Raw genomic sequence first — 144,179 nt, 5'->3', positions numbered from 1 at the left:
GGATAGATTCAGTAAGATATTGTTTCTTTCTCTTTATAATACTAATTATTTCTTCATGGAACTCTTGCTTTACTATGCCAAGGACCTCACCCAAGATAAATTCCACCATACTATTCAAAATCCTCTCTTCCAAAACCTTTTTGAGATCCGTTGTTGCCTCTATATTGGATTGGAGTTTGTAGGCCGGACCCTTTTCTTTGGATTTTGTTGCTTCCTTCTTCTTCTTCTCTTTAGAGGCTTCTTGAGTAGGCACCTCAGGGGTAGGCATTTGTTGTGAAGAACTTGATCTAGGAGGGACTATGTTGTTTCTACCTCCACTCCTTGTGGTGCTTTTTGAAGGCCCTTCATCCCCATTCTCACGCCTATGTTTCTCCTCAACAACAACCTCATTGGCTTGAAATTTGGAAATGTACGCATGCACTAACAAAGAATCTACAGGGTCATTCCAACTGTTTCTAGCCGAATGCAATCTCTAGTTACATGCAAAACTCCTATAGTCATCTTATCCTTCATAGTAGATTCTATTGTACATGGCCATAGCTATCCAATCACATTAGTTTCCCCTTCTCCAACCTTGACTGATCCTTTTTTCTTAAAAGGCACCACCTTCAACCCACAGGTAGTTGCCTCAACAATCGAGATGGCATGGCTAGCAGCCATGTCCTCAACTAGCTTCATCATCTTGCCTTTTCTAAAGTTTGTCCCCAAGTGCTTACATGTTTCAACTAAGTGAATCTTACCATCTTTAAGGAAAACAAGCTCCTTCATCAAGGCATCTTTGAAACTTTCACAATCCCTCCTTGCATGGTCAGTATTATAACACCATATGCCTCTATTTACAAGGCCTTCTTTGTTTTGAGGTCTTTTCCCTGTAGATTGACCTGATGGTTGTCCCTTTTCTTCTAGCCTTGTAAGATTTAACTTTAGCTCTTGCATTCCCTTGACAATATCATCTAGAATGGACTTGTCACTCTTTGGAACCACAATAACACGGTTAATGGGACTCTCAAGAATGCTTGGGGATTGAGTAGGGTTAACTATCATCTTGTCTCTCCATCATTGTCGCTTGACTAGCAGTGAAATTGTATCTTTGACCTCATTCCAATCAATCTTTAAGCCCTATTATGCATCCTTATCCTCAAAAAGCAACTCTAACTTCTCTTGAATCTCTTTACCTGCAGCCTGTAAAAAGAGATTTGTCTTCTCTGAGTTTAGGGTAGCCTTTTTAGTCGTTGACAATAAATCATATCGGCGTTCAAATTCCCTTAGCAGTTTGGTAGGTGAAAGACCTTCTTTTATTCTAACTACCCGCTCTAAACAAGTCCTCTTTGTCGCCCTTTCGGAATCTTCCATGAATTAATCTTCTTTTAAGGCTAATTTGAATGCTTCCCAGGTTGCCCCATGCTCATTTCTAATTTCCATTACATGTCCTCTTATCTCGGGAACCACAGCTAGCTCAAAACTTTGTACCATCTTTGCTTCGACCACTCGATGCATCTCCTTTACATGCCCACAAAGATACTTTGTTACATCTTTACCATTGAATTGGTCCATTTTCTTTACAAACTGATTGGATCACTTTGGTTGAGGAAAGCTCCCTCCTTTCAACAGCTTGTTGATGCTACTGCATAAACACCACAAAGGCTTGAAACATTTGCATTATTGTAACAGGATCAAACCGCACCCCCTGTTGCTCTTGTTGCTCCATAGCTTTAAATATTTGTTTTGAGACCTTCAATGAACCTTTTAAACCCTCACCCTAGCCTACTTCGCATTAGGCTCATCAAAAATGTGTCAAGAAGTGCGCAATGCGGCTAGGAAAGCGTCGGGCCTCTACCTGTGAGGATTCGTAGCAAATTCAAGCAAGTCATAGATGTTTTGAAGCTAAAAACACACTCAAAAAAAAAAAATTCCATCCATGAAAGCTTCGATTTGTAAAAAAACAAGGATCATCTCAAAACTCATGCGTGTGACGATTAGGTGTAGCCTCGTTCCTAGTTGCATAGATGCGGTGCTCTTTCGCCCTGTTAAAAACCCTAAATTGACACTTAAATTCTTCATCGTGACCATTTCATGGAAGCTTCAGAACTTCATTGGAGAAGCCCAAGTAGTTATTTGAGGAGGGGAAACCCTAACTAGAGGCCTCACAGGCACGAACACATAGTGGAAGTAGCATGGGACTGCACTAGCACCCTGGATTGGAATGGTTGTATCTCCTTAATTACATGCCCAAATGAGCTCATTCTTGGATCTATAACTTTCCTCTCAGCTTGAACAACAATGGAACCATCGTTGCTGTGGTCTATTTTGACCATTTTATGGCCATTTTTAGACATTTTTAAAGCCCAAAAATGCTCTCCTTTTTGTCTAAAAAAATGCCCAAACAAGCTAGGAAAATTCCCTAAATTTGTGAAAAATCCCATTGGGTTCAAATTTCATGTTGAACCTCATTTTTCCACTTGGAAATCATTTTCGAAACATCATTTATGGTTGTGTATGCCATCATATGATTTTGTTCCCATAAAAACCTTTTTTCCTTCCTTAGCAGTTGATGAAGAACCTTTGCAACATGAGAAAGTGTGGCAACCAAATAAGGTAGAATACACATGAACACAAAAATTGACAAACTTTAGTAATTGATTTGCATGTCTCTTTCATCTTTTGTATAGCTTCAACTTTAGTTGGACTAGGCTGTCTTCCATCTAGAACACACATATGTCCCACAATTAAAACCTCTTTAGCACCAAAAATTGGGTGTTTCGTTAAAAGTGTCAAGTAAACTTCTTCAAAAAAAGACTTCAAAAACATGAACAAAAGTACCACAGCTTGCATGTAAATGATCCTAGAGGTGTAGAACTTTAAGCCCACATCATCATAGTACAACAGCATCGACAAAGGCTGCATCCCTCTTCATCTCCATACCTAGCCCTTGAAAACATATCTGCAATAGGATTATCCCTGCCTACAATACGACAAAACTTGAGGTTAAAGGACTTCATAAAGACTATCCCCATCACAACAGTGCAATGTCCGCTGAAGAGCAATTTGCAATCATCCCGATCAATGGCAACCATTTTGTCTCTACTACAATTGAAGCTCCTACACAATATTCTTTGTTGGACCTCGGGGCAGTAGCAACACCCTAAAGTTCTCTCTTAACCTATGGATAACCTCTTTGATGAGCATTAAGCACTTTTGCCTTAGATCAGACTACATACATGTGACTATTTTCATCATCTTGACCTATATCCCACCCAATACCTATCACGCTAGTGTCAATGGTTAAGATCATGGCCTTCCACACTTATAGTCAACCCTTCTCAAGGTAGGAGCCTGAAGAAGCCTCTTCTTCAATGTTTTCATTCCATCATATGATCTTGTTCCCATAAAAACCTTTTTCCCTTCCTTAGCAATTGATGAAGAACCTTTGCAACATGAGCAAAGTGTGGCAAATAAATAAGGTAGAATATACACAAACACAAAAATGACAAACTTTAGTAATTGATGTGCATGTCTCTTTCATCTTTTGTATTGCTTCAACTTCAGTTGGATTAGGCTGTCTTCCATCTAAACCAGACATGTGTCCCACAATTAAAACGTCTTTAGCACCAAAAATTAGTTTTTGCCTTGAAAGTGTCAAGTTAAATTCTTCAGAAAAGACTTCAAAAACACGAACAAAAGTACCACAACTTGCATGTAAATGAGCCTAGAGGTGTAGAACTTTAAGCCCACATCATCACTAGTGGTAAGCATCTCCTCTTCATCTCCATACCTAGCCCTTGAAAACATATCTGCAAAACAGGCACGGATTTCATTGATGTGATCACGATCATGTGATTACATTAATAACTCTAGTAATTACACACAAAAAATACTTGATCACGTTGGATAGGGGGAAGGGGGAACACACCTAGCACACACATAACACGCTTCTCTATAGCCCAGGATAATCACTGCATCCCAATCCACTAGAGTTCACCAAAACTTGCACAACTGACATCAGACCACACCATATTTTTCCTATTTATGACCGTGCCACAGCACACACCATTCTCTCTTCCTCTCTCACACACATGCAGAGGCCTGGGGAGGCACACGCATGTCAAACACCGGCACTAGATTGTTTGAACAGAGCAAAGAGAAGAAAGGGGTAAAGGGGAAGAAACAGCAAGAAAATTTATATGGTTTTCTTCAATTGCAGCCAAGAACATCATCTACAACACCATCAAGCACTGGCTACAAAGGCTCTGTCGGCATGAACACGACGAGCAACAAAAGCTTGGGCAACCCTTCGCATGGCCCTCTCTCGAGAGCGGCAAGAAAACAAACACACCGTCGTCAAAACCCTCACTGGCTCCGAGCACTTTTCTCCTTGAGAAACCCTTCCTCAACCTTCTTCCTCCTCTCCAACGGGAGCTGCCTCGAAGCTGCCCAAAATTGCTCTCCAAAAAACCGTCCCATATAAATTGCCCCCTTGAGCCTGTGAGCTCTCTCCTTTCTATTTTTGGCCCTTCCTTCTATTTTAGGCTCTCCCCTTTTGCCATGTGACCCGCCCCTTTGTGGCGGCCCTGCCTTGAGCCCCAAGCCTCATATGAACCTCAAGCCTCACAGTCACGGCGACGTGATTGTGGGAAATCCTCCTTACCAAAAGGACTGGCCCCTTTATAGCACGCGGGCATGGCCCCTTATGAAATGCCACCTCATCACCTGTTATGCGAGGGCGGTACTGCCCACGGTCGCCACTGATGGACGCCCAACTGTGCCACCACCAGAGCTCACGGCACAGTGCCATCACCAAATCTCCAAAGGAGCACTTCACCATGGTCCTAATTGGAGAGAGAGAGAGAGAGAGAGAGAGAGAGAGAGAGAGAGAGAGAGAGCACAGAAATAGAACCCCAAAGTGTGTAGAATACACACATGAGATGATGTATATATAGAGGGGACCTGGGTGCTATATATAGAGAATCCATATATTGAGTAGCTTCACATATAAGCTCAACACCCACGCTCAAATAAGGGTCCCTAACTATGGATGAAAAAACCCTTGGGGGATCAAGGGAAAAACCCATAGCTCTATATACACCCACCGTTATATTATAAAAATCATTGAATGTACAAATGTTGATGAGGAGCTACATCACTCCTTTTACAATGGATATTTTATGAGGAGCTACATCACTCCTTTTACAATGAATGTTTTATGAGGAGTTACATTACTCCTATCCTATCAAATACAATAATGAATACAAAGGTTCAATAAAAAGGTGTAAAGGCTATCGATTAGCTCGTGATCAGAAGTGTCTCCGTGAATTTGATGTGTAGCTTGTCATCAATATGGCATCACCAAACATGTCTTCATGTTGTCATCAATATGGCATCACCAAACATGCCTTCATAAATCTTTTATTGTCACCAACTTTGTCTTCATGAAATCAATTCTTTGATCAATCCTACATAGATCATAGACTCAAAAAAACATAGTCATGAAAATTTTTAGCATCGTTAGTGAAATAATTACGTTCACAATGCCATAAGAGATGGTTCGCGACACCACTCTTTTGACAACATATATACGCACGACAATATATGTGTACATAAAGTATGAACGTAAAAGTACAAGATGCATGATTACGTGATGCAAATGACATATGTGTATACTACATAAAACGACATTTAGCAACGTAGTGATATCAATGAATATCATCAAAGTATTAACAAAAAATAATCATTGTATCAATATAAATAAATAAATAATCATGGTATCAACGAAAAGCATCATGATATCACCGAGAATAATCATGGTATCAATGAAACAACATCATGGTATCACCGAGAATAACCATGGTATCAACGAAACAACTTCATGATATCACCGAGAATAATCATTGTATCAACGAAACAACATCATGGTATCACCTAGAATAACCATGGTATCAACAAAACAACGAAACAACATCATGGTATCACCGAGAATAACCATCGTTTCAACGAAACAACATCATGGTATCACCGAGAATAACCATGGTATGAACGAAATATCATCATGGTATCAACGAAAATCACCATTACCAAAGTACCAGCAAAACATCATCATGGTACTATCAAAATCACTATGGTATCAACAACAAGAGATTATCAATAAAACGACGTAAACTATATCTTTAGAAGAATAATTATACCAGAATCAATGAATGAATATATCATATAACAAAAGATCATATACCATCAGTAGCTTGATGGAATTTGGACAATCATCAACGGCTAGACTGAATCGGAACAATATTCATGACAGATATCCATGAATAGATCTATAGATATTTGATATCTAGAAATACAGGTATCCAAGAAAAAATCATCAGTAAATGTCTCAAAGCGTATTAGACAGCTTGAAATAGTATAGACTTTTGAGAACATATATCTATAACATTGATTTGATTTGTAACTGTCTTCTGCAGCAAAGTTATGTCAGTAAAAAAAATATGATTGATGAAGAGAAAAATATAATTGATAAATTTTCAATTAGGAGGAAAATCAAAAGCAAAAAGTAAAATTTGCTTTTCAAACGTGTTCACGGCCTGAGAACGATAATCCAAAATTGCTACAGAATTTAGAGAAAGTTTCTTCTTCAAAGTTGTAGACCACATCCATTCCGGTGGCTCACACGAACCGTTTTTTCAAAATCATTTTCAATTAAGAGAAAAATCAAAAGCAAAAAGCGAAAGTTGCTTTTCAGACATTTACGTAGTCCGCGAACGAAAACTCAAAATTTGTGGAGAATTTGAAAAAAATTCTTCTGCAAAGTTGTAGACCACATCAATTCCGGTGGCTTCCATGAGCCGTTTTTGCAAATTCGTTTTCAATTAGGAGGAAAATCAAAATCAAAAAGTGAAAGTTGTTTTCAGACATGTTCGCAATCCGAAAATGATAACTCGAAATCTGTGCAGAAATTGAAAAACGTTTCTTCTGCAAAGTTGTAGACCACATCGATTCCGATGGCTCCCACGCGTAGTCTTTGCAAAACGTTTTGAATTAGAAGAGAAATCAAAAAGAAAAAACAAAAGTTGCTTTTCAGACATGTACGCAGTCTACAAACAATAACTCAAAATTGGTACAGAATTCGAAAATACTTTGTTCTGCAAAGTTGTAGACCACATCAATTCTGTAGTCTTTTGCAGCGTGTTTTTGCAAAATCATTTTCAATTAGGAGAAAAATCAAAAACTAAAAGTAAAAATTGCTTTTATAACATGTACGCAGTCCGCAAACGATAACTCAAAAATGGTGCAGAATTTGAGAAAAGTTTGTTCTGCAAAGTTGTAGACCACATCGTTTTTGGTGCCTCACGTTGTCTGTTTCTACAAAATCATTTTCAATTAAGAGAAAAATCAAAAACAAAAAGTGGAAGTTGCTTTTCAGACATGTACGCAGTCCGCGAACGATAACTCAAAATCGATGCAGAATTTGAAAAACGTTTGTTCTACAAAGTTGTAGACCACATCGATTCCGATGCCTTGATTGTTCAATTTTTGCAAAATTATTTTCAAATAAGAAAAAAAACAAAAACAAAAAGCGGAAGTTGCTATTCTGACATGTACGCAATCCGCAAACGATAACTCAAAATCAGTGCAGAATTTGAAAAAAAGTTTGTTCTGCAAAGTTATAGACCACATTCATTATGTTGCCTCTAGCGGGCTATTTTGGCAAAATCGTTTTTAATCAGGAGAAAAATCAAAAACAAAAAACGTCTTGCTCTGATACCATGTTGAGAGAGAAAGAGAGAGCACAGAAATAGAACCCAAAGTCTGTAGAATACACACATGAGATGATGTATATATAGAGGGGACCTGTGTGCTATATATAGAGAAGCCATATATTAAGTAGCTTCACATATAAGCTCAACACTAATGGGGACTTCCTCCTGCATATATACCCTGCTTGCCACACTTCATCGGTGCACATGTGGGATCACCCCATGGACCACGTGGAGGTCCCTCCTTATTCCCAACTCCCCTTAGCTCATGAGGTCAATAAAACTCCTTCCAAAACTTCAAAAAAAAAACCCCATTTTCCTCCCAAATTCTTATATCCGCGGTTGGGTCGACCTCACTGATCCAATGATTGGGTCGTCAAATCCCACTGGAAGCCTTGGTCCCCGGCTCCAGCATGCCCAGACCTTGCCGCCTTTTGACTTTCCTAGATGCTCCAATCCATGCAGTAAAAACTGAGAAAAAACATATGGCCCTGTACTGTCTACAAATACCACCAACTTCCTTTCTTGGTATCTTGCGGATCCAATGCCCGATTGACGTGCCGTCACTTCCCATGGACTTTTCTAGCCGCACAGACCACATACACAACCTGATGACGCTTCAAAAAACTCAGATGGCACATTCATTTAGGCAACCAACCGGGCACCGACCTGACCCCAGAAAAACTTTGACTGTTAATATCTTGGTATCCGGGACTTAGATTGTGGATCTAGAAAGACCAGCAGGCTCCATAAATTGAGATCTACACGCCCATAGCCTCAAGTAGGCTCAGATCACCTCGCATCACTTGGCCTATCCGTCTCAGATCTGCAACCACCTCCAAATTCAAAGCCAAATATCTTCCAGCCTATAGCTCCGTTTGACGAGCCGTCTGGACTCATTCCTTCAGCACTTCAAGCTCTACATACTTGGGCCAAAAAACATCACTTTGATCTATCTGGAGCCTTTTTGGTCTAAAGAACCACATAAAGCATACATCCATGGTGCCACTTGCCTGCATAGGCTCTTCCCATCTGCTCTAGCCCTCTACCATGCACCTATAAGCATACACATCACTACATGTGCCCTCTTCTAGGGTCGACACACTTTGGCTACACCATCATTGCCCTACCCCCTTGTTAAACGTTCATGTTCAACCAAAAAGCATCTTTATTCTTCTATTTGCTGCAAAAACTGGCAAACACTATCCAAAACTGTGAGAAAACTGCAAAAAACCTACCATATGTACAAGCCCTACTCCTGCCAACCTCAATTGGGTTGCCCCACCCTCTACATCACATGGCTTCCACCTGGATCGAAAACCTTGCACTAACTCCTTCCATCCATCTGTAGCACCCTCCAATAATTCTTCATCCATGTCCACAACTAGCCATGCACACAGTATGCCCAAAGTACCTTAGCACTTTTCCGCACCGTTACCTGCCTCATCAACACATCTGGCCATGTAAGCATGCTATCTGAACCAACCAATGCATCTGGCACTTCAATTACACCATTTGCATCGACCAACAATTTTGACCCTCCCTCCGAACCATGTAAAGCAAAGTTCATCTCCATGGAGATCCATATTTGGCAGATAACATACCTCACTGCTGCACTCACAACCATACATTTCAACCATGTAGTGTTTCATACCTATTTAGATGGCTTGGACTCACCCTCGACATCTCCTTTCTTCTCCATAGAGCATGCCCATGGCACTGGACTCCCCAGTTGTAGAGGGATTAACCCTCATATAATCTATACCCTGGTCAAACCCTTATCCACAAGCACTTGCATCTCTTCATCCATGGCATCCTCGGCATCATCAAAGCCCCAATCAGCTTCACTTCCACAAAATACCTGATCCAAAAGACCTCCACTTATAGCATCGTCATGGCAACCCATAGGCACCTCCAGCTACTCCTCTCTTTGGTCAGCATCCATCACCTCATCAGCTTCACGAATATGCTCAACCCCCTCATTTTTCGCTTCATCATCGCCCTCCTATAGACTTGATAGGCCAGCTGACTATCCATAGACTCAAACCTCTCCTCCTTTGTAGAGCTTTGAACCAATTGTAGTTCCATATCCATCTCCACTCCTGCTTTCATCAACATGGCCACCAATAGAGCACTGCATGCCACCTTCTATAGTATATCCTCCCTCACTTGCTTGGTCACTTCAACCTGTTCTTCTTCCACATTGGCTACGACCACATCATTAGATAGATAATTAGGCAGCTTTACCTTTATCAACATCGGCCTATTAGACTCGGTCTCCTCGTATGTGGGCTCATCCGCTCCATCTTTCTCGCTTATATCCCAGAAATCGGAACTGGCATCTCCATCTTCATCAGCATCATACACTAGCTCGGTATCAACATCTTCAACCGCCTGCTGCTCCACAAAAGCTTGATCATCATCTAGGCTTTGCACACTTTCTTCATCTCCTTCTAAACCTTCAATTTTTGCAACTTGATTTCTATCTGCTACCCTCTCATGCAAGCTTTCCACAAGAACAGGCTCTACCTCTTTAATCTACTCCGGAATTCAACACCTTCTTCCTCTTTGGCACACTGGCTCTTATCCTCTTTGACAAGCTCTTCCATCATTGGCACATGCACATCATAAACTGGAAACCTCCAAGGAACATAGTTGAGCTTACCTCAACAGGATTTGCATCTCGCACAAATTGCACTGCCTTTGACTGAACTATAGAATGCTCTACTAGCTTTGCAACAGGTACATAATCTACAAGCTTCAGCAAACCCAACTTTAGCTTTCGCTTCACCTTTCTACTCTTCATCCTGGCCAGATACACCATGTCTTCATAAGTATCAGCACCGCCTTCCACCTTATCTCTGATCCTCGGATGCAAGCACTCAAGAAACTTTTACAGCTTCAAAAATTGATTTCCTCTCACCCCAGTGGCAACCTCTAATTTTTTCCAACAGGCTTCAAACTGCTCAAGAAAAATAGAAAAATCCTTACTTACGTCTTAGCGTACCACTTTCAGCTTAGCACGAGCCTCTGTCAACGTGATCACTTCTTGAAACCGCTCCAAATTGCAATTCCTGCCATGAACTTTGACCATCAAACTTCAAATCATCATACCAAATCTTTGCCCACCCGCGCATCAGCAAAGGCACCATCTGCAATTTTTCTGCAACAACTCAAAATCTGCTAACCAATCTTCAGGGGCTTCAGCACCTATAAATACGGGGCCAAAGCTTGGCTCCATTGTCTCTGCTATCTTCAAACACAACTGCCAAATATTTTGACCATTCAGCGATTGCTTTTCAACTTTCAAACACCGCTTCAACCTTCAAATCGTAGCATCAGCGCTCCTCCGTGGGGCCCTAGAAGATGGATGGGGGGAAGGGGGAACACACCCGACACACACATAACACGTCTCTCTATAGCCCAGGATAATCACTGCACCCCAATCCACTAGAGTTCACCTTCAAAACTCACATAACTAACAGCAAACCACACCATATTTTGTCTGTTTACTGTTAGGAAATAAGACGTAGCTAAATAGATTTTTGAGTAGATTACTTAATGGAGAGTGATAGATTTCACACACAAGAGATTATAGAGTAGAGAGAGAGAGAGAGAGAGAGAGTACACACGATATACGTGGTTCACCCAATGTGGGCTACGTCCACGAGAAAGCAGCCACTCAATGGTTTTAGCACTTCAAAAGAAGAAGTAGTTTACAAAGGGATTAAACCCTTGATAGAGCTCCCGCCTTGCTTCACTCTCACCACCTCACACTCACCTTGTTGCATCAACTTCACACTATGAAATGTGTGTAGAAATGGCCTCCTTTTATAGGCCAAAAGGGCTGCCCTCTCTTATGAGAGACAGCCATGTGTAGCTGCCCTTGTGCGAATAAGTCCAAATCGGACCCTCCAATCCGCCCATGTGTGGCCGCCCTTGAGAAGACAAGTCCGCTTTTGAATTCGGCCACCGGCCATTGAATTCGGCCACCGGCCACCGGCCATTGACTTCCGACCACCGGCCACCGGCCATTGACTACCGGCCACCGGCCAATCGACCAGTTGTTTTCCAACCACTTTCCGGCCGCCGTCCGGCCATAATATTCCTACGAAAAAAAAAGTCTCGGGGGCCCTGCCCCCAAGGCCTTTAAAGTTGCCCCTGATTCTTGTCCGTGAAAATTTTGGTTTCCGGTGAGTGATTTTCCTTCACACATGATGGCTTCTCCTCATAATGGGGGCCTTACAAATGTGCGCTTTTACCACAGAAAATTACAAGGGTAAATCAGGCTCCATACTTAACAATCTCCCACTTGGAGACTGATCTCCAAACCAAACTTGTGACTGCTTTTCATTCTGGCTTCTTATCCTTGAATGCCGATTGAAGATGAGCAAAAGCTCAACTTCTCCTTGTTGACCACCTTTGTAAACATGTCTGTAGGATTTTCACTTGTATGCACCTTTCCTAGCTTTAGCTATCCCTCTTCCAAAAGAGTGCGTATGAAGTGATATCTCACCTCAATGTGCTTTGTCCTTAAATGAAAGGCTGAGTTCTTTGCAAGATGGATAGCGCTTTGGCTATCACTGTACAACACACAATTGTCTTGTTTGAATCCAAGCTCTTCTAAGAATCTGTGAAGCCACATAATTTCTTTGCTTGCCTCCGTCATTGCTACATACTCTGTTTCCGTGGTAGAAAGTGAAACCACTTTTTGCAGCTTTGAAGCCCAGCTTACTGTTGTGCCTCCAACCGTGAACACATAGCCAGTAGTGCTCCTTCGAGTATCTTTGTCACCTGCCATATCTGCATCAGCATACCCTTCTAGAAAAATATTAGTTCCTCCAAAATACAAAGCATTTGTTGTTGTCCCTTTTAGATACCTAAGTATCCACTTCACAGCTTGCCAATGCTCTTTACCTGGGTTGTCCATGAACCTACTCACAACTCCCACTGCATGTGCAATGTCTGGCCTTGTCCAGACCATAGCATACATTAGAGAACCTACTGCTGCAGCATATGGAACTTTAGACATATAGGCTATCTCCTCTTGTGTCTTTGGACACATATCCTTCGTTAGTTTAAAATGACCAGCCAAAGGTGTAGAAACTGGTTTTGCATTTTGCATTGCAAACCTTTCTAGTACCTTCTTGATGTAATCTTCTTGAGATAGCTTTATTGTCTTCTTCGTCCTGTCCCTTGATATTTTCATACCAAGTATCCTCTTTGCAGCACCTAAATCTTTCATTGAAAAAAATTTGGACAGCTCCTCTTTTAGGTCTTTGATGTCCTGCATGTTAGCACTTGCAATCAACATGTCATCAACATACAACATTAGGATGATGAATTTCCCATCTCCCAAATTCTTCGTGTAGACGCAGTGATCCGAGTTGCATCTTGTGAATCCATGATCCAACATTCATCGATCAAACTTCAAGTACCATTTTCTTGATGCTTGCTTTAAACCATACAAGCTCTTCTTTAATCTGCAAACCATTTTCTCCTTACCTTTTACTTCATACCCCTTTGGTTGAAGCATGTAGATTTCCTCCTCTAAGTCACCGTGAGGGAATGCCGTATTTACATCCATTTGCTCGAGATTTAGATCATGAGCAGCCACAAGGCTTAAGACAAGCCTAATTGAGTTCATTTTTACAACAGGAGAAAATATTTCATTGAAGTCAATACCTTTCTTTTGAGAAAAACCTTTTACCACAAACCTAGACTTGTACCTTTTCTTCCCACCTTCTTCTTCCTTTAGCTTGTACACCCATTTGTTTTGAAGTGCCCGCTTACCTTTAGGCAAATCAACCAACTCCCATGTTTGGTTGCGATGTAGTGAGTCCATCTCCACTTGCATGCTCTTCGTCCATTCTTCTTTGGATTCATGTTGCATAGCTTCTTCGTAAGATTCCGGCTCTCCAGAATCTGAGATCAAGAGATGGTTGAAGGAACGAACAAACCTTTCTGGAGGTCTACTTGCTCTTGTAGATCTTCGGGGAATAGGTTGAGGCTCCTCATTTGGTTGACGTTGTTGCACATTGTCACCGTTTGCAGTCCTTGAGTCTTCACCGTCCTCAAGCTCCATGTACTCATCACCTATTTCTTTTGTTTGTTTTCTTTCCAAGTAATCTTTGTACATATTTTGTTCGTTAAAAATTACATCCCTACTCCTTAAGATTTTACCATCTTCAGGATTCCATAGGCGATACCCAAAGTCTCCTTCTCCATAGCCAATGAAGAAACACTTTTTGGACTTTGCATCTAACTTTGATTTTAGGCTTCTATCTATGTGCATGAAAGCCTCACACCCAAACACTTTGAGAAATGCATAATTCACCGGTTTACCTGTCCATACCTCTTCTGGAACTCCCCCATCCAATGCCGTTGAGGGTGACCGATTGATTAAGTACACAGACGTACTTACAGCTTCCGTCCAAAGCTCAAGCGGTAGGCTTGCATGTAGCCGCATGCTTCGTGCTCGTTCCATGATTGTCCTGTTCATCCTTTCTGAAATCCCATTTTGTTGAGGTGTCCTTGGGATTGTCCTTTGCCTCCGAATGCCATCTAGCACAAAAGCTTTCAAAAGCTTGGCTGCAATATTCGCCTCCATTGTCGGATCTGAGGCATTTAACCTTGGTACCTGTTTCATTCTCCACAAAGGCTTTCCACCTTTGAAATATGGAAAATACATCAGATTTATTCTTCATGACATAAACCCATGTTTTTCTAGTCGCATCGTCTATGAATGTTACATAGTACAATGAGCCACCAAGTGATGGTGTACTTGCAAGACCCCAAACATCAGAATGAACCAACTCAAGTTTTTTATTTTTTCTTTCATTTCCTGATTTTTGAAATTTTACCCTCTTTTGTTTACCATAAACACAATCTTCACAGAACTCTAAGTCCACTTCTTTCAAACATGGTAGAAGCTTCTTTGTTTGAAGGATTTGCATTCCTTTGGCACTCATATGCCCAAGTCGGTAGTGCCACACCGCACTGTCAACTTCTGTAGTTGCTACACAAGCTGAAGGTTGCGTGCGAACAGTACACAAGTAAAGTGTACCGACTTTTTCACCCTTGGCAACCACCAAAGATCCCTTTGAGATCTTCCACCGTTTGTTTCCGAATGCAATGTTGTGACCTTCATCGTCCAATTGTCCTGTAGAGATCAATTTTTTGCGAAAAGAAGGAACATGCCTAACATCTTTAAGCTTCCATTCATTTCCGTTAGCAGTTTTGACAGAAACTGTACCTTTGCCGACAATCTCACAAGCTTCATCATCTCCCAAGTATACATACCCAAAATTACATTTGGTGTAATCTTGGAAATGTTGCTTGTGTGGTGTCGCATGGAATGAAGCCCCGGAATCTACTATCCAGGAATTAGACACATTGTCTAATGAGAGAATTAGAGCATCTTGCTCTATTTTACCTGCCACATTGGCCTCCGATGTTGGCTTGTTGTCTTGAGACTCTGTCTCCTTCTTCTTCTTGGACCAACAATCCTTCTTGACGTGGCCCTTCTTGCCGCAGTTCCAACATTCAAGAACTGACTTTGTGCGTGACTTGCTCCGCCTTGAGCGATCACGACCCTTTTGGTTTTTTAACCTCTCCTTAAGCCTTCCTCTTGTTTCCACTGATAGTGCAGCACTTGATGATTCTCCTGTGCTTCTCCTTCGCATTTCCTCGCTTAGGAGAACACCCACAACATCATCAAACTTAAGAGTACTTGTGCCAGAGATAGAATTACTTACAGCCATCACAAGGCTGTCCCAACTATCTGGTAGAGATGATAGTATAAGGAGAGCTCGCACTTCGTCATCGAAATTGATTTTCACTGATCGAAGTTGACTTATATTTGTGTTAAAGTCATTTAGGTGTTCTGCAACTGAACCATTCTCTGCCATCTTTAGATTGAACAAGCGCTTCATAAGAAATACCTTATTGGATGCCGATGGTTTCTCGTAGAAGTCGTCAAGTGACTTCATCAAGTCCTCCGTGGTCTTCATCTCCGAAACATTGAAGGCCACCGTTGACGCCAAGCTTAACCGGATTGTTCCCAGTGCCTTTCGATCAAGGACAATCCATGCTTCATCTGCCATTGTTGCGGGCTTCTTCGCAAGACCGCCTAGTGGCAAATAGAGATCCTTCTGGTAGAGATAGTCTTCAATCTGCATCTTCCAATGTTGGTAGTTTTTTTCGTTGAACTTCTCAATCTTGAGCTTCCCTTCCTCCGCCATAACTCTCACTCAATTCAAGGAATCCTTTCCTTGAGATAATTTAGCTACGAGCAAACCTTGCTCTGATACCAGTTGTTAGGAAATAAGACGTAGCTAAATAGATTTTTGAGTAGATTACTTAATGGAGAGTGATAGATTTCACACACAAGAGATTATAGAGTAGAGAGAGAGAGAGAGAGAGAGAGTACACACGATATACGTGGTTCACCCAATGTGGGCTACGTCCATGGGAAAGTAGCCACTCAACGGCTTTAGCACTTCAAAAGAAGCAGTAGTTTACAAAGGGATTAAACCCTTGATAGAGCTCCCGCCTTGCTTCACTCTCACCACCTCACACTCACCTTGTTGCATCAACTTCACACTATGAAATGTGTGTAGAAATGGCCTCCTTTTATAGGCCAAAAGGGCTGCCCTCTCTTATGAGAGACAGCCATGTGTAGCTGCCCTTGTGCGAATAAGTCCAAATCGGACCCTCCAATCCGCCCATGTGTGGCCGCCCTTGAGAAGACAAGTCCGCTTTTGAATTCGGCCACCGGCCACCGGCCATTGACTTCCGACCACCGGCCACCGGCCATTGACTACCGGCCACCGGCCAATCGACCGGTTGTTTTCCGACCACTTTCCGACCGCCGTCCGGCCATAATATTCCGGCGAAAAAGTATATTCCAAAAGGGCTGCCCTCTCTTATGAGAGACAGCCATGTGTAGCCGCCCTTGTGCGTATAAGTCCAAATCGGACCCTCCAATCCGCCCATGTGTGGCCGCCCTTGAGAAGACAAGTCCGCTTTTGAATTCGGCCACCAGCCACCGGCCATTGACTTCCGACCACCGGCCATCGGCCATTGACTACCGGCCACCAGCCAACCGACCAGTTGTTTTCCGACCACTTTCCGGCCACCGTCCGGCCATAATATTCCGGCGAAAAAAAAGTCTTGGGGGCCTCCGCCCCCAAGGCCTTTAAAGTTGCCCCTGATTCTTGTCCGTGAAAATTTTGGTTTCCGGTGAGTGATTTTCCTTCACGCACGATGGCTTCTCCTCATAATGGGGGCCTTACAAATGTGCGCTTTTACCACAGAAAATTACAAGGGTAAATCAGGCTCCATACTTAACATTTACAACCATGCTATAGCACACACAATTCTCTCTTCCTCTCTCTCACACACACAGAGGCCCGGGGAGGCACACGCATCTCAAACACCGGCACTAGATTGTTTGAACAGAGAAAAGCGAAGAAATGGGTAAAGGGGAAGAAACTGCAAGAAAAATTGATATGGTTTTCTTCAATTGCAGCCAAGAACATCATCTACAACACCATCAAGCATCGGCTACAAAGTCTCCATCGGCATGAACACAACGAGCAGCAAAAGCTTGGGCAACCCTTAGATTCACCTTTGCATGGCCCTCTCTCGAGAGCAGCAAGAAAAAAGACACACCATCGTCAAAACCCTCACTGGCTCCGAGCACTTTTCTCCTTGAGAAACCCTTCCTCGACCTTCTTCCTCCTCTCCAACGGGAGCTGCCTCGAAGCTGCCCAAAATTGCTCTGCAAAAATCGTCCAAAAAAATTTGCCCCCCTCGGGCGCGTGAGCTCTCTCCTTTCTATTTTTGGTCCTTTCTTCTATTTTAGGCTCTCCCCTTTTTGCATGTGACCCACCCCTTTGTGGTGGCCCTACCTTGATCCCCAAGCCTCATATGAACCTCAAGCCTCACAGTCACGGCGTCGTGACTGTGGGCACTCCTCCTTACCAAAAGGATTGGCGCCTTTACGGCATGCGGGCATGGCCCCTTATGAAATGCCACCTCATCACCTGCTACATGAGGGCGGCACCGCCCACGGCCGCCAGCAGACACCCAACAGTGCCACCACTAGAGCTAACGGCACAGTGCCATCACCAGAGATCCAAAGGAGCGCTTCACCATGGTCCTAATGGGGGGCTGCCTACTACATATATATCCTACTTGCCACAGTTCACCGCTGCGCATGTGGGATCACCCCATGGACCACGTGGTGGTCCCTGCCTATTCCCAGCTCCCCTTAGCTCATGAAGTCAACAAAACTCCTTCCAAAACTTCAACAGAAACCCCCCATTTCTCCCCCGACTTCTTATGTTCGTGGTTGGATCCTCACTGATCCATTGATCGGGTCGTAAAATCCCACTGGAAGTCTTGGTCCTTGGCTCGAGCATGCCCAAACCCTACCGCCTTTTGACTTTCCGAGACGCTCCAATCCATGCAACAAAAACTCAAAAAAAACATCTGGCCCTGTACTATTTACAAATACCACCTACTTCCTTTCTTGGTATCTTGCCGATCCAATGCCCGATTGATGATCCGTCACTTCCCACGGACTTTTCTTGCCACATAGACCACATACACAACCTGACGATGCTTCAAAAAACTCAGATGGCACATTCATCGAGGCAACCAACCCGGCACTAACCTGACCCCGACAAAACTCCGAACGTTAATATCTTGGCATTCGGGACTCAAATTGTCGATCTGAAAAGACCAGAAGGCTCCATAAATTGAGATCTACACACTCATAGCCCCAAACATGCTCGGATCACCTGGCATCACTTGGCTTATCCATCTCAGATCTGCAACGATTTCCAACTTCAAAGTCAGATATCTTACATCCTATAGCTCCGTTTGACGAGCCGTCTGGATCTATTCCTTTAGCACTTCAAGCTCTACATAGCTGGGCCAAAAAAATTAACTTTGATCACCCTTCATCTTCCACCCTGTCAAGCCCTATCTGGAGCCTTTTTGGCCTTAAGAACCACATAAATCATCCATCCGTGCTGCCACTTGCCTGTACAGGCTCTTCCCATCTGCTCTAGCCCTGTACCTATAAGCATACACATCACTGCCTGTGCCCTCTTCTGGGGTCGACACACTTTGGCTGCACCAACGTTGACAAGCGCAAGCGCAAAACGGACCCCAACGGCCTCTACTCCAAGCCCGTGCACGTAGAACTCGTCACGGGAGGTGAACAGGGGGCACCACCTAGCTTTGAGCGGCTAGGACGCGGACAATAGCGATTCAAATAACACTAACACAGCACACTGCAGGGAGGGGGGGGGGGGAGAGAGAGAGAGAGAGAGAGAGAGAGAGAGAGAGAGAGAGAGAGAGAGAGAGAGAGAGAGAGAGAGAGAGAGAGAGAGAGAGAGAGAGACGTAGGGAGAGGAGATGAAAACCCTTCAGAATGTGCGGGTAAAATTGATTCAAGCTGGTATTTACAAAACCCTTCGTTTCGGCGAGATAAAAACTACGGGGGGAGAGAGACACACACAGAGAGAGAGAGAGAGAGAGAGAGAGAGAGAGAGAGAGAGAGAGAGAGAGAGAGAGAGAGAGAGAGAGAGTGCGTTCTCTAGGGAAATTTCATGTGTGCGAAGATCCTACTCCTGTGCGTAGTGGACCCTTGGAGTCAGTGTGTGTGTGTATGACTTCTGTTTCAAGTGCGGGCTGTCCTGATAATGACCTCTCAGTGCTCTTTTATAGGTGTAGGCTGCTTAGTTTAGTATAAACTAATTAGGTTTAGGGTCCTAAGCTAGAGAGACAAAGCAAGCAGGCGAGTCCCGGACAGTTGATTGGTGCTTTGTTTTGGGTAAATCAAAAAATGATACTCTCCTAGGTGGGCCTTTGTGACCATCACCTAGAGAGAGGTGGAATATACAAATGGTTTTTTTTTACAAAATTTGGCTTGTAAAACGGAAAATAAATTACCCTACAAATGTTACTGAGGAAGTGCATCGTGGATGGGATGCCAAAGAATCCTAGACTTCGTTGGTGCGTTGGGGTAGTGCGCTCGTCAATTTCGATGCCGGCTAGGGCATGCCTTCGCATCATTCTTTGATTTGTTGTCACCATTGTGTGTTTTTGACGTCGTCCTTCTTTTTTTGTCGATGTATCAATGTCAATCTTCTTTGACTCCTTCCTTCTTGTGCGTGCCGTGTGTGTGCGTTGTTGGTGCGTATGTGATTATGTACGTGTGCTTATGCGTGTAGTATATGTAGGTGTGTGTAGAGGTATAAGTTTCACACACAAGAGAGATAATAGAGAGAGGGAGAGAGCACACACCATATGTGTGGTTCACCCAATGTGGGCTACTACTGGAAAGCAACCACTCAATGGCTTTGCACTTCAAACTAGAAGTAGGTTACAAAAGGAGTATACCCTTAATGGAACTCTCTCTTGCTTAATTCTCACCACCTCACACACACCTTGCTTCACCAACTCCACAATCTACAATCACAATGTATTTTATGTGTAGAAGAGGCCTCCTTTTATAGGCCAAAAGGGTTGTCCTCTCTCATGAGAGACAACCGTGTGTAGTCGCCCTTGTGTAGACAAGTCCAAGATGAACTCTCCCATGCGTCCATGTGTCGCCGCCCTTGAGAAGACAAGTCCATCTAGAAATCATCCATTCGCCCATGTGTAGCTATAGATAAGTCTTTTTGAAACTCATTCACCAGCCATTGAATCAGGCCACCAGCCAAGGACTTCCAATCATCGACCATTGACTACTAGCCATCGGCCAACCAGCCAAGCGATTGGTTGTTTTTCAATCACTTTTCAGCCACAATTTGGCCATAATATTCCAGCAAAAGGGAATATTTTGACGAGAATTTTTTGTCTTTCGATGAGTGATTTTTCTCACGCACGACGGCTTCTCCTCATAACGGGGGCCTTACAAATGTGAATTTTCAAAGCTAAAAATTACAAGAGGTGAATCAAGCTCCATATTTAACAATTTTATTCTTGTTTTCTTGAGATCTTATCTTCCCCATATCTCTTTAGTGGCAATGGCCATTCCAACACCGCTATCAAGTATAGCAATTGTTTTGATCCCTTGTGTTCCATAGGTAAGGTGGTAATCCCTTCACAGTAGTCACCCACCTTGTTCACATGTATTGGTTTTTCCTTTGGTTTGTTTTGTGTTGTTTTATCCATTTGGTCATCTAAGGAAATGTCTTGAAGAGGAATTTTCAATCCCATCTTCTCTAAGTATTTTCTCACGTCACCCCATAGATGTGGTCCAATTTGTAACAGCTTTGAGAGAGTTATTGTGCATTGTATAGGAGTTGACATTAGTTCATGTAGGGGCTTTTGGTGTCCATCATCCTTGGAATTGGCCTCCATTGAGAAGGCACTACTACTTCCATTGAGAAGACACTACCTTGACCTCTAATTTTGTTTTGTTTTCACTTATGAAAGACATCAAAGTCTTCAATGTCTCAGGTTTACTCTTCGCAGATGCTTCTATTCTTGCATCACCGCATAGAGATTGTATATCTCTAGAGTAGAACTCGTAATCCATATTGATCTCAGTGATAGGTGAAGAATTAAAAGCCGCACTACCATCCTTCTTGTTCCTTATCATCTCCCATAAGGCTTGTGTCCATGGATCATACACTTCAAAAATCAGAATCATCACTTATGACTTGAATTCATCATTGGTATTAGCCACTATCCTATTGTCCAACGGTGTTTCTACCTCAGGTCTCATGTGATCATGTGATCATTTGTTTCATTTCTTTTGTGCTCAATTTCCCCGTCCCTTTTTTGGATTAAAACTTCTTGTCTAGGGAGGTTGTGTTTTTTTTAATCCATTAGAGCTTGAGTTGTCGCTATGAGCATTTTGCACATTTCTAGTCTTTGTTTCTCAACCTGAGGATACGGATACATCAACCATCTCTGTTCTAGTGTCTTCTGGTTCAAAGTTTTGGATTTTCTAGAGCATGGCTCCTACACTAGTTTTCTGTACTCAATGCATTCAGAAACGATAATGATCAACCCATTGTCGGCAAGCTGGACCCGACGGGTTTTCAAGGGCAATTGGCAATGGATGTTTTCTTTTTGTGACTATGCTGAAGCGTGAAGCCATAGTCAAGGAAATTGCAGCACTTCCTGGTGCGCATACTTTGGGAAGGTACCACCAAGGAAGTGTGTGAGGAGGGAGCGGCAAGCCATGAGGGAGTAGTGCACAAGAAGGCAAAGGGGGAGAAGGGTGTGCTGTGGATTTTCAATCTAGCCTCGTAAGCTCGTAATAGAGTCTCTAAGGGTTCTATAATTTTTTCCACTATGATTGAACCTCCCGACAATATCTTGGATGACACCACTCCTTTTGTTTGCTCGTTGTTTTTCTTTTCAAGTTTAATGTGCTCTCTAGCTTGTTGCAGCTCCATTTCTAAGGCAGTCTTCTCTTTTACCTTCTTTGCTTTCATCTTTTCTTGTTTTTCCTTCCACGATTTTCTTGCAGTCCTCACTTGCAAGCTCTCAAATTCAGTTTGAACAGGCAGATTATTTTTTTCCTCAATAGATGTGTTTTGGGCAGGTTCTTGAGCTTGAGCTCTAGTAACCGCATTTATCTTGAGCATTAGAAAAATCCCAATGATATTTGTCGTTACTTTCACTTTGTTGTCAAGATTTTTGAATTAGTTTGGAAGAATATGATCAATTGCACATCCATCACAAAATACAAAAATCTTTTTACGTTCACCCTTGTGTGGACAAACTCTTGCCCAATGATCACCTCCACATTTATAGCACTGACATGCCTGTTGGGATGCTTGTGGAGCCCCCATTGGCTATCTTGACGTAGGAGGATAACTTCTAGGTTTATAGTTCTGGTTTGCTATAAACATGAATGTGTTTTTTTCCATCATATAATGATTTTTCATTGCTTGCACAACATGTGATGGCTCTGTAGCATCATCTACACTAGTTCAATAAGGAGAACTTCGTCAGGACTAAAGACTAGCAGCAGCAGATTTGGTAAGAGATGGACATTGAATTTTGTCTTACTTTACAACTAATTTTGTCACAAATGCAAAAAGTTTCTTTTGTACTTCAATATTTACCAAGTATAGTGTCCGCTTCAATTGTGGACAACCTTCTATTCAACAATATGATTTTTGTCATGTGTAATTCCATGGTTTTGAAACATGTCACAAAGACGTGTATAAGCAAGAACCATTGAATCCTGACTCTCCTTGAAATCCGTCCTAGTGTCATTGCTTTTTGGATTTTATCTTTGATTTTGGCTTTGAAGTTGGCAATGGTACATGGGTATGGTGCTTCCCGCTCCAATGAAATTATGGTTGGGATTGACGCTCTTGTAAGTCTTCACATGCCACCCTCCCTAGTTGGGACAATGTATTCTACAAAATACACAATCAACCTCATGGTTTTGAAATTTGAAAAAGGATGGTGGCTTGTCAGCATACATAACATCAAAAATCCTTTCTGGATTTCTTTGAAAGTCTCACTAAAGCTCTCAACAGGTTGTCATTCTATAGGTGCACTTTGTTGATTTGTCGGTGTATCACGTGTGCTCGACAGGTATATTTTAGTTCTAAAAGTTACAGATTTACACTTACAGGAGGGGCTTTTTAATTCAATTTTGAAAACAAATTGTTTCTTAAGAAAGAGGGGTCATTTTATTCAAAGGTAGAAAATGTGTAGAGGGGATTTTTTATTACCCTCTAATCGCACGTGATACGTAGGATATTTGTAGGTACGTCCCCCGAGCTATAGTCATGATAGAAATACATCTGAAAGAAAAAACAAAAATAAATCAAGGTTTTCAATAGTGTATCCATACAAGCAAGGATGGATCAACTTACAAAATAAATGTAACAATAGATGTTGATCAAATTTCAGCACCATGTCTGTTAACGGGTTGTCGTGACAGTGGTCTATAGCATAGCTATTTGGCACTAACATAATAATGTCAATACTGAAGGAAGTGACTTGGATGGGGCATGGAGAATATTTGAAGGTGTGAGTCCTTAAGAATTGAACTTAACAAGAAAATGCATCAACTCAACAAGAAATTGCCACTCTCAGATCAAAAAGTTTGTGTGTCTAGTTCCACCTCTTTAGGTCATCATGCCATTTTGACGACTGAACGGACCCAGATAATTACAAAACTTTAAGGGAAGCTATACTACAAAGTCTGGTTGCAATTTGACAAGGTACCAAGATTGCAATCCATCATGTACCAAGTCACAAAAACTGCAAACAGAACAACCCAAATAGGTCGTCCTTAGGTCTAATAAAACTCTTCTAAGGTCAAAATGTCAAAAAAAAGTGATTTAAGCACTCAAAACTAAAGATAAAGACGGCTAGTGGCCAGGCTCATATGGGCCTTAACAAATATCATGAAAGAATTACAACTCAGAGAATAGTTTCTCTTAAAATCGGTACAAGAATTAACAATAATTATGTGAGCATTGTACTCCAGTAGGAGTTTTAAGGCTTTGTAAGCAAGTAATAGACAATGTTTTTGCAAACATTGTACTCCAATAGGAGTTTTAAGGCTTTGTGAGTGAGTATTAGATAGAGTTTTTATGATACACTTTGTAGGTATGTAAGTGTGTCACGTGTGATCGCGATAGAAGAATATATTACAGTTCATATTTAGTAAAGATTTACACTTAATCTTCAAAAAAAATACACATGAAGAAAGAGAGATAGTTTTACTCCAATCCACAATATATGTAAAGGGGAATTTTTATTAAGCTTTGATTGCACGTGATATAGAGGATTTTGTAGGTGCACCCCTCTTGGTCAAAAGACTACAAATATTGTGAATAAGAACCCCGTTTAAGGTCTTTGTTCAAGCCGACTAGTGCATGTCAACTTAAGCAAGAATTATAGATAGTTTCATAAACACAATGTACTCTAGAGTTAGTGTTCTCACACACCCAATTGGTTCGAACAACCTTGTGTTTAGATTTTGTGTGTTGCTGATGGAATTAGGGTTGCCAGAAAACACGCACACCTTGGAGAAGACGAAGGAATCTCAAGGCACACAACAAAGAGTGTATTACTTAGTGTTCTATAGAAATATAGATAACCCTAGAATGATGACGTACATACAATGCACGGGCGGGGGGGGGGGGGGGGGGGGGGGGGGGTGGGGGGGGGGACCTCCTAGTGAGGGAAATAATGCCCCGGCCGTCCTAAGTGTGGTCACACACATCACTACTACATGTATATTGTAACAAATCCCCCCTGGAATGATGCGATGAATGAGAGCTATCACATAGAGTAAAGGGAAGTTCCATGCCCTGAGGACATGATCATTCCACAAAGGGGAGTAAGCCCAAAGCTTTTTGGAAAGCTTTGAACTTCTTATGAGACAATGCCTTTGTGAAAAGATCAGCTAGGTTGTCCTGTGTTGGCAAATAATCCAAGATGATCTCTCCTGCTGAGAGCCTCTCCCTGACATGGTGGTAATGCACCTGAATATGCTTTGTGCGAGCATGAAAACTGGGTTCCTCACAACTGTCAATGCGCTCTGATTGTCAATGTAGATAGTGTTGGCAGTGTCCTGTCCAACACCCAAATCAGCTATAAGGTGTCTGAGTCATACACACTCAACCGTAGTTGTGAATACTGCCCTGTACTTAGCCTCACAACTAGAAGTGGCCACAGAAGGTTGCTTCTTGCTCAACCATGATATACATGAACTTTCAAGCATGAAACAAAAACCACTTGTGGACACTCGCGTATCAAAACAACCAGCCCAATTTGAGGCCGAAAAAGCATGTAAGTGGCGACAATGATCCCCCCTTGGGATAGAACAAGCCAAGATGTAAAGGGAGTGGAAATAGGTTTGCAATCCTCAAGCCCAAACTTACATAGCAATGTCTCTATGTGGCTTTTTTGGCAGAAGGCAATACCACCATCACACTTCTTAAATTGTATAACCAAGTAATGATGCAATAGTCCCAAATCTTTCATCTTGAAAGTAGCATTCAAATCATCCTTACATTCAAAAATATGTCTCTCATTTGGTCCAAGTGATCAACAAATCATCCACATAAAGAACCACAATGAGAAGTACATCACCCTCACGCTTTACATACAATGTGCTTTCTTTTGGACTGTTACGAAAGCCTCGTTTGACCAAATGAGTGTCAGCTTTCTCATACCAAGCACAAGGAGATTGCTTCAACCCATACAAAGATTTCTCGCATATGAACACTTTATCCTCTTGTCCTTTCTTGACAAAATCGTGAGGCTACATTACATAAACTTCCTCAAATATGTTAACATTCAAGAAAGCAATAACAATGTCTGACTGATGTACACCCCAACCAAAATGTGTTGCCAATGCACATAGAAAACACACACTAGTCAAACGACAAGTGCGAGCAAAAGCCTCTTCATAATCTATGCCTTTTTGTTGTGCATAACCTTTTGCAACAAGTCAAGCCTTATGGCAATCAATCTCATCATCCGGCTTGCGTTTCAACAATGGCCTTTGTGCCAGGAGGCAAATCACAAAAAGTCCATTTGTCATTTTCTATAAGTGCATCATATTTTGATTGCATGGCAGCCATTTAATTTTTTGAATTTTGTGCTTCATCAAAAGATAGAGGTTCCTCAACATCATGCAAGACACATCCAATCTAATGCATAAGATGTATGGCAAGAACCTGAACGAGTACTACTAGACAAAGGTGCATCCAATTTACTGTCACGCAAAGTATGCACCAGCCATTTAGGCATACCTCTAGTCTATTCATTCTCAGCCCTTTCATCATCAAGTACATCATGTATATCTATATCAATAATAGGCTGCTTTGTAACATTTTTAGAAACCCCCATAGGCTATATATTTGCCTCAATGGAATTTACATTTGAACTTCCACCATCGAAAAGAGGCAACAAAGTGTCATAAATGCCCTGTGAGCTGACATTACTATCTCTAGTACATGACAGCAAGGGCTGAAGAGAATCTTCCACAAACACAACATATCGTGAGACCAAGATACGCTTTGTTTGCGGATGATACACCCTGTAACCTTTTCTTTCAACACTATAACCAACAAAAATACATTTGACAACCTTATCATCCAATTTTCTTTGTTGTGTTTGTGGTACGAAAGCATATGCCAAACAGCCAAAAACATGCATGTTCTCAATAGAAGGCTTTCTATCATGCCATGCTTCATATGGAGTCACATACTGCAAAGCTTTCATAGGACACCTACTTAATACATAAGTGGCACACATGATGGCCTCAAGCCAAAATGAATGCGGAAAAGCTTGACTTTTGACCATACATCGTGCCATTTTTTTAAGTGACCTATTCTCCTCTCAGCAACACCATTTTTATTGAGACATATAAGACACTGTACATTGGTGTTTTATCCCATGACTAGCCATGAATGCATTAAATTCGTGAGACATATACTCCCCCCTTGATCGGAATGGAGGGTGCCCATAGTACATTTCGTGACATTTTCAGCCATAGCCAGAAATTGTTTGAAGCACATAAATACTTCGAACTTTGCTTTAAACAAAAATATATGTACATGCCCAAATCATCAATGAAAGTCACGAAGTAAAGGTAATTGCCCAAGGACGGAGCTTGCATGGGCCCACAAACATCACTATGCACAAGCTACAACCTGCATGTGGCCCAAACTGAACCATATTTTAGAAACTTTGAACGCTGCATCTTACCCAAAATAGAGCCTTCACAAACATGTTTGACAGGTGCTTCAAGAGACGTCAAAGAAGAAACCATATCAGTTTCTACAAACGCAGCAAACTAGAAAAATTCAAATGCCCAGAACATGCATGCCAAAGGTTTGCATCTGAAATAGCCTTAGGATCCACAACTACATTTGTGAAATTTTACCCACACTTGTCATACAAAGTGAGATTATACAGCCCACGGCATAAAATGCCAGATGCAACAATTTCATAACCGAAGCTGAGATCATGTATTGTACATTTTTCATCCATAAATTTGACTATAAGACCAAGTCTAGCAAGTGCAGATACAGACAAAAGATTCTTCTTGATCCAGGTACATAAAGTGCATCAATAAGTGTGCAAGAATTGTCATTTGCAGCAGTAAGCACAAGTAATTGAATTCCCATGAGGGACAGACTCAAGAGAGGTGAACAAATCACAATGTGAGGTAATGTGATTTGTAGCACCACTGTCAAAATACCACACATGTGAATCTGCAACAATTGACATGCATGCATCATGGACAACAGGATTATAAGTGCACTCTGCACTAAAATCCCATTCTGCATCAACATTAGCATCACAGTCTTCTTTCACAGAAGACTCAACAATAGCTACATTTGTAGTGGAACCAGCCTCTTTCTTCTTAGCCTCTTTGACCTTTCAACTTAGGACACTGCTTGATCAAGTGATCATTAGCTTTATAATAAAGGCAATGCATCTTCTTTTTGCCCTTATCACCAGAATTTTCAAACGAATTGTTGCCAATGGAAGCATTAGGAACAGGTGATTTTCCACTCGCAAAAGAACCATGAGAAGTGGCCTTTTCTTAAAGCAGCAATAAAAGCCTGTTCAACTAAACGCTGTCTAGTCTTGTTTTTTTTTGGAAAGTGACTCTTGCAACAACAATGTGCACAATGCATCAAACTTGACAACTTCAGGATTTCCTTGGGTCGTAAGTCTCCAAGTACTAGCAAAAGTCTAATAAGAATCTGGCAAGGCATCAAGAATAGTCTGCATCACAAGAGAACTCTTTGAATGCCTTTACCTGCAGAAATAAGTTTCTCATTGATATCATTGACACCAACAAGGAAAGTGTCCATATCATCTTTCTCATGCATAATCTTTGACTCCAGCTCTTTACGCAGCAATGCAATTTTTGCCTCATTGCGACTTGCATAAAGACCAGCCAAAATATCCCAAGCCTATTTGGTAGACTTTGTTGAGCGAATGTGGGGAGTAATACTGCGCTTCACAAACAACACAATCAATACATGAGCCTTCACATCTTTTACATCCCAACGAGCTTGCTCAGCCGTAGGCAAACAACTCTAATAGCAGCAATCCTTACAACAAGACCTGCAACATCCTCAACATCGCCTACATCCTCAAAACCAGGACGTACATCATTGCCCTCCACAATGTTCCAAACTCCCTTTCACACAAGAACATGTTGCATTATATAAGCCCACATAAGGTAATTGTCCCCATCCAATCTATCCTCGCAGATGAATAGTAATTGGCATATGATGTTTTAAGGCGAGAAAAAAAGAAAGCAAAATCAAATAAGCGGGTAAGCAATCATCAAACCCATAAACAAAAAAATCAACATAATAAGATTGCATAGCCATGCGTTTCTTGTCATATTATAGGTGAAAAAGTTCTTCCATTTCTCAATGTAGAATAGTAAGGTATATCATAGCTAAGCCTTTGATCCAAAACCATGATAGCCTTGCATGGTGTATTTACAATTACCAAACACTTTTTATCCATGATTTCCACAAATAAAGCGTGAAGATAACTTTCAGAATCAAAGCTTCAAGGCGGAGGCAATTATCCTAGATTTTATGCTTGCAATTACACCTTGTGAGTTGAAAAGAATTGTAAAAAAACTATTTTTCAAAAGTGAGTTTAATCCTTAAACCATACACTTGAGGAATATGTTCCAAAAAAAAGCTCATTCCATAGGCTTGTGAGCTTTTCATAGAGATAAGGTAACCAAATGAGCTCCCAAACTTGCTATACCATGTCCTTTGTCCTTTTCTCAATTGAGCAAGACCAAAACATAACCAGTATCAGGATACCAACCAACAAACCCTAGTTGAATTTTGAATATGAACACAAAACATAGTTTTATGAAAGAAAACATCAACTAGGGATGTTTTAATGAGACCGGTTGATCCCTCGCAATGTTAATTCTCTTACATATTTCAAGGTTAAACCAAAGAAGAAAATCATAAGTGCAATCAAGGTTAAAAGAGATAACATAGATGAAGTAACATGTGAAGAGGAACCACCCTCAACAAGTTCCATTGTAGTAAGGGAACGTAGCCTACACCCAAATCTGGTCACCGAATAGAGTTTGCAATGCACACTTCCTCCCCATTCTCTCTCTCTCTCTCTCTCTCTCTCTCTCTCTCTCTCTCTCTCTCTCTATCTCTCTCTCTCTCTCTCTCTCTCTCTCTCTCTCTCTCTCTCTCTCTCTCTCTCTCTGAAAAAAGACACCTCTGGCTTACTTTGTCAGCCAAGAAAATACGCATGCCAAGGCTAAGTTAGGGAGATACCTCACCTTATTTAGAGGCAAGCCAAGAGGATGAGCTCGCAACCAATTTGGAAGTCTTCAAGAAGCCATTCACGTTCAAATCCCAATCACCCAATTTGAACAAAGCATTAAATCTGTAGTGGAGCACAACTTCAAATAGGAATCCAAGTGCTACAAAGGTCCAATAGATTGTATAGTCTAGCTATGACAATACAATTTAGTACAATGGACACCCCATGCACTAATACATGTATTAGAGGTAGGAAACACATTGATGAGGATGAGGAGTTGCAGTTCTTTCATGTATATAGCGCCGAAGGGGGAGTAGTGGAGACCTGCGTCTATAGCGAGAGAAGGAACCTCAATTTGAGTGTGGGAAGGATCGATCAATAGAGGGTAGGATGGCAGGGAGACCAAGCTTGGTTATCAATGGAGGTGGTAATAACTTCCACGCCAACTTCAGGAGTCGAAAAGAGTGGGGTTTTAATGTAGGTTTCCCATCATGCAAGAGAGGGCATCAAGGGGGACTTTCCATACTAAGAAAGTTAGGGTACACTAGTTGTGGCGTGTGTGTGGGGAGGGGGGTTTTGTTTGGGGTTGGGGTTGGGGGGGGGGGGGGGGGGGGGGGGGGGGGGAGCAATAGGGCTTTAGAAGTGCATTGCTAGTGTGTAATGTGCATTGCTAGCCTACTCCGAGACTATGTGCACACATGCCCTCTCTTTGGCATAAGGTGCCACCACTTTGCATGGTTGATCCCTTATTAAAAGGGAGCATATTGTACTCTATTTGCATCTTGCTCCATTCCTAGAGTCTCGTGATACTTCTAAATCTCACCTCATATTCCTACAGTGAGACTTTTAGCACACCTTGTATACTCTCATTTTCATGCTTGATGAAGCTCATCTTGTGGGCCTCTTGGATCCTCAACTATGTCTTGAGTGTTTGTTAATTTGGTGGAGCTATCTCTTGATAAGTTAGTCACTCGCTAGCTATTCAAACTATGTCTCTACACTTACACTAGTTGCCTACACTTAATTCGGATGTATATGTGTGTATGATTGTGTACACTAATAGCGAAGGATTCCAATGTCCCCACTTCTATGTATATAAGATGCACTTACATGAGTACGTGCATGTAGATGTAGCCATGCATGTATATCAAGAGAAGACTGATTGTGAAGAGATGTAATTCTATCATCTCCAATTTCTATAAGTTTGTTAAGCATCAATGGATGTGCTATCTCCTAGGAACTTCTAAGAATGAAGGGTTTGGATCCTCATACATTTGTCAACAGACATGGTCAATCTATCCCTAGTGTAGTCAATAAATGTTATGGTGTGGTGGCATGTGACTATACATTAGGGAGTTTTAAAGGCAAAAAGGCTATATTTTACAAAGGAGGGAACCATATAGAAGAGGAATATGGAAATTTTCCTGCACGCAAGTGACGCCTACTGGTGAATCCCCTGAGAATCTATCTTGGTTTTCTCTGTACAAGGCTCAAAATTAAGCAAATGCCCACAAGCCATGCTTCAACTTGCGAAAAACACAAAACCCAGCTCTTGCTTTTCCTGCCCCCCACAACCGACCCCCCCCCCCCCCCCCCCCCCCCCCACCACCCAAAAAAAAAAAAAAACCAAAAAAAAAGGCCTCCTTCCTTCTCTATTTCTTCACCTTATTAGGTATATCTACGCGAGGGGATTATAAACAAATGTGAGATTTCTTTAAAAAATGTTGAGAGGGAGCCTTTTAAGAGTTTCTACCATGGTTATCATCAAAGTTTAGTATATAAGTGAAGCTCATGATAAACTATGTATGGGGGTGGGGGTGTGGGTGTAGAGAGAGAGAGAGAGAGAGAGAGAGAGAGAGAGAGAGAGTCCGTCCACCATGGTGAGATCATGAGATGCTCTTTCGAGAGGGAAATTTTTCCAGAATAATCTGTCCGGCCTAGGAGCATTACAATTTCCTATCATTTTCGTTTATTGCTTAGTGATCAACGAGGTACCGCGCTATATAAACGAGAGTGCCACGGCGCGACAGAGCGCGTTAAAACGCATTTGCGATTCTGTGATTAGCGCGTGTGAGCAACGTGGGTGCATACACAGACTTATAGAGAGAGAGAGAGAGAGAGAGAGAGAGAGAGAGACAGAGAGAGAGTATGTGCTTGCATTTGTGAGAAATTAAAGAATCCATGGCTTCGCTTCCACCCCAAGCTTTCCTCTGGTAGACAGCTCACTGCTACAGAAACAACCATGGACGCCAGAGAACGATAGCCAAAGAGCAGCCTCGGCTCACAAATGCTGAGCTGAACATTCACGGGGATCCAGAGCATTTAAAGCCGTCCAAGCGTCATTAGTGCGTCTAAATTAAGGTGGAGAAAATATGGCCTTTCGCTCTCCAGATATGGAGTACATGAAAGGCAAGCCTGCCATTCCAAGCCTCCCATTTGGCACCAACTTCAATACGCAGATACCCACTTTTGAAGAGATTCGCAGCATCTGGGATGAGCACCTATTTTCCCCCTCCAAGGTCTCCGGCACCCCCGACTCTGTTCTTGCCCTCCCCCTTGGCGACTCCCCGCCCTTGGGATCTGAAGAATCGTCGCCTTCACCATTCGAGCTTGATGTCGAATTCCTTCTGTGTAACGCTCAATGCGATGAAAATTGCCGTAATAAGGAGCACTTCAATGACATGATTATTACCAATGGGGATCAAATCATGCAAGAACCTTATGACAGCTGTGTGTATCATCATGCAAGTTATCTGTCTTCCCCCGACCACAGCGGGGAAGATCATTATGAGCACATTGAAGAGGATGCCCTTGTGACCGAGTCATTCGAAGAAAAAGCGGATAGTGATTTAGATAATACCAACAATGTCATAATCACTTCTCACAATAATATTCATGGTGAGAACCATGTCAGAAAGCAGATTGTTGCGGCTCAAGGACCAGTTGGTGTGGATGTCATCCTTCGCCAGCACATCAAAGAGTACCTTGGAAGAGAATTGCAAGAAGAATTGGCTCTTTGTGGTTGTGCCCACATCATCAAAAAGGAGAAAGATGAAGAGGAAAGTGGTTGCAGCCCTGCATTGGACCACCATCTTGAATGCAATATGCGATCAGATTATGGCATATGGGTAATGTGGATGCAAGAGAGACGCATGCGAAATGAGGGAATTGACCTCGTGCAGCGCTTGCTGGCATGTGCAGAGGCGGTGGCATGTAGAGATGCCCACCAGGCACAATCCTTGTTGCAGGGTGTGCAAGAGCTTGCCTCACCTTTTGGCGATTCTCTCCAACGCGTCGCATTTTGCTTCATGAAGGGCTTGGCAGCACGCTTGAAACAACACAATAATGCGGGTAAGATTTTCTCTATTGTGCATTGTCTAAGTTGAATTCGAGAATTTTTAGACTCAAGAGTCCAAACAAGGGTCCAGTGGCAGACAATCCTTAGGGGAGCTTGCAATTCAGGGGCTATCTATAGCCAAGGGCCCATATATAGGAGGTTGGGTGGAGATTAGCCAAGGGTCCTGTGGGAGACAAGTTATAACCCTTAGGGAGCATGCGGCTATCTACAGGCAAGGGCCTATATATAGGAGGTTGGGTGGAGATTAGCCAGGCACCGACCTATTTGGTTCCACACAGTCTCAGAGGAAGCTCGGAGGCCCGGCTATGGAGACGTAGCCGGTGTCCTCTCATTGGGCTCTTTGAGAATTGAGAATTGAGAGAGCCTTGAGAATTCTTTTGCAGAAAGGTTGTACCAAAGAATTCAGAGCTCTAAAGTAAGGATTTTTATTGGGGAAATAGGCAAATTTTGATTATATATTCTCTGAGTATCTTGTTTATAGTTCTCATCAGATACTTTTATGATTATTTGCAGGGTCAGCTACTGGTAACCCATTTCCTGCCTCTGCAACTAAAGGCAATGGGTTTAATAGCAAATATAAGATGCAGTCTGTTTTATCTATGCCTCACTCTCTCATGTGGACCACTGCTCCCGAGGAGGCTCTTCGGCGGCAGGAAGCCTTCCGTTCAATGTACAATGTCTGCCCATATGTACGATTTGGCCACTTCATTGCAAACTCGGTCATCTTAGAGGCAGTTGAAGGTGAAGAAGCAATTCATGTGATCGACCTCGGGATGTCTGATGGGCTACAATGGCCGGCACTCATACATGGGCTCGCATCTCGTCCTGGCAGCCCCCCAAAGCTTCTTCGTATTACAAGTGTCGGCACCTTTACTTCCCAGCTAGCTGAGGAGCTTGGGAAGTTTCTACAGCAAGAAGCCATATCTGCATCCCTTAACTTTGAGTTCAATGCAGTACATCAGCCATTAGAAAACATAGCCACAGCCGAACTCAACATTCGAGCTGGAGAAGTGATCATCGTGAATAGCGTCCTGAGGCTGCACTGTGTTGTGAAGGAGAGTAGAGGCTCCCTTAACAATGTACTGCATGCTATTCATGAGCTCTCACCGAAGGTGCTAACATTAGTCGAGCAAGACGCTAACCATAATGGGCCTTTCTTTCTAGGTAGGTTCATGGAGGCACTACACTATTACTCTGCCATCTTCGACTCCTTGCAGTCGACAATGCCACGTTACAATACATGCCGCATCAACATAGAGCAATGGCACTTGGCACATGAGATCCGCAACATTGTGGCGTGTGAGGGACCGACACGTGTCGAGCGCCATGAGCGTGTGGATCAATGGAGGAGGCGAATGAGCCGTGCCGGTTTCCAGCTTGCGCCAATTCGGCTCGAAGGGCAGGCGCGTAATTGGTTAAATGCCCACTACTCTTCTTTTAAGGAAGATTATACTTTGTCTGATGAGAAAGGATGCCTTGTTTTGGGATGGAAAGGGAAGCCCATCATTGCAGCGTCGGCGTGGCGGTGCTAGGCATCTGTGTGTGTGTGTGTGTGTGTGTGTGTGTGTGTGTGTGTGTGTGTGTGTGTGTGTGTGTGTGTGTGTGTGTTTTGACATCCAGCAGCAATACTGGAGTATGCAGCTTGGCACAATGTCCCTCAGTACAAAAACCTTGATGCAAACAGCCAGAAAGCCACTTTTCCCTCTCAATGGTACATACAGATAAATTTGTGCTAACATGGAATAAATGCTAATAAAAGAAGCAAAGATTTTTCTCCCTATTGAGAGCCATATGAAGCTGAGCTTTCAGCTGTTAGCATCATCCAAACTTAAAGAGAGAGAAAAATAGATTAAAATGGAATCTTTGAGAATATGGCAAGGTTCTGTTCAAAGAAAAGTGATATCATTCTTGGAAATCATGAACCCAAGCATGAGTGCCTTTTCATTTGAGCAAGAAAACCCATATGTCACAAAGTATTTAGAAACTAAAATACTATGGTCTATGCACTCATATTAAGTGAGCTTCATCTCCCTCCATAATAACTAGATACTGCCCTCCACCATAATGCATAGAAGTATTAGTACCTGTGCTTTATCATAATGCATAGAAGCCTTAGTATATGTCCTTTCATCATAATGCAGAAGGCATTGATTTTTCTTTCCCCATAAGCCAAAGCTTCCTTAATAAAATGTAATGTCTTCAACCATAGTGCATTAGCATTAATCCCAAAAAAAAAAAAAAAGCTTTTTTATGCTAAGCCCTCTTGTTATCTATCTCATCACTAACACATGCAAATTCTCGTCATCGATCCATTGCGCTCAAACTCCGAGGGAGTCGTCGGGTGCAATGCTTGCTAGTAATCTATTAGTTTCTAACTTGGAGAAGGCAAAAAAAAAAATCAAAACCCTTGGTCTAGTAAGAGAGCCTCTCTCTCTAATTGGACCTAAACCTTGCTTTTCTTGGAATAAACTTCATTGGCAAGTGTCATGGAGCCATGTAATAATGGAAGAAGAAGAGAATAAGGAGCCAATTGTTTCCATGTAAAAATCCTCTCTATATCATGAAAGATATTATTAAATAATATTAAATAAAATGGGTACGTTAGTACCCATGTGTGTGTACAAAAAGGGGGCTTTGTTTCCAATTGGCTTTCATATTTCCAGTCAAGGCTTCGAGAACCAAAGAGAATAATAGTAGTTTAATAAAAGGGATATTCTGTATTTCAGGTATAAAGCAAGCAATAAAGAAATGGCCTTGGGCATTCTTTGATTATTTCAAAGTGCAACAAGGGGCGGTTGACAGGGGGTCCCCCACTAATATGCCCATGATGTAGGAGGGATCTTGGACGGTTGGACCCTGCCCACTGGCATTCTTGTTGGCGTCTGAAACGTCATGTAGTCTCAAAGTGGAGACAAACAACGTGGCTTCCAAGTTCTCTTGAGTTCACTACCTTCCAACAGCATAAAAACAAACTTTCACATCACACTACCTCCTCTTTGTACTACTCCACACTAGTGACTAGCACCATAGCAAAGGCATAGGTTCTCTTTAGCCCTCTTTATCGCGTGCAAAGGGGCTTGTTTTTGTTTTGGTCTTTAGCCTTTAGGTCACAGATTGCGACACGTGTAAAGCGCTCCCCCTTCCGCCATATTATGTTAGTAGATATCCCTGAAGTTTATGGATATTTCCAAACGTCTTCAAAGACAATTTTCTTTGCACCTCTTCATAGGAAGACTGCTTTTCTTCCAATATATGATGAAACTCAAATATTCGATGGTATTGTGGACTTTCAACCTGATATAATTCGTTATTTATGGACACAAATGCCTCTATTTTTTATTTCTTGCCAAAGATTTTTATCTAGGACAGTTAGAGATAGATACTTTGGAAAACCGAGAGCGAATTCGGTATTTTGGTACTTTTTGAAATTTAAGGGGTATTTTGGGAATTTCCACAAATTTCAGGAGCATTTTGGTAATTATCTTTTTCTCTATTTGGAATTGAATCCCTCTCAAATCATCCACCAATACACACTACGTATCACATTTCACTGTTGAGAAGCATTTGCTTATATCAGATGCGGTGGGCTGGAGGGAGCCACCTCAATCGAAGATTTCGTTCAACTGTGTGCGCTCCCCTCCCCCCCACGGGGGGAGGAGGGGCAAAAAGGTTTATCAAACGGCCCTGTGACATGACAGGGGTGAAGGGAAAGCGTCCCCCCCCCCCCCCCCCCTGCAAGCAGATGCAACATTTTCTTTCTCAAATCACAATAAGAAGGATTTGAAACTGGCTCAATAAATTAAATTTTCCGAGCCTTGCCCCCACTACCCTCCCAACTGTCACGCATTCAACTGCATCTTGTTTGAATTCGATATTTCGTCAAAACTTTAAGTCTGGACCTTTGATGTTTTTGCTCCTGCTTAAATTGCTGAGTCCCACATCTACTTATTTTAGTGAGAACTGAGAAATCATGGATTCAAACAAGAAAGGAGATTTTTGCTTGTCCTGATTTCCATTGGTTCACAAAAACAAGTTTTTTTTTGACTCTTATCCATAACTAGTTGCATACATTTGTCACAACATAACTGTTCTCTGGGGTATACCTTCCAATCATGTTAACGTACCACATACTAATTCAGTTGTGATTGGCATGATGTGCACATAAACAAGACTTCAAATACCACATCCATCACAAAAATGTTGAGAATGATGGCTCAAACAATCCAGCAACCCGGTAGACCCAAGTGCATGGGAAAAAAAGCATTACACCATTTGTGGCGAAGTAAGACTCCAACCAAGGGTGTCAGATCAAGGCTTAGGACAACATACTACCCAAAAAAAAACCAGCTAAAAAGAACATAATGACTGTCACAAACTGGTGATGTGGCAAGCCCCGGACATAACACACACACACACCCTGCAGATTCCCGCAAAACGTGCCGACAGGCTGACGTGGCAGATCTCCGCTAAACACGCTGGCAGGGTGATGTGGCAACAGTACGGATTTCCGTAATTTGCGCCACTTGCTTTATTGGCAGTTTTTGGGGCCTGAAGCTTTTGGAACTTTTTCTTTTGAGTTTAATTGATTTTGGGGCTCTGCTTTTGGCATCCCTTGTAAGAATAAAAGAGCCCTAAGGGCCTCACTCTTCAGGCATCTGGACGCAGACTCTGAGAGCGGAGGACCCTGCGGGAGTTGTACTTTGCTCAAAGATTAATATCAAAGAAATACCGAAAGGGGCACCAGTCTTTGGGGACAATCTCTCTGGGCACAAAACTACGCCCCGCTGAGTCGACTAAATTGAGCTGTGATTTTAAAGTTGTGAAGTATTTTAAGTGAATCTCTCTCGTGTCGCGACAGATTCTAGACTTGGGGTGCCCAAGTTTGTTACAATGGTATCAGAGCACGGCCCATTTCTCTTCTACCGGGAAATCCGATCCTTTTTCTCGCAACACTTTTGGATTCCGAAAAGAATCAGTCGACTTCTTCTACATCTGCTGATGCGGGATGAGATTACGAAGAAGATTCAACCGAATTAACACAGAAAGAATACGGGCCACCTCGGCCTACTCAGTATGAACTTCAAGAGATGCAGCGTCGACAACAGGTTGACGAGTGCACAAAGCAGATGATTCAATTTGCGAAAGACCCTCAGTTTGCAAAATTTTTGTCTCAACAATCCATCGCTGAAGTGCACACTTAGTGGCAGAAAGCCACCGAGCCACCTATCAAACCGAAAATCAAGAAGCCTCCTACTCCAAGAATGTTTACTAAAGAAGAACTCCATGATGCTGTCCAGGCCCAAATCAATCAGCTTCTCTACACGAAGAAGCCATCGGAAAAGCAGCTGAAGCAACATAACAAGAAAACTAATTTCCCCGTTTACTTGGGTCAAAAATCCACTTTTGAAAACGCCAAAAAGCAGAAGAAGCGTATACGCTTCGAAGGATTGCCCAGTTCGTCCTCACCTTCTAACAGCTCCGACACTTCATCTTCTTCTGACTCGAGTGATGAGGACAGGAAGGGCAAGAAACGATGGAAAGATCATATGTTTTATGCAAAAAGAAAGCACTTTTACAGAGCCAATCAATATGATTTCCTCGACGACAAGGGCAAAAAGAAGAAGCAAAAGCAGCAGAAGAAGTTTACCGACTTACAAAGTCTTGCCGAGTGGCCTATTTTTTAAAGAAGAGTTCCCACCAACTTATGGGACCCTGTCCGATGGGGACCGAATAACATAAAGGCATTAAAAAAAAGCAAGCCCACACACACACATGCGCGCGCGGAGAGCTAATGACGTGATAGATTCGTACAGATTTCCGGATTCTGCGCTGACATGCTGATGTTGTGGACCAATACGGATAAGCCCACACACACGTGCGCGCGGAGAGCTGATGACGTGGTAGATCCGTACAGATTTTCGAATTCCGCGATGACATGCTGACGTGGTAGACCAGTACGGATTTCCGCAATTTGCGTTGGCTTTGCTGTCGTAGCACCTGTACGGGTTTCTACAAAACGTGATGGCAGTTTTTGGGCCCTAGAGCTTTTGGGGCCAGATGATTTTGAGTTTGAAGCTTTTCATGTAAAGTGCTATTCATAGGCTAAGGGCCTTTAAATATGTGCAGAGGGCTCATTCTCTAGCACTCTTCCAAGTGAAGGTGCAGAGCGCGAGTACCTGCATTGTATTGAGTTAAGTAATATAAAGAAATACCGAAAGGGACGCCAAGGTTTGGGGCCAGTACTCTCTGGAATGGATTTCCGCCTCTCCGTGTGGCGCGTGCTCTCTCTCTCTCTCTTTAAGTTCAGTTGTTGTTGGAGTGCTAAAAAGTCTGTTCGGTCTGTTCTTTTCCGTTGGCACATGGTGCCCGTCTCGTGACAACACTCTCTTTAGTGTGACATCGTCTACAGGTTGTTCCCGTGCCTGTACAGTGGGCGGTTCGCGCTAGGAGCTTGAGTACAAGGAGATTTATCGCAATAGATCCGAGATCCATTGGTTGCGTCGTCCGAAGAGGACGTTTGCTCACGGTTGTAGACAAGTCCATTACCCGATTCGCCCTTTTCCGCTACACCTTTGACAAATGGCTCGTTGGATTCCTCTAACCTAAAACTACATGCACGTCCTACCAGATGCGCATCGTAGTGTAACAACATCTATCAAAACACTTGTACAATCCATTTATGCAAGAGGGTTCCAAAACTCGAAAACCTAATCTAATGGACTCGTCCGGACATGTTGGTTCTGAGAACGGGCTCATAAAACTGCCGGTACTAATCCTCCAAGGATTCTAGACACTCCTATCTAGGGATAGGCGCAAAATTGGCTCTAAAAGTCGATGAAGCATGTCCACTTGGCGCACACAACCATGTGCACGTGGCAAACATTCAAAGAATGAATGCAAATGATTTTGGAGGCATAGCCCAAGGGTGAATGCAAATGATTTTGGAGGCATAGCCCAAGGGTTTTACAATCCCTTGGCTTCTATGAGTTGCTAGAAGATGTTTCTCATAGCAAATAGTTTATATATGTCATGTAGGTAGCACTGGACATGTTGGTTCACTACATCGCAAAAATTAAAACAAAGCTTTCAGCATATTTGTGCAGGTCTCTTACAACGAGAGAGCTTCATCACCACTGTCTAATTAGAGTATCCTCTCTAGTGATGTATCATGTGGTTTGTAGGGGGATTTTCCCCATGATTTCATTGTATATTTTTCAGGGTTTTTCCCATATTTCTTGTATATGGACCTATGGTCAATTTTTGTGTAATGCTGACCTGGGTCAAGAACCCCACATTTTGCTATTAAAAAGAAGGAAAGACAAAGTTCCCTCACTTAGTGTTACAAACCAGTTTCCACGTCCCTTGCAAGTTATAGACATAATTTCATACTTGAGCACGTTGGTGCAAGCAAAGTTGGTCGATGCTAGAAGCTGCACTATGCTGTGCAAGAGATGCCAACAAGTGCAAGCCAAAGGGCTAAAGCCAGTGTGAGAGACATGGGCAGACAGGTAACAGCACGAATGTATGCCTTGTGCAGTTTGTTTTTACCAAAAGGACTCCAAGGTGGGCCAGTTGGGATGGCAAGTCAGTGTTCGAAGCGTTGGGATAGTGCATTGGAAAGTAGTGTTCGACTAGGCCCAATCATATAACCCTTCGGAACTGCCGAGAGTAAGTTGAGTTAAAAGGAGCATACAGTTAAAAGTATCCATGTTGGAAAAATCTCCTAAAAGTATATGTGCTGGCAGATTTCATACAGTTCCTTGTTCGTCTACCAGGTCTGCTCTGCCAGCCTGCCATGTCATCGGCCACGTCACCACCGTCATGTTATCAAACACGTCAGAAACCATTGATAACCACCTTTTTCATAACCATGAGCCACAATAGAAAGGTTCCTTTTATCCACCACTTCATCCACTTCCATGAATGTAGAGTCCAAGACCTTTAGGAGTGGCTTTACAGACAAAGAAGAGAGTTGTAGAGGGTTTAAGTGCATGTAGCACCTCACTCAGACAACCTCACCAAAAATAATATCACTCATGCCAGCCACAGGCTAAGATAGAATCATTATTGGGATGACATATGAAAAGGGAGATTAATAGACCTCCATCATGTGAGACGAGCGAGACATCTGAGAAGATGCACCACCATCTGTAACCCAGACCTCCTTGGCAATGGCCTTTGGCTCTTGTGGAGCTGGAGGCAAGATAAGGACAAGAGAGGGCTCACAAGGGGAGAGAGAAGGGAGAGGAGATGAGCCGATAGGTAACTCTATTCATACCTTTTTCTTTGGTCTTCTCTTTGCCTTTTGAGCTGGTAAGGGTCTCTTTGAATTTGTCATTGCTATCCATTTAATTTTCTTCAAAATGTCACGCTTTTGGGAACATCATTCATCAAGATGACCATTGCATCCACAGCATGTTTCAAAGCGGATGTCTTGAATCCTTAGTTTGTGTCAAAGTTTCATGACCAACAAAAAAGAGAATCTTGCTTTTTTCGCTTATGCAGTATAGACGACGGATGAATAGGCCAAACCCTGGACCGAATGCATGGCAATTGCAGGTCAGGAGCATATGGAAGTCATGTCAGCACATGCACGCAACCACATTCTAAAAGCACTGCCTTGGTAAAAGATTGGCCTCTTAGAATAAATTGTTATTTTGACAGAACATGTGATGCAAGTAAGCAACACTGTACCCAGAAAAACTTACTGCCTTCTTTTCTAAGTCAGAGCTTCTCAAAGGGGTTATCTCTTTCCCAAATCTTGCTGCCTGCTCCCTCCAATTCTGCATCCCATAGACCCAGCAAGAATCCCAGAAAGATTTCAAACACTTTACAGCCCCTATATAATATCCTATTTGTTGGCGTTTTGATAGTACTAAGAGCCATCATGAAAAAGAGAAAAACATGGCAAGATCTATAGCTTTAGATTGGGTTGTAAGGCATTAAGTCTACATTCCAGGAGGGCTATCCAGACTGAATCCAGTGTTGCACACATCCCTTAAGACTTTTAAAGATTTTAGTTATCAAAACTTTGCTTTGAAGTGAGACAAAACTCCACTTAGCCTCAATCAACAGTACATAATTTGTATTCTCTAGTCAGAAGGCAATAAAACTTTACAATCATCTGATAAACAGATGACCACAGTTAAAGAACTCGGCACAAATGTTGTACATTTTCTTTTAGGAGTTAATGGGGAAGCTCAACTGGCTCCTGTGAGGTGACATACAAGGGCATTCTACAAATGAGCACTTTGACAGGTCCCTGTGCAACTTTGCTAAACCCTATTGAATCTTCCTAATCTTTTGCTTTTGCACCAATGAAGAATGCACATCTCTTCGAGCCATTGATTTTCGATGGCAGCAACTAGGACTCTGCTGAGCATGGCCAATTTTACCTTGTCCTTCTGCAGATTAGAAGTAAGCCCTGCCTCCTCCTCTTTGTTTTGCTTAGTGCAGGAAAGATACATCATACAGGCACTCTCCTTCCCCGAAAACGCTCAACAAACTGCATTGTAACTTGTTGGATGAGATGTATGCACGTAGAGCAAGATGCAACAAAGCAACTATCCAAAATTTAGAGCCAGGGTGGAGCCAGAGAAGAAGCTTACTGTCATAAAGAAAGGCTGCTGAAAAAACCAACCAATGACCGGAATTTTTGAAAGGTAAAAGAAAACTGTAGGTATAAATCCCCTGCAAAAAGAATACTTCAAGTCAGCCCCTAGTATTTAAGTCAACCCCTGGACCTCATTACTTACATATCACAATTAGTAAAAAGGGCATGAAGTCCAATGGCTCTACATAAAATCTGTCAGATGCTCTATTCACTAACGAAACTGTCTAGTCCAGCCTTCCCTCAAACCACCAAAGGTATTCTTTAGATAATCTTCCCACTTCAACTCTTAGATAAGCTTTCCCGCTTCTTCAACATGTCAAAAATAATATCCACGATCATGTCAATATAAACCTCTGACATTTCACAAAACCCTTCCTTGGACATGGCCAATACCATCAAAGTGTGAGTGCAGCCACAAGAATCAAGGTGTATATACTCCCTATTGCCAAGCACGCCTACCAACCACCTAAGCTCTATCGCCGATTTCGCCTCCCAACTGCAGTCCCTGTTGATCATTGCCACGGATGGCTAGAGGCTATCTGTCTCCCGGATTTTTGGTGCAAAGTCTTCTTGCAGCCGTGATGTCTCTTCTGCTGGGATGCACCATTGTATAGAGCCTTGGAAATCTCGAGTTGGCTATCGGAGATTCTTTGGTGGAGTTTTCGGCCTCCTCTTACTTGCTTCTATCCTTTATCTTTCTTATGAGCAAGACATGGTAGTAGTGCACGTCATAACTACTTAGGGTTGACAAAAGTGCTTCCGTTATGTGTGTATGCCTGATGTAATGCCTTTGGGCTTGTAATTTTGATTACATAATACAAAAGGGTACGAAGCCCCACTTTTTTGCCAGAGAGAGAGAGAGAGAGAGAGAGAGAGAGAGAGAGAGAGGGGGGGGGGGCTTTTCTCTTACGGCGCCCACCATCTCTCAGAAGCTCAAGCTGCATCTTCACTCTCCTCTATCTTTCTCTCTCTCTTCATCTCACCTCCGGCAGTGCCATTTGTCCCTCGGATGTGTTTCGTTTTCCTACTTTTTTGAGAAATTCCTTTGGTTTTATTTGTTTCACGTGTGTGTGTGTGTGTGTGTGTGTGTGTGTGTGTGTGTGTGTGTGTGTTGTGGCAAGGTCAGACCCTGGTGGGTGAGGTGTATGAATTGAGAATGTGAGTGGAGCTTGCCTTGTGTGTGTGAGTGTGCGCCTATTTGGACTTGAACGCCTCTCAGGTTGGACAATCTCCAACGCAACCCACATCATAAGGCGGTAGTATGACCCAGCCTACAAATACAACAAAAAGGTCACCTATGGTATAGTCACCCATCATAGGGTGATGCCCAAGCCAAACACTTACAGAGGTCCCTAGGCTCACACCCTCAACATAGACAGGCACACACAATCCTGGAGAGTAAGATCCTGACCAAAAGGATAGACAGCAAACTCAAATCCTGAAGCTACTCATTCCACAAAAAAAGTTTAAGGTCTAATACAGCTAACTTATATGAACAGGATGCTTACCTGAACAACATAAAGAAACCATAGCCCTCAAGGATCATTCCTAAAAAGGCCCACCCAACAATCACTAGCAAGAAACCCACCAAAAAGGAGATAGAACCCTGCAAGAAAACGCATTGTACAATGAGTTTGTGTATATTCTAAGAGTTCCTCAAAAACGCAAACATATAGAAGTTTACCTTGTAATTACTTCGTTTCAAGAAGAAAGAGGTCGTAGACTTAATTCCAATGGTGAGAGCTAAACCCGACAAAAACAATATCTGGAAAAAAATTATATGATAGTTGAATCATTTCCTGACGTGGACACATGTATATATATACCTTCATAAGGTCAGAAAAGTCCGAACTTACAAATTATGTCAGAGGCTAAAACACTCACAAAAACACACAAGCAAGGCACACAAGGAACGGATGAAGAACAAAAACAAAAGCATCTTTTTTTTCTAAACAAAAAATAGACAAAACCAAAACCATTAATGCTTTCAGAAAAGGCTGAGGTAAAATAAGTTAGAGAAGCTTATTTGACTGAAACTTTGAAACAAGTACTCAACCTCAAGTAATCACAACAAGGATATGACAACACAATAACTTAATCCTAGAATACAGACTCCACACAACAACACAAACAACAGACAAAACCTAATATAAGTTAAAAGACTTCAATGAGAAACTACTATGTATCGACCTAGAAGGGGGAAAACATAACCAAGCTAGTGCAATGTTAAAAACTTGAAAACATGCAGCTTTAGCGTCACTGCTTGTCCAAACAGGAAGAAGATCTTCACTTTTATCATGCATAGCCTGGACAACAGCTATGGCATTCCTACTCCATTGTCAGTGCCCAACACTAGGTGCAGGTTTGTAAGTTCAGTCATGATTCTATAAAACCAACAAATGAAGTTTCAATCACATTCCGTGTCACATGCACACTAACTCTTAAGTGCACATGGACGTGCTACTATGACCTCAAAGCTAGGTAAAGCCTAGGCAAACCTAGGGAGATAACCTTGTGAAGCTCTGCACAAGACCTGTGTGTCCAAAAAAGTCTATTAGATTCAACATAGTCACATGGAATGGCCATTTTTGGGTCTGCCGTACCCATTTCCTGTTCCGGTCCTCATTCCATGTGACTACATAGTCACGCGGAATGGCATTACGCCATCCCCCGTTCATGTTTGCCGTTCCCATTCCGCATGTCTCTTGGTATCAAAACGTGCATTACTCTCTTTGCATGAGCTATCGCACAAGGTGTCATTGGGAAGTATTCAAACTAAGCATTTGAAAGAACTTAAAAATTTTGAAGTTAAGCAGGAGATGCAAGGCTCTATTGAAGCAAGCAAGCTGAAGAAATAGACCATCAGTCACAAGGGAAGAGATCAGCACCAGCGCAAAGCAATTACAGCATTTTCACTATAGACCTAGCAAATCAAACCCTAATCAGCCTAAGCCTATTGCCTTGCCCCAACATTCAGCCCCAAACCCCTGACAACGATAAATCACCCCTTTGCATAACGCTGATTTGCAGCCATAGATCCACCCAAGAAATAGCTCTCTCAATCTAGATCCAGCCCTGGTAGCCCTCTACATTCAGCCCACCAGGTCTTCCAAGAGCAGATATGAGGAATACAAGAGCAAACAGGTAGATCTCCAAGCACTATATTCATTTTCAATGTCATCATTGATATTACCACATTAACTAAGCGGATTGTACTTACAGGTTTGACCTTGGCAGATGCAGAGTGGCAGACATATGGTTGGGAGTTTGCTCGAATAGCTAGGTCTTGTAGGAGTCCTGCAAGACCCGACAGCTTCTTTGGCAAACATGATCCTCAGGTGATGATCCTTTCAGGTTTTCTGATTCTTAGTAATTCGGAGTTTACCAATGGTGTGATCCTCTTTGGGTCTCGAGCTCTATGAGATTCAGGTTTTGCTATTCAGTTAAAAATGAAGCAGTTTTACTCCAGATTGTCTCAGATTTCTTTCTGAGGATTTTTATGCTCGTTTTTCAAGATACTTCTCTTTCAGCAGGGGCTTCCAAGGTACCCAAGAGCTGGCGCCAAAATTGCTAAAAGCTGCCAGTGCAAATAGCTAAAATCCGTACAACAATGCCACGTCAACATTCAGCACAAAAATCGGGTATGTCGGATGCCACGTCAGCTTGTTCTATGCGAATTTGGGCCCTTGCTTTAACTCTGAAATGTTTGAGGCCCCTCTGCTCAGTACTGAAAGTTAATAGGTTTAGGTTTTTAACCCTAACCCCCTTTTGAGCCACTCGACCAAAATCTGCAAGTTGTCTGGGGTTAGGCTTTTTAACCCTAACCCCCAAGTGTCCTCTCCACCACATCTGCAAGTTTGGGTGTGTCATGTCATCAGTTTGTGGGATACACTGTCACAAGACGGGCACCACGTGCCAATAGAAAAGAAAGACTGAATAGACTTTTATCACTTCATTAACAATTGAACTGAGAGAGAGAGAGAGAGAGAGAGAGAGAGAGAGAGAGAGAGAGAGAGAGAGACGACACGCGACACGGAGTGGCGGAACTCCAACCCAGAGAGTATTGGCCCCAAACCATGGCGCCCCTTTCGGTATTTCTTTATATTGCATCAACACAGTACAAGCCAGTACTCCAAACTCCGCACCTTCTCCAAGAAGCAAGCCAGAGAATGAGCCCTACCTCATATTTAAAGGCCCTAGGCCCCAAAAGCAGTTTTCAATAAAAAGCCTTAAAACTCAAAAGCATCTAGTCCAAAAGCAAAGCCAAAAAGCTGCCAGCATAATTTATGGAAATTTGTACAGCTGCCACGTCATCAGCCATCACAAAACGCAGAAATCCATACAACCTACCACGTCATCATGCCAGCACAATTTTCAGAAATCTGCCACGTTATCAATTTTTGCGTGTGGATCCTGCTTTATTTTAGGTTCTTTATGTCACTGGGGCCCCATCGAACGGGGTTCCCATAAGTTGGTAGGACTTCTTCTTCTGTTACTTGTTCTCTTAGGGTTTAGGCCCCTCGGCCGGCATCTGCAAGTTGGCTCCATTCTTCAACGCTTTGACACGTCAAAGCTTTGTTACATCTCCCCTTCTTGAAAGAGAGTAATCGTCCGCAATTACAACATATCTGCAAAACAACTCAAGTTAGTTCAAAAATTTCCGAGGGACAATCAGTTTGCTCTTTTGATCAAGGAGTTAGCTTCTCCTTTCGCCCAAATTGAAACTTTTGATATTCCGGCGTAGTAAAATTAGCGATCACACCCAGACCGTACTGATCTTCCACGGGTGTCTTGATGCACTAAAATTACATACCCAAGCAATCTCATCCAATTAGGAATATTCAGTAGTTGGCACAACAGAATGCAACACAAATGCTTACATATGCATGTTACAAGACACAGCAAACAATGCCGTTGAACACTCCCCCTACACAAACGGTCTGCGGTATGAAGCTACTCAGCGACTACCTCGTCACTCCTTCCACAAATAACCTAAAAAGGTACGGGCCATGAGCTCACAAGACTGTACAACCAAACGCTCCCCAGACCGCAGTCTGCGTCGCTTGGAGGTTCAAGCATACAACCAAACGCTCCCTAGGCATCGGCCTGCGTCGTTCGGAGGTTTTCTAGCATACAACGGAACGCTCCCCAGGCATAGGCCTACGTCGTTCCGAGGTTCAAAATACCAAAACAGTATTTCTCCCTTCTCCATCCGGGAGTAAAATCACCAATCATTAAAACCAGAGTCAAACAATTCAAATCAGCACCAAGACAGGTTCAAAACAGATACCATCCATTTCAAACAGGAGCAACAAACAAGTTCTCAAACATATTCTCAAACATAATTCAAAAGTATCCAACTAGAAAACAACTAGAGAGGTCATTTAGGGCTTTGTTCGGACAACCGAACTTTGAAGACAACTGGCTTGCCCTTCTGCATCACGGTGATGGTTCGGTTCCGAACCGAACCTGGAGAGTTACATCATTCTTGTCGTGCCAAGGCATGCCCAAAAGAACGTCGCAATTGCCCAACTTCATAATGTAGAAATCGGCTTTTCCATGATAATCTTGTATAGTCACTGGAAGTGCACCAATGAGCGGTGCCACTTTTTGAGTTTGCCCCGTGGCTAGCTCAGCTTCAATTTCTCCACCCTGTGCATCATAATCAAAGTGCACCCGCTTCAAGAATTCTGGGTGGATGAAATTCTCCATAGCTCCGAGGTCAAAGAAAATAAGGGCTTTCAAGCCATTGACTTTTTCATAAGCTCTGCATAACTCATTAAAACTCTCGAGGTGTATACCATAAATATCGAATACTAGTCCAATATAGCAAGTCTAGCCTTCTTGATCGGAGGTGGCCCCAAGGATCTGTCTATCGTGGGAGCAGAAGGTTGCACTGAGGACGTCGAGGCTCGCTCAGGACATGTATTGAACGTATGCCTGTTTGGAAACATTCGAAGCATCGGCCTTCTTGTAACAAGGCGTCTCGTTGACGTTGTGTCAGACGAGGCCATTGAGGTTGGTTTTCACAAGATTCCCGAGAATTTGTTCGTTGTCGCTGGGAGTTCTGGTTAGTGGCCGCAGGTTCTTCTGTGGTAAACTCCAACTTTCCTTTCATGAGCTTGTAGCCGACCGCGGCATGGTCCATAAGCTCCTGCATGGTAGAGACTTGCTTGGAGAGACAATATTCCTGCAATGGTGATGGTAGTCCAATGGTGTAGCGCTCGCACTCGTCCTCCAAGGGAATGAACTTAAAAGAAAGACACCGGAAGATACACGTAGTCATCCATGGTTTCGGTGGCAAGCATTTTCAAGTTGCCCCACTCTGCCAAAATCCGGACTTCAAACATCGAAGTCATGTAACTACGTGCAAAAACTGTCTTGAAAGCTTGCCAGGTCCTTGGAGCATGCAGTTGTGTCGCGATTGAAATCCACCATTGCATAGCATTATCTTTAAGAAATCCCGCTGCTCGAGAAATCTTGGAGTCTTCTGTATAGTTTCCCAAAGCATAGATGTTGTCGAATTGATGTAGGAACTGCAATGCTTTCTTGCGATCTTTCACCCCGGAAAAAGTGAAAAATTTGACTGTTGTGCCACCATTTTTGAAATCTTTGGGTTGGTTAGGCGCATATCCCGGGTAGGGATAATGAGGGTATCCATATGGGCTCCAACCATTCTAGCCTGGTGGGGGTGGTGGTGGAGGTGGCGGCAATGGCAGTGGCAAAGGCGGTTGCACTGGATAAGGGTCAGATGGCTGCACCATATTCCTAAAGATTCCTCCGATCGGAACAGACGGCTGAGAAGGTCGCCGGTTGGAAGCTCTCGTACTTTCTGGTGCCGGAGGAGGAGGTACCACCTGGGGCATCAGAGGGGGTAACATGTAGCTCAAAAATTGTTGAAAACTTTGCAGCATCGGAAGATTCTGCTGAGGATGCCGCGAAAGAATGTCGTGAAGCTCGTTGAGCAGAAACTGCAAATATTCTATTGAATCTGTTGCCAAATTGGCTTTATCTGACAGAAAAATATTTCTAAATGAATTATTGGATTTGTAAGTGAGAGGGTTTTCTCGCTTGGAACACCAAGGAAAAATAATTCTAAATGAATTATTGGAATTTTAAGTGAGAGGGTTTTTCTCACTGGAGACATCCGAGTACAGAATATTCCTAGTGCGTCATTCAGAGTAATAACGGGAGCGGGGAGCACTGTGAAAGAGAATATCTGTAAGGCCACCAGGAACGGGTACTTCTGATGCATCACATCGGATGGGTGAAAGGGAGCATCGGGAAGAAGTATCCGACCATCCGGGAACGGACATCTCTGATGCGTCATAGGATGGGTGACATAGAGCATCGTGAAGGAGATTGTACCGTAAGTTCGGTAGGAAAGGACTAGGTGATGGGTATTCCTAATGCGTCACAAGGTGGGTGACGGGTGCATCTGAAAGGGAATATCCATAGTCGGGAGGAAATTCCGAACTATGTTGGAATTGTGCACAAGGAAAAAGCAAGCACTAGAATGAAGATGGGTTCAGAGGAAACTTTGAGGAGCATTGCAACTGTGCATGTGATTGCATCCAGGGACGCCTGGGAAGTGCTGTGAAGGCATTGTTTTTAACTTATAAGGTTTTATTGAGTTTTTGGACAGATTCATACCATTTTTAAAGGTGACCGACCGCCCACTTAATAAGTGGGCAGCCATCTGATAAATAAGGCAACAGATCAACCAGCGTTTTCTCTCTCTCTTTTTCTGGCAGAGCATCGAAAAAAAAAATGAAAAAAATTTCAAAAAAAATAATAAAATTTAAAATTTAAAAAAACGGCCGCGATCTCTAGGCGAGCAGCTATTCGTGCCCGTGGCTAGGAGCTATAAAAGCATCACATGCCCTTACTCAGAGAGGAGGACCAATCTTTGCAAGGAGGAGATGCTGCTGCAAATTTCAGCCGTAAAGAAGACGTTGCAGGTGATGCCCATGGCTGCCCCAAGTGTACCAGATGTCGCCAAGACCCAGTGCGTGAGTTCCCTCGCGAAGAAGTGCCTACGGAGCGTGTTTCCATCGTGACAAGCTGCTGTTTTTCTCTGTTTTCAGCCCCTAAACGTCGTAGACGGGGCTGATTTATGAGAAGGAACCGGAGAACACACCTCTTTTGTGTATAGGATTGGAAGAGAGGATTTTCTATGGAGAGATCTCTTCCAAGGAATTGCTTTTCGAGAACGGAGTTGCGTTTCGAGCATCGAGACTTTGAAGGTAACGATTTTCATGTTATGAACTCTGTGTATTTGTTTGCAGGTGTACTTCTTCTTAGTGAGGGAGTAGGAGCAGAGGAAGGTATGAGCCTCTGCATGAGAAAAGTGCTCTGAGGAACTAGAGCCAGATCAGCCCAGGGGTTTCGTACCCGAGTTTGGGAAGTAGATCCACGGATCGGAGAGAGGTAGTCTCTCAAGTTGCGATCCGGAAGTTGGGATTCCCAAGTAAGGACTTTGTGTCCGGGAAAGCAGAGTTGTTATGCGGGAAGAGGACTCTGGAAATAGAGTTCTAGAAAAGAGTTGCAGCAGGGATGTCATGCCCTGAGTCTGGAAGGTGAGATCCAGAGGCGAGAACCTTGGTTCTCAAGGATTTGGAATAAGGAACGGAAGTTCCTTGGAATAGGGTTTTGCCCTAGGAATCGGAAGCTAAGGCTTCCAGGAACCATAAAGTCTTATTCTAGAACGAACGTGGTAATAAGTTCGGTTCAAGTGCTTGTATAGACTTCTCCTCGGTAATAAAGATACTATTACGGGGGGGGGACCAGCCCATCTTCTGGTCCCCAGTACTGTGTCGATCTTCTCTCTCTCTATCTATTTCTCTCTATATCCTTTGGCTTCAGTAATAAGTGATAAAATCTATTTATCCGAATGTATTTTATATTGTTATGCGCTCCCATTTGTGACAGTGGTATCAGAGCATGGTCTCCTCTCTTTCTCTGTAAAGGAGGACGACTCTGGGAAGATACGGGAAGAAGCCATGACAAGCCAAGAGAGAAGTAAGCAGGCGGAACCCTAAGTCCTGCAAGGAAAAGCTCGCAGAGTTGGAAATTATTTTTCTCTCTGCAAGAAGTCGACACGAGACTCGGGATTCTCTGAGAAGGCGACAAGAGCATGATGCTCAAGAACCTAGAGAATGCAAGGAGCGGAATGCTCGAGATCCTTCAGAATCCAAAAAATATCCATGAACATCAATCCAGAACTATAGCCATGAAATCCCGTCATTTCGCAAGGATACTGTGAAGGTCTCTAGACCTAGGAACACTTCCAGTCAAGTTTGATCTTTGACGAAAGAAAAGATGCCTCAAAAGCTACCGCTTTCATTTGACAGTTTGAAGTTGCCTTTGCAAACGGCAATTTTTGAAAAAAAAGCGTCGAAGGTGAGGCATGTGACCAAACACCTCAAGGGGGATTGCAAGTACTTGGTGGTATACCAAAGCTCTGCAAGGAACTTACAACAAGACTTGGATTCAATTCAAGGCTGAATTTTCCAACAAATTTTTTTCCTCTACGCTTTGAGGAAGGCATCCAAGAAGATTGGGATTGGTTTGCCCAATAGGAACACGAGCGAGTTAAAGCAAGTAGCGGTTCACTCTTGCCAAGGTAGTTCCATTCTTGATCCTCTCTGAGGAAGGAAAGATGAACAAATTTAACGAAGGACTTTTGCACGAATTTTGTAAACGTATCTGCAAGATACTTTGCAGTAGATGGTGGAGTCAGCAATAAAAGCTGATAGTGTACACCTTAGTGTATATAGCATACAATCCCCGCAGTGGGACAAGAACCATTGAACACAGAAAGAATGAATTTTTGTTACCTCTCCTTGAAGGATACACTGCTATCCGGAGAAAGTTTGGAGTAAGGGAATTCAATCTAACTCCTGAGTTTTTGAATAGAAGACCCTCGAACTTTAAGTGAGAGGGCAGGTTTTCGATCAAAGTTACATCTTTGCGGAAATCATAAAGTGCATTGTGCTTGTTTGCTCTTTTGCACGAGGTATGGTTATGTCTAACCGAGACTACTCACTCTCGAGTGTTTATGAGACAAGATCAAATTGAAACATTGTTTTCTGAGATGAATTGGTTTGCTTAACTAGCCGGAAGGTCAACTATTGATCTGGTATCCGGTAATTCTCGAACAGATTACTTGCTACTGCGGGTAGGAAATTATGAAGGAACCATTCTGGTATCCGGTAATTCTCGAACAGATTACTTGCTACTAGGGGTAGGAAATTATGAAGGAACCATTCTGAGCTTTCCAGCAAAGAAAAGCTTTCATTAATCTTGAGTACCTTATGAACCAACACCCCTACCCGATAAGGGAAGATATGGTAGTGCTTTTCACACAAGTGAATGAACTCTCTTTACGAGGGAAGGAACAAGCGACGACTACGGCCTGTGCTTGAGGAATCCAAGGATTAAAATCCTAGATTATTTATGAGCGGGTTTTGCTCTAAGATCGAGCCAAGGGATCGTCAAGTTGAGCGTCTTCGCTCTAAGGATCTTACGAAGGGAAGGTAATTTCCAAGGTTCACCGAAACTCTAACACAGCTTAAGAATTATGTATACTTTTGAGTACATGGATAACACACGAAGATGCACACCTATGCCAAGGAACTGGACGAGAGTTTGTTATACTCTCTTGAGCGCCTTTTTGCGCGCAAGGATATTCCGACACGACAATCTCTATTTGAGATGTGTTCGGTAGAAGGAATTTGAGTTTCTCTACGGAGAAGAGGTTTTCTGATGGTCGTTGATCATTGAGTACGCTATGTGCTTTTACCATTATAGTAGCAACTTTTGGTTGCGGTATATGTTTCTCCATGAGCAGGTCAAGTAGCATTTACACGCTGCTGGAATAAATTCGAACTATTATGTTCGTAAGAATATAGTTCGCCAACCGTTTCAAAATGGTAAGAATTACATATGGGAGAACATCCCTAAGAATCAAAGAGGGTTCGCTCTATTATGAACCGGGTTTGAACGTACGTTCAGAAAATGCTATGGCTAGAATCCTATCTGCCTGAGATTTTGCAAGGCGTCATTGATGCTCGCAAGGTGAATCATTTTTTATGATATTGTAAGGAAGAGACTCTAATGGGCGTCTGGAAAACACTGCTGGTGGTAATAACTCGCAGGAGGAAAAGATTGGAAGGAAGTGCCGCCGTGCACAAGGAATCTTTGGATTGGAACCGTCCGCCTACGTTGAGCGACAGCCCGAAACAAGAACCTTCTTTAATGTTATCGCAAACTCTGTTTGTGAAAGAAAGACATCCAGCTTAATGCTCTATGACTTGGGCATTCTCTATGTGGGAGGACACAAGAGGTTTAATACCCTCTAGGCTAACAGCGCAGGATTATGCGCAAGGACAGATACCTAGATTGATTTCTAGGAAGATTATTCTTCTCGAATTTCAGAAGACGGAATCAAGTTAACAGAGTCTCGGATAACGAAACTTTGGATCAGAACAATTGGCCTACCCAAAGCAAAGGCTCGGAATAAGAACTTACTTTGGTAAGGTGGCACACTTTGTCTGCCACCTCAGGAAGATTCACATGAGCTTAATGCTCTCGACATGCCCTATGCGGGAGGACACAAGAGGTTTAATATCCTCAGGACTAATAGCGCAAGGTTATGCGCAAGGACATAGACCTAGATTGATTTCTAGGAGGATTATTCTTCTCGAAATTGAGAAGGTGGAATCGAGTTAACAGATTCTCAGATGAGGAAACTTCCAATCTGGCGGAAAGACGCGAATGACGAGTTCTTACATGGCTCGTAACTTTAATGAAAGGTGAAGGACATCCTCGAGGTACTAGAGGAAGCACATGAACCGGTAAGGTAAGTATTGAATTATTGAATTTTTGTTTAATTTAATTTTTAGCTTCTCTTCTAAGAAAGGACCAGCTCAACTCACCATTGAGCAAGATTTGGAATTTTTCCGATTTCTCCTTGGCAGTTCAGTTGAACCTCTACAGTTGAGGACAACTGTTTATAAGTGAGTGACAGAAAAATAATTCTAAATGAATTATTGGATTTATAAGTGAGAGGGTTTTCTCGCTTGGAACACCAAGGAAAAATAATTCTAAATGAATTATTGGAATTTTGAGTGAGAGGGTTTTTCTCACTGGAGACATCCGAGTACAGAATATTCCTAGTGCGTCATTCAGAGTAATGACGGGAGCACTGTGAAAGGGAATATCTGTAAGGCCACCAGGAACGGGTACTTCTGATGCGTCACATCGGATGGGTGACAGGGAGCATCGGGAAGAAGTATCCGACCATCCGGGAACGGACATCTCTGATGCATCATAGGATGGGTGACATAGAGCATCGTGAAGGAGATTGTACCGTAAGTTCGGTAGGAAAGGACTAGGTGATGGGTATTCCTGATGTGTCACAAGGTGGGTGACGGGTGCATCTGAAAGGGAATATCCATAGTCGGGAGGAAATTCCGAACTGTGTTGGAATAGTGCACAAGGAAAAAGCAAGCACTTGAATGAAGATGGGTTCAGAGGAAACTTTGAGGAGCATTGCAATTGTGCATGTGATTGCATCCAAGGACGCCTGGGAAGTGCTGTGAAAGCATTGTTTTTAACTTATAAGGTTTTATTGAGTTTTTGGACAGATTCATACCATTTTTAAAGGTGATAGACCGCCCACTTAATAAGTGGGCAGCCATCTGATAAATAAGGCAACAAATCAGCCAGCGTTTTCTCTCTCTCTTTTTCTGGCAGAGCATTGAAAAAAAAAAAAAAAATTATTAAAAAAAAAAAAAAAACGGTTGCGATCTCTACACCAGCAGCTATTCGTGCCCGTCGCTAGGAGCTATAAAAGCATCACATGCCCTTACTCAAAGAGGAGGACCAATCTTTGCAAGGAGGAGATGCTGCTGCAAATTTCAGCCGTAAAGAAGACGTTGCAGGTGATGCCCATGGCTGCCCCAAGTGTACCAGATGTCGCCAAGACCCAATGCGTGAGTTCCCTTGCGAAGAAGTGCCTACGGAGCGTGTTTCCATCGCGACAAGCTGCTGTTTTTCTCTGTTTTCAGCCCCTAAACGTCGTAGACGGGGCTGATTTATGAGAAGGAACCGGAGAACACACCTCTTTTGTGTGTAGGATTGGAAGAGAGGATTTTCTATGGAGAGATCTCTTCCAAGGAATTGCTTTTCGAGAACGGAGTTGCGTTTCGAGCGTCGAGACTTTGAAGGTAACGATTTTCATGTTATGAACTCTGTGTATTTGTTTGCAGGTGTACTTCTTCTTAGTGAGGGAGTAGGAGCAGAGGAAGGTATGAGCCTCTGCATGAGAAAAGTGCTCTGAGGAACTAGAGCCAGATCAGCCCAAGGGTTTCGTACCCGAGTTTGGGAAGTAGATCCACGGATCGGAGAGAGGTAGTCTCTCAAGTTGCGATCCGGAAGTTGGGATTCCCAAGTAAGGACTTCGTGTCCGGGAAAGCAGAGTTGTTATGCGGGAAGAGGACTCTGGAAATAGAGTTCTAGAAAAGAGTTGCAGGGATGTCATGCCTTGTGTCTGGAAGGTGAGATCCAGAGGCGAGAACCTTGGTTCTCAAGGATTTGGAATAAGGAACGGAAGTTCCTTGGAATAGGGTTTTGCCCTAGGAATCGGAAGCTAAGGCTTCCAGGAACCATCAAGTCTTATTCTAGAACGAACGTGGTAATACGTTCAGTTCAAGTGCTTGTATAGACTTCTCCTCAGTAATAAAGATACTATTACGGGGGGGGACCAGCCCATCTTCTGGTCCCAGTACTGTGTCGATCTTCTCACTCTCTATCTCTCTCTCTATCTATTTCTCTCTATATCCTTTAGCTTCAGTAATAAGTGATAAAATCTATTTATCCGAATGTATTTTATATTGTTATGCGCTCCCGTTTGTGACACAATCCATGAATTCCAAGTCTTGGGTTCTTTATGGCTTATGCCCTGTAAGACACAGCGATGATGTTGCTAATTGGACTATTTTCTTATTTTTAATGATTAATTTCTTTTTCTAGGATATTTTATTGTGTACACTAAGAACTGTTAAAAGATTGTAGTTACAGGAAATGCCATCAAGAACGGACAACTCTGATGTGTCATTTGATGGGTGACGGTAAAACATCGCGAAGGAGTTTCCGTAAGTTCGGTAGAAAGGGCCGGGTTACGAATGCCCCTGATGCGTCACATGATGGGTGACGGGTGCATAAGAAAGGGGGCATTCCGTAGGCTGAGAAGGAAATCTGAAGCAAGCACAAGAATAAAGATGGGTTCAAAGAAGCTTTTTACGAAAAGCAGGAACCTTCGCGGGAGGGCAGATGCTTTCCCGCGAGGAAGCTATGTCTGCATTGCATCTGTGCCGTGTTCTGCACCCGGGGACGCCTGGAATATGCTTGTGTAGCATTAGTTTTTAACTCACGGAGTGGTTTTTAAAAGTTTGAACAGGTTCACACTTTATTTTAAAAGTGGCCGGCCACTTTTAAGTGACCGGTCCCTTTTATTAATAAAATAAAGCAGCCCCAAATCCTTACGTAAAAAACCTATGCAAGCTGTACGGATGGGCTGAAAACGGCTCTCTCTCTCTCTCTCTCTCTCTCTCTCTCTCTCTCTCTCTCTCTCTCTCTAGAAGCGCCAGAGCTTTTGCTTTTGTGCCCTATTTCCGCCGGGTGCAAGAGCCTATAAAAAGGCAGCAAGCGTTACAGTTTTGGGAGATCGCAAGGAGTAGCAAGAAGTGCCAGCGCTGAGGTCTTGGAGCAAAGTTTGGCGATGGGAATCTGCGAGTGTTCGGGTAACGACGGAGTATGGAGGTCGCTTTTCCGAGCGAGGAGCGACAGGTATAATTTGTCGATACGCATTGCGAGTTGTTGCTTTGTGTGGCTTGTTTTGCAGGAATCTCCCTTTTACGGAAAGTCCCTCACGGGAAGTACGGCTTCGCGCCTAAGTCCCTTACGGGAAAGTACGGCCTCGTGCCTAGGTCCTTTGCGGGAAAGAACGACCCTCGGGTCTAAGATTACAAAATGGAGGGGTTTCCTCGGGTTCTTGTACTTGTATACGACTCTCCCTAAATAAAGAATACTCTTGAGGGGGGGGGGGGGGGACCAGCCCATCTTCTGGTCCCCAATACTGTGTCGATCTTCTCCTTTCTCTCACATTTGCAAAGTTATTTAATTTTCAGATTTTCAAGTGCTCGTGTACGCTCCCGTTTTGTGACAGTGGTATCAGAGCTCGGACTCCTCTCTTTCTCTGCAAAGAAGGACGATTCTGGGAAGAACGGGAAGAACCATGTCGAGCCAAGGGAGAAGCGTTGAAGAGGAGCTTCAACAAGTGCGAGCTCAGCTTGCGGATTTGCAACAAGTCTTACTATTGCCAAATGTCCAAAAGCTCTTGGGCGGAATGAAGAGAACGAATGGAACCGATGCAGCCGGGCATCCAAACCACACTGTTGGCGTGAGACCACAGGAAGAAAGAGAAGAAGAATGTGCCGAGGTGCACAAAGGATCTTCGGATCGGAATGAACGGCCTACTCCAAGGAAAGGCCAGGAAAAAGCGCTCTCTTTGCTAGACGAGAGCAAGGACATCTCTATCTCATCTCCATCTTACTCTCCTGATTATACTTCTACTTCTCAATCATCTCGCCAGAAGAAGGAAGCCGCTACTACTACTACCCTGCATCAACCTAAAGATAAGCCTCGATTCAAGAAGCATGGTCGCAAGTCTCAACATCGCATGAGAGTCTTCAAATCGGGCGACAAGGACATCAAGTTCGAAACCTACAACGGACGGAGAGATATCTCCGAAGCACTGTCCTTCATCAGACAGTTTGAAGTCGCCTTTACCAATGGGCACTTCACAGAAAGATCCAAATTGCGCCATGTGGGGATGCACCTCAAGGAAACGGCAAGTAATTGGTGGTTAGCCAAGATTCTGGAAGGTTCTCAGGCCAGAACTTGGGAGAGATTCAAATCTGAATTTTATGAACAGTTTCTTCCGCCTGACTTCGAGCAGGACATACGGAAGGAATGGGACTGGCTCGCCCAGAAGGAACATGAGAGAGTAACAACCTATGTGGACAAGTATTGGTCGGTTCTTCTGAAGGTCACTCCCTTCATGAAGATTGCCGACGAGGAAAAGAAACAAAAGTTCGAAGCGGGTCTCCAACCTCAGCTTCGAAAGAGTATGAAAGTGTATCCGCATGACACTCTTCAGAGGATGATGGAGTCAGCAATCATTGCTGAGGATTTGCAATCAACTGGGACGTCCAGAAAAATGGAGCATAGCACTTACCGTGCGAGACAAAGAGGGGTCTACAATGACCAAGGGGGCCAAGGAAGAAAACGTCCTCCATCTAGGGACTATGATCGTTCTAAGAAGTAAGAGGGCAATGGCAAGCGAACTAAGTATCTTTCTCCTACTCAACTTCAAACCTTCAGAGAGGAAGGAAGATGCTTCTACTGTGGTGAGAAAAGACATATGAAACCGGATTGCCCGCTAAAGCAGCAACGGCAAGAACACGCCCCTACGAGGCAAGATAAAGCAAGGAAGCAACCCGCTCCACCAAGCTCGAACTCAATTCCAGATGTTCAAGGAAACACAGAAACGGAGAAAGGGAAGCGTCAACTTCTGAAGGGCTGGGGGTCTTTGAACAACCAGCGAGTACTGATTCTTTATGATCCAGGATCCACGGATAACTTCATCTCCCTGGATACTGCGGAACGTTTGTGCCTCACACCGGCTCAGCTTGGCACACCGGTTACATCCGGATCGGCATTCGAGGGGTTGACAACCAATGCAACTCCCGTGCAAGGACAGCTCAATCTTCGGATTGGCGAGTACAAGGACCGCGAATCATTTTTGATGGCACCCATCGAGGGATGTGATATCATCTTGGGTATGTCATGGCACTTCCACATGACACCTGTCCCTGATTATGTGGAAAAGACCCTCACTTTTGATCATGGGGGTAAGAAAATAAAGATTCATGCTGATGTAGGAGATTGGTAGTTCCCAATTATAAGTCATATCTCCATTAAGAAAGAAATGAAGAAGTGTGTTTCTGCTTACTTGATTTTTGCACGTGAGAAGGATAAAACTAGTGGGGATTCACTCTCTAGTCTGGAAATTAAGCGTTTTCAATTTATTGAAAAATACAAAGATTGTTTCACGGAAACACTCCCTGATGAACTACCTCCAGTACACCCGGAAGATCACCGCATAGATCTCATACCTGGTAGCTCGCCTCCCAATCAACCCCCTTATCAGGTGAGTCTTGCTCAGCAAGAGGAAATTTTGAAGCAAGTCAACGAGCTTCTAGAGAAAGGGTTAGTACGGCCAAGTGCTTCACCCTACTGCTCTCCAGTTCTACTGGTGCAGAAGAAAGATGGCACGTTTCGAATGTGCATAGACTATAGGTCTTTAAACAAGATCACAGTCAAGAATCGCTTTCCGATCCCTCGGATTGATGATATACTTGATAAGTTGCAGGGTGCAAGTGTCTTTAGTCGCATAGACTTAAAGAGTGGGTATCATCAGATACGGATCACCCCTGAGGATGTCCATAAGACTGCTTTCCGCACAACCTTTGGACTATATGAAGTTTTGGTAATGCCTTTCGGCTTGACCAATGCTCCTGCGACGTTCAATCACATGATGGACCGCATTTTCAGCCCGTATCGAGCTTTTACGGGAGTATTCTTTGACAACATACTCATCTTCTCTAAGTCAGAAGAGGAACATCGGAAGCACTTGGACCTAGTGTTTCAAGAATTGCGAAAGCATGAGTTGCATGTGAATGCAAAGAAGAGCGAGTTCTTTCTCTCAAAGATACACTATCTCGGCCATATAGTCTCTCACAATCAAGTGAGTATGGATCCTGCCAAGATCCAAGTAGTAGAAGATTGGCCTATTCCCACTACAGTACATGATGTACGTAGCTTCCTGGGATCATGTTCGTATTATCGAAGGTTTGTATGAGGATTTGCCCATGTAGCAGGACCACTTCATGATTTGACAAAGAAGAAGATTCCTTTCAGATGGGGATCGAGACAACAAGGAGCTTTTGATCGGCTCAAGTACTTGCTAAGCCATGGACCTATTTTGATAGTGCCTGACTTAAGGAAACCATTTGAGGTTCACTGCGATGCTTCAGGCGATTGCATCGGAACAGTGTTAAACCAAGAAGGCCATGCAGTGGCCTACGAAAGCAGACGGCTTAAGGATGCAGAGTTGCATGCATCAATCTACGAAAAGGAACTTACGGCTGTGATTCACGCCTTATCCAACTGGAAGCACTATCTTCTAGGAGCGGATTTTGTGATCAAGACTGATCACCAGAGTTTGCGGTATTTTCTTACACAAAGGAAACTATCTGAGAAGCAGATGAGATGGGCAAACTTTTTGTCTATGTTTCACTTCCAGATCCTTCACACGGCTGGGAGTAAGAATGTGGTCGCGGACACATTGTCTAGGCGGCCAAGGGTGAACGCTATCACTTCGGTGTATCATCAAGAATTAGAAGCACTACCGGATTTGTATCCGAATGATCCCAGACTTCTCCACCGTTTGGGGAAAGCTACATCATGGAGAGAATGAGTTTCCCTATTCCATTCGGGACGGTTATCTCTAACACCATCAGGCCATATGTGTGGCGGAACCATTAAGAAAGAAGATCATTGATGAAGCACACGCTTCGCCTTATGCGGGTCATCGAGGTATTCTCCCTACGACCTTAGCAATGGAAAGATATTTCTTTTGGCCTAGCCTTAAAGCAAACATTGATAAGTATGTCAGGGAATGCTTGGTTTGCCAAAAAGTGAAGTATGATCGGCATAAGACGCCTGGGTTGCTACAACCATTGCCTGTGCCTAATGAACCTTGGGAAAGTATTGCCATGGACTTCATCATGGACCTCCCTAGAACTCAGACTGGGAATGACGCGATCTGGACCATTATGGACAGGTTTAGCAAGCAAGCACACTTTATACCAGTCAAGAAAACGATCAAAGCAGATCATATGGCTAGGGTCTTTCTGGCACAGATCTTTAAGCATCATGGAATGCCTAAGTCTATTGTGAGTGATCGAGATCCTCGCATGACAGGAAATTTTTGGCATGCCTCGATGGATAATCTTGGTACGAAGTTGAATTTTTCATCTGCCTACCATCCTCAAACGGACGGGCAAAGTGAGATAGCCAATTCCACAGTATTGGATATGTTAAAAGCTTATGTGTCAGACCGGCAATCTGACTCGGAGAAATATTTGCCCCTTGTCGAGTATGCGTATAACAATACCATACATTCATCGATCGGGGAAAGCACCTTTTGAGATTCTCTATGGTAAGCCTTTGCTTCCACCGATCCTTTTAACTAAGGATAAGATCTTTGCAGCAGATGAATTTGTCCGGGATTTGGACACAGCCTACGGGCAAGTTAGGAGAGCTATTCTACGCTCTCAGGAAAAGCATAAGAAAGCTGCAGACAAGCACAGGAGGAATCTAGACTTAACAGTCGGACAGTTAGTCTTACTCAAGTTTGAGAAGGCAAGACTTGAGAAACAAGCGTCTCATAAGGGGAAGGTGATAAAACTTTCTACCCGTTATTATGGGCTGTTTAAGATCACTAAGCAAGTGAATGATGTCACATTCCGATTAGAGCTACCGCCTAATTGGAGGATCCATAATGCTTTCCATGTCAGTTTACTCCGGCCGTATGTGGAACCGCCTTCGAGTCAGCCTAGTGCTAAGGAATCTCCTGAGGTTGAGGAAACAAAAGAAATACTCCAACCGGAGCAGATAGTAAGTCATCAGAAGCGGCCCCTCAAGTCCGGAAAAATAACATGGAAGTATTTGGTTAAGTTTAAGAATTATTCGAATTTAGATGCTCAGTGGATGACGCAGGAGGAATTAGCAACTTATCCCAAGATACTGGAGGTATATATCCAAGCACTACAGTTGAGGTCAACAGTTTAGAAGCCAGAGGGATGTTGCTAATTGGACTATTTTCTTATTTTTAATCATTAATTTCTTTTTCTAGGATATTTTATTGTGTACACTAAGAACTGTTAAAAGATTGTAGCTACAGGAAATGCCACCAAGAATGGACAACTCTGATGTGTCATTTGATGGGTGACGGTAAAACATCGCGAAGGAGTTTCCGTAAGTTCGGTGGAAAGGGCCGGGTTACGAGTGCCCCTGATGCGTCACATGATGGGTGACGAGTGCATTAGAAAGGGGGCATTCCGTAGGCTGAGGAGGAAATCCGAACCGAGTAAGAAAATACACGTAAGAACGCAAGCACAAGAATAAAGATGGGTTCAAAGAAGCTTTTTACGAAAAGCAGGAACCTTTGCGGGAGGGCAGATGCTTTCCCGCGAGGAAGCTATGTCTGCATTCCATATGTGCCGTGTTCTGCACCCGGGGACGCCTGGAATATGCTTGTGTAGCATTAGTTTTTAACTCACGGAGTGGTTTTTAAAAGTTTGAACAGGTTCACACTTTATTTTAAAAGTGGCCGGCCACTTTTAAGTGACCGGTCCCTTTTATTAATAAAATAAAGCAGCCCCAAATCCTTACGTAAAAAACCTACGCAAGCTGTACGGATGGGCTGAAAACAGCGATCTCTCTCTCTCCTCTCTCTAGAAGCGCCAGAGCTTTTGCTTTTGTGCCCTATTTCCGCCGGATGCAAGAGCCTATAAAAAGGCAGCAAGCATTACAGTTTTGGGAGATCGCAAGGAGTAGCAGGAAGTGTCAGCGCTGAGGTCTTGGAGCAAAGTTTGGCGACGGGAATCTGCGAGTGTTCGGGTGACGACGGAGTACGGAGGTCGCTTTTCCGAGCGAGGAGCGACAGGTATAATTTGTCGATACGCATTGCGAGTTGTTGCTTTGTGTGGCTTGTTTTGCAGGAATCTCCCTTTTACGGAAAGTCCCTCACGGGAAGTACGGCTTCGTGCCTAAGTCCCTTACGGGAAAGTACGGCTTCGTGCCTAAGTCCCTTACGGGAAAGTACGGCCTCGTGCCTAAGTCCCTTGCGGGAAAGTACGACCCTCGGGTCTAAGATTACAAAACGGAGGGGTTTCCTCGGGTTCTTGTGCTTGTATACGACTCTCCCTGAATAAAGAATACTCTTGACCGGGGGGGGGACCAACCCATCTTCTGGTCCCCAATACTGTGTCGATCTTCTCCTTTCTCTCACATTTGCAAAGTTATTTAATTTTCAGATTTTCAAGTGCTCGTGTACGCTCCCATTTTGTGACAGATGAAGACGGGAGCGGACAAACAGTATTCCTGTAGAGGTGATGGCAGTCCAATGGTGTATCGCTTGCATTGGTCCTCCAAGGGAATCAACTTGAAGAAAGACACCGGTAGGTAGACGTCGAGAAACCTTTGGTTGTAGTCTTCCATGGTCTCCGTGGCAAGCATTTTCAAGTTTTTCCATTTTGATAAAACCTCGACCTTGAACACGGAGGTCATGTAACTGCGTGTAAAAATAGTCTTGAAAGCTTGCCAAGTCCTTGGAGCATGCGGTTGTGTCGCAATTGAACTCCACCACTGCACAGTATCCTTAAGAAATCCCACAGCTTTAGAATTCTTTGATTCTTCTATATAGTTTCCCAAAGCATAGATGTTGTCGAATTGTTGGAGGAACTGTAAAGCTTTCTTCCGATCTTTCACTCCAAAAAAGGTGAAAAAAATTAAAATTGATCGTCGTGCCATCATCCTTGAAATCCTTCAGTTGATCAGGCACACACCTCGCATGTGGATAATAGGGATATCCATACGGGCTCCAACCATTGTACCTAGGTGGGCAGTGGTGGTGAGGGAGGTGGTGGCAACAGCAGTGACGGAGGTTGTGCATTGGATCAAGGTCAAACCATTGCACCATGTTCCTAAAGACTCCCCCAATAGGAGCAGAAGGTTGAGAGGGTTGCCGATTGGAAGCTCTCGTACTTTCTGGTGTCGGAGGAGATGGTACCACATGGGGCATCAATGGGAGTAACATGTAATTCAGGAACTGTTGGAAGCTTTGCACCATTAGAGATTCTGTTGCGGATGCCGCGAAAGTATCTCGCAAACTCATTGAGAAGAAACTACACATACTCGGTAGAATCCAAAAAAGCCATTGTGATATGTCTGTTCTTGGTAGGATTAGTACACTTTCAGAAAAGCACACGACTGGAGCTCTGATACCACTCAGTCTATTCTTTTTCGTTGGCACGTGATGCCCTCCCGTTACATCGGTAACCCATTGAGCCTCTCCTCCGCCATTCCCTTGCCGCATCTAGTGCTCCCATTGCTTTCCATTATTGGCCCCATCGTCATCTGCGTTTTCAGCCTGCATTACACAATAGATCGACTGCATTTTTGCAGCTAGATCTGTGTTTTGTAGTCAGCCTTTTAGCCTTTATTCCTCTCACATTGAGAGCACAAATCAACCCCAGATCTACCCCTTGGTGGCCATCGGCAACCCCTCATCGAGAAGGACCCAAAGGTGCAGCAACATCAGTCCCAAAGGTGCTTCACTTCGAAGAGTTACCGTGGCGACATTCCCCATTCGAGTCAATAGAGTCTACATTCTTAGTGTGTACATTCCATTTACGCAATCCAAAGCAAATACCACATTGGCAACGGTGTGGGGGGCCCTTGAGAGCGTTGGTTGAGACCCCATCCGGTGTCGTTCTCTCTCCCTCTACACATCTCTCTCTCTCTCTCTCTCTCTCTCTCTCTCTCTCTCTCTCTCTCTCTCTCTCTCTCCAAGGAAATAAAAGGTACTCTCTCGTGCTAAGCAACACACATTCAAGTAAGAAAAGAAGTATAGATTTGCGGAAGTGTGAAGTCTAGATCTTCATCATTTCAACTCCGCTGCACCTGACAATTAAAATTGGGTGGGTCAAGCAATCTCATAAAAAATCCCACGATTTGGTAATAAGAGGTACTTTGTATGCAGTTATTACCTAGGCTTGGTACTAATGGTGTTGTACGAGAACACTCCCTAGTGCCTACACCTAGCAGACAAGGACTGTGCTCATGTACAATCAACAAATATGCAGCTACTCTATAGTGTCTATTTATGCACGTCCTGCATATCCAGACACTATATGCACGTCCTGCATACAGGCTGTATGCACCTCCTGCATACAAGCTCACAAGGATGCCAGAAAAATTGCTAGGCTATCCTAAACCCTCGAGATAGGAGTTAGCTTGTCCACATGCACATAGGGTTAGATGTGCATGTAACAACCTCTCTTTTCAAGGTGAGGTACCGGTACTAAGCTATATCGCTTCCGTGTAGTCCGCCAACAACTCCGAACAATAATTACTCTGCTCCATGGATGTTGTGATACTTTAACTTCAAAAATATTGCAATACTTGCTTCTTTGAGCCGCGCCGAAAGCGATGTTGGATAATATGCTCTAGCTCCATGTCTTCAACTTTGTCTATGATCTCGGGTTCGTCCTCTTCAAAAATCTCCTTTAAGGGATCTCCTTGAAACAACTTAAACCACAATTTTATAGATGCATCGTATACTTTTTTAATGATTGGAAAAGAGCTATGCTTCCTAAAAGACTGTGGATGGAATACATATGAAAAATGTGACAAATGAGTTTGAGACTACAAGGTCAACACGAAATGAAGCATATTATTCAACATACTCATATTCATGCAAAGCATGGAAAACAAATGGAAAATACTATAAGTGGAGTCATCTCATGAAGGAGACCACAGTTTGTTTGAGTGCGCGTGAGTATGTGAGCATGGACCCATAGCAATGCTCTATTGAGAGCGGCCCCCTCCCTAGACATTGCGATGCTGCTTCTATCATATTTATCATGTCATGAGCTTCTTTCGCACACTGAAGGTTTACAAAACCGTAGGTCCTCTACTTGGCGCCTTCACCAGATATTTGTTTGTCACCTTTGTTTGTCACCTGTGTTGCCTGTGACGGTTTCTTTCCTTTCGTTTTGTTTGTCGTTCCTACATAGGCATTTTTCTCATGGTTTCTGTTTATTTAGCTTGCTTGCTTGTATGCGCCTTATTTCTTTTGTGTGTGATACTTATGGTTGTGGATCTGGGTGTGCTTGGGGTAAGTGTGTTCTACATGACCACTTGTGGTTGAGGTGTATGTATGTTTGCATGGTCTGCGTGTTTAATGTTTTTTGTTTTGTTTTTTGTTTTTCTCCTATTTGATGGGTGATTTAGATTAGAATTGATTGGTGGGTGTGGGCTAGTGGGTGTGTTGGGCGGTTCCTGTCTCGCCTTTAGATTTGCACCATATACTGCTTCTACTTGCAGGTTGAAGAATGTCATAGCCCTATTGATCATTGCTAGGGATGGCTAGATACTATCTCTCTCCCGAATTTTTGCTACAGAGTTCTTGCGGCGATGATGCCTCTTCTGCTGAGATGCACTGTTGTATCCGGCATTGGAGATTTGGAGTTGGCTGCTATCAAAGATTCTTTGGTGGAGTTTCGACCTCCTCTCGACGTCATGGTACGTCATGGTGGCCTATTTCTGCTTCAGCTCTCTGCCACTTTCTTCCTTCACTCTCTTTGCATCACTGCAAGTTTTTTCCCTATGGTTTGTAATAATTGAATATTTCACGGGGGTTTTCACTATCAGATCCATTATATGTCACAAGACGGGCACCACATGCCAATAGAAAAGAACAGATTGAACAGACTTTTAGCACTTCAATAACAATTGAACTGAAAGAGAGAGACGACACGCGACACGGAGCGGCGGAATTCCACCCCAGAGAGTATTGGCCCCAAACCTTGGCGCCTCTTTCGGTATTTCTTTATATTGCACCAACACAGTACAAGCCGGTACTCAAGACTCTGCACCTTCTTTAGGGAGCATGCCAGAGAATGAGCCCTTAGCACATATTTAAAGACCCTAGGCCCCAAAAGCAGTTTATAGTGAAAAGCCTTCAAACTCAAAAGCTTCTAGTCCCAAAAGCAATGCCAAAAGCTGCCAGTGTAATTTACGGAAATCCGTACAGCTTGCCACGTCATCAACCACCGGAAAACGCGGAAATCCGTACAACCTGCCACGTCATCAACCATCGTAATTTCCGAAACTGCCGTACAGCTGCCACGTCATCAGCTTTGTGTGAGTGTGTGTGAGTCCTGCTTTATTTTAATTTCTTTGTCACTGGGGCCCCATTGGACGGGGTCCCCATAAGTTGGTAGGACTTCTTCTTCTTTTGCTACTTGTTCTTCTTAGGGTTCACGCCCCTCGACCGGCATCTGTAAGTTGGCTCCATTCTTTAGGCTTTGACACGTCAGCAGTTTGTGACATCTCCCCTTCTTGAAAGAGAGTAATCGTCCACAATTACAGCATATTTGCAAAACAACTCAAGTTAGCTCAAAAAAAAATTCCGAGGGTCATTCCGAGCGACATTTGGAGGGACAACCAGTTTGATCTTTTTGTTAAGGAGTTAGCTTCTCCTTCCAGCTCTTTTTATCAAGGAGTTACCTTCTCCTTTCGGCTCTTTTGATCAAGGAGTTAGCTTCTCCTTTCGTCCAAATCGGAACTCTTGATATTCCGGCGTAGTAAAATTAGCCATCACACCCAGACCCTACTAATCCTCCATGGGTGTCTTGATGCACTAAAATTACATACCCAGGCAATCTCATCCAATTAGGAATATTCAATAATTGGCACATCACAATGCAACACAAATGCTTACATATGCATGTTACAAGACACAACAAACAGCGCCGTTGAGCACTCCCCCGAGACAAACGGTCTGCGGTATGAAGCTACTCAACAACTACCTCGTCACTTCCCCGCAAATAACCTAAAAAGGTCCGGGCCATGAGCTCACAGGACTATACAACCAAACGCTCCCCAGACCGCAATCTGCGTCGCTTAGAGGTACAGCATACAACCAAACGCTCCCCAGGCATCGGCCTGCGTCGTTCAGAGGTTTTCTAGCATACAACGGAACGCTCCCCAGGCATCAGTCTGCGTCGTTCCGAGGTTCAAACAATACCAAAACAGTATTTCTCCACCCGAGAGTAAAATCACCAATCACTGAAACCAGGATTAAAACTCAAATCGGCACCAAGACAGGTTCAAAACAGATACCATCCATTCCAAACAGGAGCAGCAAACAAGTTCTCAAACAGATTCTCAAACATAATTCAAAAGAATCCAACTAGAAAACAACTAGAGAGGTCATTCAGGGCTTTGTTTGGACAACTGACTTGCCCTTCTGCATCACGGTGATGGCTCGGTTCCGAACCTGGAGAGTTGCATCATTCTTGCCATGCCAAGGCATGCCCAAGAGAACGTCGCAATTGCCCAACTTCATAACGTAGAAATCTGCTTTTCCATGATAATCTTGTATAGTCACTGGAAGTGCACCAATGAGCGGTGCCACTTTCTGAGTTTGCCTCGTGGCTAGCTCAGCTTCAATTTCTCCACCCTCTGCATCATAATCAAAGTGCACCTACTTCAAGAATTCTCGGTGGATGAAGTTCTCCATAGCTCCGGGGTCAAAGAAAATAAGGGCTTTCAAGCCATTGAATTTTCCATAGGCTCTGCATAATTCATTAAAACTCTCGAGGTGTATACCATAAATATCGGATACTAGTCCAATATAGCAAGTCTAGCCTTCTTGATCGGACGTGGCCCCGAGGATCTGTCTGTCGTGGGAGCAGAAGGTTGCACTGAGGACGTCGAGGCTCGCTCAGGACATGTATTGAACGTATGCCTGTTTGGAAACATTCGAAGCATCGGCCTTCTTGTAACAAGGCGTCTCGTTGACGTTGTGTCAGACGAGGCGTTGAGGTTGGTTTTCACAGGATTCCCGAGAATTTGTTCGTTGTTGCCGGGAGTTCTGGTTAGTGGCCGGAGGTTCTTCTGTGGTAAACTCCAACTTTCCTTTCATGAGCTTGTAGTCGACCGCGGCATGGTTCATAAGCTCCTGCATGGTAGAGACTTGCTTGGAGAAACAATATTCCTGCAATGGAGATGGTAGTCCAATGGTGTAGCGCTCGCACTTGTCCTCCAAGGGAATGAACTTAAAAGGACACCAGAAGGTACACGTCGAGAAACCTTTGGTTATAGTCGTCCATGGTTTCGGTGGCAAGCATTTTCAAGTTGCCCCACTCTGCCAAAATCCGGACTTCAAACATCGAAGTCATGTAACTACGTGCAAAAACTGTCTTGAAAGCTTGCTTGGTCCTTGGAGCATGCGGTTGTGTCGCGATTGAACTCCACCATTGCATAGCATTATCTTTAAGAAATCCCTCTGCTCGAGAAGTCTTGGATTCTTTTGTATAGTTCCCCAAAGCATAGATGTTGTCAAATTGTTGTAGGAACTGCAATGCTTTCTTGGATCTTTCACCCCGGAAAAAGTGAAAAACTTGACTGTCGTGCCACCATCTTTGAAATCTTTGGGTTGGTTAGGCCCATATCTGTCACGTGACACATCCAACCCTATGTGTCCGTGGACAAACTGCAGCATGACCAGGGTTCAATTCAGTCAAGTCAATCTAGAATAGGAAGCGATCTGGCACTTTTGTGAGTTTGTTCGCAGACCGTGCATGTCCAGACACTTAGATTAGATGCATATCCTCTGGTTGCACACAGCATGACCATCATATTCCCATCAGATCCCATCAAGAGCATTTTTATAGTGCATAGACCTATTTTCCCTATTTTTGACATTTTTCACTTATTATTTTTAAGTGACTTTTACTGGCAAGTAGGTAGGGCAATTTTGCTAAGTTTGTATATAAGCAAACCTAGCGCTAGCACTTTTCTGGCAGAAGAGGCCGCAAGAGCACCTTGCTCTACAGGCAACTTCTCAACAAGACCGACCCCCGCGACAACTCTAGCGTTTTCAGCATTTGCAGAAGGCATAGCGTTTTTGCATCCGATCAGCCAGCGTTTTTGCACTTGCAGATTCACGGCGACAGTAGACAGCACATCAGCCCTAGCGTTAGCAGATTCCCCCACAACAGGAGATCAGCCCTAGCGTTAGCAGATTTCCACCGCAGAACCCCAAATCAGCCTAGCGTTTTTGGATAAGCCAGAGACAGTGTTTTTGTAGATCTTCGCGACTGAAGCAGGCAGTAGCACCTGCAGTTTCAGTTATCAGCAATCAGACTCCGCAGTAGAACCCCCAAACCTCGCAGATCTCACCTTCCCGCAGCAGATCCTTGTCGCACGGTCAGATCTCGCAAAGTTCCCAGTTTCAGCCCGGAAAACGCAGATTTCAGCATCTGCGTTTTCAGCGCGTCGTCGTAGCATCATCTCCATCGACATCGTCACCGACATAGAGTCAGAATTCAGCAAATAAAGATTTGCAGATTTCAGCCCTTAGCATTTTCAGTTTTCAGCCAGTCTCGTCGTCGTCGACATCGTCGGCAAGTCCAAGCATTGTAGAGATTTGTACAATCATAAGTAGACCGCTCTCGCCATAGAGAGTGGGACCTTCGGAGGAGGGTTTGACAACATTCTGGTGTCGTATTCTCTTCTCTCTCTATCTCAGAGTCTCAGCACCTTCATTCACAGTGTCATTCACTTTGTTTGGGATCACTCTCTCATTAAAGAACGGAAGGCTCTCACTTCCATAAGTAAAAAGGAACCTTGAGCACAGTAGGGAGCACTCATCTTGAGCAAAGTTCAACATTCATTCCGCTGCACCTTACATTGGTGTCAGAGCTTTGGCAGTGTTCTGTATCACTCAAGGAAAGAATCACAAGAACCACAGTATTTTTTTTTCTTGTTGCGGTCGCATGTAACCCAAGTCCACTTAAGCGTGTCGGTTCCTAATCGTGTTTTTGAAGAGTGACAAGAAACCCAAGAAAGAAGGAATTGTCCAGCCTCCCCTTGTGCCTCTTTTCACTCATTGAGAGCGGACCGTGCACTTAGCGGCCGGCCAATCGACGTGAGCTGGGAAAAAGCAACCTTGGTGTGAGCGTAAGGCCGCCAAGGGGTGCACCCGCAGAAAAGAGCAGAACTCGGGTGAAGAGAAGATCCTTCTCTAACACAGATTGCAAGCGACAGAAGAACCTCAAGACCCGCAAGAACCTCAAGAACTCAAGAACCAAGACCCCCAAGAACCCAAGTTCGTTGTGAACTTAAGAACCGAAGACCACAAGAACCCACAAGAACCCACGACTTCAGTGGATGGTCATCACTCGAAGCGGAATGGATACTTCGCTTGGAGGTGATGAGCATGAGAGAGGCGACAAAGAATTTTCCCCACCATGAGGTTTTTCCGACCCTCCCCCTTCCACATCTACGACAAGGATTGCCCTAACTCCTATGGAAGCTTTCGACAAGATGATGATGGATTGGGAGTTAGAACGCAAAGCAAGACGAACAGAATTTGATCGCAAGAACAAAGCAAGCAAAGAAAAGAGCGACCAACACATGAAAGAGTTATTGCGACTCTTTTCTATTGTGCAGGCGCAGTTTGAACAGAATCAGGAGAAGGAGACTCTCTCAGTCTCTTCTTCTCCAAATCATGATACACAGGATTTGCATGATGATAAGCATGATAAATTGAATGATAATGATGAGCATGATGATTTGGATGACAATGACAAGCATGATGATTTGCATGATCAAGATGTGATTTCTCACAAGCATGATGACTCGCAAGATAAAGATGATGTGATTGTCAACAAGGATGATGTGTTAGTTGATACTTTTCTAGCGAAGCTAACCTTATTGCAGTTTCAATCAATCACGAAGAGCCGATCTTGGCTCTCAAGTCGAGGTCCACAAAACCCCCACAGGAAGATTCGATCAAACACGAAGAACCGATCTTGGCTCTCGAGCCTAGGTCCAAAGAACCCCCACAGGAAGTACTATGTGTTCACATGATTAATCAGCACTCATTGTTAGAGTGTTTCATTCGTGATCGTTTCCTGTATTTTAGTCAGCGTCTTTATGTGATCCCTTTTCCTAGGCATGACATATTATACGTTGAGCACGTTTCACTCATGAATGAGCACGGATGTATGCGGATATCTCATGGAAAGATGAAATGTTTGCATTCAAGGAAATCACATTCCATGTCTCTTCCTTGGCACGACACCTTCGTAGAAAGAGCACAAGAAAGTATGAGCACCAAGCATGGGAATTTCCATTATGATTTGCCACAGTTAATTGATTTAGATCAGAAAGTCACGATTCGACCTCATTGTTTGCATGTGTTTGATGAAGGGTTTGGCATTCCATCTCTATGTTCATCTGCATAGCATGCACAAGCTCTACAGAAGAGTAGTATTTTTCCAGTCACTTTACATGGAATAGGTATGTTCATGTTTTTGTGTTGGACGTGGTTTCAGGAATTTTCAGCCATGGAGATTCTTGAAGAAGGAAGAAACATGACTCTGGACGAAGTTGAAGCATTGAAGGTGAAACCGGCTTGTACTTTCAAAAAGGGCGGTAGACTTTACTTCAAACCTTGATTTAGCTTTCACCCATTATTAGTCGTTTATTCTACCTGTACTTTCAAGACACAACACGGGGGAAAGGGATACAAGCTGCTAGAATGCACCTGTATGAGAAGACCGACACCAGATTGGCCCCTAACTTAGGCGCCCCTTTCGTATTTCTTTATTGTTTAACAGAGGGAATAAACGTTGTGGTTCCCTACAAGCTGCCCCGCACAAAGCTTGGCTGAATTTCAATTGTTCCGGCCCGATTTCGGCAACATAACTGTACTAGGACCCTTCACAGTCAGTATTCCCATGCATTGAATGACTTTCCCGACGCATACGGGCACTTTGCAAAACCTGGCGAGAATCTGCAGCACGCTGAATTCTCTGTTTTCAGCCCCGAAAATGCGCCAGATCACCTGTACAGCAATCCCCTCGCGTCCCCGAACCTCCTGGGGGTATTAGGGACCGTTTAGGGCCAAAACCCTAAACCTGCAAAAATACACAGCAGGCTGTAATTTACTGTTTCGGACTCCGTTTCGCGTGCCGGTCGCATCCGTAGCGAGTCCTCGAGCTCCCACACCTGTAGGGCTACTTGCTCTTTGAATCAGACGAGATTTCTGGCATGAAACCTCTCCGAATTCACCTGTACCTGCGGGGGATTAGCCGCTAGCTAATCCAGTACCTGTGCAAGAGGCTCTTGCCTCGGCAATCGCGCATGAACCCACACAACTGTACATTGGTCAATTGAAAAGCCCACTAGTGAGGCATAACATACTGCCATAGGGGAGAGAGAGGGCAGTGCGTAGCGTGCAAGGCATCACTCCTGGCACCGCACTGTACATAAGAGGGAAAGCAAGCACTCCATAGCTCTTAACTTGTGACAAAATCTGAAAATGAGCCTCTCTCAGCTTAAAAATCAGCGCCACTTCTTGTTGCATGAGGAAAGTGCACCAGAAGGTGCCACTTGGCACATTTACAAGCATTTTCCCGTTTCAGGGTTGCCGCCTAAAAATCTCCCAACCGGTTGCCCAGTTGACTTCACGGCAGAGTAAGAAAATGTTTTCCTTGTCATTCCGGAGGTAATGACGCAAACACATTTTCAAGTCCCAAAATAGCAGTTCCCTAAATTTTAGGAGATGCTGCCATTGTATCTTTCTAGGTCATCTGAACCCCTTTGTACACTGCAGCCACACCCAAAACTGAAATGTAGCCTCTGTAGCAAAGGATTCCACTTTGGCTAGTCAATGGCCCCACTTTGGCTAACCATAGTCTTTGTCCAACCTTAGTGCTCTCTTGCCCTCAAGCCTGGACTCCCTCTGGACAGTTCCACACTAGTTATGCAATGCAGGGCAGTTAGATTTCCCGAGGGGAGTTTCCAAAAAGTGAGTAAATAAATAATAAGAAAGAAATCAACAAAAAGGACAGATAGTAGTCACACGCTGGTGACATACCCCCCTCTTGAAATCTCAAACGTCCTCGTTTGCATCTATGTCGTACATGCTCACAGTCAACACTGATGTATTCAACACCTGTCGACACATACATGCTCATTGTCAACCCTCGTGTATTCGACACCTCGTCGACACATGTATTGCCTGCGTGTGAACCCTGTCCCAATGACATAGTGGTAGCTTCGCACTCTGCCATTGCTTTGAGTCACTAACTTTCCAATGACAAAATGGTAGCTATACATTTTGCCACTGTCTTATAGTACACGTTGGGCCCAGTAACACTTTCGAGCATACCCAAACCGACAGTTCAAGAATGCACTTACACATGTACCCTTTAATAGAAGCCATTACTGTATCCTTGACAAACTAACAAGAAATACTCACTTCTATAGCACCAACCATACTTTTGGACATTCCATAAGAGCAATTGCCAAACTGATAATCTGTACAGCTCTAACATTCATGTAACAGATATTTCATTTGAGCTCACTTTAAATACCATGTACATCATTTGTTTCAGAAGCCATTGTCACACTGACAATCCATGTAGCTTTGAACTCAAGGGGTCAATGTAGGTTGCAAATCGAAGGCTTCAAGGTAAAGTGATAACACAGTTGGTGACTCTGCAAGTTCACCTTCTTCCATCCACTTAGCATCCATTGGTGGATAGTTTCTGAACTTTACCAAGTAACGCCTAGCAACCTTGCCTTTCACTTTTCTTTCCTTATGTGCCAAAATCTGTTCCGAGACCAAGATCTCGTCAAGTTCCTCGACTTCCGGCTGATCTTCAACTGGCATATCTTCTGGCACATCACCCACATAGGGTCTGAGAAGACTCACATGAAACGCATTGTGAATCTTCCAACTGTCAGGCAATTTTAGCCTATATGCAACATCACTGATTATGTCGCACACTTGAAAAGGCCCATAGTAACGCATGCTGAGCTTTGGAAACAGTCTTTCCTTGCCCTTCATCTTCTTTAACCTTGCCTTTTCAAAGCGTAAAAGCACCCAATCACCAAGTGAATATACTACTTCACGACGGTGACGATCAGCTGCTTTCTTTTGCTTTGCCTGAGTCTTTTCTAAGGCCACTTTGACCTTCTTGTACATTTCATCCATGTCCTGAACATACTTATCTGCTTCAAATATCTTGTTCTTTGTATGCAGTATGGGAGGAACTTTCTTGTCACCTTCAACTATCTCAAAAGGTGCCTTGCCAGTTGATGAATGCATTGTATTATTGTATACATACTCCACCAATGGCAAATACTGCTCCCACTTTCCTTTATGCTCTGACACATAGCACTTCAGCAGATCTAGGACAGTAGAATTTGCCTCTTCTGACTGCCCATCTGTTTGAGGATGAAATGACGAAGAGAATTTGAGCGTTGTGCCCATATTCTCAAACAAGCCTCTCCAGAACAAACTTGTCATGCGTGGATCACGGTCACTAACAATCAACTGTGGCATGCCATGATACTTGAAAATGTTGCTCATAAACAAGCGTGCCATCTGATCTGGCTTTATCTTCTTCCTGACAAGAATAAAATGAGCCTGCTTGCTGAATCTGCAAATGATGGTCCAAATACCATCGTTTCTTGTCTGCGTTCTCGGAAGATCAAAGATAAAATCCATAGCAATACTTTCCCATGGTTTATCTGGAATAGGTAGTGGTTGCAATAACCCTGGTGCCTTTTGCCTATCAAATTTGACCTTCTGGCAAATTAGGCATTCTCGCACAAAGGCATCCACATCTCTTCTCAATGTAGGCCAGTAGAAGAATGTCTCAACCGCTTTAACTGTAGCATCGATACCACGATGCCCTGCATACGGTGGGACATGACTCTCTTCCATAACTTTGCGTCGCAATGGCTTTGTGACACACAATCTGCCATGCATCATCATGAACCCATCTTTGAGAAGATAGTATTCATGACGTTGTCCATCCATTAGCTGCTCGAAGACCCTTGCAAAATCTTCATCATTTGCATATTGTTCCCTCATATCATCAAGTTCATGATGATAAGGAATTGACACAGCTGAAATTTGTGGCTTCCTTGACAAGGCATCAGCCACAACGTTCTTCTTGCCTTCCACATGCACAATCTGAAAATGGAACATGGACAAGATATTTGCCCATCGCATATGCTTCTCAGATAACTTTGTCTGTGTCAAGAAGTATCGCAAGGTCTGATGGTCTGTTTGGACAACGAAATCTGCACCTAGCAGGTAGTGTTTCCAACTTAAGAGCGCATGAATCACAGCCAGTAACTCTTTCTCATAGACCTGCATGGTCATCTCTGGCCCTTGCAAAATTCTGCTCTCATAGGCTACTACCCTGCCATCTTGCATTAGCACTGCACCAATGCTACTACCACAGGCGTCACACTGGACCACAAATGACTTCCTAAGATCTGGCAACACAATGACTGGATCTGAAGTCATCTTTTCCTTTAAGAGATTAAAAGCTGAAATCTCTTTCTGTGTCCATCTAAAGGTGACTGCCTTCTTTTGAAGAGCATGTAAAGGTGAAGCAATCTCAGCGAAATTTCGGATAAACCGTCTGTAATAGGAGCATAGTCCCAAGAAACTTCGGACATCGTGCACCGTCTTCAAATCTGGCCATGACTTGATCGCTTCAACTTTTGCAGGATCCATTCTGACACCATCCTTAGAGACAATGTGTCCCAGAAAGTGGATCTCTTCCAGAAAAAACTCACTTTTCTTTGCATTGATGAGCAACCTATGACTGCGTAGCTCTTTGAACACAATGGCCAAGTGATGCCTATGCTCCTCTTCATTCTTTGAGTAGACTATCATGTCATCAAAGAATGTACCAACAAACTGCTGGTGTGGACGGAAAATTCTATCCATCATCCTATTGAAGGTAGCAGGAGCATTTGTGAGACCAAAGGGCATCACTAAAAATTCATAAAGACCAAAAGTCGTTATAAAAGCAGTCTTGTGCACATCCTCTGATCTAATGCGGATCTGATGGTACCCACTCTTTAGATCTATCCTGCTAAACATAGCTGCTCCTTCTAATTTGTCCAGAATATCATCAATTCTAGGTATAGGGAACCTATTCTTGATGGTATTCTTGTTCAGTGCACGGTAGTCGATGCACATACGCCATGAGCCATCCTTTTTCTGCACCAACAACACTAGAGAACAGAATGGAGATGAACTGGGCTGAATCAGCCCCTTTTCTAACAGCTCCTGTACTTGGCCCATTATCTCTTTCTGCTGAGCCGCACTAACCCTGTACGGAGGCTTATTTGGTGGGCTACTGCCTGGCACCAAATCTATCGCATGGTCCTCGGGTCTCTCCGGCGGTAAGTGAGACGGTAATGAATCGGAAAAACAGTCACTATACTGTTGTAAAAACATTGACCTTTCTTTATCTAGCACAGATAAATTTGATTCATCACAATCTGACACTTCACGTGCAAAAACCAAGTACGCAGAAAGATGCTTTTTCATTACAGAAGTAATAGCACAAGCTGATACAGTGGGAATAGACTCCCCTTTAAGCTTTACGTCCAGAATGTGAGTCTTTCCCCTGCTCTGTACAATGATCTTTTTGTTGTAGGCATTCATGATTCCCTGTACACGAAACAACCAAGGAATACCTAACAACACATCACATCCGTCCAGTGGCATGATGTAAAATTCTTCAGCATCTACATAGGACTGGATATGTAGGCGCAACTTTCCAATGATGGGTGTCACAGCCTCTGTATGGCCAGGACATGCCAAACCTGCCACTGTTGTATACCCCATCTCTTCAGGTCTGATTCCCAACTTTGAAGCCAATTCTGGGGAAATGAAGTTGGCTTTGGCCCCTGGATCAAAGAAGATAAGCATTGTTTGATCCCTGACCTTTTCCCATGCTCTGCAAAGCTCACTTGCATCTGAATTTGGCTTGCCGCCCACCATATCTGGCACTAGACCAGCCATGGGCTTCTTTCCTTTCTTGTCCTCCTTGTCTTCAGAATCAGCTGGCCTTTTCTTTGTAGGACAATTGTAAGCAATGTGGCCAGGCTACTCACAGATGAAGCATTTGTTCTCTGACCTCAGGACCTTCTTTTGCTCTTCCAACTTGCGAGAAAAACGTCTTTTCCATTTCTTCGCTGGTCCCTTTTCTGATTCAGCCGTAGCTTTGTCTTTCCCTGCGTTGGCTGGCTCCTGAGTCACTTTCGGAGCCTCCTTCGGAACATACTTCTTCGCTGAATTTTTCTTGGTTGATCCTTCCTTGACGCCAGTATTGAATTCACAATCTTCTCCCTTGAGCAAACCATTGCCAGTGTTTGCTACCTCGATGAGCTCCGTCAAAGTAGTGACTTTGGTCTTCGTGCAGTACTTTCTCAACCCTTTGGGTAGGCCACAACAGTATTTTTCAATTTGTTCTGTCAATGGCACAAACCTATGGGAAGTTACTAGAAGTAGAGCTTTCCAAAACTTCCGATTGTAGTCATCCAGATTCTTGCAAGTGACAGCATTAAGCTGGTGCCATTCTGTCATGACATCTGCTTCAAAGTCATCAGATAACCATGCTGCTGCAAAAATCTGCTTGAAGTAAATCCATGTGGACGGAGCTTGCCCTTGAAGCAATAAAGTTGTCCACCATTGTCCCGCATTCCCTGTCAAGAAAGTGGCTGCCTTGCGGACCTTTGAAGCCTCTGTAAAGTTTCCCCCTGCATAGGCCTTGTCAAACTGCTGGAGGAATGAGAGAGCCTTCTTCCTGTCATCAAACCCTGTAAAGGTCGTGAAAGTCACACCTTTGCCACCTTCTTTGTACGGAATTGGCCTCTCCAACGGCGTTGAGTTGTCATATGGAAGTGACTGAAACATGGGAACATTGTTAGGGTTCATTTGTGTCCCCTGACCGCAATTAAGTTGACCTGGAAATGTCATATTTGGCTGTTGATTTGTAATTCCAGCCATACCGAAATTTGCCTGTGGCATCCCAAATTGGCCCAGAGTGCTTTGAAACCCGAGTAGCATGCCCGTAACACCATACATGGGGTTAGGCATCATCGTTTGAGCACCCCCAAACACTGTTCCTGGCGTGTAAAACTGATTTCCAAGTGCATGACCAGCCATGCTCTGGAATACCGATCCACCTCCAAAATAGCCAGGGTGTACTGAAGGTGGTGGGAAGACTTGTTGCATAGCCTGTAGGTTGCTTCCCTGCCCATTAGAACCAGCTATAGCCTGTTGAAAAGTGGCTGGCTGAACTGGCACAGCTTGAAAGACTCGCATCTCAGCCACCTGTTCTTGCACCTTAGGCACAAGTTGTGGAGACTGCATGTTCTCCGTCAAGTGTACAGGTGTTTCCATTGACTCTGCAGTATGAATCACCTGTGCTCGAGCCTTAACAGGCTTTTGAATATGATCCAGTGACCCAACTTGCTGAGACGGAAGAGAAGGTTGTAGAAAGGCTAAAAACCTCGGATTCTGCATTACTTGTGTGAACATAGCCACAGCACTATCTAACTAGGTCCTGAATATATCATCATCCGTCTGCGGTGGTCTTGAAGACTCACCCACTTCATGTGTCTGTTGACCCTGTAAAGAGGAAACCTCTTCAGTCACATCATCTAGTATGTCAACCATAATTGCAATTCCCTGTGTCTGGTCTATGATCCCCTGTGTCTTCAAGCCCAAACTGACCAAGGCTCACTTCTATGGGAAAAAGTGATTTAATCCCGGCAATGGAACCATGAAACCGGCCTGTACTTTCAAAAAGGGCGGTAGACTTTGCTTCAAACCTTGATTTAGCTTTCACCCATTATTAGTCGTCTATTCTACCTGTGCTTTCAAGACACAACACGGGGGAAAGGGATACAAGCTGCTAGAATGCACCTGTATGAGAAGACCAACACCAGATTGGCCCCTAGCTTAGGCGCCCCTTTCGGTATTTCTTTATTGTTTAACAGAGGGAATAAACGTTGTGGTTCCCTACAAGCTGCCCCGCACAAGCTTGGCTGAATTTCAACTGTTCCGGCCCGATTTCGGCAACATAACTGTACTAGGACCCTTCACAGTCAGTATTCCCACGCATTGAATGACTTTCCCGACGCATACGGGCACTTTGCAAAACCTGGCGAGAATCTGCAGCACGCTGAATTCTTTGTTTTCAGCCCCGAAAATGCGCCACATCACCTGTACAGCGGTCCCCTCGCGTCCCCGAACCTCCTGGGGGTATTAGGGACCGTTTAGGGCCAAAACCCTAAACCTGCAAAAATACACAGCAGGCTGTAATTTACTGTTTCGGGCTCTGTTTCGCGTGCCGGTCGCATCCGTAGCAAGTCCTCGAGCTCCCGCACTTGTAGGGCTACTTGCCCTTTGAATCGGACGAGATTTTTGGCATGAAACCTCTCCGAATTCACCTGTACCTGCGAGGGATTAGCCGCTAGCTAATCCAGTACCTGTGCAAGAGGCTCTTGCCTCGGCAATCGCGCATGAACCCACACAACTGTACATTGGTCAATTGAAAATCCCACTAGTGAGGCATAACATACTACATAGAGGAGAGAGAGGGTAGTGCGTAGCGTGCAGGGCATCACTCCTGGCACCGCACTGTACATAAGAGGGAAAGCAAGCACTCCTTAGCTCTTAACCTGTGACAAAATCTGAAAATGAGCCTCTCCCAGCTTAAAAATCAGCGCCACTTCTTGTTGCATGAGGAAAGTGCACCAGAAGGTGCCACTTGGCACATTTACAAGCATTTTCCCGTTTCGGGGTTGCCGCCTAAAAATCTCCCAACCGGTTGCCCAGTTGACTTCACGACAGAGTAAGAAAATGTTCTCCTTGTCATTCCGGAGGTAATGACGCAAACACATTTTCAGGTCCCAAAATAGCAGTTCCCTAAATTTTAGGAGATGCTGCCATTGTATCTTTCTAGGTCATCTGACCCCTGTTGCACACTGCAGCCACACCCAAAACTGAAATGTAGCCTCTGTAGCAAAGGATTCCACTTTGGCTAGTCAATGACCCCACTTTGGCTAACCATAGTCTTTGTCCAACCTTAGTGCTCTCTTGCCCTCAGACCTGGACTCCCTCTGGACAGTTCCACACTAGCTATGCAATGCAAAGCAGTTAGATTTCCCGAGGGGAGTTTCCAAAAAGTGAAAGTAAATAAATAATAAGAAAGAAATCAACAAAAAGGATAGATAGTAGTCACACGCTGGTGACAGAAGGAGCCACAGAAGACTTTGTGTCGCTTTCGGCGCGGCCCAAAGAAGCAAGCGTTGCAGACCTATATGAAGTTCACGTACCGCCCGACCCACACATCGGAGTGGGCCGGCGAAGAGTCCTTTCCAGGATTCCGGATGCTATTGCCGATCTCCCTCGACGCCATACAGTCCGGTATCAGTACCTCACTTTGAAAAGGAGGGGATGGCACGTGACGCATCCAACCCTATGTGTCCGTGGACAAGCTACAGTATGACCAAGGTTCAGTTCAGTCAAGTCAGTCTAGAATAGGAAGTGATCTGGCACTTTTGTGAGTCTTTTCGCAGATCGTGCATGTCCAGAAACTTAGATTAGATGCATATCCTCTGGTTGCACACAGCATGACCATCAGATTCCCATCAGATCCGATCAAGAGCATTTTTATAGTGCATAGACCTATTTTCCCTATTTTTGACATTTTTCACTTATTATTTTTAAGTGACTTTTGTTAGAAAGTAGGTAGGGCAATTTTGCTAAGTTTGTATATAAGCAAACCTAGCGCTAGCACTTTCTGGCAGAAGAGGCAGCAGGAGCACCTTGCTCAACAGGCAACTTCTCAGCAAGACCGACCTCCGCGACAACTCTAGCGTTTTCAGCATTTGCGGAAAGCCTAGCGTTTTTGCATCCGATCAGCCAACGTTTTTGCACTTGCAGATTCACGACGACAGTAGACAGCACATCAACCCTAGCGTTAGCAGATTCCCCCACAACAGCAGATCAGCCCTAGCATTAGCAGATTTCCACCGCAGAACCCCAAATCAGCCTAGCGTTTTTGGATCAGCCAGAGACCTAACATTTTTGCAGAACTTCGCGACCGAAGCGGGTAGTAGCACCAAAGTTTTCAGTTTTCAGTAGTCAAACCCGCAGTGGAATCCCCGAACATCGCAGATCTCACTCTCCCGCAGCAGATCCTTGCCACACGGTCAGATCCCGCAAAGTTCTCAGTTTCAGCCTGGAAAACGTATATTTCAGCATCTGTGTTTTCAGCACGTCGTCGTCGCATCGTCGCCATGACATCGTCACCGACATAGAGTCAGAATTCAGCAGATAAAGATTTGCAGATTTCAGCCCTTAGCATTTTCAGTTTTTAGCCAATCTCGTCGTCGTCCTCATCATCGTCGACATCGTCGGCAAGTCCAAGCATTGTAGAGATTTGTGCAATCATAAGTAGACCGCTCTTGCCATAGAGAGTGGGGCCTTCGGAGGAGGGTTTGACAACATTCTGGTGTCATATTCTCTTCTCTCTATCTCTCAGTCTCAGCACCTTCATTCACATTGTCATTCACTTTGTTTGGGATCATTTGCACTCTCTCATTAAAGAACGGAAGGCTCTCCCTTCCATAAGTAAAAAGCAACCTTGAGCACAATACGGAGCACTCATCTTGAGCAAAGTTCAACATTCACTTCCGCGGAACCTTACAATATCTCGGGTATGGATAATAAGGGTATCCATATGGGCTCCAACCATTGTAGCCTGATGGCGATGATGGTGGAGGTGGGGGCAATGGCAGTGGCAAAGGCGGTTGCACTGATCAGGGTCAGATGGCTGTACCATATTCCTAAAGACTCCCCCAATCGGAACAGACAGCTGAGAAGGTTGTCGTTGGAAGCTCTCGTACTTTCTGGTGTCGGAGGAGGAGGTACCACCTGGGGTATAAGAGGGGGTAACATGTAGCTCAAAAATTGTTGAAAACTTTGCAACATCAGAAGATTCTGTTGAAGATGCCACGAAAGAATGTCATGAAGCTCGTTGAGCAGAAACTGCAAATATTCTATTGAATCCATGAATTCCAAGTCTTGGGTTCTTTATGGCTTATGTCATGTAAGACACAGCGATGAAGACGGGAGCGCGCCCGATGCGCGATGAAGTAAGGGTGGGAGTGGCTAATGAGTCCGGAGTCAGAGGCCGAAGGTAACTCAAATAAAATTCCCATAGCTCTTTTGTAGGACCGGTATGCTTTCAGAAAAGCACACGCCTGATGCTCTGATATCACTGTCACAAGACAAGCACCACGTGCCAATAGAAATGAACAGACTTTGAGCACTTCAATAACAACTAAACTCAAAGAGAGAGACAACACGCGACACGGAGCGGCGGAATTCTACACCAGAGAGTATCGGCCCCAAACCTTGGCGCCCCTTTCGGTATTTCTTTACAATGCGTCAACATTGTGCAAGCCGGTACTCCAGACTCTGCACCTTCTCCAGAAAGCATGCTAGAGAATGAGCCCTTAGCACATATTTAAAGGCCCTAGGCCCCAAAAGCAGTTTATAGTGAAAAGCCTTCAAACTCAAAAGCTTCTGGTCCCAAAAGCAATGTCAAAAGTTGCCAGCGTAATTTAAGGAAATCCGTACAACTAGCCACGTCATCAGCCAACGCAAACGAGAAAATCCGTACAGCCTGCCACGTCATCAGCCATCGGAATTTGCGGAACTTCTGTACAACTACCACGTCATCAGCTTTGCGTGAGTGTGTGAGTGTGTCCTGCTTTATTTTAATCCCTTTATGTCACTGGGGTCCCATTGGACGGGGTCCCCATAAGTTGGTAGGACTTCTTCTTCTTCTGCTACTTGTTCTTCTTAGGGTTTAGACCCCTCGGCCGGCATCTGTAAGTTGGCTCCATTCTTTAGGCTTTGACACGTCAACAGTTTGTGACATATATGTGTATGGATACGGACAAATGTAATGCCTTCGGGCTCGTAATTGTGATTACCTAATACAAAAGGGTTCCAAGCCCCACTTTTTTCTCACACACGAGAGAGAGAGAGAGAGAGAGAGAGAGAGAGAGAGAGAGAGAGAGTTTTCTTTGGTTGGGAAAGAGGGGGGGGGGTTCACTTACATTTCCCATTGCTAGCAAACCTTTGTCGAAGAAGAAAATTACTCCAAGCACGGTAAACAGCACACCAAAACCAGTCAATCCAATCCCAATTTCTGCAGAAAAACACATAAAGCAAGAGTGGGCACAATGAATTTCAGCAGCGGTTACAGTTGAATAATTTAGCGCGCGCGTACTGTCCTGCTCTAGTACCCTCTTCTATAAGGACATATACTGTAAAGGACCCACGCGCAGCAGATCAGAAGCCCGCCTGTCGAGTAGAGAAGGGCACTTACTTTTTCGATCGTTCATCTCAAAGGACAACATGGTGGGCGATCCGGATCTTCACGCAGAGAACACCGCGCAAGGCAGGCAGAGAAATTTTAAAGGTGTAAAATGTATGTCAAGTTCTCAACCAGCTGATTCGCAGCCGTAGATTACCAAAATACCCCTCTAATTTGAGGAAATTCCCAAAATACCCCTCAAATTTCAAAAATTCCCAAAATGCCCCCGACATTTTGTCATAAATTCCCAAAATGCCCTTCAAATTTTCCAAAATTCCCAAAATACCCCTGGTTGTGAGACTAAATTTCTCGAAAAATAAATTTTTTTGTAGGTGTTCACAAGAAGAGTGATTGTCTATCGTATAAGATGCTAAAACTACAATTTGAGTTGGTTACGTAGGCTTTGGAGATGAATTGCTTCATTATTTTTAGACATAATTGCCTTTATTGCGATGGTAACTGGTGACAAATTACATGCTGAGCACTCAAAAACGGATCTCAATTGTCAAAAACGAATGAAGATTAGACAATCTTGAACATTCCAACCAAAATAAATACAAGGGTATTTTGGGAATTTCCTCAAATTAGAGGGGTATTTTGGTAATTTTCCCTATATTATAATATAATATAAAGCGTTTCTGTCGGAAGAGATCCAGCACAACATTAACGAAGTCTTGCTTGGGAGAAGGACGAATGTTACCCAAGGGGTTAGCTTAGTTGGATGAGGGTTGGACTTGCATCATTAGGTGGTCCCACTAAGCGCCCTTGACGGTATCTCAAGGCAAAGGATGGTCTCGGGTGTTCGGTGTGATGCACAGTGTTGGTGGAATAAAAAAGCTAACTTGTCAGCATTTTTATTTTAATTTTTTTCAAGGATGTTATGGAGAATATTAAGTTTTATCAATAATGGACTGTAGTGTAGAGAGATCGGCAGTTTAACTCTGGCACATAAAAATGAAGACATTATAACGACCAACAAGCAATTTAAAAATGACAAAACATATGTAGATTGACATCAAGTATCTAGTACTAAAGTAAACAAGTAAGAATCTCACACTAAAGGTGGCTAATGTAATATATAAGATACATTCTCAAACTGTAATAGAAGAATTAAACTAAAGGAAGCTTTAGCGAATTGGAAATACAAAAATTGAACTGCACTACTAACCTTGTAATCATGTATGGGTGTCATCCGAGCGTGCAAGGGAGAGAACGTTGTTTGTGTTAAGTTGTATAAGAGCAGTGTGAATAGTTAAACATTTTTTCACGCAATAAAGCATAGAGCGAAAACACAAACATATAGTGCACATAATGCAAAAATACGATACAAAAGTATTGTGGAGAGTCGGCATTGTGGGCTCCCCAAAATTATAAGGAACGGAAGTTGTGCCCTACCCCATAGTCTTTATGTGGTGTCCAAGCAAACACATGATAGGCATGGGAAATTTGATACGGATTACGAACCTTTGCTAAAAACGGGAGCGTGGCTGCCCTGCAAAGTACTCATAATAGCACAATACATACCATAAAAATGATAGATCAACATACCTGAATCGTCGCATACGCACATGATCGATCTCAACACGAACATAGAGAGATAGAAAATAGAATAGAGCGAGGGAGAACGTGCAAGCGCACCTCCGAGAGCGGAGTGCTACGCTGGCACGGCGAGAGAGAAGAGAGGAGAAGGGATCAGAAGAAAGACACAAACACTGGGTGCAATCTCCTCCCGTGCAAGAGTGACCATTTCCCTCTTGCACGTATTTAATTTATAGATTCTTGAATGGTCAAAGTGAGTACAAACTGGCCGGTTGGTCATAAATGGCCAAAGCTCATAAAGAGCACTTGAATAATAAAAAGTACATAAAATATGATATCCTTTTGCAATAGCTTAGCTCGGTCAAGCCTTTTCCACCTGCAGCTGCAATAAATAATAAGATATCAATTCCATAACATACCTCTACGTTGGAAAGCAACTGTCCTCAGTTGCGAAGATAAAAATCTGCAAACAATACTTGTCAAAAACAGTGATTAGTATGTTGTGTAAAAAACATCACATAATTAAAGAAAGATTTATGAGACTAAACAACATTAGCTTATGCCTGCCGTCATCCACATACTACCTATTCCAGTGTCCCATACCACTAGAATAAGCAGTATATGTCATACCCTGATGAATCAGGATATCAGTGGTCACACTCATCATTAATCTCATATTGTCAAGTCTCATCACATGAACACTGCCATAATAATCACCAGATACCAAATCCGAATCCAATTCCAATTCCACAGCATAAGTCCAAATCCAAATCACTCTCATTATGTACCTGGGTAACAAAATCATACCAGTTACAGTGGTGGCCAACCACTGCAGCATGATTTCGTAATTGGTGTTGCCTAAATCGGCGAATCTGCACTAATAAGACGTGCTGCCTAAATCGACGAATCTGCACTAATTCTGCCTAAATCGGCGAATCTGCATTTGATATTGTTTAAAAATCATGAATTTGCAATTTATCAATGTGCTGCCTAAATTGGCGGATCTGCACCAAGATGAGTATCTACACACTGCCTAAATCGGCGAGTCTGTGTGCATGTGACCAATGGACTAGACAGGACATAAAAACATAAAAATTGTACTACCTGTTTTACACCACATTGGGGTAAGGTTGAGTAACAAAGTACTGACAAATTGGTATTGACGGAAGGCACCTCGACTCACGTGAGTAGCTGCATATCTCAATGTGAAATGATCGCAATAGCAATTTTGTTTAATACAAGTATTGGCAAAATGTTAGAGAATGCAAGTAATTAAAAGAGCAATGCCTTCTTTCAAACAATAAATGGTAATCAAGCTGATAAGTAAGCCAGATGTGTTGAATTGATGTAACGTTGTTGTTCTCTGTTTGCTCTTTGTAAATCATTTTACTCTGGATGATATACTGCATCTGAAATATGTACCAGTCTGTGCGTGGGGAAAGAGAGACAAATAGGAGAGGGCTGTAATTAGTAAAAGTCATTTACAATGATGAGGCTCGGATTAATTGGAAAGTGAGATGGAATCAATGTATTGTAGATTGTTTTGGTTTGAATAAATGGAGCAGTCTTTTGAGATTGCAAACTGTTACCTCTAAAGTTCTTAATACTGTAAAAAAATACAAAATAAAAAAATAAAAATCGTTTAAAGAGCATTGACTAGTGTTTAGTCATGATATCACGAGCTTACATCATGCAAAGGTCCTACTATAAACAATAGATTGATCCAACAAGTAAAGAAAACAACACGAAATTAATTTGACCTTAGCTGCTCTATCAGACATTTCCAGTTAGGTGTGGTTGTGTTGTCACAAGTAATGGCCATGGATAGTGTGCCAAAAATGCAATCAAGATAGATGGGTCGCACTGTCAGCTTGCTCAAAATAGCATAGCGGGAATTAATAAGTATATTTTACTAGATATATGAGAAACAATTACATAATTACTAATAACCTATATAAACATAATACTTATCTAAGTTCGAACCAATAACATCAAATATATAAAATTGTACACAATCATTCTCTTTTTCTATATATTGTATTGTAATGGGTTTTTTTAATTTTTATTTAAAAAATAATAATAATAAATTCAATTGTTTGATTATGATACTAATATAGTTTATAACTGTAAAATATAAACCACTATTGATTGCAAGTACCAAAACGCAATGGGGGGGTCAGATGCAGTAGATGAGGGGGAGAGCGAGAAATGAAATGAAATAAAATGTTACATTAAACGCCTTCAAAGGCCAAAATTACATATGATACAATCTCGATGGAGCTAATTACAATATCTGGGTATAAAAATAAAATGAAGTGAAGTGTGAAACTAAAGCAAAAGCCTAAAATCTGCATGCGAAAATCATCATCAGCATTGTTGTGAATGCCTGATGGTGCTCCACCGTGGGTGGTGTCTCTCATAGTTGACGCGCACACACACACACACCTACAAGAAGTCGTAAGGCCATCATCCTCTGCAGTCCGACTCTTTCTCTTTCTCTCCACCATAAACGTTGGCGTCTGCACTACATTATTACCCTCTTGAGTTTTGTTATTAGCTTGAAATGGTATCTTCAAAGAGTTTCGGCCTTCCTCGACGATTTGAAAGGCTTCTTGATAACCAGCCGCTTCAGGCTGTGTTTCCTCCTGGAGTGCACCTTGCTCGGAGCACGATCAGACGAAGAGGAGCCCAATAGCCCCTCTGCATGGTATAGTGACGAGAATGCCCAGAATATATTGCTAAGCCATCCTCTTCACCCTGCCCTTCAATATTGACACCATGCATGGAGGTCAACTACGCCTTCGTTTGCAGCATTAACCCCCTGCCCCAGTGGGTGTAGTCCACACCATGTATGCGTGCTTCCACCAGCTCGGGTGCAACACCTTGCTTCCCCCATCGGGTGTCTCCACCTGCCTACAAGCGATCTAGGAAACCCCTTTGCTTGCCAGAGGGGATCTTCCCCTATTGATCTAACTATGAAACATTAAAATAGATTCCTACTGGATGCGTCAGGTATGCAGATCTATCGTTTTATTGTCTGTAGCGTGTTATTTTCGAGTATTTTGCAGGGCAGCCAGGCTTCGGGCTGTAGCAGTGGTATCAGAGCCATGGAAACGCTCCTAGCTTTGCATGTAAGTACAAATACGGAGAACTTCAGGATCAAACTACCAAAGGTAAGTATGTTGGCAAATTTTGTTTGTTCTTTTTACTCTTGATTTTTCCATCCTCACTCAAAGGAAGAGTGTTTATGCTTGAGTAATCCATCGCTAGGTATAACTAAGCAAACTACATAGCAAAGAAAGTTCTATTTGAGTTGATACATCAATGAGCATTCGATTACATTAGCAAATACATGTATAATAATAGAGAAGGTATAAGGGATGTACATTGACTACGAAAAATGAGAGGAAGAAAGATTTAGCAGTCCATACTTCTAGAGTCATTTATTTTAGAGATTTGGCAAAAAGCTCATTGGAGCGTAGAGTCAGGTTGTGCCATCGAAAATGTGTGAACTTACTTAAGGGTTTCTGGATATTTTCCTTTTGGGTTCCTTGTCAAAAGAAATTACCTGGTATCATAAATTTGTAGACTTCAAATATACTGTAGCAAGGATGGCGCAACACGAGGAGGTAATTTTTTAAGGGGTTGTGGGAATTGATCCTAGAACACCCTGACAAAAAGGGACATGCATCACAACAGACTAAACTGCATCGTTACCATCATGCAACGTGAGTAGCTTGGAGATTCTACGCATATGCGGGAAGCTACCCTACCTAAATGATTCAGGAGAGAAAGACGATCAGCTTACGGAACACCCATCCGCCTTCTACTAATGCCTTTATCTACTGCAACTGTATCTTTACCCTGTAGCCCGCTACGTAGCCACTAATGGAACAATTATGGTAGCGCCAATAGCAGCCGACGTTGTAGAAAAACGGCAACTGCCGATGCTGGATTAAAGGGCTAACGAGATGGCCACTTTGGGAAAAGCACTCAGCATGCAATAAGCAGCAACAGCCCGGCTGCCAATTTTCTCTCTCTCTCTCTCTCTCTCTCTCTCTCTCTCTCTCTCTCTCTCTCTCTCTCTCTCTCTCTCTCTCTCTCTCTCTCTCTCTCTCTCTCTCTCTCTCTCTCTCTCTAGCAACCACCCAAAGTAGCCATGCAGTGGGCGCAATTTTGGCCAACCTTTTACCACCCTTGCATGGCCCACCCCACACAGAAGCGCTCATACACGCAGTCTCTCTCTTTCTTTCTACCTACCCTGCCCTCAACTCTTGGAGACATACTGGCTGTTGTTGTACAGCCGCGCCAAGTTTTTTTTTCCTCATGCGTAGCTACAGCAGCCCACGGCCCCTATGCCCCCCCTCTCTCTCTTAGCCAGTCGTGCAATAACCTGCCAACCAACAACTACATACACGCCCACTCCAACCACCCTCATGCAGAGGAGTTGCACTCTCTCTTTCTCCGCCCCTCGTTGCTGTAGTGCACTTGCACACCAACCCGCATGCCATGCGAAACTCTCTCTCTACACGGCCGCCAACCACTCCCATGCAGTGGTTCTTTCATCCCCCGGCCCGTCCTCACTTTAATCTAGTGCCTTAAACCAACTCGGGTAACAGATTGCATGGCCGCCTCTGGGTATGTCCGATGGCTGCATGTGCTCCAAGGCCAACACCTCGACGTCAGCCCTTTTGTAGTTGGTGTGCTGCAGTATAAGGTCACGAGTCCATATTCAGCAGACCCATGCTACCGCACATTCTCCTCACACCATCAGCCCGTATTGCTCCGCCTCCACATCCCTTCCCAGTACACGTACTGCCTACAGAGGTGGAAGTTGACGCAGCACTTCAGCGACTAGAGCCCCAGTCTTTTTTTGTCTCTGACTCTCTCCCCAAGCTGGACTGCGTACAATAAACGGACTTTGACGAAGCCATCAGGAATCCAGTTTTGTCACCAGGAAGAAGGCGATCTTGCGCTTCAATTGCATTTACTCGAAGATACCATACCGAGGGGACAAGTAGACCTTTGACTTGCAGCAGGATGTCCACCAGAATCAGATTGCCAAGCTTCTTTGAAGGACTCATTAGCTTGAGTGCCTCTCCACAACAAGACCATAAACTCCCCAAGGTTTGCAAAATCTCCCTTCTTGCCTTCCAGCATATGATGCGGGTGTTGACATCGATGCTGGCACTGAGCTAGTCCCTAGAATAGGTGCCATTGATCCTGGCATTGGCAGCTTTGGTGGGCTTTTTTCCGCTTGGTGATTCTAATCCTGTGGCTGGTACAGATGGTGTGGGAATAAAAATAAAGCTTGTTTTGAGATGGGAAAACATGATACCATAGGGATAGATTTGGTTGCTATGAGTGTCAATAACATTGGGACATCTAGTGCAAAGCCGGATTTTTTTTCTTGGACTATTTTGCAGCAAGTCAACTTGATGTTGACCTGGTAGAACATGTAATCAAGGGTATTGTGGAAGGGTGTAAATAATCAGATTCTCCCCTCCTCGGTGGTAAGCGATCCCAGGCTTTTTCGCAAAAGGAGAGTATGATCTTAGTGGTGTTGCGGAGGGCACAAACGTACCACCCCCCGCCACGAAGTTCCACTTCTCCCATGTAGGCCACAAACCCTCACCACCCCATATTGGCTTTCTATCTCCTTGTTATTGTGCGAGCAAAAGCGGTACAATGACAATATGTACAATAGATAGAGTGCGCAACTATTGAACAATATGCAGCAACAGGTGCTCGTGTACTCAGAGTCGAAACAATTTTGAGAAGTTGACACCCAACGATACTCCCTAGCACCACGCATTGGACACTCGACACCCAGCGATACTCCCTAGCACCATGCATTGGACACTCGGAGCTGAGCGAAGAAGTCGGACTTGAGCAGAAACGTCACCGATCATCCATGACGTCAGCTATTCTCTGCATCCTCAGAAAGACACTCACACACACCCTCGTAAACAAACCAATCTCTCTCTGATCTCTCTCTCTCTCTCTCTCTCTCTCTCGGATTTCCGACTGACTCTCTAATAATCATAGTTTGTAGCCATTGACAAGATGGTGTCATCATTCAAGTGCTAACCTCCATTGCAACTTTTAATTAAGTAGTATGACGGGTTCTAACAAAGGACATTAATTTTCTATCTACCTCACATAGCTGACATAGTAATTTTGGTAAGAGATTATTGATCCGTTCACCATATCTTTTCAATCATGAGCCTCCAACTTGATATTTATGAATCTTTTGTTCATCCCAACAACCTTATCATTGATACCTTTAAGACATACTTTTAGTTCTGACAAATCCAAAATTCAAAAGTATCAACTTGATTTCTTTTGCTCAATTTTTGTAAGTTTTAGTTAATGTTAAGCTAACCTGTCTGACCTTTACACTACTTATTCATAAATTGATGTTATTCTGTATATATTAACATTTATGGCAACTAAAATTTGGTGCTAAATTTCTTATTTTCATCATATTTAGATGACTCATTGTGATACTTTTCATTGTTACTTATATTCACATCATTTAGCATCACTATGTTTCCACAAATCTTAACGGAATCCAAGTATCTGTCTTCACTAAAATTAACCCAATGATTTTGATGACAACCTTCATTTTCTTTTCTCCCTTGTTTGGTGTCTAATAATTCACAAAGAACTATACAAACCATAATTTGGACTTTCTCCCTTTCTGAGTTTCTCTACACTCACCATATTGTATCAGATTATATGTCAGCTCCCTTGCTTCTTACCAATCAAATATTGACACTCATCTATCATTTAGTACTTCGTTAATTGCACATACAAGCCTCTCACACAAGACTAGGCCATTTCTCTTAGATGTGCCTATGGCTCTCATTCAAAGAGAAAATACAAGTACACTTACCCATCTTGGCTAGCTTAAGCTTATCATTTTGCTTAATAGGTATTTTAAGTACCAACTTTCCCAGCATAGTCTACCTTTTAGGAAAATATTTGATGTGTCAATTCCTATTGCGAACTTATTTCCTTATTTATAGTATTTTCAATCCTTTCATTATGTCATACATCGTCTTCAACAAGGCAAGTCCTCCATGTGTAATTAAACTCACTATTTAGTCTTGAATCTCTTATATACTCAGATTGATTTCTAGTTTACATGACACTGCTACTCTCTTCCAGCACTTTTTGGTTGTATACTAATTTCCATCTCACACCAGGGCATATTTTTTTTGCCCCCTACGTTGGTACAGTCTAGCATGATTACACATACTTTGGTGCAAGTTTCTAAATACACATCTCTTTATCATGTATACAAATGTTGTTTGCGAGACCCCTGATTCCACTTGAGTTTCCTTCCATTATAGCTCGCTACACACACAAGTACGTACATTTTCAGATATAAAATATCCTACAAGTCATGGCTTCCAATTGTATTGCACTGAATTTTCATTGAGATGATTTTTTATTAAGTTATGCAGCTACTTATATGAGTTAAGGTGCTCTAGGATAGTGAACAACAGTTTGTAAGTACCCTCCTACTCAAACATGCTCCAAATTGGTCTCATACATGTGCTAAACATTATATTTTTATGCCTAGCCTAGTCCATTGGTCACAATCACACAGATTCGCCGATTTAGGTAGTGTGTAGATACTCATCTTGGTGCAGATCCGTCGATTTAGGCAGCACATTGATAAATTGCAGATTTGTGATTTTTAAATAATTTCAAATGCAGATTCGCCGATTTAGGCAGCATTAGTGCAGATTCGCCGATTTAGGCAGCACATCTTATTGGTGTAGATTCGCCGATTTAGGCAACACCAATCACAAAATCATGCTGCAGTGGCTGGCCACCACTGTAACTGGTATGATTTTGTTACCTGGGTACATAATGAAAGTGATTTGGATTTGGACTTATATTGTGGAATTGGAATTGGATTGGGATTTGGTATCTGGTGATTGTTATAGCAGTGTTTATGTGATGAGACTTGACATTATGGAATTGATGATGAGTGTGACCAATGATATCCTGATTCATCAGGGTATGACATATACTGCTTATTCTAGTGGTATGGGACACTAGAATAGGTAGTATGTGGATGATGGTAGGCATAAGCAATGTTGTTTAGTTTTATGGATTTTTTTACTATTTGATACAGATTTCTAATCATTGTTTTTGACAAGTATTGTTTGTAGATTTTTATCTTCGCAACTGAGGACAGTTGCTTTCCAACGGAGAGGTATGTTATGGAATTGATATTTATCCATTTATTACAGCTACAGGTGGCAAAAGCATTAGAAGATAATGGATTATGCAGAAGGATATTATATTTTATGTATATTTGATTATTCAAGTGCTCTTTACGAGCTTTGGACATTTATGACCGGCCGGCCAATTTGTACTCATTTTTGGGCATTCAAGAAATCTATAAATAAATATGTGCAAGAGGAAAATGCTCACTCTTGCACGGGGGGAGATTGCACTCAGTGCTTGCGTTGTTCTTCTCTCCTCTTCCCTCTTCTCTCTTGCCGTGCCGGTGTAGCACTCCGCTCTAGGAGGTGCGCTTGCACGTGCTCTCTCGCTCTATCTCCCTCTCTGTCTCTCTCTGCTCGTGTGTAGCTTGATTATGTGCAAGGATGGTTTCCAGGTATGCAAATTTGTGTGTCTCATCGTCTATAATATCGAGTTTTGGTATTTTGCAGGGCTCTCCGCGCTCCCGTCTGTAGCAATGCTACAGCCGGAGGCGCGGAGTTTCCTGCAAAATACCCAAAACAACATACTACCAACCATAGAACAGACTAATCGACATACCTGGCAACCACATAGACGCATAATCGACGATATACACGAACAGAGAGAGACAGCAAGCGAGAGAGAGGAAGAGAACATGCGCAGACACACCTCCTAGAGCGGAGTGCTACGTCTGGCACGGCGAGAGAGAAGAGAGGAGAAGGGAGAAAAAAGACACAAACACTGGGTGCAATCTCCCCCCGTGCAAGAGTGACCATTTCCCTCTTGCACGTATTTAATTTATAGATTCTTGAATGGTCAAAGTGAGTACAAACTAGCCGGCCGGTCATAAATGGCCAAAGCTCATAAAGAGCACTTGAATAATAAAAAGTACATAAAATATGATATCCTTTTGCAATAGCTTAGCTCGGTCAAGCCTTTTCCACCTGCAGCTGCAATAAATAATAAGATATCAATTCCATAACAACCTTGTAGTTTTGTTAAGGTGAAGTCATCCTTGTCTGTTTGAAACGTCCACTATTGCGAACATACATATTTCATGTGGCACACATCGCAATAATTAAAAGTCGCCCATCCCAGGGTTGTATGTAGGTTGTGCGTGATATAAGCTGCTTTTGTTGTGACGCAATATTAGTGTACCTTGGTTCTCCCATGTTCTGCATCTTGTAGGAGTGCTTAGTCTCAAAGATTGATTTCCTCTTCAATGCATCCGATGATCATAGTTTAGCTTTTGGCCAGTGAGAGGAGTTGTTGAGAGCACGCTAGTAGGGCAATGCAGGCGTACCATTTTTATATGATTTTCACAGGTGATACATCAATGGAGTACCTTGTTTCTACTCTTAAGCATGTTGGTTCATCTGGATGGAGCTCAATTTCAAGCTCCTCTTCAACACCTTCATCTTGATACAAGAATCCAGATCCACCAGAATCATTATTGGGATAATCCCTTGCATCCAAGACCCCTGATGCTATTAGTTGCTTAGCTTCCCATGTCTCAGGTGAATCATGCTCAAGCTCCACTTGCACAACTTGGATTCTCCCGCTATCATCAGGGACAAAAAGTGAAGGGAAGCTAAATTTGCGAAGATGATGATGTACGATGACACAAATGTGGCCGAGTTTTGTGCTCGCTGCCATTTGTAACTTTTACTTGACATCCAAGGCTCCTAACACTATTAACTACTTCGCTTCCCATCTCTCAAGTGAATTTATTCTCTTTAGTGGTCACTAAAAGAGCCATTTGCATCCTACTTTGTGATGAAAATCCCAAAAATGCCCTTGCAATCTGTTGAAGCTTGATTCATACTAGAGAGATTAGAATCGTCATCCAAGGAGCTTTTGTTCATTGGTAGAAGATCTTGCCCTATCTTTTGGTCCATATTCCACATGGTCAAATCTTTTTTCCCAGTTAGAGAAACAACCTTAGCCCATACCTCTTCACAACATCTTTTGCATTAGCAATCATACATGTTGCAACTTGTGATACACACATAATCCCTTTTTTTTAATCACGAAAGTTTGCAAGTTGTATAGAGAGCCATGAACATGAAACCATTCCGTGATAAACATTGAACACCTCAAGTTCGCATGCTTGATGTCGTTTTGAAGAGATAGCGTTTCTATCATCCCATCCCTCATGTCTAGGTCTTCGCATTCATCATCATCATCATTCCTAGCATATCCATTGTATCTACTATCCCTACAATCATCATGACCTATATGAGTCCATAGGCCTCATTGCCCAAAAAGGCCTCCTTAGATATATCGTTCACAATATGAACTTATGTCAAGCGTAGATCATAGATTTTGCTTTTGAAGAATTCCACTTTGTGCCAAAACTTTGCCTTTTTTACATCCATTAGAGCCCCTCTAAACAATTTGCAGCACTTTGAATATCCCATAACATGAACAATTTGATCGCGGATTCTACCCTGAATGAAAGAGCGTTGGTAATGCGTGTGCTAGTCTCCACCCAACCGTGCTATCTTATAGCCTCCCCCTAGCGTACACACTGTCCGGCCGTGCCGGTGGCCTTGCCCATAGGACCCATGTCCTTACATTACCCCCCCCTTGGAGAATCATTTTCGTCCTCGAAAACGAACGTAGGAAAACTCTTCTTAAGTGTGGAGACATTCTCCCATGTAGAACCTTCTTCAGGTCTATCTAGCCATTTTACCAACACCTGTTGTCTGACATGATGTTTGGTGCGAAGCTCATGAGAATCCAAAATCTTTTCGGGCTCATGAGGAATGCTTGGCGGTGAGATAAGGTCAACCAACACACCTGTGTCAATGACATTATCATTTTGTCCTAGCTGTTTTCGTAAACGGCTAACATGAAAAATAGGATGAACTTGTGAGTGCTCTGGAAGAGCTAACTTATAGGCCACTTGACCTATACGTTTGAGAATGGTAAACGGTCCACAATAGCGTGGTGAAAGTTTAGAAACTTTTCCCATCTTCAGACTTTCTTAATGCTCCGGAACTTTGAGGAAAACCTTGTCTCCTTCTTGGAAAGTAGCAAGACGTTGATGTTCATCTGCGTACTTCTTATATCGATCTTGAGCTTGCTTAACATTCTGTCGAGCAACTCGAAGCATGTCAAAATGGTCTTGGAGAAAATCCTTCACTCGTTGTATCTTCTCCTTAGCCAACCCCACCGTAATGGGTGATCTAGGTGAAAATCCATACAAAAGCATAAATGGACTAAACCCTGTAGTCACATGTTTTGAACTATTATAAGCAAATTCCAATATAGGTAAGTAGTCTTCCCAATTGGTTTGCTTCTTGCTAATGTACACTTGTAGCATATCCTCTAGCACTTGATTAACTCTTTATGTTTGACCATCCGTTTCTGGAGAATCAGTCGTACTTAGATTAAGTTTAGTTTCCAACTTTTGGAACACAGCTCTCCAGAAGTGATTATCGAACTTTCGATCTCTGTCACTAATGATATTAGCTGGAAGACCGTAGAGTTTATATATGTGCTCTACAAATAGTCGTGCTAATTCCGGTGTCTTAACCGTAGTCTTAGTGGGAATGAATCGACCCATCTTTGTAAGACGGTCTACCTTACCCAAATGGCATCATGGCCACAATTTGTAGTAGGTAGTCCTACTACAAAATCCATAGAAATAATCTCCCACTTACCTTGTGGAATCTCTAAAGGATGTAAAAGGCCACCTACCTTGAGACGCTCTGCCTTATTAACTTGGCACTGTTGGCAGTTTAGTACGTACTCTTGAACATCATGATGTAAGTCCGACCAATAAAATTGTCGTCGAACTAAGGCATACGTCTTACGGATACCTGGATGACCAACACTTAGACTATCGTGACACTCAAATAAGATATGGCGCCTAGTGTCTGAGTCCTTTGGCACACATACTCTACCTTTGTGGAGTAAGTAGCCATCATCAATGGAAAAATTCTTCCATCGCTTAAGCTCTTCCTGAATAGGGGTGGAGCTCTGTGTGTTGGAGTTTCTATCTGCGCGTGCAGAGACATGTTGATCTGGCTGTTCAGAGACATGTGAGTGTGAGGGATCCCTTTTTAAAACTGCACTCCACACTTTAGCATATGATTGATCTTGTGTACACTTGCCGCATAATGACTCCAAAAATCCACTCTTTAGTTCCGTGAAAGCAAGTGAATTAATCTGAGGCATCCGACTTAGTGCATCCGCTACTACACTGTATCGCCCCTTGCGATATCGTAGCTTACAATCATAATCTTAAAGGATTTCTGCCCATCTAGCTTTACGGCCCTTCAAGTCTGTTTGAGTAGTAAACCATTTGATACTCTCATGGTCAAAAACTACTTCAAACTCGGCACCATATAAATAGTGTTGCCACTTTCGTAAAGCGTGAATTATGGCGTAGAGCTCTCTCTCATAGACAGAATAATTCTGTTGAGCTCTATCTAACTTTTTACTTTCAAAGGCTATAGGTCTTTCCTCCTGGAGAAGTACCGCACCAATGGATTTATCACTAGCATCAGTCTCTACCACAAACGGCTTAAGTGGGTCAACGATTGCTAGGATGGGAGCAGTGGCTATAGCTACCTTGAGCTGTTCGAAACTGCGTTTTTGGGCTTCTTCCCAAGAAAAGGTCTTACCTTTTGCTTTGAGTTGATCCGTCATAGGAACAGTGATTTTGGCATAGTCACGGATATACTATCGATAAAATCCAGCCATGCCTAAAAATATTTGAAGCTCCTCAACCGTGTTGGGATGTGGCCATCGAAGAATGACAGCGACCTTGTCAGTGTCCATCTTGATGCCAGAATAAGAGATCACATACCGAGGTAATGTATCTCTATTTTAAAGAAATCGCACTTGCTTTGCTTAGCATACACTGCGTGAGCTCGTAGCTGTTCAAACACTAATCATAAGTGTTCTATGTGTTCATCTTCAGTCTTATTGTAAATGAGAGTGTCATCAAGGAAAACCACAACAAATTTTCCAAGATAGGGACATAAGACACTATCCATGAGTGTCATAAATGTAGATGGAGCATTGGTTAGACCAAAAGACATAATCAAAAATTCAAAATGCCTGAACCGTGTGCTAAAGGCAGTTTTGGAGATATCTTGAAGTAGGATACGTACCTGGTGGTATCCTGAACGAAGATCTATCTTTGTATAGTATCTTGCCTCGTGGAGTTGATCAAACAACTCATCAACTCGAGGCAGAGGATACTTGTTCTTGATGGTTATTGCATTTAATCCGCGATAATATATGCACATGCGCATAATACCATCTTTCCTTTTTACCAATAGAATTGGTGATGCCCAAGGCAAAGTGCTAGGTCTAATGAAACCACGAGCGAGGTAGTCAGCCAACTGACTCTCAATCTCCTTGGCTTCTTTAGCACTCATACGATAAGGTGGTTTACTCACCGGTTTGGTGCATGGCAAAGTGTCTATGCCATGCTGCACATCACGTGTAGGGGGTAAACCCGGTGGTAAATCACTTGAGAACACATCACTATACTCCATGAGTAAGTGAGTCAGCTTTTGCCGTGCAAAAGAAGAAAGTAAACTAGAGTTATGCTGGGATGGAGAATCTTTAAGTTCCTGTAATGTTTGTTTTACAACAATTGCACGTTGCTCTATAGAATTAAAATTGAGAGCACTTTGCTCGTTAGATTTGTTAACACTTTGTTTATCAGTAGAACTCATTGCACTTTGCATACCATTAGAATTCATTGCACTTTGCATACCATTACTAGAATTCACCGCACTTTGCTCTTGAGAATTCACAAGACTTGGAGACAAGCAGTAACACAAAAAGACTTCATCTATTAAATTTGCTTTCTGCAAAATAGAAAGCTTGGCTGTACATATAAGAGGTGCAGATGGTATATTTTTCTCACCAAGCAAAAGCACATGTTTACCATTGGCTATAAAGGATAAGGAGTTGTGCTCGTAACTAGTGTGCAATGTGTTTCCTAAACCATGCAGCCACTCCCGTCCTAAAACTACATCAGCACAGTACATGTTCATAACTTGGAAGTCAAGGGTCATTGTATGATCTTGAACAATAAGCTGAACCCCTTGAACTACCGTGTCCCATACTTCTTTATCATTCCCAGACATCTGCTCCACCACATACTTTTGAGAGCAGGGAGTCTGTGGAAGCTTCAATTTCTTGACTAGCTTATAGTTCAAGAAGTTATGAGTTGCACCATCATCCACTAAAATACAAACACGTTATCCGTTAATAGTGCCATGCATGCGAATCAAATTATGGGGGCCAAAGGTGGGCTGCCACATTGAAGCAGGCACACAACACTTGTGCTTTTCTTCCATATGAAGAACCTCTACAACACAATATTTAGGAGATGAATCTAATGTGAGGCGTTGCACCGTGTGCATGGCCTTTTCTTTGCCTTGCAAAAGAGGACAATCTTTCTTGTTATGTTGGTCCGAAAGACATCTAAAACACAAATTGTGTTTCTTTGCACGCTCAACATCAGCAGTGCTGAGAGACCAATGCGGAGAATCTCATGATTGTTTAGGCTTCTTAGCCTCTTGTGGGCGTGGAGAGATAGATTGTCTCTTATTCCTCTTGGAACGTGTGGGAGATCTACCTCACCGTTGGCTCTTAGCCACATTGCTCTTAGCAAAAGTATTCTTAGAGTAGGGAACATTTCCTTTTCCTCTCTTGGTCATCATCAGATCTTTGCACATGACTAATGGCTTCTTCGAAAGTTTTTGGATGTTGGGTCTTGACATGAAGATGATAGTCTTTGTCAAGACCCCTATTAAAACCCCGTATCTTTTGGAATTCATCTAGGCCTTCTAGTTTTAATATGATTTCCCGATACTTCGAAAGGTACCGTGTGAGAGAGAGGCTAGACATGCGGCATGCATCCCATGCTAACCAATTCTTATCTTCTTCATTGGAGTCCAAAAACTCTTTGGAGAAAGAAGCTTGAAGCGCAGCCCAAGACGAAGGACGAGCATCTATTGGAAATGTTATCCACCACTTATAGGCCTTGCCTTTAAGAGATAGACTTGTTTCCATAGCCGTCTTTATATCCGGGGTGTGTCTCAATCTATGAATATCTCTCCATTTGTGTAAGAACATATTGACCGCATCCTTGTTGCGATTACGCTCTTCCCCGTGAAACTCAGGAATGGTGATATTCTTAAGTAATGCATTGCTACATTCCGCATCTTCTGCAGCACTTGTCTCTTGGACTCCTTGAGTCATGCGAGCTTGGTTCCCTTGAATCGTGCCACTTGTGGCTCCTTGAGTTGTCTGTGAATTCATAAATTTCACAAGTAACTTCGTAAGATTGGTAACATTTGCATTGAGTGCAGAGAGGTTTCTTTCAAGTACGCTTTGGCGATGTTCCAAAGTCTTGAAAGAAGCTATATCTACAAGCCCATGATCTCCTAGATCATCATCATCATGCATATTAGTGTCAACAGCACCCGTGGTGCCCTGATTTTGACCTACGTGCTCAAAATTAAATGTGTGTGTAGGTGGGATATCCTCATTGGCCATGGTAAACACACACTAATGCAAAGAGAGAGAAAAAAACGACAACTTGTACCTTGAGAAATTGAAGTCTTTGTGTTTTATATGCTCCACGATTTGCGTTGCATACGAACCTCGCCTTGTGGGAATTTGAGCACTTCACTTGTCATTCGTCCTAGTAGTTTTTGTGAAGGCTTTTCTTCACTTTGAAGCTACCTCCTTGAGGAAAAAAGAATTTTTGGAGGAAAACTTGCCTTCCTCCGAGAAGTGAAAAGGAAGGGTGAAACTACTTCCTTAAAGTTTGAAGCTTTTCCTTTCCTTCTAGTTTTCCTTTCAACACAAGTAGACTATCTTTCCTTGTTATACACAACAAGGGCCAAGGCCTCTTACCCTCGTGGGGTGGGTTCAACCCTCTTTCATGCAAGGGTTAAGCGGGCCTTCCTACACGCGCAGCCCATGGCGCCAACGAAAGCCTTCAGAGCCTCGGTGCCGTCGAGTTGCCGGTTGAGTTTGCCTTGGTTGCCCGCTATGGAGGGCGTAGGGGGGGCGGTCGCGGTCGGCTGTCGCTATCTATCCACGCACTGCTCGCGCAAGAAACTGTGCCTGTCTTCTTTTTGTTGCACAGCGGAGACGTCGCTGTCTGCAGAACGTGGGAGATAACCAGGGCGTCGCACGTGCATGCAAGTCGCTTTTAGCCTCCTCCCAAAAATAGCTCTGATACCAGTGAAAGAGCGGTGGTAATGCGTGTGCTAGTCTCCACCCAACCGTGCTATCTTATAGCCTCCCCCTAGCGTACACACTGTTCGACCGTGTCGGTGGCCTTGCCCATAGGACCCATGTCGTTACACAGAAGCTCTCCATCATGCCCTTGATTGGATTTGCGTATGCAAAACCCAAATGGCCTCTAATAAAATCTTGTAGTTGTGTGTATTGAGGGTGTGTGTATAAGTTGATTGTTAGCGATGGCACATTTGTCCATTGGCCGTATAAATTACTTGTTAAAAAAACAGTGATTTGGATTGAGTTCTATATTGTGTTTTTGGTTGGTGTGCATCCCTATGAGCGCTACCTTTGCTTTAATTTTTAAGGACCCAGATTTCAAGCACCCACCATGATCATGTCCAACGTGATCTCCATCATTATGTTGATCATGTCTACTGCGACTCTTTTTGCAACTTAGCCTCACTCTCAAGCTGGTTTTGTAGTTCTTTGATTCTCCCTCTATTAGCACAGGTATAGAAAGCCCAGGCAAGGCAAAATCCGAATGCTTACTTTTGAGTTTCTCCTTGTCCAGGTTGTTGCTTTTAGGGGGGAGAACAACATAGAGGCTGGTGAGAAAACTTTTGACTAAGTACTCAGAAAGCCCAGTGCCATTCTCTATGAGGCTATCAACCAATGTTTTGTGCTTCTCACTTTGATGGACGAGATCGATGATGAGTTCTATTAGTGCTTTCTAAGAATAGCGTAGGACCTGCTTTTAACATAAGGATATCGCTTGCATTGATTGACGTGAGGTTGCTCCCACATCCATGCACGAAAAGCAGTTGGGCACCCTAGCATTTATGCTCCATGTCATTGAAAGTGTGCTAAAAAATATTTACGCATCAATTTAGTGTAATCAAGGCTTTCATATGACAACAACACTTGAAGCCAAGCGGAATCTTGTAAAGCATGCTCTCACAATCCTTCGCTCTTCTTTAGATATCTAATGATGTGACAAATCAAAGCATTAAAAAAAAAATCAACAGCCCTAAGATTCTATCTTAGCTTGAAATGTAAGAACAAATGGTTTTTTTCCAGGGTCTTGATTATCAATATGATCTAAAGCATCGCAAAGCTCATTATTTTTTATAACAGCCCCTACCTACCAATTTCATGGTGTCTTGGCTAACTTATGTCATGTGATGACCGGAGAAGCGCCCCCTTTGCATGAGCTAAAATCATCTCACAACATTTTGGCTCTACATGTTCAAAATTTGTAGAGCTCTACCTCTTCAAGTATGAAAATTGCATGTTCTAAATTTGTGGAGCTCTACCTTTGCAAGTATGAAAATTGTGATATTAATATCTTTGGAAATTAAAATATCAAAGTAGAAAAATGTTTGTATGCAAGTAAATATAGAAATAGAAAAGAGGATGCATGCACAAATAACTCACAATATTCAGACAAAAGGTTGCAATTTGTCAAACTGCTATAATGTCCTTTAGTCCTTCCCTTGAAGATTGTAGCCTTCAACATGCCATCTAACAAGTCATTGTGTGTCATTTTGTGTGGGGTCTATGCACACCGCATCCTCCCATAGGCAGTATGTCCAACGTCTTGTCAACCTCATTGGCCTTCAATAAGCCAGCTCTCAGGCTCTTGAAGGCAAATGTGTTTGGGATGGAATCCCCCTCCTACACACTTAGTCAATATGGTGAGAGCTACTTGGCCTTAAGCATGTCATGTAGTGTGGTGGGTTGGTGAAGGTGACCCTATTTTTGGGATCTCCTTGGGAGAGTCAAAAGACAGGAATAGATACAAGTTGCATGGACGAGTTTAAAGACAGAGAATATGAGAGATTTGAGAGAGAAAAAATCTAAGATATGAACTACATTGTTGCAACGTCTGTTGCTTTGCTTTCAAGAGGAGGAGGAGTTGTTTCTTGGAGGAGTTGCAAAACAAGTTGACGTTCCTTGGGGAAGAAATCTCCACATGAGTTGCAGGAGTTTTCAAGCGTGCTAGATTTTTCAAGCATGCACAGATTTTAAAATCTAGGTTGGAACTTGAGCGATTAAAAAGAGCCTTTCAAAAAGGAGAAACGTTCAAGAAAGATCTCATTTGATGCCAGGCCACGTGGAAGAAGTAGTTGTGATTATTTTGAATTAGGAGAGACCGCTAACAAAGTAAAAACGCAGTGGTAGGATTCCCCAAAATGGTGTAGAGTAATCAAAGTAAAAATGATCTCAATGAACAAAGACCAAAGAGAGAGAAAGAGAGGAATAATGTAGCAAGACAAAGGATGGTAGAGAGGGGAAACTTGATGTGTGTGTGTGTGTGTGTGTATGTGTGTGTGTGAGAGAGAGAGAGAGAGAGAGAGAGAGAGAGAGAGATTTATATTCTTTGAAACATAGAGAGCACAAAATGGTGCGATGGATATAAAGATATTAGAAATAGATAAATATAGGTGACTTTGATGCTCTGGGGGTGCACTTATAAGAAACCATGTATCCATGTGTGTTTGAATGGTATTTAAAAACCCATCCACTTAGGTGTCATGAGACAATACAATGACCCCTTTTTCTTGTTAAACTTATGGGTTTTTTCTAATTGTCAATTAAAAAACCCTCCTGTAAATAAGATATTTTAAAGTAAACTAAAATTTAAGAATTAAAATACACCTCCATTTGAACTCACGTTATACAAATATACCTCCATTTGAACTCACGTTATACACTAAATTTTGTTGGGTGCACCTCTGAGTGTAGAGTGAAAAATATATATAAAAAGATTTCTTTTGGCGTGCATCATGGGAAACCTTCAATTCCATGCCTGTTGGTGATACCCTAGATGTTGATGATGTAGATAACATGTAGTAGCTCTCTGTTGATAGAGATAGAAAGCAGCTTAAGGGGAAGTTCCATAAGTGAAGCAAGTCTTGTGGGCATTGCAATAAGTCTAGAGACAAAAAGGACATTTAATGCTATCATTGCAAGAAGAAATATAAGGAAGAGGATCCTAGGATAGGCTAAGGACTACGGGAAAGGCTAGTGGCTAAACGCCACATGGATGGCATGTATGTTACGAGACAGACCAAACGGGTGTCCACCTAGCCGGACACGTAGCCAGACACCACATTTGTACTCTATTAGTTTTTCGAGCTAGTATAGTGATACTCTGTGTAAATCCCGATTTTAGAGTAGCAGGTCAATTCCCTGAGTTATAATTCTATTATGACAATTGTAAAGATCCATATGAGTCGACCACTGGCCATTTAGAATGCCCTAGGTATAAAGGTCGATAACCTTAATGTGAAAGGAGGCTTATCTTGTGAGAAGAAAGAGCTCTGCTGTACGTACGCTCAAGCTACGAAGCTGCTCCAACTTGTAATCAACTTTTCTAACGATTAGGTAATCAGTTTTCAATTAGGAAACTTGCATTGTGTTCCTCTCTCTTTGCTCTTTTCTTTAAGTGTAAGCATTGTTAGTTTTGTTGTGGTTCGCAACTACGCGTATGTGAGCCGTAATTGTAGATTTGAGTGCTTAAATCACTGTTTATAGTCGTTTTGACCATAGGAGAGTGTTCTTAGACCATGGGCGACATTTTTGGTATGTTATGTTGCAGTTTTCAGGACCTTTTTCATGATGGATTGTGATTCAGGTACCTTGTCGGATTGCGACCAGACTTGGTAGGATAGTGCCCCTAGGTGTCCTAGACCTCCTCCTAAAGTTTCGTTGCATTTCAAGTCCGTTTGAGTGCTGAAATGGCGTGATGACCTAGAGCTATGAGAAAGGACATAGGCAGATCTCCCTTATCATTGAGTGTTGGTTTGCTTGTTAAGGTTCACTTCTTGAGATTGACGATCTCAAAGAGTCTCCGTGCCCCATCCGAGTCACTTTCCTTAGTATTGACATTATGTTAGCACCAAAACGCTATGCTGCAGACATCTGTCACGGCAACCCGCTAACATTGGCGCCGCTGTCGAGGATATGATCCTTAGATGGTGAGTGACCTAGTGCGTATTTAGAGCGTTCGTTTTTGAAGATTTTCCTTCCATTCCATTTACACCTTAGCAGTGGAGCAACTATACACGAGGTTTAGTGCTTGGTAGAGTTTAGAAGTCAAGGACCTGCTAGATCTATTCTTGATAGGTAAAGAGGGTTGTGAGTGAGATAGCCAAAAGCATTTCATTCTTTGATTTTCTCATTACTTTTAGAGTGCTGTTCTGTTTTCCGTTTCGACTTTATTTTGTACCGTTTAGTTTGTTTTTGTTTCATGTTTCATTTCAGTACTTAGAAGTAGGGTAAGTAGAAACTACGACCATCAAATTTGGGCTAAAAGATTGAGGGAAAAAAAAGGTGAAAGCATATTTTGGCCGGAATGACCATAACTCTGAAATTATGAAAATTTGATGGTAGAGACCTCAAAATTGATCCAAATTCAAAAATTTGTGGATCAAGAGCATTAGCATACTCTCTAGAAGCAATCTGGAAAGTTTGGACAGATTCTGTGGAGGAACATGGATCGTGGTCCATCTACCCCAGAGACCATTTTTGGTGAAAAATGATCAGTGACACTGAGCATTAGAGCGATATTGCTCTAATAAAGTTTTCTTGAAAGAAAAATTCAAAAATCACATTAGAATTGAATGTTAGGGCAAAAACAGTAAAACAAGCATTGCAGACACAAATTGGGATTTTTCAACTTTTTGAGATCCAAATTCAAAAAGGGGTGAGATTTGGCTTCTACAGGGCATAGGGAACCTGCAGAGCAAAATTCATGAAAAAATGTTGCCAAACATGGATCGCGATCCATGTACCTTTTGACATTTGGGACTGATATTTGACAAGTATATCCTTGATAACTAGTGGAACAACTTTGCCAAAAGGGACCATAGCAAAAAATTGCAAAAAGTTGATCAAAACACCAAAATTCTGCTAACTAGTCAAAAACCGCAAAGCAGACATAAAAAATCACTTTTGACGAGGAAAAAGCTATCCAAATTCAAAAAGAAGTGGTGGAATAGACTACTGACACTGCAAGTAATCATCAAGCCAAATTTGGCGTTTAGATGTGATGGAACATGGATCGCGTTCCGTGTACCTCATGAAAAAAATTCGAAATTTTTTTGGCTGAGATTTGAGCAGTAGGTAGTTGAGACATAGACATACACTTTTCCCAAAAGAACCATATGCAAAAAAGTTGTAAAAAGTGGTCAAAAGAGCCAAAAAAAGTACATTGTCAAAACTATCACAGCAGATTGTACAAGTCATTTGGTTGGGCAAAACTGATTCAAATTCAAAAAGATTTGGAGCAAGCTACAAACATCACAAGCTATCAGCACACCAAAAATTCAGATCTAAAAGTGGTGGAACATGGATCGCAATCCATGTACCCCTGAGAAATTTTTGGACAGAAACCTTTCTAGCCTAGCAGAGACCATTGTGAACAAAAGTCCCCAAAGAAGTTTTGTCCAAAAAGTTCAAAAAGTGGGTCAAAAGAGCAAAAACCTATTCAAAGAGGAAAACCCTAAAATAGACCTAGGGATTGACTTTTGCCTGACCTAAACAAGTCCAAATCATACAAAAACCATATAGCAGGGATCAGTGGACCAAGGGCAAGCCGTGAGTCAAGTTTCATTACCATCTGACACAAAGGTACATGGATCGCGATCCATGTTCCTCTGTCACAAATTGATATCAAATTTGAACCATAGCTATAACACATCACAAGGAGTTTAGTGGTCTTTTAAAAACTGAATTTGGATATCAAAAACCAAACCAAAAGCCCTGAACTGCCAAGTACTTTGACAATGTGCGAGAATTGACCTAACTTTCAATCCATAGGTCCATTTTCAAAAAATTTGATACCATAGGACCTCCTAATTATGCTGGTTCTGATGGTACCAAGAGAAGTCAGTTTGGCCTCCAAACATGGATCGCGATCCATGTACCCATAGTGACAACTTGACCTAAAACTTTCTAGATTAGTAGTGCATATACAAGGAAACATATCCCTAAGTCTAGTTTTGAAAAAAATTGAGCAAAATTGGGTTAAAAGGAAGCAAACCAGGTGACATACAGAAAACCGTTGTGTAGATCTAGTGTTGGCTATTTGAATGACCTATCAAATCAAGTCCAAATCCACAAAGATTTGAGATTTAGCTTGTGGACTTAGAGTGCAACAAGCTGCCAAGAGATCAAGTCCAGGTGTGGTTGAACATGGATCGCGATCCATGTACCTCAACTTCAGAATTTGATGAAAATTGGTACATAGCCTGCATATGACTTTGTCTACATACAATCAAAATTTGGAAAAATTTGGAGATAAAATTTTGAGAGAGGAACATGGATCGCGATCCATGTACCTCAGCATAGTTGGGGTATCTGACTTGGTAATCTTGTAGACATACGTGAGTACATCCCAAATCTCAAGTTTGAACTAAAAATACCTTTGGTACAAGCCAAAATTCCTGTGTTCTGGTCCTGAAACTGTTTTGAGTGCTGTTTCAAGTGCAGTTTACTAAAAGTGCTCTAACTTTTGATAGACAACTCCGAATTGAGTCAGGTATAGCTAGGAGCAAATAGGGCGGGCTACAAGCAGAGGTTTGTGTATCTTAGGGAGGAATTGGATAGGGAAACATTTGAAAATGTCTCCAAATGGCTACACTACCACCTTTATCCCATCCTTCTTGCACAAAAACAACACCGTAAAGACTCTTTATCCCTCATCATACCCTCGGTAGGAGCAAATAGGGTGGGCTACAAGCAGAGGTTTGTGTATCTTAGGGAGGAATTGGATAGGGCAAGGTTTGAAAATGCCTCCAAATGGCTACACTACCAACTTTATCCCATCTTTCTTGCACAAAAACAACACCTTAAAGACTCTTTAACCCTCATCATTGATCTCCAATCTAAAACCTTCCCTCCACACAGTCTCCTTTTCACCTTTGATGTGACCTCCTTATACCCTAGCATCCCCATGTCAGAGGGACTCTTGGCCCTCAGAAACACCATCATCAACTCCTTTGATACCCCAAAAACAGAATGTGTCCTTTCACTGGCCACTCTTATCTTATCACACCATTATCTTTACTTCAAAGATAAAGTGTGGAAACAAATCAAAGGAATCACAATGGGATCAAACTTCGCAATGGTTTACGCTTGCCTTTTTTAATGCCATCTAGAAGGGCCACTCCCCCCTTATCCATAACCCAAACTTAACGTATTACAAAAGATACATAGGCGATGCCTTTGGAGTTTGGACAAGCACTCTCAAATACCTCACCGTTGCACTTGCCTCTTATGCCTTCCCTCTTCAAAATCATATTATAGTCACACCCATCGTATCCTCTTTTGAAGCCACTATTTTTGATATCCCTTTTTTCAAGGGTCAATCATTCAACCTTCGTGGTATCCTCGACTCCAACTGTTATCAAAAACCTCTTAACTCGTGCCAATATATACCTTGGATCTCTTGGCACCCTCTCCACCAAAAAATAGCCTTCATTATAGCCGAATTAAGACGTTACATCATTAGAGAAATCACTCCCAAAGGATTCTCTCTCTTAAGAAACCTCTTCTTCCAAAGGCTCCTTTACAGAGGATATCCTAATAATCTCCTCCTCAAGGTGTTATGTTCAATCTCGTACAAGGAACGTCCTACCCTTTTAACAAAAACCCCCACTTCCAAAAATCCTCTCCCTAGCATCTTGAAACTACCATTCACACCAGAAACACAGAGATTAAAACCTACACTAACCATAACCAAACCACTCCATCTCTCCTGCAGCATCTCCCCTAACCTTTCACATCTTTATAAACCCATCCTATGTTGGACTAATGGACCAAACTTAGCCACTCTTTTAAACCAAACAAAGGATGCTAAATTCGTATAAAGCTGTATATCTTTTTTGGATTCATTACCTCACCTTAACTACTACCTCTTCTTGTGCAGGTTGATCCTCCTCCTCCTCCCTTTTGGTACTCTTGGATGGTACTCCCTCATAGCCTAAACCCCCACCTCCTAAATATTGTACCCTCTTTTTTACAGGAAAAGTGTCAAATTTTTCCTCAAAACCTCAAATTTTGTTGTTCCTCAAGATGTACAAATGGACCTCTATTTTTTACTATAACACCCTCTTTCTCAAAGAAAAAGCCTCACACTTTGTTGTTCCTCTAGTTGTACAAATTGACCACTAAATTTTGCTATAAACACCCCCCCCCCCCCCCCCCCCCCCCCCCCCCCCCTTTTTAATCGAGTCTATGAGTCCTCTACCACTATTCATGCCATACCCAATTGTTTATTTTGAGAGACACCATATGAAATCACACCGCCAATTATTAACCATATCTTCAATGCATAATTGCCTCCATTTGAGTCCAACACTCCACTACACCAATCACTCTGGACCCCCATCCTTCCCTTAAATTTTTTAAGACAAATTGAGCCCCCACCATACCCTCTCTTTCCCCTCCCGAGCAATCTAACACCATCACCCCGTTTATACCCCCATGGGTACCCCTGAAAGTCACTTACAATTTTGTTTAGCCAAACTGAGCCACCATACCCTCACTTTCCCCTCCCGAGAAACATAACACCAACACCCCGTATATACCCCCATGTATACCCCTTGAAATTCCCTTAGTATGGTCGTCCCTTTTTCCTCAAATACCCTTTAGCAAATTATACTTCCCCCCACTTTACCTCATTACTACACCCTTCACTCTTGTTTCCTTTAATATTATATGGAAACTTCCTAACCAATCTCTTTCTAGTACTTTCCTTTTTAGAGTACACTCTCTTCCATGAAAGATCCCCCCCCCCCCCCCCCCCCCCCCCCCCCCCCTTCCCCCCCTCTTTTCCCTATATAAACACCCCTCTCCTCCCCTATATCACGTTCTAAACCCCCTACCCCTATAAATTGCCACTGATGAGCTCCACAAGGAGTGAAACGCGTTTGGTACACCCCACCCCCCTCCCCAGTCTCTCTTATCCAAGTGCTTCGCATGCTTGAAATACTACTTTTAGACACAAGTTTTGAAGGTAAAAGCGTTGCGCACTTCTCCATCCCTACACCCTTAAGCTTGTTCCTACCGTCACCTCCTCCCATGTTTCCACCCTTCTTCTTCAAGTAACTCGTTAATTTGATAACTTGCAACCGTTCCCTACCAAAATTTTTCCCCCTTCAATTCCTAACCCGCTTTTCAACTCTCCCCGTTTTCATGGTAATTACCTTCCCTCTGTTTTCTTTTGCCAAGCTCTCTAAGATTGTTTGTAACGTTGTCCCACTTTCCTTAATCTGACCTCTACGTTAATAGCCTTAACTTTGATAGCATTGATTCACTAGTACCTTTTTTTTTTGGATCCCTTGTACACTCGGGACGACCAATAACTCCACTTAACGTGGTTGAATTCGCCACCTAATCAAACCGTGCACTAATCCCGGGCTAGTCTACGATAACCAGTTGCAATCAACTGGCTCTCCTTTCCCGCGCTCGCCAACCTCAAGCCGACCGTTGCCATTCTCCCTCGCCCTCTGGGATTTTGTAATCTACCCCACAGTCTTCTCCGATCACCTTACACAACACCCAGCTAATCTTTGCCCCCTTTACGTAGCACCAAAATCCAATACTCCCCTCTACAACCTACCCCGCACCTAGCATCCGCTACACAGTCTTAGCATGCCATTTCCTCTCCACTGCACTCTCCACACCAGAACTACACATTCATAACATGCCATATCCATTCCACTCTCTGCACAAGAGCTACACAATCATAGCATGCCATCTCCTCTCCGCTGCACTCTCCGCACGAGGGTGCCACTTCAGGCCTCTTCACAACACTCTCCATACCAAGTTTACACCGGCCTACTCAACACTCTCCACAGAGGCAATCGTAGCATGTGGACCCGCTACACTGCAGCCAACCTTTGTCTTGCAATCCCCCTGGCCAACCTCACCCACCCCCGACAACGTGACCAGTCGCTTGATCATGATTAGTACTACTAACCCTTCCCTGACATTCACCTTCTCTATACAGTGCCAAACCTGACTCTACAGCTACGATAAAGCCTTGCACTGCTACTAACCGACAGCCGGCAGTCGACAACTAACTCTACTCTACAGCTTTTGCTTCAATGATGGTTAACCTCACCACCCACTGCAATACATTGTACTCTCCATGCAATAACCCAAAGGTCTTTAACCTAGAAACATAACTACCTCGCAGGCGTAGACGAGTCGCTCAATATTTACAAAACTCAAAAGTCTTCAACGAGCTACGACGTAGCTCTCAGTCGAAGCTCTCAACCCTGGTACACACAACACTCTTAGTTCCAAGAGGTCGCCTGTGAGCTACGGCCAAGGACGGCCAACTCAACCCTGATGCATGTATACTACCACCTAGCAACGGTCAACACTTTAGCTCAATAGCTCCAGCCATCAGCGTTTTCTCTCAAAGGATCAAACCGCCAACCTCAACATCATTAATCGAATTATACACGTAGCGCACGTGGCAGGTTCGACCACCTAGGAATAGTGGCTCCAAAATCGACGTGGTGCACCTCTCAAACCTCCTCCATCATGGCGCATCCGGTTTCTTGGTCTACAAGCTCAACCAACTAAATATGGACACTAGCCCCACTTCTCAACATCTTCTCACCCTCTACCTCATCGACGAATTTCCTCTAACCTTCTTTCTACGGTTTTCTAGCACACAATCAACTTCCCCTCTACACTCGACATAAACAACCGCTTCGCTACTTCCCCCCTTACCTTACTAAGAAAGCACTCCAAGGGCACACCGTGGACGACACGACCCGGGTCATCATGGCTTTAGCAACACTCGGCACCCCCAAACCAAGCAATACATGGATTCTCCCCCAACCAATATGTAATGCCTAGGGGAGACTAGAGCCTGGAATCCACCTCCCAACCTCCCACTATATAGGCCAAAGCTCCTAGCCCTTTGCCCTAGCTGGATTTCCTTTCCACATTGCCTAGTCCGGCCCTTGGCCTAGTTCATGACTCCCTAGCCTTGCCCTTGTCTTGACATTACTCCCCCCTTAAGGAAGAGTTTTTGTCCTCGAAAACAAAAGTGGGAAACTTCTTCTTAAGAACACTAATGTTTTCCCAAGTGGCACCTTCCTCAGGTCGATCTTCCACTTGATTAAAGCTTGTCAACGTGCATGATGATGCGTACGTAAATCATGATAGTCGAGAATTCATTTAGGTTCATGCAGTAAGGTAGGAGGTTCAAAAAAATCGACCAGAATGTGTTGGCCAATGACATTGTCGTCTCCATGTAACCGCTTACGTAAACGACTTACATGAAACACCAGATGAATACGAGAATGTGTAGGTAGCGATAGTTTGTAGGCATGATCACCCACTCGCTTGAGTATTTTGAAAGGCCCACAATATCGTGGAGATAATTTAGGTGTTGGCCCAGTTTTCGGACTTTTTGAATGCTCTAGCATACATAAAAATACTTCACTAGGAGGCCCAAGCAACTTCTCTAACATCTTGACAGCAGGCAACTCTACTTCCACAGGCAATAGTGCTTCCTTTCCATACACCAAATGAAAGGGAGTAAACCTTGTACCTTTCTTCACCGAAGTACGGTAAGCGCATAATGCACTAGGCAATTCGAAATCCCAATTCTTTCCCTGGTGCTCTGTCACTTTTGAAAAAATATGTACCAACTCACCATTGAATCTTTCATTTAAGCCATTACACTGTGGGTAATAAGGAGTGGTATGCTGATGCCTAATCTTCATCTTTGCACATAAAAAGTCTACCAGTTTAGCTCTAAATCCTGGCCCCTTATCTGAAAGTAGCTCCAATGGCACCCCAAACTTGCAACATATTTCATCATACACAAATTTTGCCACATCCTTTGCAGTGATCTGTTTTACTGCTATAGCCTCTGCCCATCTAGAGAGATAGTCTATTGTAGTCAAAATATAGCTTTTGCCCCTGCTTGTGATAGGTAACGAGCCTATTGCATCAATCCCCCACTTTTCAAACACATCAAATGCCATAACGGTTTTTCATAGCTCTGGCTTTAGCACTCTCTTCCCAAATGCTTGACACCTATTGCAAGACCTACACCAATGGTGAACATCCTTGTGAAAACTAGGCCATACATACCCCTCTTGCAAGATCTTATGCAAGGTGATCTTTAGAGCAAAATGTCCGCCACATGCGCCTTCATGATTCTCTTCCAACACTCTATAAAGCTCCTCCCGCCAAGGTACATGCCTCAACACAAGATCAGCCCCTTTCATGTATAAGACATCACCAATCAATTTGTACATGTATGCTCTACGCACAAAACCATACTTCTTAGACTTCTGAATGTCCTTCGGAATGATTCTTGTTAGCAAAAACTCCTCTTCTTGAGCCAAACTTTCACGGCCATGATAAACAGGTAAATTGGTCCTCAACACAAATAGCTCCCCAATCATGCTTTGAGCTGCTTCATGTGCCTCTCCATTTAGAGCACGTTCAATATGTCTGATGCTCCATGCTTCGAACTTTTTAACATGCCTGTAATTCTGAAACACATTTCCTTCAAAGAGGTGTTCTTGCTCTTCCACACACCCAGCACTTGCTTCACCACTGACAAGGCATCACCTTTTATGCTCAACCTTCTAATCCCATGCTTCAAACAAATGTGTAAGCCGGCTTCCAATGTAGCATATTCAGCCTCATTGTTACTATGAGCATCCAATTTGAACCCTCTCTTGCATACTAGCTTCCCCTCTGGATCATAAAGTGCTATACCCCCTGAAGCCGCATCATGGCTCTTTCTGTAAGAGCCATCAAAGAACAAAACATTTGCATTGCTGATCTGTGGCACTTCTTCAACTACCTTTCTCACCACCTCTTCCTTAACAAGGAGGGGATTCTCCTTGTAAGTCAACAAATCAGCTAGGGTAGCTCTTGTACTATCTTCCACTAGAAAAGAGAACTCAAACTCTTGCAGCTCAATTACCCATTTCTTCACCACATTTGACATGTTAGTGCCATTAATTAACTGTGGCAAAAAGGCATAACTCGTCAAGAAGACAAAAGGTCGTGGTAGCAAGTAATGAGGAAATCGTCGACAAGCAAATATTACACTGGCCATCACTAGCTCTACTTCCGAGAATTTTCTCTCTGCTAACAACTTCACTCGGCTTGCACAATACACTGGCCTCATATAATGGCTGCCCCCCCTTCCCCTTTTGCAATAGCATGGCTCCAATGGCATCATCCCCTACTGATGGATTTACATAAAACACTTGCTCCCAATCAGGAGCCTGCATAGCTGACAGACCCCCTAACACCTCTTTCACCTCTTGAAATGTGAAGACAATGGAATAAACTGTGCCATGTACTTCACTTTGTGTATAAAGGTTTCCAATTGCTTTGTACTCGTAGGTGATGGAAGAAGAATAATAGACTTAACCTTGTCTGGATCAGCCTCAATGCCATTTTCTGACACCATATGGCCCAACAACTTCACCCTTGGCTGTGCTAGATGACATTTCTTTGGATTTAGTTATCCTCCACATTCATCATATCGAGCCAATACCATCTGCAACTTCTCATGGTGTTCAACCCTACTACTGTAGACACAGAAGTCGTCCATAAAAGCCTTAACACAACTACCAATGAAAGATTCCAATACCCAATTTTCTCTCTCTTGATAGAAAGATGGTCCATTTGACAACCCAAATGGCAATACTGTGTAGCAATAGCAGCCCCATGGCGTAATAAAAGTTGTCTTTGTGCGGTCGTTAAGAGCAATCTTCAATTGAAAATAGCCTGAAAAACCATCACACACACTGTACCTCTCATAACCTGCCACTGAATCCAAGATCTGATCGATGAATGGAAGAGGATATGGGTTCTTCTTAGTGGTTGCATTTAAGGGTTTAAAATCTACACAAATCCTCTACTTCCCATCCTTCTTTGGACTAGACTCACCCATTCTGTGGTCTTCACTGGGACTATGAACCCTGCCTTCAATAACTTGTCTAGCTCTTCCCGCAAGGCTTCCATTTGCTCTTGACCCATCCTTCTTAGCCTTTGCCACACTGGCTTAGCACCTTCTTTAAGCTCTATTTGCATCTCTTCGCCCTTGAACCCTCTAATCTCTTCATATGAAGTAATGAACAAATCACGAAATCTAGCCAGCATGTGCAAATATATCTCCTTCTCCATAGCTGAGAGGTCTCCACTGATCATTTGTGTCGTCAATTCTTGCTTCTTTGACGATTCAACCTTGGTTTGCATCAGCCCTTCAATCACTTCATAAGGACCTTCACTTTCATCTTCGACCTCATTTGCAAATGCAACTAAACCAGACTCCTGGATTTCTTTATCCATCAAAAGACATGCAACATCAGCATCCTCATCACTGCTGGTAGTACTATCACTGTCCTCATCAGACACTGTGGAATAGTCTTCGTCACTAGAATCATCCTCATCTTCATAAAGCTCCTCCAATCGTTTCCTTGTGTCCATATTATAAAGCTTCTTGGCACCTGTCTTTCCATAGAGGCTAATCGTACCACGTCGCCAATCTTGAATAGCTCCCACTGCACGTAACCATGGTCTGCCCAGTATAATAGGATATGCTCCCAACCCTGCTGGCATCACATGAAAATCAACCACTGACTTTGCATCATATGCCTCTACTTCTAGGCTCTTTACAACACCCAAACATTTTACTTTTTGATGGTTTGCCAATCTGATCCGAAAGCCTGACACCCCCGTCAAGACCCATCTTCTCAACGCATGAGTGTGTTATGACACATATTTGGGCTCCGCCATCAACATAACCTTGTCTCATATTTTTTCTCTTATGCCACACATCTACTATTGGACAAATGTCTGGTAGCTCATCCATCGCCAGCACCTTCACTGAACCTCTCTCTGGCTCTTTCTCCATTGGGTTAACCATCCTCTTCCACTGTCGCTTTAGCGTAGGCACCATCTCTATGAGCTGCCCAAAAGTAACATTGGATTTCTTGCTCGTCAGATCCTCCTTCAAGTCATAGCTCAATTGCCCATCCCCTAGTGGAAAATCCGAAACATGAAACATGCGACGAGCCCTTCTTTTCCTCTTGGCCTTGACATCCTCACCTTCATGGCTCTTTCCCTTCTTCTTACTAGGACCTAGGGCACTTCTTCCTTCCTTGTCCTCTGTGGTCCTCTTCCCAATAGGATCACTAATGTATCCTCTAGCTTTGATGCCTTCTCTAAAGTGACTACACTTATCACTTTTGTCTTTCCCTTTTCCTCCTAGGTTAACCCACTGGTTCCTTCTTCTCCCTTAATTTCAATGCCATAATCATTTGACCTAGTTAGCACCTGTCTTGGCAATGGGTACATGTCTCTCCCCATCCTTGGTGGCTTATCACATTGCGAGCTGATGTGTCCCAACTCTCCACAATTATAACATGTGGGTGTCTACCTCCAGAACCTACCATTGTTTTGTCCAACACCATTCCTAGGTCTTTCTTCACCTCCTGGCTGATTTGCAAACCTCCCTTGACCTCGATTATTTCCCACTTGACCTAGCATGTTTAGGCTGAGATTCTTCATTAAATATACCACTTGCCTCATGTCTTACCTTAGCCCATCATCTTGCACTGCTGTAGTGACCACTGCTGGCATAACCTGAGGAGTAACAGAAACCACTGGCTCATGTTGAACCCCTGGCATCCGACCTTGTAAAGAGTCCATAGGCTGAAATTCAGACCTCATGGGCAAAGACTCCACCCCTAACTGGCTCATTTTCCTCAGCTTCCACTCTTTGTTCCTTGCTACCTCTAGTGCATCTTCATATGTCCTAGGCTTCTTTAGCTCCACTCTCGAACGTATATTCTCCCAAAGACCAGCCAAGAACTTGTCCTTCTTCATCATGTCAGGTGGGGGTACTTGTGGTGCTAAGGCCTTGCACATCTGCTCCCATGCCAATGAGAACTTACGTATGTACGCATCTACTGGCTCACCTTCCTTTTGCACCAAACCTTGTACTTCTTGCCACACTTTTTCAGGATTTTCTATCTTCACAAACTCCACTTCCAACCCATGCCTTAGATTGTCCCAACTCAATCTGATAGGTGGATCAGCCACACGCAACTCCTCTTCAAATGCTTTGGACCAAACTCATGCATCACTCTTCAAACAGATTTGGAGAAGACGTAACATCTGTGCAGGGTCATGAATCTGGTTGCTAATGCAGGCAACCTCCATCTTTTCCAAAAAGTCTTCCACATCTTCATCACTTCTTCCATGAAACTCCGGATAAGAGAAAGCCATGGCTACCCAAATTACGATGCTTTGAGAACCTCTTCGAACACACGTGCAAGAACCCAAAACTTTTTATTGACTCAATTCCCATAAACTTCAATGGAGCTCAACTTTAGATAAGGACAAACACATGCACATCAAATGAGTTTTCATAGTTGATCATCGAAATTACAACAGGCAAAGGACATTCCAGGATCTCTCGTAACCTTCTTGGCCCAAACATAAAGACTATGCGCTGCTGGAAAAAGATCTTCCTGGACACATGAACATCAAATGAGTTTTCATAGACTCAATTCCCAGAAACTTCAATGGAGCTCAACTTTAGATAAGGACAAACACATGCACATCAAATGAGTTTTCATAGTTAATCATCGAAATTACAACAAGCAAAGGACATTCCAGGATCTCTTGTAATCTTCTTGGCCCGAACATAAAGACTATGCGCTGCTGGAAAAAGATCTTCCTGGACTCATGAACATCAAATGAGTTTTCATAGACTCAATTCCCAGAAACTTCAATGGAGCTCAACTTTAGATAAGGACAAACACATGCACATCAAATGAGTTTTCATAGTTAATCATCAAAATTACAACAGGCAAAGGACATTCCAGGATCTCTCGTAATCTTCTTGGCCCGAACATAAAGACTATGCGCTGTTGGAAAAAGATCTTCCTGGACACATGAACATTTATCTGGATTCTCTGAGTTAAATGAAAAGGAGTGAATTAAGGTCCATTTTGATCATCCATTAAAGCCAACCATGAAGACACACCTGACTTATCCTATGATTTTGCCAGAATTTCAGCAGCATAACAACATAAATGGCTTAAAAGACCAAAAGACCAGCCATCATAACTTGGAAAATTTTTGAAAGAGTTTCCCCAGAAGTAGAGCAGTAAGAACCCAAAATATAGACTGTATATGTATGCATAAACTGCCAACAATAGGACCCGAGCATCAATTAGGAATCACTAGTACATAGCCTACGGCGAGGTCATGAAAAGGGTGCTCCAGCTACCTGTATCACCGAAAGGATCTCCACATTTGAGAATCCCCCAGCTCAATAAAACCTCACGCTATCGACCCTCACACGAAGGCTTATGCAAATCTCGTATAGTCAAGTCTCAGAAATGACTATCTTCCAGACCAAGTCTCAGAAATGGCTGGGATTGCCAAATAAAACCAAATATGGCTCCACAAAGGTGTACAATGGCAGTTTCCACAAGTAATGTACAATCCAGTAGACAATGCGCTTAAACAGGTGCCAAATGATGCATACCCACGGCAACTGCAAGTGACTCCACTACTAGTATATCATTGTACTCCAGCTACCTGTACCTGTGTGAATCACCAGTACCTGAACCTGTACCTGTCCCTGTAAACTGTAACCTGTAATCTGCAACCTGTAATCCCGAATCTCGAAGCTCGAAGCTCGAAGCAGAAGGTACTCGAAGAAGATACTTCGTGGGGGCGCCAAAAGAATGTGAGCGGGATGGAAACACACAGAATGCCTCTATAAAGACTCGACACACACTCTTGGAATAATACACATACAAACACTATGGGGCACCACTCGGCTTACACAACCCTCATGGCCGAGACAGGGAACACACTGATGGAGTGAGAGGAGAGAGACTATCCACTTGCCCACTCCACACAGAGACACACAGACTCAAAAAACTCAGCTCAAAAGAGGAGAACTTCTGATATTTAGATACAAATGAGCTTGGGCCAACACCAAGGGGGCAAATAGCTCCACAGTATGGGTAAAATAAGCCAGATACAATCACAAACTGGAGCAAAAGCTTCGCTCATAGGAGAAACTTACACAACCAAAATAGCAGAAAAATAGTGAGGAATTTGGCAAAATGGACAGCGCCATCACGTCCGGAACGGCCCAAAACCCCAGTCTACAATGTCAAAGTGCTCAAATCCGACCTTGGATGAGCAGTTTAAGGCCAAAATAGGCTCCAAAATGAGCAAAAACACAGTTGCGGCTGTTCCTTCTCTCTTCTCTACATTTTTTCTGGTCTTCTCTCAGTTTTTTCAGTTCCCACACTTAGATTGATTACTTGGGCACCCTTGGCCTTTTAGATGACCTCAAACGGACCCCGAACAGGCCAAAAACTGACCTCGCAGTGCATAGTTGTCACCCTGCTGCATCCATACGCACACTTGGCACTCAACTTTTCCCCATAATGCATCTTGCCACCACGTGAAGTGGCCCCAAAATATGGTCCTCATGATGACCTTTCTGCATAATTATCACAAGAAAACACCCACGTTGTGTCCGTACTTATCCACGTGCAAGTATTGACCCCATTCGACCTCCTGATGCCACTAGATGCCATTTGACGCACCTGCTTACCTCATGTCATTGGCCCGCGGATAGCTTCCTTGAGAATTTTTACGCGCTACCAAATCCTCATTATTATAGAAAAAACACACTGGTACTGGTGATAGTGAAAATCGATGTATTATGTACATGCTGTCCTACGTGTACACATGTGGGCCCCACGTAACCACCTGGCTCCAGAAAATGGGCAAACCTTTATTTGATTCACCATGCATGTGTATGTACATATGTGCAATCCCTTTCTCCAAAAAACTCCTGACAGTGTCAGACCGCGGATAAAACCCACGTACTTGCTGAAAGGTGTCTAGTCCTTCCAACTTGAGGATAACATCCCGATAGTGAGATATATACTCAAGTAATGATGGGTATTGGAACATGGAACATGTGTCCCAAGCCGTCCAATTCCGATCTGCCTCATTTGTAGGCAAGAATTCTTTGTGAAACATAGCCTCAAAGGTTGCCTAACTCTGTGGTATGATATTCTTCTCCTTGAGAGACATCCACCATTTGTAGGCCTTGCCTTCCAGAGTTAAGCTTGTTTGTAGTGCTCTGACTACGTCCGGAATACGTCGTAAGGCGTGAATTCCATCCCACTTGCTGAGAAAGATATTCACTGCATCCTTATTGCGATCTCGATCTTCTCCCTTAAAAGTCGGTGGTTTGGTGTTTTTCAACAACTCATCCACCTCCTTTGTAGTGAGAGTGTGCAAAGAATCTGGAGATGAATCCTGTCCATGATCAAAAGGGCCTTGCCTCTGAGTAGCAGTTTGCTCATGCATGTGTGTGTCAACAGGGCCCTTGGCCTGCTACTGCATAAGTTGTATCACTAATGTAGATAATTTAGTGACGTTTTCATTTAAAGATGCAAAATTTCCTTCCATGACTAATATGTGTGTCTGAAGTGCACGAAATTCTTGAATATCAAGCAGTTCATAAGCGTCGTCACCCACCGTATCTTTGCGGGCACTCTCTGTGAGAGCATCCGGTGGCGAGCCATCATGGGCAGGATCAGGCGTATGATGCTCAAAATCAAAAGTCATATTGATGTCTGAATCCATGGTGACACAGTGCAATGGAAGGAATAGCAAGAAAAATACCTAAACTTGAGAAAGAATCCCATAGCGGTAGGATGTACCGCAAATGGTAATTAGCCGTGCTAATTACGTTGTTTGTCCAAGTTGTAATCAATCCGCAAATCCACCCATGCAGGTACCTTGCTTGGACACGTCATAGCCGAATCGGTTGCAATTGTTATTGCTTTAGTGCAATTGGCTCTATGAACACGGTCACCAATGAATCAATTTGAAAAATTTATCGACTATGTAAGGGATCTTTGACTTGCTAATTTTTTGCACGCAACACGCAGGGTAGTATCTAATTGCTAGCCCCTTCGGCAATCATAGCCGAGCATGTGGTCACAGTGTGCGCGTATCTTGGGTTCGAAGCTGTGATGCGACCTCTGTGGGTACTCGCCCTTAGGTGATTTTAAGTCCTAAGGCCAAGGGTCTTAGGTGTTTTTATATGTGAACTCAAAGCTCACAGAGGTTATGGCCGTCGAGCAGGCAGTGCGCAAGGCAAGAGGGGGTGAGGCCGAGCGAGGTGATGAGAACGGGGCGCCGCCCCAGTGTCGAGAGTTGCTCAACATGGCTTTGCGCTCTTGTTGAGCCCTTCCGCGACCGATTTGCTGCACCTTCACCCGGCGGCTTCTCCTTCCCAAGCCCCCCTGCACACGCTTGTCCACTTCGCCTTCCTCCCTTAGCAAGAGAGACTCTCCACGGCATGCAATATGCAAAAGCTTTCTTTCGCTTAGAATCACCATGCCCTCCTTTCCCAAAAAAGCAACTTGGCTCTTGATACCAGTGTAATTCCTAAGGGAGACTAGAGCCTGGAATCCACCTCCCAACCTCCCACTATATAGGCCAAGCTCCTAGCCCTTTGCCCTAGGTGGATTCCCTTTCCACATTGCCTAGTCCGGCCCTTGGCCCAGTCCATGACTCCCTGGCCTTGCCCTTGTCCTAGCACAATATCCCACTAAACCTCGACAAACCTTCTACCTCCGTCATAGGCCCTCCGGTCTTTAGCCCACCCAACAACAACAATAAACCTAACATGGAAAATACCCTTTCTCTAGACCACCTTACCTTTGACACCTTCAAGGATATCAACAACGACCTCGAACACCTTTCCGATGAATTCTTCGACTTCTCCCCCAAACCACACCAAGCCGACCTAAGGGTTGAAGACTCACCCCTTCTCTTAGACCCAAACCCTTACATGGAATCCTCCCCCCCAATCTCTAGCCCTCAAAGGAAAACTCTATCCAACCTTCACATCTCCTTCTCCACCATAAAAAACGCATCCTCGACATCGACTAATTCAAACCTCTCCACTATAAAAAACGCATCCTCGACATCGACTACTTCAAACCTCCCCCTCTACCATCCACCATCACCTAATATACTTCACACCCCCTCCAAGATTAAACCCTTCCCGCACACCCTTAAGAAACCCAAGGAGTTCGAGGACATCATTCATCTCTCACTCCTCGAATTCACCAAGTTGCACAAGAAGCTTTCCAAGGCCACCTCCTTCACCTCTCACCTAGAGGAACTCCATAATAATAATGCCAACCCTAATAGCCTCAACATGAAACCTCCTCGTTTACAACTAGAGGACACCCAAACTCAAGCCCTTCTTAACGCTAAGTTCACCGCCTCACCATCCAATATCAACTGGATTGCACTCTAGCCCTCATCCAAGCCCAAAAACTCCTTGTCCAAAACCTCCAAACCGTGGTGGACAAGTACCGCCTTGAGGTAGAGAGCCGCCTCACCGACCTCGTTAATAAGCTTGCTTCTATCACCTTGCCCCTTATAGCCTCTTGTGATTGGCTCCAACACTTAATGGAATGGACAAATGTCTCTCTCCAACTTTCCTCTCCCAAATGCAATCCCTTATTGTAAACTCTCATTTGGCCTCCACCAAAGAAGAAGAAGCCCTCAAAACTAGAAAGCGCACCATCTCTACCATGGAGGAAACAGTTTCCCACCTCCCTAAGGAACAAACCATCAAGGAGCTCATAGAGCTAGAAGCCCATAAGCATTTAAAATTTCTCCCTCTTCCTAAAAACCCTATCTACACCCTACGTCTCCACCCCCCACCCCATCAAATCTCATAAACACCTTCCACTCACCAAAGCCCCCTTTTAACCCCCTAGAGCCTCTTCCCTCACATCCTCCCACCCACCACGCCCTCTCTCTTCCCCCAATAAATCACCTACACACCTCTTTACATTGCACGATCAACCTCTCTCCCCCCCCAAATCCCCTCTCTCTAAAAAACCCTTTTTATCCTCCTCTCCTAAGAAGCCTACTATAAACCCAAAATACCCTCTCAATCGCACTCACAACCTTTTTGCACCTAGCAACCATTCTTCCCCCGCTTCTAAACCATTCCCCTACAACAAACTATCTAAACCTCCCCAACACAACAACCGCAATCACCACAACAACGACACCAACCACCTTTGTAACGTCAACCACGACAACACCAAGCGCCATTGAAACTTCAATCACAACAATGACAACGACAACAACAACAACAACAACAACAACGACAACAACTACAACCACAAACGAGAAGGCATTAATTTGGGAAACGGGGAAGGGAGGAGGGACTAGGGCCTTCATGTCCAAACTCTTGGATAAACTTGCTTTTTAGCAAGCCCCTTCTCCTCCCATACCTTTGGAGCGCCCTCCCCTCTCTACCCCTCCTTCCATCTCACCCTCTTTTGGCGAAGATTCCCCCCTCTTCTCCCCACCATCCAACTCACCCTCGTTTGGCGGAAGAAAAAGACACAAGTTTTGGCTACCACTCACTAACCCACATACCTATGAACTCTTGGTTTTTGATAATCTTCCCTCGCAAAGCCTTGACTTTAACCATTGTAATAATTTTGTCCATAACCTCAACACCCGTTCCCTCTCTATAAATGAAAATAAATGTTTGGATCTTGGGCTTAAATGTATCCCCCCTCCCTCAAACCCCCCTCCGGAACTCATCTTAAAAGCCCACGATTCCTTAGCTAGGAGCCTACAACTCAAAATGTTCTTCCAAACTTCTTCGTCTAACACACACTCCCCTTTAAAACCCCTAACCCCTCATGGTGGATACCTCCCACCTTGGATCTTACTCTAGAGAACATCACTTCCCTTAATTGCCTCAACGTTAGGGATACTCTTTTACACTGCAATCCCTCCCGCTCCAAATTCCCTAACTTTGTAAAAAATGCCATTAAAATACTTTCAATGGACCACTCCATTATCATTAAACCGGTAGACAAAAACCTAGGCCTTACCATCCTACCAAGGGAATGGTACGAACAAGAGGATCTTAGGCAACTCAATGACCCCTCCACATACCAACCCATCACTCCACAGACACACAATTTCCTCGCCTCTTTACTCCAATCCATAGCTGTTAAATATACTCTCCTCTCCCATGAGGAAACCAACTTTATCCTCACACCTCTCTCTAAACCCTTCAAGCCTTGCCCTATCCAATTCCTCCCTAAGATAAAGAAACCTCTGCTTGTAGCTCGCCCTATTTGCTCCTACCGAGGGTTTTGGTTTGAAAATGCTTCCAAATGGCTATACTACCAACTTTATCCCATCCTTCTTGCACAAAACAACACCTTAGACTATTTATCCCTCATCATTGATCTCCAATCTAAAACCTTCCCTCCACAAAGTCTCCTTTGCACCTTTGATGTGACCTCCTTATACGCTAGCATCCCCATGTTGGAGGGACACTTGGCCCTCAGAAACACCATCACCAACTCCTTTGATACCCCAAAAACATAATTTATCCTTTCACTCGCCACCCTTATCTTATCACACCATTATCTTTGCTTCAAAGATAAAGTGTGGAAACAAATCAAAGGAACCACAATAGGATCAAACTTCGCATTGGTTTACGCTTGCCTTTTTTTATGCCATCTAGAAAACCACTCCCCCCTTATCCATAACCCACACTTAACGTATTACAAAAGATACATAGACGATGCCTTTGGATTTTGGACAAGCACTCTCAAATCCCTCACCGTTGCACTTGCCTCTGATGCCTTCCCTCGTCAAAATCATATTATAATCACACCCGTCATATCCTCTTTTGAAGCCACTCTTCTTGATATCCATTTTTTCAAGGGTCAATCATTCAACCTTCGTGGTATCCTCGACTCCAATCGTTATCAAAAACCTCTTAACTTATACCAACATATACCTTGGATCTCTTGGCACCCTCTCCACCAAAAAATAGCCTTCATTAAAGCCGAATTAAGACGTTACATTATTAGAAAAAATACTTCCAAAGGATTCTCTCTCTTAAGAAACCTCGTCTTCCAAAGGCTCCTTTACAGAGGATATCCTAATAATCTCCTCCTCAAGGTGTTCAATTCAATCTCATACAAGGAACCTCCTACCCTTTTAACAAAAACCCCCACTTCCAAAAATCCTCTCCCTAACATCTTGAAACTACCTTTCACACTAGAAACACGGAGATTAAAACCTACACTAACCATAACCAAACCACTCCATCTCTCTTGCAGCATCTCCCCTAACCTTTCACATGTTTATAAACCCATCCTATGTTGGACCAATGGACCAAACTTAGCCACTCTTCTAAATCAAAAAAAGGATGCTAAATTCGCATAAAGCTGTATATCTTTTTTGGATTCATTACCTCACCCTAACTACTACCTCTTCTTGTGCAGGTTGATCCTCCTCCTCCTCCCTTTTAGTACTCTTGGATGGTACTCCCTCATAGCCTAAACCCCCACCTCCTAAAGATTGTACCCTCTTTTTTACAGGAAAAGTGTCAAATTTTTCCTCAAAACCTCAAATTTTGTTGTTCCTCAAGATGTACAATTGGACCTCTATTTTTTGCTATAACACCCTCTTTCTCAAAGAAAAAGCCTCACACTTTGTTGTTCCTCTATTTGTACAAATTGATCACTAAATTTTGGTATAAAACCTCTTCCCCCCCCCCCTTTTTATCGCGTCTATGAGTCCTCTACCACTATTCATTTCATACCCAATGGTTTATTTTGAGAGACACCATATGAAATCACACCACCAATTATTAACCATACCTTTCATGCATAATTGCCTCCATTTGAGTCCAACACTCCACTACACCAATCACTCTGGACCCCCATCCTTCCCTTAAATTTTTTAAGCCAAATTGGGCCACCACCATACTCTCTCTTTCCCCTCCCGAGCAATCTAACACCATCACCCCGTTTATACCCCCATGGGTACCCCCGTGAAAGTCACTTACAATTTTGTTTTAGCCAAACTGAGCCACCATACCCTCACTTTCCCCTCCTGAGCAACATAACAGCAACACCCTGTATATACCCCCATGTATACCCCCTGAAATTCCCTTAGGATGGTCATCCCTTTTTCCTCAAATACCCTTTAGCAAATTATACTTCCCCCCACTTTACCTCATTACTACAACCTTCACTCTTGTTTCCTTTAATATTATACGGAATCTTTCCAACCAATCCCTTTCTAGTACTTTCCTTTTTAGAGTACACTCTCTTCCATGAAAGATCCCCCCCCCCCCCCCCTTCTTTTCCCTATATAAACACCCCTCTCCTCCCCTATATCACGTTCTAAACCCCCTACCCCTATAAATTTCCATTGATGAGCTCCACAAAGGAGCAAAATGCGTTTGGTACACCCCACCCCCCTCCCGAGTTTCTTTGATCCAAGTGATTTGCACGCTTGAAATACTACTTTTAGACAAAGTTTTGGTTTTAGAGATGAGTTTTTCCAGGTTCCCTAAATCCAAACTTTTAGGGTACCCCAAGACCAATTTCTAGAGACCAAAAAAGGCACAAAGACCTAACTTTTGAGAGACCTGACTAGGGGCAAAAAGGGATAAGTTGCACTAAGCCAAAGTGGGCTTGTGAGAGACTATCACTTAAATCTTGAGTGAGCCTTAATCATGAAAAATCATCCACCACCAGGGTTTTTTACTCCACTCAGATACATGAAAAATGCAACAAACGCTACAATGTCGATAACAGTGGGATTGGGAGAATACATAGATGAGAGGCATCCTTTGATCAACAAACCGAACGTGAGATTCATTATGACCAGTGAAGCCATGCGAGTTCTTACGGATTATGCTCATGAGGGCTTGTATAGGTTCACAAATGGAGATCCATATATCTTCTACAAGTGTGTATAACCCAATGCTAGAGAGTTGACCACCCATAAGAACCTCTATGCATTCACATATACAGATGCCCACGGAGTGTAAGTTTTGATGGTAGATAAGTATGGAAGAGAGTACAAACATGTCAATCCAATTGACTTAGAACAATACATATACAAGGGTACTCCGATCTCTACTTACTTCCAGCAAAATATGATGCAAGAGTACACATCAGAGATGATTCCACCGGGATTTTCTCCAAGACTAGAGGAGAGGATGAGAGACATCTTTCCAAGAGACCATGAATTGGCTAGATTAGTGACTGGACCACAATGATTAAGACCATATCAAGTGGCCCAATGTGTCAAAACAAAGTACGATGGGTCAGAGGATCCATATGCTCATGTTTCACTCTTCAAACAAGTTTTGAGAGCTGAACAGATTGCAGATTTTCATACTCAGTATGAGGGATTTGGCTTGACATTGGAAGGAGCAGCCTTGACTTGGTTCCAAGGACTAAATAGGGATGATTTTCCCAGCATAGCACAACTCTTGCAAGAATTCACAGAGGAGTTCTCGAAAAGGGGAATCAAACATAACACGGATTCACACATCTACTCTTTCAAACAAAAAGCGAATGAAAAAGTGAAGGAAGCTCTGCTTCGCTTCAAACAATACATAGATAGATGTCCTATGAGAGAACTACTGCAAGATGAGAGATTACCAGTTCTCTTCATAGAGGGCTTGAGTAATGAAACTCTCCAAAAGGACCTACATTTGAAAGGATGCACGGCATTTGTGCAAGTCACTAGAGAAGCTCTTTATCTAGTTGACAATTGCAAGGCCTACGGAGAGGTGACTGAAGATACAGACAACACGACTAGTAGTGCCTCATCTCCAAACAACGAATCAACAACAAAGAGAGACGTTCAAACTCCTTGGGAACCAATCATTGATCAAGTGGTCAAGGGGGTGATTAGAAGAATAAACCAAGGCTACAAACAAAACCTAGATATATGACAGCCTCAATTGAGGAGATGTAATACTTGTGGAGGGGATCATCCCACTCCATGGTGTAACACTCAACCAAAACCGCAACCACTTCTGAATGATGGTAGAGCAATAGTCAACTAGACTCAGCCAACGCATGTGCCACAACACGTGAAAAATCAGTACTCCATGGATGCGAATGCACTCATGTTCATAGCCAATCATGAGTATGGTTCAAAGAACATCCTCACAAGGCAAGAACAACCATCGGGTGGATCACCAGCTATGAAATAAGACGGTCCATGCTATGAATGTGGAGGTGACCATTGGGCATGAAGTTGTCCAAACAAGGGTCCACAAATAGAATTATTTGTATTCTGTGATGGCTGTGGGAGAGATCATCTATGCCAACACTGTGCTAAAAATCTAGACTACAAAGGAAAGCAACAATGACATTGTAAGCGTGATGCCTTCTTTAAGCGGATCCGAGGTAGAACCCAAGATTCCTTTAAAAGTGACGACTCGAGCTCAAGCTCAAGAAGCTGCCAAAAATGCAGTCATTGAAGAGGAACCCATATTGCCACCTCAAACAGAAATCGAAAACATATCGATGAGAAAACAGGAAGAAAATCATGGAAAGCCAAAAGGGACAAAATGAAAGCAAAAAGGCTACAAGACAAAGCTGCTTTGGAAACTGAACTGAATCAAACAAAAGAGCAGCTTAGACGAGAGCAAGAAAGCAACAAAAACGCAAAGAGACCTAAAGAGTCAAAGACTAACTCGGGAGGTTCAGTCTTGGTCGACAAAATCTTTGAACGTTTAGATGCAATTTTGAAGGCCTATGAAGCTAAGCTAAAACCCAATCAAAACCAAGAGGATAGATGGCTGATATATCCTCATCCAGGGTATGAAAAAGAGAGGTTGCAAATGTGCAAGGAGCTCATCTAGGCGGCCCAAGATCTTATGGGACCACATGTTCCAGATGCTCCAAAAATGGAGGTGCTAATCCGTAAAAAAATCCAGAAATTGGAAAGCCATGGTATTGTAAACAAAGACCAAGAAGAGCCGGGAGTTGAGGCACCTTTAGATACAAGGGAAGTAGCCAATACCACAGATGGGGTGGGCTTACAAGCAGTGATGCCAATTCCGGAGGTAGAAGAACCGTAGCCACAATCCTTATGGGAATCAATCACAAACCAAAGATGGTAGTGCTACTTTACATTCAACATCTATCCCTGAGATAAACATGGATCACGAAGTTTTCCTAGGGGATATAAGATCTTTATATGGGGATGTCGGGTCTTTCGCATTTGAAGAGACTAAACCAGGCTCTCTAAAGACTTTGCCATCTTTCATTTGAGAACTTGAAACAAAATAGGAGGTTAAAATGGTACCTTCTCAGTGGAAAACCACACAAAAAATGATGGATACCAAGAGCTTGCACGAATTGATGTCTTCTCCTATACAATGCACACTTTATCTCTCAGAGATGTTAAAAATTAGACCGCATCTATGGGGCCAAATGGGCAAACACCTGGAAAAGATGGGGTTGAAAATCCCTTCGCATGACCAACTTGCATATGAAACATTGATGACACCATGCCTAAGGAACCACAGACAAAGCCAGTACTAGTAAATAAGGTGGGTGACTACTGTGAAGAAGAAGAAGGAAACACCACCTTACCACTTGAGTACAAAGGAGTAAAGAAGGTTGCTATATTAAATAGTGGGTCAGGAATTGCCATTGCAACCAAAGAAATATGGAAAAAATGGAAAAAGCCTACTCTTACAAAAACTCGATTGAAATTGCAAATTAGCAGATGGATACGTGGAGAGACCGATAGGAATATTAGAACAAATCATTGTATCCTCGTGTAGCATTTAGTATGAGCATACCTTTGCCATAATGAATTTTGACAAGAGCAGCAACTTTGATATCATATTGGGCAAACCATTCATGTGTCAGTTCAAAATGGTACAAGACTGGGGCTATGACTATATCTACTCGAGACACAAAGAGATCACAACAAAAATCAGTGTCAAAGATCATAGTTATAGAGATGTGGAAAAAACCCCAGGAGAAGAATTAAACTCCACAACTGATTTGGAAAGCAAAGCGCATATTTGGATGTACGGAGCTCCTGAGAGTGTAAGTCTGAGGAAGGAGGATTATATTCCTGATTGACCTGTGGAGGACACATACTATATTCTATAACCGTTTCCAGAGGATTTGTTTGAACCCTTTGGATGGGATCAGATACTAGCGACTCTTCATGTATGCATAAACGAGGTAACCAACACCAAAATTTGCGATGAAGATGGCTATCATATAATTCCCTTATTTATGATAAAGGTGTTGAAGGAAGCGAATGAAGTTTGTGAGTGTGAAAACAAAAATGGTGAGACAGATGGCTACAACTTGGAGCATGAGGCAAAAGTAAAAACAAAGGAAGCAGAGCAACCATGAGAATATGTCATCATTCACATACCCAAAGAATTGACAAAAGTTGTTTCAAAGAAGCCGACTCCAGAAAAAGTGCAAATGAAAGCAGATGAAGGAAAAAAAATTTCAAGTTCAACATCAAATGTTCAACAAACGTAAGATCAAGACAAGAACACGGATAAGGAAGTCTTCTACGATAATCAAATTCAGCATATGTGGAGAAACAGGACTCAAAATCACATGTTCAGATGTGATAGATCCAAAAGCAACAAATAATCTAATGTCTCATGATACGTGGATAACGATGGGAAAGCCGCCAATCATCAAGCTAGAGGAGATCGTATACAAAGTTCAAAAATGTCAATTCCTAGCTTTGGCACGGCAGAAGCCGTACTCAAGTTGAGTACTAGGGATATTTTCCACATAATTGAATCCCATCACATCAAGGAGAGTCTAGTCCTGACAGAAAGCTGGAGGAACATCTTCTTTCGACAACAATCAAAATGTTCAACAACAACAATGGTAAGACTCCATGGAGCTTCTCAAATCCATGTGGAAAAGAAATCACCAACCATCGTGGAAAAAGGTAAATAAAAGGTAAACACTAGTATATCAACCTCGCAAGACAACTTTACCTTCAACAAACCTCGATCAAACTTCTCGTGTAGCCTCTATATCAAGAGCCACATCATCAACAATGCAATGGAAACCGAAAGAAAAAGTCTATCAACCAAAGTTTCCATCACCAAAAAGCATCCAGAAGAAGCCAAAGAATGTCAACCAAGTGCTGGTATCCAAAGAGCACATCAAAGTCAAAGACCCAATTTGGATACATGAAACACAAGTTCAACATCAACAACAAAAGGTGACAGGATGGGTAGCATCAAATGAGTCAATCACTACTCAGGGCTACTTCCAAGGAAATGCTAATGTTTGGGCCAAAAAGCCTAAAGTAATAGCTTGGATCTACTCGCCTCAACCAAAGAGTTCTACAAAGAGAAAGACGAGCTATAAATGCAAGAAAAACAACTCAATCAGGAGAAAGAACTACCACAAAAGGCAAAAGCAAACATCAAAGCTGCAAACAATGCGACAAGTTTGGGTACCAAAGTCAAACCTCGGCGAAGCTACCCAACACAAACAGGTGAAGCAGCGGATGATTCCAGTGAAGCTACTCAAAGCCCAAGGATTTTATGAAGGTAACACTCAAATATGATTACCAAAAATTGTAGCTCAATCTAGGACAATCAAGAAAAATAATGTAGCACAAGCTTCTACCCCAAAGCAAGCAAAGACAACCAACATCCAACAGAAGCCAATTGCAACCAAGACTGCTGCAATCTCTAGATGGATACCTTGTCATCAACTCCAAAATCAAGGCTTCTACAAAGGAAATCATCAAATATGGATACTGAAGCATAGTGTCCATCAAATTATAGAAGAAGATAAAATGCCAAAGACGATCACACACGGACCAAAGACAAGGTGGGTTCCACAATTGCTAGTGGGAACTCAATCACAAAAAACCCACCCATCTCGACAATCGCTTCTCATAGAAATTAACGCAAAGGCTACATCAAACCCTACCACAGCTGAAGGACTTGTTTCACAAAGCAGTGTGAACATACAACAAGCAAGTCAAGAGAATCCAAAGTATGCCAGTCTAATCGAAAAAATGGTGGCATCCAATGACCAACACAATGGAAGAGGCCTAAAATTCCAGAATTTATGGAATTGGGTTTCTGGCCTTGAACAGGTAAGTCCAAGTTGCCATTAAACATACATGGCATAAAAGTCAGAGTTGTTGGAATTAGGGTTGATGAGAAACGCACACAGCTTGGAGAAGATGAAGGAAGCTCAAGGCACACAATAGAGAGTGTGTTACTTAGTGTGCAATGGAAAGATAGATAGCCCTAGAGTGATGGGCGTATATACAATGCTCGGGGGAAAAAACCTCGTAAAGAGGGAAAAATTGCCCCGACGGTCCTAGTGTGTTCACACACATCACTACCACATGTATATGTTAACAAATCCCCCTGGAGTGATGCGGTGAACGAGAGCTGGCACATGAGTAAAGGGAAGTGACATGCCCTGAGGACATGATCAGTCCACAAAGGGAGAGTAAGCCCAAAGATTTGCCGAAAGCTTCGAGCTTCTAAGGAGACAGTGCCTTTGTGAAAAGATCTGCAAGGTTGTCCTGTGTTGGCACATAAGCCAAGCTGATCTCTCCTGTTGAGAGCCTTTCCCTGACATAGTGGTAATGCACCTCAATGTGCTTTGTGCGAGCATGAAAAACTGGGTTCCTTGCAACTGCCAATGCACTCTGACTGTCAGTGTAGATAGTGTTGGCAGTGTCCTGTCCAACACCCAAATCAGCCATAAGGAGTTTGAGCCATACACACTCAACCATAGCTGTGAAGACTGCCTTGTACTCAGCCTCACAACTCGAAGTGGCCACAATAGGTTGCTTCTTGCTCAACCATGATATACATGAACTGCCAAGCATGAAACAAAAACCACTTGTGGACACTCGCGTGTCAAAACAACGAGCCCAATCTGAGTCCAAAAAAGCATGTAAGTCTGGCGGCAATGATCCCCCCTTGGGATAAAACAAGACAAGATGTAAAGTGCAACCAAGGTAGCAGAAAATCCTCTTGACAACCTGCCAATGCTTAGACCCTGGGCTATGCATAAATCTGTTGACCTGTGAGAGTGCAAACTGAATATCTGGCCTCGTGTTGCATACATAGATGAGGCAGCCAACAGCAGTTTGGTAAAGAGTGACATCAGCAGGATCGTAAGCATCATGTAGACTGAACTTCAAACTTGTTTCCATGGGAGTGGCAATAGCTTTGCAATCCTCAAGTCCAAATTTACATAGCAATGTCTCTATGTAACTTTTTTGACACAAGGCAATACCACCATCACACTGCTTAAATTGTATACCCAAGTAATGATGCAACAGCCCAAGATATTTCATCTCAAAAGAAGCATTCAAACCAGCCTTAAATTCAGAAATATGTCTCTCATTTGGTCCAGTGATCAGCAAATCATCTACATAAAGAACCACAATGAGAAGTACATCACCCTCACGCTTTACATACAATGTGCTTTCTATTGGACTGTTACAAAAGCCTTGTTTGACCAAATGAGTGTCAGCTTTCTCATAGCAAGCACGAGGAGATTACTTCAACCCATACAAAGCCTTGTTTACATTTGCACACTTTGTCCTCTTGTCCTTTCTTGACAAAACCACGAGGCTGCATTACATAAACTTCCTCAAATATGTCACCATTCAAGAAAGCAGTAACAATGTCTGATTGATGTACATCCCAACCAAAATGAGCTGCCAATGCACATAGAAAATGCATAGTAGTCATACAAAAAGTGGGAGCAAAAGTCTCTTCATAATCTATGCCTTTTTGCTGCGCATAACCTTTTGCAACAAGTCGAGCCTTATGGCGATCGATCTTGCCATCCGACTTGCATTTCAACTTGCAAACACACTTCGTACCAATGGCCTTTTTTCCAGGAGGCAAATCACTTAAAGTCCATGTGTCATTTTCTATAAGTGCATCATATTCTGATTGCATGGCAGCCATCCAATTTTTTGAATTCTGTGCTTCATCAAAAGACAGAGGCTCCTCAACATCATGTAAACTAGACACAGCCAAAGCATAACAATCTGATGCATAAGATGCATGGCAAAAGCCTGATCGAGTACGACTAGACAAAGGTGCATCCAATTTACTATCACGCAAAGTGTGCACCAACCATTTTGGCAAACCTCTAGCCTGCTCATTTTCAGCCCTTTCCTCATCAAGTACATCATGTACATCTGCATCAGTAATAGGCTGATCTGTAACATTTTCAGATACCCCCATAGGCTGTACATTTGCCTCATTGGAACTTACATTCCTATTTCCACCACTAAAAAGAGGCAGCAAAGTGTCATAAATGTCCTGTGAGCTTACATTACTGTCTCTAGTACATGACAACAAGGGCTGAACAAAATCTTCCACAAACACTACATCTCGTGAAACCAGAATACGTTTTGTTTGCGGATGATACAACCTGTAACATTTTATTTCAGTAGTATAACCAACAAAAATACATTTGACATCCTTATCATCCAATTTTCTGCGCTGTGTTTGTGGCACCAAAGCATATGCCAAACAACCAAAAACACGCATGTGCTCAAGAGAAGGCTTTCTATCATGCCATGCTTCATATGGAGTAATAGACTGCAAAGCTTTCCTAGGACACCTGTTTAGTACATAAGTGGCATACATGATGGCCTCAAGCCAAAAAGAATGCAGCAAAGCTTGACTTTTGACCATACATTGTGCCATTTCCGTAAGTGACTTGTTTTTCCTCTCAGCAACACCATTTTGCTGAGGTGTATAAGGCACTGTACATTGGTGTTTTATCCCACGACTAGCCAAAAATCCATTGAATTCATGAGACATATACTCCCCCCCTTGATTGGAACGGAGGGTGCCCATATTACATTTTGAGACATTTTCAGCCATAGCCAGAAATTGTTTGAAGCACATAAAAACTTCGGACTTCGCTTTAAGCGGAAATACCCATGCATGTCTGGAGTAATCATCAATGAAAGTCACGAAGTAAAGGTAATTGCCCAAGGGCGGAGTTTGCATGGGCCCACAAACATCACTATGCACAAGCTGCAACCTGCATGTGGCCCGAACTGAGCCATCCTTTGGAAACTTAGAACGCTGCATCTTACCCAAAATACAGCCTTCACAAACATGTTTGACAGGTGCTTCAAGAGGCGGCAAAGAAGCAACCATATCAGATTTTTGCAAACGTAGCAAACTGGCAAAATTCAGATGACCAAAACGTGCATGCCAAAGTTTGCATCTGAAATAGCCCTTGAATTTGCAACAACATTTGCAAAATTTTGTCCACAATTGTCATACAAAGTGAGCTTATACAGCCCACGTCACAAAAGGCCAGATGCAACATTTTCATCACCAAAACTGAGATCATGAACTGTACATCTGTCATCCACAAATTTGACTACAAGTCTAAGTACGTCTAGCAAGTGCGGATATAGACAAGAGATTCTTCTTGATCCCAGGTACATAAATTGCATCAACGAGTGTGAAGGAACTGCCATTTGTAGCAGTAAGCACAATCTTTCCAACTCCCTGAACCGGATAAGAGGCATTGTTGGCACAAGTGACTGAATTCCCATGAGGGACAGACTCGAGAGAGGTGAAAAATTCACGATGTGAGGTAATGTGCTTTGTAGCACCACTGTCGAAATAGCACACATGTGAATCTGCAGCAACTACCATGCATGCTTCATGGACAACAGGACTGTAAGTGCACTCTGCACTAAAAGCCCATTGTGCATCAACATAAGCATTACATTCTCCTTTCACAGAAGACTCAACAATGGCTACATTTTTAGTGGAACCAGCATTTGCAGTGGAACCACCCTCTTTCTTCTTAGCCTCTTTTGCCTTCAACTTAGGACACTGCTTGATCAAGTGATCATTAGCTTTACAATAATGGCAACGCATCTTCTTTTTGCCCTTATCACCAGAATTGCCAGACGAAGTGCTGCCAGCAAAGCATTGGGAACAGAAGTTTTGCCACTCGCAGTAGAACCATAAGAAGTGGCTGCACTGCTGTTACCACCCTTTCTTTGAGAAGCAATAAAAGCCTATTCAAACGCATGCTGTCTAGTCTTGTTTTTTCTGGAAAGTGACTCTTGCAACAGCAATGTGCATAATGCATCAAACTTGACAACTTCTGGATTTCCTTGGATCATAAGTCTCCAAGTACTAGCAAAAGTCTGGTAAGAATCTGGTAAGGCATCAAGAACAGTCTGCACACAAGGGAACTGTCTGAAATGACTTCACCTACAGAAATAAGTTGCTCATTGATATCCTTGACACTAGAAAGGGAAGTGCCCATATCATCTTCCTCATGCATAATCTTCGACTCCAGCTCTTTACGCAGCAAAGCAATTTTAGCCTCATTGCGACTTGCATAAAGACCAGCCAAAATATCCCAAGCCTGTATTGCAGATTTTGTTGAACGGATGTGAGGAGCAATAGTGCGCTTCACGGACAACGCAATCAATGCATGAGCCTGCGCATCCTTTACTTCACAACGAGCTTGTTCTGCCGTAGGCAAAACAACTCTAATAGCAGCAATCCTTGCAGCAAGACCTGCAACATCCTCAACATCGCCTACATCCTCAGAACCAGGACGTACATCAATGCCCTGCACAATATTCCAGAGGCCCTTTGACACAAGAACATGTTGCATCATATAAGCCCACATAGGGTAATTGTCCCCATCCAACCTGTCCTCGGCAGCAAACATCTTGAAGACATCTGTGTTGTTGTCAGCATTGGTAAATGCTGCACCTGATGTGAAAACTACCCGAAAATAGGAGAAACAGAGTGGGAACAACACGTGCTATATAGCACAAATCGTAGAAGACTGTAAAGTAGCTGTTATGCAGAAAATGGCACTGATAAAAATTTTGCACAAAATGACGAAATTGCCTTCACAGGCCTGTCTGTAGTGGAAACGGAGGCGGAAATGAGCCCAAATCAAAAATCTGAGCAGATTAAGCTCTACGAGCTTTCTCAAAATATTTGTCGACCTGCGAACGCTTGCCAAACCTCACTGTAATCGGAGAAAGTGAGCAGGCATGTGCTAGAGCAGCTGGCGACTAAGCCCTGGAGGACGTAACCTGCTCTGATACCAATTGTTGGAATTAGGGTTGCAGAGAAATGCACACAGCTTGGAGAAGACGAAGGAAGCTCAAGGCACACAATAGAGAGTGTGTTACTTAGTGTGTAATGGAAAGATAGATAGCCCTAGAGTGATGGGCGTATATACAATGCTCGGGGGAAAAAACCTCCTAAAGAGGGAAAAAATGCCCCGACGGTCCTAGTGTGTTCACACACATCACTACCACATGTATATGGTAACAAGAGTCAGGCATCTAAGCCACTAAATGAGCGAGGCATTAGTCCCAAACCTTCATGTAATATTCTCTATGGTCTAAGCGTCTTCGTTATTCTAGGTACTGCTCAACCTGGAAGAATTGAGCATAATTACTTTGTGTCGCTCATGTTGGTATAGGTGAGCATAAGAGTCAAAGTCATTGTATTATAGTGGTAAGTGAAGGAGGAAGTCCAAAAGACACTCACGCACTCAGCACAGTGAGGTATGAGTGGACAAGCTTCTGCATCCAAAACCCTTCTTGGAAACGTGGAAGCTATTGAGACATCCTTTGATGTCACATGCGCTACATTTGTTCCTTGAAGCACCCATCAACTCCATCTCTTATACTACATGCTTTTGTTTGACAAATTTCTTGTATGCATATAGAGTATCCCATAATTGGCACTTGCATTAGGCCTCTTCCTTTGTTTCTCCCAAGCACTCACCTTGCATGATAGGTACTTCAAGTGGAATTGCTCAACTCCAATAAGAGCGTATACCAAAGGCACTTTTTTTCACCAGGTTTTTTTTCTTTGGTCATCCAGGCTTTAGACCCTTATCTAGAAACCATCATCATCATTTTCTTGTATATATTACTTCTACATCAACAATAGGGAAATGGCTACCCAAATCAATCATCAACGACTTGGAGATAAAGTTGTAAATCACAGCATGCTTATCGCCGAGCAACAAAGCTCCATTAAAAAAATGGCAAGTTAAAAACTGGCCTACAACCACAAGCAATGAAAAATTCAGCAAGCAAGCTATCCACAACAACCATAGGTAGCTCACATAGTGCTTCAACTTTGACTACCGATTGTGGATAACTCAAATTGCAGTGGACATGGAAAGCAAACCCATCATGAAGTCCACGCCATAAAGAGGCTCAATTCTACAAATTCAAACACATCAAAATACATCTTCACAGCGGCCAAGACTGGCAACAAAGAGGAGAATGCAAAACAAGAAGAAAAGATGTCTCGACAATCAAAGCTCAAATCACGTATTAACAACACGACAGCTATGCATCACTCAAGGAAGGGAGGAGCGTCATCAACAACAATGCACTTCCCAAGATGAAGACCAACCTTGAAGACAAAGCTGAAGACAACCCTAGGATGACAAGACTACACAAGGTCGTGTCAAGGGATGACACGATTTAGGAAGGGGAGAATGTTACCGGACAAATTGAACGGGCACCCTCCTGGTCGAACACGTAGCTGAACACCACATTTGTACTCTATTAGTTTTCCGAGCTAGTGTAGTGATACTCTGTGTAAATCATGATTCTAGAGTAGCAGGTCAATTCCCTGAGTTATAATTTTTTCATGACAATTGTAAAGGTCCATGTGAGTCGGCCACTGGCCATTTAGAATGCCCTAGGTATAAAGGTCAATAACCTTAATGTGAAAGGAGGTTTATCTTGAGAGAAGAAAGAGCTCTGCTATACGTACGCTCAAGCTACGAAGCTGCTCCAACTTGTACTCAACTTTTCTAAGGATTGGGTAGTCAATTTTCAATTCCAAAACTTGCATTGTGTTCCTCTCTCTTTGCTCTTTTATTTAAGTGTAAGCATTGTCACTTTTGTTGTGGTTCATGACTACACGTCTCTGAGCCTTAATTGCAGATTTGAGTGCTTAAATCACTGTTTATAGTCGTTTTGACCATAGGAGAGTGTTCTTAGACCATAGGGCGACATTTTTGGTATGTTATGTTGCAGTTTTCAGGACCTTTTTCATGATGGATTGTGATTCAGGTACCTTGTCGGATTGCGACCAGACTTGGTAGGATAGTGCCCCTAGGTGTCCTATACCTCCTCCTAAAGCTTTGTTACATTTCGAGTCCGTTCGAGTGCCAAAATGGCGTGATGACCTAGAGTTGTGAGAAAGGACATAGGCAAATTTCCCTGATCATTGAGTGTTGGTTTTCTTATAGAGTTGTTGTGTTTGCTTGTAAGGTTCACTTCTTGAGAATGACGATCTCAAAGAGTCTATGTGCCCCATCCGAGTCACTTTCCTGAGTATTGACATTATATTAGTACCAGAAATCTATGTTGTAGACGTCTGTCACGGTGACCCGCTAACAATATATGTGGGTTCTTAGGGATGGGCAAGGCCTAAGAGGTCTAGTTGGATGGAGCATGTGTCTATGACATCTTACTTTAGTGTCCAAGGTCCTTGCAATGGTATCAAAGTATCCGGAGAAACTAGTAGAGGGGGTTGAAGGTGTGCATATTGTTGTATGAGGGGAAACCATGATGCATGAGTCTCTCTCTCTCTCTCTCTCTCTCTCTCTCTCTCTCTCTCTCTCTCTCGGGGATCTCTAAGATGAGGTTTGACCTACACAAACCAACACCCTCTTCATGGCGTTTTTGCAACAACAGACCATGCCTGGTGTGAACTGCACATTTGTGGAGAAGAGCGAAAGACTTCGTGGGAGCACAAAAAGAAGAAAGAAAAAAATCATCATAATATTGTACTTTATTGCATTGAAGGATTCTTGTTCACATTATTTTTAATTTGAGGCTTGCTAGAGTGCCATAAATTGGCCAATGAGCCTTCACATGCCAAAAGCTTCAAGGCAAAGTGTTAGCATCAAGGGAATTGGTGTGATGTTCAAGGCAAGCAAAGTTGTTCCTCCACAACTCTAGAATTTTGAAAACTAGTTTTTTTTGTTGGATTTGTAAGTTTTTGAAGTAAAATTCCAAGCTTTTCCTTATTGGAGGCTACATGCAAGTGCATGCACACAAGTGGACATCAACAAGCTTTAGCAATCAATTAAGTTACATTTACATTCTTGAGAGAAGCTGGCAAGTGTTCAAGAGAATCCCAATGATAAGTTACCTCCACTACAAGAGGTACTTAATATTAGCGACGCTCGCAGTGCGACGCTCAAATATGAAAAACCACGGCGTCGCAATAGGCATCGCTATGAGCGTCGCTAAGTTACAAGTAACTTAGCGATGCTCATAACGACGCCTATAGCGACGTCGTCAAGGGTAATAAAATAACCGAAAGAGTCCGAAAACTCAGATCTCAGATCTGAGTTTTCGGCGCACGCTCAAGCAAGCAAGGTAACGCGCGCTCTCCCTCTCTCTCTCTTTCTTCTCCACACACACACACACATACACATACACACGAGGAGAGGAAGGAGAGACAGGTATGCTCCTTCCCTCTCGTCACTCTCATGTTCCCTTTCCCTCTTTCTCTCTCCCTCTCTCTTTCTCTCTCTCTCTCACACACACACATTGTGTTTTTGAGAGAGAGAGAGAGAGAGAGAGAGAGAGAGAGAGCACATGCATAAACAAAAAATTCACACACACATGCATAAACAAAGAATGCACACACACATTGAGAGAGGAAAAGAGAGAGAGAGAGAGAGAGAGAGAGAGAGAGAGAGAGAGAGAGAGAGAGAGAAGAAGAAGAAGAAGAAGAAGAAGAAGAAGAAGAAGAAGAAGAGAGCCTTAACATCGTAGGAAACTATCCCAAGAGACCTTAAAGATCTAGTCGGCAGGAGTTGAACTCAAGACCTGTTATTCATGAGGGAAATGGCATAACCAATCTATCACACTTGGGTGATAGAAAAGTTATACCAATTTTCTCCTTTTATTGGCGTGCACACACACCCACACACACACACACCCGAAAAGAAGAGAGTTTAATTTAACGTTGTAGGAAACTAATTCAAGAGACCTAAAGATCTAGCTGACGAGGAGTTGAACTCAAGACCTGTTATTCAAGAGGGAAATGGTGATGGGGGCTTTTCACAAGCCAAGCTCCCATACCCCTCTTCTCTCGTCCCCACCCCATGAAAACCCCCTCTTAGGGAGGGAGTGATAAAAAGCATTGGAAAAAATAAGAAAAAAATAAAGTATGATTATGTAAATATATAAGAAAGGTAAAATAGGCCACCTCATGCCTGCGGGGTAGCCCATCCCCACCTTGCCTCCTTTTTCTTCACTGTTGCCCCGCCGTGTGTCCCTTTTCCTCTCCTCCACTCAAAAGGTCAACCCCCTCTCTCTTCCCCTTGTCCTTTCTCCTTTCTCTCTCCCCTCAAGCTACCCCACCTCTCACCAATAATGCACCCTAACTCACATGCAACCTACCCTATCTTCCAAAATAGTATACCCCACCCCCTCTTTCTCTCTCCTATCATATCCCATGACCCAAATACCCCCCTCTCTCTCTAAAGGGCGCCATATCTCTTGTCTTGTAGCTAAATAACCTCCCCCACACTCACACACACTCAGTCACTGAAAAAGGTGCCCACAGACCCATCCCCACCCGGTGGTTACCTGATTTTTCTTGTGTTCACACACATCTGCACACAGATTCACCTCTGAGCACACTCCCCTCTCTCCCCTCTTGTAATTACTTTATTCTCCATGTCACCTCTCACTTTTTTTCATCAACCCATCTCTCTCTCTTAGTCCCTCTCTCATGAGACTGCTGTTCTGGCACATATACACACAGCCAGACAAGTGGGGCCCACAGTCACATGGCCTATGTAGATAATGATTTCTTCATTTCTAAATTCTAGAATTTCTTTCCCCTCCTCCCCTATATAAAGAGGGGTCACCATCACACTAAACACACACAACATCACCAAAGAACACACTATGCACTGTGTGTGCCTAGTGCACACACATATACACCCACACCA

At 43.1% G+C, this 144,179-nt stretch overlaps 2 protein-coding genes across 3 annotated transcripts; one reads left to right on the top strand and one right to left on the bottom strand.

Annotated features, from left to right (window-relative positions):
* Window positions 1-32,009: 32,009 nt before the first annotated feature.
* LOC147459481 (GRAS family protein RAD1-like) lies at window positions 32,010-35,010 on the top strand. Its single transcript, XM_086510739.1, has 2 exons — window positions 32,010-33,392; window positions 33,913-35,010. Exons 1-2 carry the CDS (start codon window positions 32,414-32,416, stop codon window positions 34,929-34,931), a joined length of 1,998 nt encoding a protein of 665 aa, XP_086366865.1. The 5' UTR covers window positions 32,010-32,413; the 3' UTR covers window positions 34,932-35,010.
* A 7,447-nt stretch (window positions 35,011-42,457) lies between these two features.
* On the bottom strand, window positions 42,458-85,391 carry LOC147459480 (vesicle transport protein GOT1-like). 2 transcript variants are annotated; one of them, XM_086510737.1, is made up of 6 exons: window positions 85,240-85,391; window positions 84,968-85,059; window positions 44,697-44,777; window positions 44,521-44,618; window positions 43,008-43,089; window positions 42,458-42,904 (listed from the first exon to the last, which is right to left on the bottom strand). In XM_086510737.1, exons 1-6 carry the CDS (start codon window positions 85,268-85,270, stop codon window positions 42,866-42,868), a joined length of 423 nt encoding a protein of 140 aa, XP_086366863.1. In that variant the 5' UTR covers window positions 85,271-85,391; the 3' UTR covers window positions 42,458-42,865. The 2 variants fall into 2 exon arrangements, with proteins under 2 accessions (XP_086366863.1, XP_086366864.1); XM_086510738.1 differs by lacking the exon at window positions 85,240-85,391 and adding an exon at window positions 85,157-85,175.
* Window positions 85,392-144,179: the final 58,788 nt, after the last annotated feature.

Source organism: Adiantum capillus-veneris, chromosome 4, assembly GCF_014529385.1.
Source record: "Adiantum capillus-veneris isolate H3 chromosome 4, ASM1452938v2, whole genome shotgun sequence".
In the NCBI taxonomy this organism is placed as follows: Eukaryota; Viridiplantae; Streptophyta; class Polypodiopsida; order Polypodiales; family Pteridaceae; genus Adiantum; species Adiantum capillus-veneris.
The sequence above is the reverse complement of the archived record's forward strand: the minus strand, read 5'-3'. Positions and strand labels throughout refer to the sequence as shown.

What these genes read in the sequence shown, in the direction of transcription:
- LOC147459481 (XM_086510739.1), top strand. Translation starts at nt 32,414, where the DNA reads ATGGCCTTTCGCTCTCCAGATATGGAGTACATGAAAGGCAAGCCTGCC. An exon ending in GAAACAACACAATAATGCGG is followed by an intron (nt 33,393 to 33,912) that starts GTAAGATTTTCT and finishes GATTATTTGCAG; the next exon opens with GGTCAGCTACTGGTAACCCA.
- LOC147459480 (XM_086510737.1), bottom strand. Translation starts at nt 85,270, where the DNA reads ATGTTGTCCTTTGAGATGAACGATCGAAAAA. An exon ending in GTTTGCTAGCAATGGGAAAT is followed by an intron (nt 44,778 to 84,967) that starts GTAAGTGAACCC and finishes ATTTTTTTCCAG; the next exon opens with ATATTGTTTTTGTCGGGTTT. An exon ending in GGTTTCTTTATGTTGTTCAG is followed by an intron (nt 43,090 to 44,520) that starts GTAAGCATCCTG and finishes TTCTTTTTGCAG; the next exon opens with GGGATTTATACCTACAGTTT.